Raw genomic sequence first — 144,179 nt, 5'->3', positions numbered from 1 at the left:
ATCATGTACATGAAGTCAGAGGACAGCTTGCGGGAGTCAACTCTCTCCTTCCACCATGTGGACTCCAAGGATTGAACATGGTCATCAGGCTTGGTGGCAAATGCCTCTTGAGAGAACCTGCTATCCCATTCTTTCTTTCTAAAAAGAGATTTCTGTTTCAAATATGACATTTTACTGTAGCTATTCTTTTATCAATTGCTTCCCTCCAGCCATGACAGTGTAGTGTCTTTAAGGAATGTGATTAGGAAAGAAAAGGATAGGAAAAGGATGAACCCTAGGGCACTCCTACAGATGACAGGCTTTGCCAGGGTGCTAGAGGACATTCTGAGCTGCCTGGAGCTCTGACATGCCCAAGCAAAAATCAGGTATTAGAGACAAAAGCAGAGGCAATAAGCTCATTTCATTTGTTACACAGAGTTCTGAAGCCTGAAGTATTGAGAGACTATTATTTGCACTGAAGTTTCTGTTTTTGTTTTTGGTTTTTTTTGTTTGTTTTTTTGTTTTTTGTTTTTTTTTTAGTGGGGGTAGTGTTCTGGGAGTCAAATCTAAGCCCCCTTATCCCCAGCCTAGCAAGCATTCCACCTCTAAACATTGTTTCAACCCCAGCAGTAGAACTTTCCCCTTTGACTGAGAACCCTGCATGAAATGTCTAGAGATTAGAGCATTTTAAGGATAATAGATTCTATGAATCAGGTTGTTTAATTATTGAATTAAAAGCTGTGCCAAATGAAATGCATAACACAACAAAAATTTCCCATAGAAAAATAAAGATAATCCAAATAATGACTAATTTTTTTTCTAGTTTCAATACTTATGAAAAATAATTTCAGTATGAAATATCTACTGGGCTTTTCTTGATAATCACTATAGGCTCACAGTTTATGGCCAGAGTCATAGTCGGATTATAACTCTTGTTATTATAATTGTATGTGATGTTACTTATTTGAATTATCACATAAAGATAAACACTTGAATCATTTGCCAGGATGTTGTAGTCACAGAAAGTGAATATGGAAAATGGTTAGTGATGGTAGTTCAAAGCCAAACTTATCTCCCAAACAAACTTCCGAGTGAGGCATTCACAGAACTCACAAGAATCCGCCTAGATCAGTGCTTCTCAACCTGTGGGTTGACATTCATTTGACAAACCTCTACCTCCAAAAATATTTAAATTACAATTCATAACAGCAGCAAAATTGCAGTTACGAAGTAGTAACAAGAATAATTTTATGGCTAGGGGTCACCACTACAGAAGGAACTGTATTAAAGGGTCACAGCATTAGGAAGGTTGAGAACCACTGACCTAGATAAAAACTAACAACAAAAAGATTAACTTAAGATTGTAAGAAAAATTCTTGACTATATAAACTTGCAAAAACAATTTTTCTATATTTTTATGATTTCATATGTCCATACCATAATAATTATTTTCTATAAAAGTATATTGTTGAGTGTTTCCAGAAGAATGTTATACATTATTTACAAATGAATAGGAAATGATTAGTATTTATTTCGTGTCTAAGTTCTCTCTACTTATTAAATTCTTCCAGAGCCCTGATGAATTAGAAGTGCGTAGAAAGCACATTAAATTACATCTTATTAATTTAGTGCTTCTGGGCTTATGTCAGCATTTTAAAGATCTTATATATCTAGAAAACTAAAACATGGCTAGATGACATTATTTCTTGGATTGCAAAACTATATTATAGTGAAAAATGTTATTTTAGTGTCCATAATTCCTCACAAATCTAAGACCTGATTTATTAAGTTTGCATGTGATATGAATTTATTTTTAAATGTAAAGTATAATATTTAATTATAAATGCACAAGATGAAAAATGAGAAATAACTATAGTAGTTATTAAATATATATTAAATTATTAAAAATACACAGGCAATTTTGTATATAAATACATTTGTAAGTACTTTTTCCTTTTTAAATTTGTATCAATTGACATATAGAAATAGAAACTTGAAATATTTGGGAGTCCCATGTGATATTTTGATACATGGTCAAAACTCTCAAAGCCTTTATTATTTAAAGTATGCAATGTCCCAAACCAAATTCAAATTCAAAATTAAAACAATTTTTGAGAGAAAATGAAGGAGAAAGAATGTGAAGTTGGGTGGATATGGGGATGGGAATAAGAGAGGAGTTGAGAGAGAGGCAAGAATATGGTCAAATATATTATATAAAAAATTAATAAATAAAAAATTCAAAAAGTATGTAATATATTATTTTTGTCACTCTTTCTTGTACTAACACACTGGAACCTTCTATTCTTATCTATCAACTTAGTACCGAATCATCAACCTTTCCCCATTTCTCCATTTGCCGGTTAAATATTTTAATACAGTCTTATACCCCAAATTTCATGCATTATATTAATAAAGTAAGTAACAGATTTTCTGGGGTAACTTGATTAGGTTCTCTTTTGCACATCAACTTTATTTATTTATTTATTCATTTGACACAGGAAGATTTCCTCTTTTGTAGCTTGAGTGTAACCTCCTGCTCTCTCTCCTCTTCCTGTCCTGTGTCACCTGTTAGCTGGCACACACTGATTCTAGAATCCAGTTCTGGTAAGTGGTGTGCTTTCTCAGGACCAACTATTTGAACAGCTTTATTTATTTATCCTTTTTCTGGTACTGAGGATTAAACCCAGAGCCTCCTGAGTGTTAGACAAGTGTTCTGCTCTGGGCTGACTCCTCAGCTCTCAGCATTGACCATTTTTAGAGATCTCGATTGCTGGGAAGATAGACTATGACTTACAGCTTTCTCTGCCTTCCCAATAAAAGAATTTTGCACTTAATTGTACAAAACTCAGAATAGAGAAATAAAATGTCCAGTTTTTCTCTTAGCATGAATGAACAAGAGCTCTTAGGTAAGGAAAATTAATGTAGGGGATTTGCGATCTAGGTCCTGGAGGAATACTGAGACAAATCACATAAAGAAATAGCAGGAATTAGCTACAGTCTCCATTGCTGAAAATAAATGGAAGAGATAAGGATAACCAGAGACTCAAACAGCAAACCACAAGGCAGGACACTGCCTGGCTGCCATTGATATCACTGAGTGGAAGCAGGAAGTAGAAAAGGCTGAATGACAAAGTCAACTACAGTGCTGAGTATTGATGGCAGAGGAGAGTTAACCAGAGGGCAGAAGTCCTTTCTACTTTCTAGACTCCCTCTAGATTCTTCACTTCCCTGAATCTAGTGGGAAGTTACTGGCCAGGAAGTCTTAGCTAAATACATTGAAACATTTCAGTTCCAGCTTCACAAGGCCCATTGTTGAGGGGCTAATTTGGAGCTCATTGAAAGATAAAACTCTAACATACTCACAATGTGTATTAACTCTATTATTTGAATTTCATGTCAAATTGAGATGAGAAATATAGGGATAGTGTTGCATGGAAAAAAGAACCTCATATCTTGCAACCAATTAGCTAGCTTTTAATTTAATTTTGATCATTGGTTTTGGACAAACCTCTTGAAAATTGCCTGAACTTCACATTACTCATTGTGTTTTTTTATTTGATGACTGCCAATGTAGTTTAAGCTTCATGGGTTTATTTGATTCCATGATTTTTAGATGAGCAATCGAACACATTTTGGTTTTAGAACTGTGTAATATGATTTAGAATTTACATGCAGAAACTATTAGGAAATAGTCAAGGGTATTAAGCAATGTTGGATCAATCTGTTTGCTTCTAGACATGTAAGCTAAGAGGAAAGGTTTTCTTTAGTAGTAGCACATTGTAGGAAGAGTGTTTTCAGTAGAGTTCTTATAGCACATTGTAAGATGAGTGTTTTCAGTAGAGTTCTTATAGCGCATTGTAAGATGAGTGTTTTCAGCAGAGTTCTTATAGCACATTGTAAGATGAGTGTTTTCAGTCAAGTTGTTCTCATAGCACATTGTAGGAAGAAGCAGAATTGTTCTTTGTCTTGTACAAAATTATTGCATTTTTACTGAAGTGGGAGAAAATATAATTACTTTTTCCCAGAACCAGAAGAACATTGTTAAGTATTGTTTTCATGATGCTTTTCTCCATGAGAGTTATGATATAGTTGGAAAAATAAACAGTAGTTATTATAAAACTCAGTATTGAAATTACTGAATAATTAGTCTAGCACATACACAAAGGATTAAGTGTTGGGTACATTAGCATCTGGAAATCTTGGCTTTATTCTTGGATGTTCAAATAACAATCAAAGTTGACATTAACAAAAATACTGGTTTCTGAAACAAAATAGAATGTAGTAAAGGAATAAAAACATTGGAAGTTGTGACTATGGACACAGAACAGAGAGATCTGGAGGCTGACACTAAACTCCAACCCTGTGATTCTGGAATTTATTAAACAGAACAATGCGTGGAGCATTTGGAAGCAATCTGTGTGCTATATTATGCATTCGAGAGCTAGTTATTTAGATATTGTGGCTACTTTTGGTCACTGCACTTTTTAAAAGATGTAGAAAAACTGAAATTGATCAGGGAAGAATGAGAACAATGAAGGAGAGGTTAGATAATTGAGGCCTGGAGGAAGTTTAAAGAATCCCGACTCTAACACAGAGAAAAGCCCCAAGGAACAGTCTGGTTGCTATGATTGGATACATGCAGTGATTTTCTAATATTAGAACCAATTAATACTTTCCCCATTGGCAATGGTACCTAGAATAAAAAGGAATTTAATAAAAGAGCAGTTTATTTGTTTTTGATTCTGCTTTTCTTTGCTCTATGATGGAAATGCTAGAAAGTATGTAATCCTTGGGAGAATAAATCTCTCTAGAAATTGGAAAGCAAGTCCCCAGATCTTTCCGAAGAGTATTTTTTCTCCTTAGCAGCAAATGGGCTACACAGATACCATCTATGTTTGGCTGGTATTAGAAACCAGACACTTAGTTAATCATCTCTTACCAGGGTAAGCAATGAACTGGAAAGAAATGGTACCCAGGATCCTCAGAGTCTCAAGAAATCCAAGAAGATCCAGTTAAATCTCTACATAGGTCTATAAACAGTGGTTCTAGGCTGCTAAGACACTGCTAGAAATATTTTGAAAAAATATTCACAGAGTCTGGGCCATGGCTGCCAACAGCTAAGGCACATAATGACAAGTAGCTAGATTGCATAATCCCTGCAATGAGGATTTCAAAATGCCATCCTTCTTGGGAGGCACAAGGCTCAGTCACTTCCATGGCTATGGCTGTCCAGTTGTCAACAGAGACACCATGTGGTAGCGAGAAGCAATGGCAACCAAGATAGTGAAAACAGCTGTTCCACCTACAGGACACCCAGGGGCCTCAGAAAATGGGGTTTTTCTTGTAATCGGGGTATTTTGTCCTGAACTAGAGATACGATTGCATTACAGCCCAAGTAGAAGAGTAGCCATGGAGAGGAGCCACTGTATTAAGAGTACATTTTTAAAGAGAGAAGGATTGGCTTAAATTCAAGTTGAAAACATAATAATCTACAAATTACTCATAAAAAAGCATTCCTAATATGCCTAGATTAGATCAAAGTGCCCAATTTTCAACTCCCGTGGCACTAGAAACCTCTACTTAGAATTAATCAGAACTAAATTTTTGAATTTATTGCTGGAAACTCTGTCTTCCCTCCAAAATGTGAATTTCACAAGAATACACATTTCTCACCTTGTTCCTTTATTGTAAACTCAGGCTAAAGTGGGAACATAGACATATTCAATAATTATCCATGGACCAAGGGCCAACCTCTAACCCATTTAACAGGAAAAATTAAACACAGTGTTCAAATACCTTCTCACAATGAAAATCCTATCCCAAAATATTATTACTAGCATATCTCTACAAACATTCAGAGAATTAATAAAAATAAGAACCAACACCAGTTAGACATAGTTCTGTCAGGAAACAGAAAAGGAGGTGTCTTAGTCAAGGTTCTCTACAGGAACAGAAATGACAGAATGGCTGTGGCCCAGCTTGTCTATCAATGGCATGGTCTATTCTTCCTCCCATCGAAGGTCCAAGAATCCAGTAACTGTTTAGTCCATGAGGCTGGATGTCTCAGGTGGTCTTCAGGAATGCTGAAATTCTGGACAAGTGGGCTTTTATGCCAGTGAAGAAATGAAACTTGCCAACATGAGTTTGGACAAAAAGCAGGCAAAGCAATCAAGCTTCCTCTTCCATGTCCTTTATATAGGATGCCAGCGGAAGGTGTGGTCCAGATTAAAGGTGTATCTTTCCACCTCAGAAGATCTGGATTAAAGGTGTACCTTCTCACTTCAAAAGATTCTGATTCAAAGTGGGTCTTACCACTTCAACTGGTTTAATTAAGGAAAAAAAATCACTCACTAGTGTACCCAGTATCTTGGATTTTAGTTAATTCCAGATGTAGTCAAGTTCACAACCAAGAACAGCCATCACAGCAGGCAAGGTTCCTGTTTTTATTAGGCTAATATTCAAATCTTGATTCCAAATCCTAGTAAGGAAATTACAAAGGAAGTTACAGACCACTCTTGGGCATAAATGCAATTCAGTATGTTTTTACAATTATATAAATTCCAATACCAGATGCAGTCTTTCCATATGCAAAGTCAGCTTAACATTTACAAAAATAATTTATCACTGCAATGTACTACCTGAAAGGAAAAAAGGGAGTGAGGAAAATTATTTGAACAAATTCAATACTTATCCATGATAAAAGTTCCAAAATATTAGGAATAAAGAAAAAGGTATCTGTTTAAACCAAAATAGATTCACATAAAATTAACCTGTAATATTTGTAGACATGTTATAAAACCATAAAAAAAATTTAAAGAGCTATGAAAAATTACTTTCCCTTAAAAGCAGGAAGTTACAATTAATTAACTAATCGAAATTTAAAAATTCACTTTCAATGTACCACTCAATATTTTGCTTGAAACCACTGAAGCTATAGTTATTAAAATAAGGCAAGAAAAATGACACATCAATCAGAAAAAATGGAAATAAACAAAACAATTATTCATAAATATAATAATCACAGGGCCAGAAAACATCAAGAACTTACTATTATAATCAAATGGTGAATTTTTTAAGTATTTTGGATAAATATTCAATATACAGAAATTATTTGCATTCCAGAAACAAAACAACAAAAGTAAAATGGAAAAATAATAAATGATAATATTACATCATCAATAAACATCAAATATCTATCTTAAAATCTATCAAAGCCTGTGCACTAAATAAGTACAGGCATGATATATATTTATTGGATGGTACAGTGTTTGAAAATAAGAGTCAATTTTCTCCTAAGTTTGCATAGATCCTATACAACCACAGCAAAATCCCAGTGATTCTATTTTCAATCTTAAATTGAAATTGGTGATAGGATGTAGTGATGTACACCTTTAATCTCAGCATTTGAGAGGCTGAGGCAGGAAAACGGGCAAATATCTGTGATTTTGAGATTTTGAGGTCAGGCTGGTCTACATAGTGAGTTCTGTGGCCACGTACAGAGATCCTGACTTAAAAAAGAAATTGATGAGCCAATTTAAAGCATATGCAGAAGACTTCAATAAACACAAAAGCAGTACTGGTGAAGACAAATAAAACTAGAAACCAGATCCTCCTAATTACCAAGTACCATTCTAAAGATAGTGTAAGTAAATCAATGTAATACCTATGCAAAGATAGCCTAGTTGGGACCTTGGAACACGACAGGTCTAAAATCACCCCCTCCTCCGCTTATTGGATTGCAGTAAATGTTCTGAGGTACAAGAGTCCATTTGCCCTCAAAAATGGACAGCTTATTCTCCCTTCTAACAATGTTGTTTGAAGCTGATCTGCTGTTCTCCTCCTCCTTTGTGCATCATTATAGTTGAACACAAGTGGTCACACCTACCTCTGAGTTAGCCTGCACCTGTCACAAGGATAGAAAGACACAGCTGCTCACTAGTTCTGGATATCTCTGGAAGGCTCCAAATCTATTCATGGAACCCATAGAAGCTTTTGTGGAGATGGGCATTCAGATTAACTTCTTTCTCTGTCCAGTGCCATTTCTTTTCAGTCTCATCTACACTGTGGAATCCTGAGTACTTTATAAACGTCTGGCAATTTCATCTTTGTCTCAGTGTCTGCTCCACATAAAAGCAAAATTGCAGCAGTTAGTGCCAGAAATCTGCAAAAAAAACAGATGTTAGAATGTGTTTCTAGAGCCAAGTCACATCTGTTATCTGACAGAGGACAGCAGGCTACTGCAATGTCGACCACATAGTAGTTCCTTTTGCACCTGCAGGGCCAGAGGAGATGACCTTCAGTAGAGCAAAGTAGCAGGTGAATGATATGTGGCCCTTGACTTCATCTGTGCGTTCTTTCCCATTCTTACCTACGGGAGGGTCACACACAGCTTGAAATTAACTAGAATCATCAGAACATTCACAAACATTTACAGTTTTGTTGGACTGTGTTAACTTTCTTGCACTGTTCCATGATACAATTCAAGAAGATCTGCACCCATAGATATCCCACAGAACAGAATTTATGCTTTTTCAAGTGCTTTGAAGTCATTATCTTAATTAGAATGTATGCCAGAAGAGACTAATGGTTGGGGGCCTTGGTACCATCCATATATTCCAATAAAACTCACAAACATTGACATTTTAAAGGGTCAAGAGGTCCTTCATGCTTAGAAGTGAGAGAAAGACTATTGTTTTCCTTATCTCTTATTATAAGCAAAGACAATCCTAGACAAATCTATTTGAACTAAGGAGACATTATGTGTTAAACCTGGAAACAATTATGACCATTTTTTTACCATTGTGTTACCACACAATAATCTTCTACCATGTGAGTAGAACGTAGAAGGTTCTTCAGAAAATCTAATGTTTTTTAGATGTAGTCTGTGATTTTTCACCCTTAAGTTAGTTAATGCATCAGCAGTTAAAAAAATACAGTGAGGAGTTTGTGAGATGCCTCAGAGTTCTATAACATAGCCATATCACTTCTACTGAATTAACTGAAGCCTTTTGAAGAGTAGTTCTTATCCTGGTGTATTAATGCTTGTTAGCATTCTAGACAGGCCCTGGAGCATTGTAAGTGATTATGTGATTATAAAAATACTGCAAATGATAAACCAGATTCTTCCAAATCGGCCATGAAATGAAGTCTGTTATGCTTACCAACAATCCTCTTGTGTCAGAACCAGTACATCTTGCAGACCAAGTATGGGCATATCTAAGAGCCCAAGCTTGTACTTAAGGGTTACACTAGCTAGCTTGAACTGTCAATTTGACACAGCCTAAAGTTGCTTGAGAAGGGAGTCTGAACTGAGTGATTGTCCTGGTCAGATTGGTCTGTGGGTATGGCTGTTAGAGACTGTCTTAATATTAATTTATTTAGGATAGACCAGACCACTATAGGTGGTAATATTCCCTAGGAAGGTGGTCCTAGACTACATAAAAAAGCTTTAAAAATATGGGTCTGAAAGTGAACCAGAAAGCAACATTCCTGCAAGGTTTCTGCTCTAAGTTTCTTCTTTGACTTCATTTGGTGATAGACTGTGACCTGAAGGTATAAGCCAAAAAAATACTTTCATCCTGTGAATTGCCTTTAGTGATGGTGTTTGTCACAAAACAGAATGAAGCTAGAACAATTATAAAGCTGAAAACCCTATGTATATCTATCACTTGTGTACACCTCTTTCTGCTCACACTCATTGATAAATTGGTGGTCCAGAAGAATAAAAGTTTCAAGGTTTATTCTGGGGTGGGCTGGCTTGGGATACGAAGGAAAATCATTCTAATGAGCAGAGCTTTGAGTACCTGCTCATGAACTTTATGTAAAAAGGGAATTATCTAAAAGTGAGAAATGTATTAGCTAATGGTCAGCAGCAAATTGCTTGTTCAGCTAGTCAGTAGTTTAGAAAGGAAAGGACTGGAAATTTGAGACAAGTCATTCTAGAGAAATATTTGAGATGATCCCACAGAGATGAGCACCGTGTGTGAAATATCTCTGTAGCACATGTGAGTCTCTGTTAGAGAACACCCATGAAGAAAGAGGAAGCAAGCAAGTGGACAGGATTTTTCATCCAGTCAATTTCAGCCAGTTTCTGTCACCATTGTATCCCAGGGCTGCACAGTACATTCATGAAAGAAACAATCATGGTGACTGAGATGGGATATATCTCTGCCCAGAGGTTTGGGTTCCATTTACCAGGATGAAATTACTCTTTCTATCAAATTGCTATTGAAAAAACAAATAAACAAACAAACAAACAAACAAAAAACCCAAAAAACAGAACCTGCCCACCCTCTTCCAAGCCAACCAGCCTCAGCAGCACCAGTGACCACCAGAGCCATATGCCCACCCTGCATGCCCACCTGCACCAATTGGGAACAGGTAAGGCTCCAATCTCCAGACTGGTCAGCCCAGTTCTCTAGCCCTAGGCCCCATGGACACATTTCGTGCCCCTCCCTGCCAACCAGTGCAGCCCCAGAGACCTGGTAATAGTCTTCTCCCACCCCAACCTCCTCACCAACCATCCTCTGCAGCACTAGTGACCAACGGAGCCATACGCCCCCTCCTGGACCTAAGTGGGAAGAAGAACAACCACAGGAGCCAGAGACCCCACCTGCACCAATTGGAAGAGTGACCTGGAGCTCCTGTTCAGATTAAAGGAAGAGATGGATAAACACCAGTGTAAAAACACATTTAACAACATAAAGAAAAATATGGTACCATCAGAACCTAGTGATCCTACAACAGCAAGACCTGAACATTCCAAAGCAGATGATCCAGAAGAAAATGACCTTAAAAACAACTTTCTGAAGATGATAGAGGCCCTAAAAGAGGAAATGAAACATTCCCTTAAAAAAAAATGGAGGAAAAGATCAACAAAAAAATTGGAGGAAATCAAGAAATATCTTAAAGAAATTCAAGAAATCCAAGAAAGAAAATCAAACAGGTGAAAGAAATAGTACAAGACTTCAACATTGAAATAGAGGCAATAAAGAAAACACAAACTGACAGACTTCAGGAAATGGAAAATCTGAGTAAATAAACAGAAACTACAGAGGCAAGCTAACCAATAGAATACAAAAAAAAATGCAAGAGAGAATCTCAGGCATTGAGGACATGGTAGAGGAAATAGATTCATCGGTCAAAGAAAATGTTAAATCCAGTAAAATTTTAAGATAAAACATCCAGGAAATCTGGGAAACCATGAAAAGACCAAACTTAAGAATAATAGGTATAGAAGAGGAAGAAATCCATCTCAAAGGCACAGAAAATATATTCAACAAAATTATAGAAGAAAACTTTCCCAACCTAAGGAAAGACATGCCTATGAAGGTACAGGAAGTGTACAGAACACCAAATAGACTGGGCCACAAAAAAGTCCCCTTGCCACATAATAGTCAAAACACTAAACATACAGAATAAAGAAAGAATATTAAGAGCAGCAAAAAAAGGTCAAGTAATATATAAAGGCAGACCTATCAGAATTACATCTGATTTCTCAAGGGAAACACTGAAAGTCAGAAAGTCCTGGATAGACATTCTTCAGATACTAAGAGACTACAGATGCTAGCCCAGATTACTATACCCAGCAAAGATTTCAATCACCATAGACGGAGAAAACAAGATATTCCATGACAAAACCAGAATTAATTATATGTTTACAAATCCAGACCCACAGAAAGTACTAGAAGGAAAACTCCAACCCAAGGAAGTTAGCTGCAACCATCAAAACACAGGCAATAGATAACCTCACACAAGCAAATCCCAGAGAAGGGAAGAACACACACACTACCACCAAAAAATGACGAGAATTAATAATCACTGGCCATTAATATCCCTTAATATTAATAGATTTAATTTGCCTATAAAAAGACACAATCTAACAGAATGGATACGAAAATAGGATCCATCCTTCTGCTGCATGCAAGAAACACACCTCAATCTCAAAGACAGACATTACCTTAGAGTAAACGGTTGGGAAAAAACTTTCCAATCAAATGGACCTAGGAAATAAGCTGGTGTAGCTATCCTAATATCTAACAAAATAGACTTCAAACTAGAATCAATCAAAAGAGATGAAGAAGGGCATTTCATCTTCATCACATTCAACACCCCTCTCTCACCACTGGACAGGTCTGCCAGACAGAAACTTAACAGAGAAATAAGGGAATTAACATATGTTATGACTCAAATGGACCTAACAGACATCTATACAACAGTTCACCCAAACACAAAAGAATATACATTCTTTTCAGCACCCCATGGAACCTTCTCCACAACTGACCACATACTAAATAACAAAACAAATCTCACCATAAACAAAAAAGAAAATGGAATAATCCTCTTTATCTTATTGGACCACCATGGCTTAAAATTAGATTTCAACAACAACACAAAATGCAGAAAGCCTACAAACTCATGGAAACTGAACAATGTCCAACTGAATCACCAATGGGTCGAGGAAGAAATAAAGAAAGAAATTAAAGACTTCCTAGAATTCAATGAAAAAGAATACACAACTTACCCAAACTTATCAGACACTATGAAAGCAGTGCTAAGAAGAAAGTTCATAGCACTAAGTGCCTACGTAAGGAAGTTGGAGAAATCTTACATTAGTGACTTTACAGCACACCTGAAAGCTCTAGAACAAAAGGGAGCAAACTCACCCAAGAGGAGTAGATGCCAGGAAATAATCAAACTGAGGGCTGAAATCAATAAAATAGAAACAAAGAGAACAATACAAAGTATCAATGAAACAAAGAGTTGGTTCTTTAAGAAAATCAACAAGATAGACAAACCCTTATTCAAACTAACCAAAAAGCAGAGAGAGAGAGAGAGAGAGAGAGAGAGAGAGAGAGAGAGAGAGAGAGAATCCAAATTAACAAAATCAGAAATGAAAAGGAGGACATAATAACAGACACTGAGGAAATCCAGAGAATCATTAGGTCATACTTTGAAAACTTATACTCCACAAAATTAGAAAATGTAAAAGAAATGAACAATTTTTTGGATAGGTACCACATACCAAAATTAAATCAAGATCAGATCAAACCATTTAAATAGATCTATAGCCCCTAAGGAAATAGAAGCAGTCATCAAAAGTTTCCCAACCAAAAAAAGCCAAGGGCCAGATGGTTTCAGTGCAGAATTCTACCAGAATTTCAAAGAAGAGCTAATACCAATTCTCCTGAAATTGTTCCGAACAATAGAAACAGAAGGAGCATTGCCAAACTCTTTTTACGAGACTACACTTTGATACAACTAACTCTCTCAAGACTTGAAAATTAACCCAAAAAATTTCTTTTCATGATTCCCTAAAGATGTTTTCCCCTCCCCAGAAAGCAGGAATTAATTTTAAGTACAGGACAACCACATTCTCAAGAGGTGGGTTGGGTGTTCTTTGTCGTTTAATGAGTTATGGATATTGTCATTGTTTACAATAGTTGGTTACAAGTTATTAAAGCTAAACAAAGATATTAGATTCAGGGTTCTTGTTTTAAAAAAAGAAAAAGAAAAAAGAGGATATAGATAAGAAGTAGATGATTGAATCTACTCTGAAAAGAAAAAGGGGAAGATATAGAAAAAGTAAGATAAAAGGTAGAATTTTAAAATGTGGTTGATATATTGTGCACCCCAATAAACTTATCTGCGGGTCAGAGAACAGAACAGCCACTATATGAAACATAGGTTTAGGCAGTGGTAGCACAAACCTTTTATCCTAGCATTCCAAAGGCAGAGATCTGTCTGGTTTCTGTGAGTTCAAAGCCACATTGGAAACAGTGAGGCATGGTGACACAGGCCTTTAATCTCAGGAAGTGATGGCAGGAAGCAGAAAGGTATATAAGGCATAAGGACCAGGAACTGGAGCCTTTTTAAGCTTTTAGCTTATAGCAGCAGTTAAGCTGAGATCCATTCAGATAAGGATTCATAGGCTTTCAGACTAAGGAAACAAGATCAACTGAGCAATTGGCAAGGTAAGGTTGGATGTGGCTTGTTCTGTTTCTCTGATCATTCAGCATTCACCCTAATACCTGGCTCCGGGTTTGTTTTTATTAATAAGACCTTTTTAAGATTTGTGTTACAACAGTCACCCTGATACCCAAGCCACATTAAGACACAACTAGGAAAGAGAATTACAGATCAACCTCCCTTATAACACTGATGGGAAAATTCTCAATAAAATACTAGCAAACTGAATCCAAGAACACATAAAAAAAAATCATCCACCATGATCGAGTAGGCTTCATCCCAGAGATGCAGGGATGGTTCAACATACGAAAATCTGTCAATGTAATCCAGCATATAAACAAACTGAAAGAAAAAAACTACTTGATCATTTCATTAGATGCTGAAAAAGCCTTTGACAAAATCCAACACCTCTTCATGATAAAGGTCTTGGAGAGATCAGGGATGCAAGGAACACACGTAAATATAATAAAGGCAATTTACAGCAAGTCAACAGCCAACATCAAATTAAATGGAGAGAAACTCAAAACGATTCCACTAAAATCAGGAATAAGACAAGGCTGTCCACTCTCTCCACACCTATTCAATATAGTATTCAAAGTTTTAGCTAGAGCAATAAGACAACAAAAGGAGATCAAGGGGATACAAATTGGACATGAAGAAGTCAAATTTTCACTATTTGCAGATGATATGATAGTATGCATAAGTGACCCCAAAAATTCTGCCAACGAACTCTTACAGCTGATAAACACCTTCAGTAATATGGCAGAATGCAAGATTAACTAAAAACAAAATCAGTGCGCTCCTATATACAAATGATAAATGGGCTGAGAAAGAAATCAGAGAAACATCACCCTTTACAATAGCCACAAATAACATAAAATATCTTGGGTAACTGTAACCAAATGAGTGAAAGTCCTGTATGACAAGTCTTTGAAGAAAGGAATTGAAGAAGATATCAGAAAATGGAAAGATCTCTCATGTTCTTGGATAGTAGGATCAACATAGTAAAAATGCCAATATTACCAAAAGCAATCTACAGATTCAATGCAATCCCTATCAAAATCCCAATGCAATTCTTCACAGACCTTGAAAGAACAATACTCAACTTCATATAGAAAAACAAAAAAACCTAGGATAGCCAAAACAATCCTATACAATAAAAAAACTTTTGGAGGCGTCACCTTCCCTGGCTCCAAGCTCTACTATAGAGCTATAATAATAAAAAACAGCTTGGTATTGGCATGAAAACAGAAACATTGATTAATAGAACCAATTCAAAGATGCTGACAGTAAGCCACACACCTATGAATACTTGATTTTTGACAAAAAAAAAAGCCAAAAGTATACAATAGAAAAAAGAAAGCATCTTCAACAAATGGTGCTGACACATCTGGATATCTACATGTAGAAGAATGTAAATAGTTCTATATCTATCACCATGCACAAAACTCAGGTCCAAATGAATCAAACACCTGAACATAAATCCAGTTACACTGAAACTCATAGAAGAGAAACAAGGAGGTAGCCTTGAACACATTGGCAAAGGAGACAACTTCCTAAATATAACACCAGTAGCACAGACACTGAAATAATAAAGTGGACCTCTTGAGAACCTTCTGTAAGGTGAAGGATACTGTCAATAGGACAAAAAGACAGCCTACAGAATGGGAAGAGATCTTTACCAACCTCACATCTGATAGGGGGTTGATCTCCAAAATATATAAAGAACTCAAGAAACTAGACAGCAAAATATCAAATAATCCAATTAAAAAATGAGCTACAGAGCTAAACAGAGAATTCTCAACAGAAGAATCTCAAATGGCTGAAAGACATTTAGGGAAATGTTCAAAACCCTTAGCCATCAGGGATGTACAAATCAAAACAACTCTGAGATACCATCTTATGCCTATCAAAATGGCTAAGATAAAAAACAAACAAACAAAAAAAAACCCCAAAAAACAAAATGGCTAAGATAAAAAACACAGATGACAGCTTATGTTGGGGAGGATGTGGACAAAGGGGAACACTCCTCCACTGCTGGTGGGAATGCAATCTTGTATAGCCACTCTGGAAATCAGTATGGCTGTTTCTCAGAAAATTGGGAATTTTCTCAAGACCCAGCAATACCACTCTCTGGCATATACCCAAAAGATGCTCAATCACACCACAAGGACATTTGCTCAACTATGTTCATAGCAGCATTATTCATAATAGCCAGAACCTGGAAACAACCTAGATGCCCCTCAACTGAAGAATGGATAAAGAAAATGTGGCACATTTACACAATGGAATATTACACAGCTGAAAAAAACAATGTCATCATGAAATTTGCAGGCAAATGGATGGAACTAGAAAATATCATCCTGAGTGAGGTAACCCAGACCCTGGAAGACAAACACAGTATGTACTCACTCATAAGTGGATATGAGATGCAAAGTAAAGGGTAACCAGGCTATACAATCCACAATCCCAGAGAAGTTAGGTAAAGAGGAGTACACTAAGAGAGACACATATGGATTATCCCAGGAAGGGGAAAGGGTTAAGATCTTCTGGGTAAACTGGGAGGAGGGAGTAGAGGGGAGGGGATGGGAGTTGGGAACATGAGGGCTCGAGATGACCAAGTTGGGGAGGAGATGGGGAGGGAGAGCAATGAAAGAGATATCTTGACAGATTGTACCATTAAGGGGATGGGGATAACTCTGCAGATAGAGAAAACCCCAGGAACTCATAAGATTGTCCCCAGCTAAGACTCATAGCAATGGTGGAGAGGGTGCTTGAACTAGCCTTCCTCTGCATTCAGGCTGGTGTCTACCCTAGTTGTCATCATAGAACCTTTATCCAGTGACTGATTGAAACAGATACAGAGACTCACAGTCACATACTTGGAAAAGACCCTGGAGTTCAGTTGAAGAGAGGAAGGAAGGATTATAAGAGCAAGGGGGATCAGAACGTGATGGGAAAAACCATAGAGATAGCTGACCAAGCTAGCAGGGCCTCATGGACTCTGGACTGACAGCTGGGGAGCCTACATGTGACCGGATTAGGCCCTCTGAATGCAGGTGAACGTTGCATGGTTTGATGTATTTGTGAGTCCCCTGGCAATGGGACCAGGACTTATCCCGGGTACATGAGCTGCTTTTTTAGAGACCATTCCCTATGGTGGGATGCCTTACTCAGCCTTGATGCAAGGGGGAGGGGTTAGGTCTGGACCCAACTTGGTATGCCAGCCTATGTTGATTACCCAAGGGAGGACTTACCATCTATGAGGAGGGAATAGGGGTGGGATGGGGGTAGGCCAGGGGTGGGAAGCGGGAGAAGGGGAGGGAGGCAGAACAGGGATTGGTGTGCAAAAAGAAAGAATTTTTTTAATAATAATAAAAAGCCAGAACCAGTACTCATCATCTTTAGAGACTCTTCCTTTGAGGAATTCTACCAGTCACTGCACTGACGTTGGAAACACAGGGAGCCTGTCAAGAGGAAAGGACATTGAAGAATTTGACAGGAAACTACATAGTATAATAGTTTAATTTTTATGTATGTAGGGCATCAGTGAACACCATTGATGTGCATTTACCAAATCCTTGGTCTAGCAGCATGGGATCCTTTGTAACACTCGCTACTGAAGATCATGTGACTCAGTCTATCACAGATATAGTATAAGCCCACACTATGATTAAGGAACCTTTCCTAAAGATTAAGCAGGTTGTAAAATTTATAGGGAAAGAAATTATGAATATCAGCCATCTTCAAAACCCAGGATAGTAGTGTGTCTCATTATGATGACTCTTCTAAATTTCCCTGGAAGGAGAGGCTCATTAGAATCCCAGAGGAAGTAGATCTGTGTCCTGTAAGAGTTACATTCAGGGTCATGGGTCCTAACTCAGGAACTAAGAATTGATCTTCCCTCATCTTCTATCAGTAATGCTAGCGACAGTCCTCCTTAAAAATGAAGCTAAATCTAGGCAGATTCTAGGTGCACAACTCTGCTTCTGTTCTTGGTCTGTATCTAATGACTGAACAACTTAAGAGCATGTTTGAGGCCTCAGTTTCAAATCTTTTTATTTTTGTCAGAGTATAATCATTTTTTATTAAGATTTTTTTTTATTCATTTTACATACCAATTGCTGATCCCCCTCATCTCTCCTCCCTCCCTTCCAGGCTTCCCCTACATCCCACTCCCCATTCCCTCTTATATGAAGGTAAGGCCTCCCATGGGGAGTCAGCAGAGACTGGTACATTCAGTAAAGGCAGGTCCAAGCCCCTCCCCCTGCCTCAAGGCTGTTCTGAGGTGTCCCACCATAGGTGATGGGCTCCAAAAAGCCAGCTCATGCACCAGGACAATCAACTATAAATCTTAGCTCCAGAGCATCCCGTATAATATACCGAATTTGTCGTCGGTGCTGTATTGCTACACCACTTCTCTCTCTCTCCCCAATATCAATTCATTGTTCAATCTATTCTTTCCTCCAATACTGATCCTGATCCTGGGAGCATTCCACAACAAACATTTGACCTGCTAAATTCCACCTCATGATTGGCTTTCCAGGAGCAAAGTCAATTAGGAGAGGTTTCTTATAGGCCAGAACTGGCTTAAAGATAGCTGCATCAAAAAAAGCTCACCGCAGTATGGGTGGACAGCTCACAAATGCTTGGAGTCCTGGAGCACACCGCACAGCCTGTGGGTAGCTCAACGGGCTGGAAAGCATCCTTTCCAAGTGACTCAGTTGGTCTGAACCTCTTCTAGGCAGCTAAGCTGGTTTCTGTTTCTTCTAGGCAGCTGGTCTGGCCTCAGAGTCTTTTTTGTCGCCTGGCTGATCTGAGAGAGGCTCTCAGCTATCTTTTGTTGCTTACTCTGAGCAAGAGGGGCCTAGCAAATGTGATCACCTTCAGGGACATCCTGAAGGTATTTTGAGTTCTTTTCCTATGTCTTAAAGAGCTTTCATAGGAGATGGGATATTTCAATCTCTGATGAAAATGCTGTAAAACAGTGTTCAAGCCTGCCCCTGCCCATGTCATTACCTAAGAGTTTGTGTTCACAGTCAGTGACTCCAGTGATTTTCACCAGTGGTGTTGAAGATATATTAGGGCAATTCATAACAACTTGCAAGCAAAGACAGATGAAGGTACAAGGTCCTACTCTCCCACTAAGGGGCACTTCTCCAGTGATGCAACTATCCCTAACTAGGCCCAACCTCCCAAAGCTTCCTCTCTCTGTCTATAGTGCCACAGACTGCTGATTAAGCCTTCAACATGGGGGCTTTGGAAGCTATTTATCAAAACCTTAGCAGTTTAATATTACTATTATATTCTCACTCTAGTCAAGCAGTTAATCTACAAAGACTATCTCAGATATTTCATGTATTCAAACACCTCACCTTTTCCCTCCCATATTCAGACCTTAGGAAGCAGCTATGCCTTATGCTTCAAGAATCTAAGTGAGTCTTTATCTCTCAATTCAACTTGCAGACACAGCCATGTCATTCAACTTCCTGTAATGCTGAGTGACTGATTAACTCAAACCTCCTCCTCATGTTGTTCATCTTCCTCCAATTCCTTCTCTCTCTTCATCTGAGAATTGGACAGGTGAAGCTAGGTTATATAGGTAGCTGTGTGCCCAGGGAGATGAAATTGATTTGATGGACATTTATCTGGGATCAGAAAAATCTTCCTGTCTCTTTACAAATATACCCTACTATTCTTGTGATTGGAAAACACTGGCCTTCATTTTGGAGTTTAATCAGAAAAAGGACCACAGGGACTGCTGTAAAAGATGGGATTTATTATGAGCAATAACATGTACAACAATTATTTTGACCTCTCATTTTGAATCTGAAGTTAGCAAAGTAAATGCCTTGGAAAGAAAAAAGGAGATCTGGTAGGAGCTGAAGATCATACCAGCTTAGGATACATTAGGCCAACAAAGCCAATTAACATACCAGTTATTGGTGTGAGCTGTCATAATGCAGGGCTGTCAGCATAGACCGTCAGAGCAGTGAGAGAAAAAGACGGTTGCTTCTATTGCCCTGTAGTCCTGACACAAAATGAGTCTTCTTGCCCAGACTAGCTTGATATTTTGCAAGATAGGAATTTTCACAATATTAAGATTTTTATAAACTGAAGTACAAGTTTATCATGTCTCCTTGCCCATGAAGATGACAAAATTTTATCAATTTCTGAATGCATGGATGTCTGGGTGGTTCACTGTGTCCTTGAAATCTAGCTGCAGCTTCTTGCACAAGTCCACAATATATAGCAGCATACTATCACATGGAACAACAGGAAAATTAGGGATATAGAACAAATACCCTTGAAAGCAATGCTAAATCCTAGTGGCTACATGTCAATGTTCTTTCCTGATTTGTGGAGACAGAACTCCTGGATGAAGCCTTGAATGTCCATTGGGCAGATGCTCATGTCCACCTCATTTCACAGTGCCTGCTGGATCTTCTCACAAGGCAGTTCTTACAATGTCTATTATTTTTTATGATTACTTCTAAAATGAGACTTGAGGCCTAGACCCCCTTAGGGGCATCATCATCTTCACAGGATAACGATGATGCAGGTTTGGGGGTTCAAGCTTTGGCTTTTAAGTGATTCAGTTCTAAGTTCTATGAATTTTTATTCGGAGCCAGTATTAAAAATAATGTAATTGAAAATATAAAATTTAGAATGTTAAGCTGAAGCTCATTTATTTATTAACCTATCCTTTTCAGAGTAATTTTTAAATGTTACCCTTTTCACACAGGCACAACAGTATGTCTGACCCCCCTGTATCCTGTGTCATTGATCACTTTATCCAGTTAGGATTCCTTCTGCTCTACCTCAGGAAAATTCACAGCATCTCGGAGGGTTTTTATATTTTTCTTTTAAGTAAATGAGATGCTCACTTTTGAACTAGCTAAAGTGAAGAAATATGTCCACATATATGTATTAAAAGAACTCTCAAGTTCCCATCCTCCCATCCACCCACTCCATTCCCAGTTTACCCAGGAGATAGATCTCTTCTATTTCCCTTTCCCAAGGAAATCCACGCATTCCTCTTTGGGCCCTCTTCGTTATCTAGCCTCTCTGGGGCTTAGGATTGTACATTGGCTGTCTTGTACTTTACTCCTAATATCCACTTATGAGTGAGTACATACCATGTTTGTCTTTCTGGGTCTGGGTTACCTCACTCAGGATGATTTCTTCTAGTTCTATCTCTTAGCCTGCATATTTCATGAGTTTGTTGTTTTTTACAGCTGAGTAAAACTTCATTGTGCAAATATACCATATTTTCCTTATCCATTCTTCAGTTGAGGGGCATCTAGGTTGTTTCCAGGTTCTGGGTATTATGAATAATGCTGCTATGAACGTAGTTGAATAATGTCCTTGTGATTATGGTTGATCATCCTTTGGGTATATGCCCAAGATTGGTATAGCTGGGTCTTGAGGTATATTGAGTTCCATTTTTTTCTGAGAAACCACTGTATTGATTTCTAAAGTGGCTATACAAGTTTGCACTCCCACCAGCAGTGGAGGAGTATTCCCCTTACTCCACAGGAACTTAACTGAGCAGGTTAGATGGGGTAGGCACAGTGGGAAGGTTGGGAAAGGGGTGGATGGGAAGAGTAATGAGAGAGACATCTTAATGGGAGGGGGGTATTTCAGGGTTAGGGAGAAACCTGGTGCCAGAAGAACTGCCAGGAATCCACAAGGATAACGCAGGTAACACTCCTAGCAATAGTGGAGAGGATGCCTGGATTGGCTGTCTACAGTAATCAGATTGGTGACTACCCTAATTGTTATCAGAGAGCCTTTATCCAGTAACTGAAGGAAGCAGATGCACAGATCCACAGCCAAGCACTGGTCTGAGTTCCAGGAGTTCTCCTGAAGAAAAGGAGGACTTGTTAGAGACAGGGGGGGTCAAAGTCATGACTGAGGAAGCCACAGAGACACCTGACCTGAACTCATGGGATAACATGGACTGTGTACCAACTGTTAGGGAGCCTTCATGGGACCAACTTAGGCCCTCTGCATATGTGTGACAGTTGTGTAGCTTGGTCTGTTTGTAAGACTCCTAGCAATGTGATCAAGATCTGTCCCTGGCACTTACCTGAATTTTGGAAACCTGTTCCCCATGTTGGATTCCCTTGCTCAGCCTCCATGCAGGGGGAGGAGCTAGGTCCTACTCAATTTGATGTGCCATGCTTTGTTCAAGCCCATGGGAGACCTGCCCCTTTGGAGGAGGAGTGGATGGGAGTAGGGGAGGGGAGGGATGAGGAGGAGAGGAGGGAGGGAAAACTGTGGTTGATTAGTAAAACAAATGAAAAATGAAAAAAAGAAAGAACTCTCAATTGTTATTTGTTATCTGGCTAAGCTAAAGTACATAAATCAATAATGTTCCATTTATTTAGAAAATAATCTTTCTGATAAATTGGGAAAGTGAAGACATCTACTTCCTGCCTGTATTTCTATTCATCACTATAAAGAGAGCTAAATATATTTCTCCCCAAACATGCAAATGGTAGTAAATCTCCTGTGTTTATTCAGATGCTAACAATCCCAGTTTGTTTTAACCATTTTTAGAATGTGGCCTTTTCTGAATTTCTTCTAGAACATTCCCTATTTGGAGTTGGAATTTGTTACAATGCTTTGGTGCACACGAATAAGCCAGTAAATGTGCACTGTTGTACACTATGAATTGTAAATCTTTTTTTCACTAGCCTAATGGGCCTGAGTTGCTTTCAGCTGTTTCCTAAGCCACACTGTACCTCACCTGACATCTGGGCTGAACATTCTGATTTGGTTTTCAAATAAATGCAATTAACTCAATCCTTTGCACATATTTTTGTTAGAAATTACACTCAAGCCGGGCGGTGGTGGTGCACGCCTTTAATCCCAGCACTCGGGAGGCAGAGCCAGGCAGATCTCTGTGAGTTCAAGGCCAGCCTGGACTACCAAGTGAGTTCCAGGAAAGGCGCAAAGCTACACAGAGAAACCTTGTCTCGGAAAAACCAAAAAAAAAAAAAAAAAAAAAAAGAAATTACACTCAATAAAAACAGAATGGAGACATATAGAGAATTTTTGTTTTTTCTTGGAAAGTCTTTTGTTTTATAACATGTCCAAACAAAACAAACTTTCTTTGAGGTATAAACTTAAGGTTCTTTTGATATGTTTATTTTCTAAATGCACCTCATATTACACATTAGAAAAGAAGTAATAAAGAAATATATTATCTTTATGATACTTAAGCATATAATTCAGACATTATATAAGGAGGACTTCTGACATCACTGTTATAGATTTCTTCTGGAATTAAATAGACAGAGACAGTGTTGATTGATTCATTAACCACCTTAGTGATTCCTTTTCACAGTGCTGCAGTTGGAATTTAAAATGTCCCCACAGGTCTCTGTGTTAAGGTTGCCAATTTGTGGGTTACTGAGACATGGGAGGAACATTATGGGATAGAGTATGTAGAGAAGTTAGGTCTTTGGTATAACATAAATCTTAAAAGGTCTTATAAAAAAAAAAAACAAACCCAGAGCCAGATACTGGGGTGAAAGCTGAAAGATCAGAGAAGCAGAACAGCCAGCCACTAGCTTACCTCCATGAAATCCTCAGCTTCAAGAGAGCGAGTTCCTATTTCCTCCGGCCTTAGATACCTTTCTCTGTCCTGCCATATTACTTCCTGGGATTAAAGGCGTGTGTCACCACTGCCTGATTCTGTTTCTCTCATGTAACTCAGCGTGGCCTTGAGTTCACAGAGATCCAGAGGGATCTCTGTCTCCAGAGTGATAGGATTAAAGGTGTGTGCCACCACTGCCTGACCTCTATGTTTAATTTAGTGGCTGGCTCTGTCCTCTATGTCTAATTTAGTGGCTGGCTCTGTCCACTGATCCCCAGACAAGCTTTATTGGGGTACACAATATACCACCACACTTTGGGGCTTGCTTTCTATGGGGATATTGGAATCCTGGCCCTCCTTTCTTTGCTTACGGGCAACCATACAGAGACTAGATCTCCTTCACCACATGCTCCCACGACAATGGACTGGGTTACTGCAGACCTAGTACAACAGGGCCAAGTGGGGTGCAGAGATGGCTCAGTGGGCAAGAGCACTTCCTTTAAAAGCAAGAGGACCTGAGTTCAAATTCCTAGCACCCATGTGAAAGCCGAGCATCATCATGTCTATCAATAGCCCCAGTGTGGGGGACGGAGGCATACAGATCTAAGGACCTACTGGCAAGATAGCCTAACTGAAACAAGCAAGCTTCAAGTTGACTGAGTGACACTGTCTCAGAAGCTAAGGTGGCACCCGGCATCCTGTACAGCCCCCATATGGGCACATATGGATGTTCCCATATGTACCCACAGAGAGGCAGGGAATTGTTCTAAGAGGAGGTAAAAAGAGAAATTCCTAAGGTAGAAGTTCACTGAGGTGAGGTTTGGAAGGAAGTTTGAAGATGGGTAGGAATAAAGAGGAGGACTGGGAAAAGAGGTCAATATCATCATCAAGAGAATTGAGATAACTAAAGGAGAAAACAGAACAAAGCAAATAAACAACAAGAACAAAAAACCCAACAAGAACAAATGGAGCTGAACGCTCTGTAACCAAGAGCCAATGTAAATCCCCACCTTTGTTTACCATTGATGTTTTGTTACAGTAACAGAGAGCCTGAAAATGTGTAGCCACACCAGCAGAAGCAGAAGTTCCTAGAACAATCCTGATTAGCATCAGCACAACTTTTCTGTTGTTGCCATTTTTTTTTCTTTTCTTTTTCTCTTTTATTTTGGGGAGAGGACAGAATTGTGAAAAGAACAACACTGTGATAGAGCCGTTATCATTTGAGGGGTTGGAGATAAACCACAGCTTAGGCTTTGCACAGAACTTGTTAATTGGAAGGTTTACAATTGCAACACATTATATAATTATTTAAATTCACTTTGAAGCAATTTTAATAAAAGTAACAAAGGAAGGAATATTAAAGAATGAGCACAATAAAAATGGCAGTGGTTTTAGAATCACAATTCTTACTGTGGGATTTACTCACAATGAAAATCCATTATACTGTTCACTTACTCTGTTACTGAAGTTCCTTTGTATTTGGAAATAAGTCAAAGTCCCCATATTGTTGTGTTAAGCTTAATAGTGATTGTTTTAGTTAGTATTATAGTGCTGTGAAGAGACACCATGACTAAGGCAACTTATAAAAGGAAGTATTTAATTTGAGTCTTCCTTACAGTTTTTGAGGGTAGGGAACCTGGCAGCAGGCAAGCCAGCATGGTGCTGGAACAGTATCTGAGACCTCATATCTCATCTAGAGGCAGCATGCAGAGATTGATGATAGGTAAATAGATAGATAGATAGATAGATAGATAGATAGATAGATAGATAGATAAATAGATCCATAGATAGAGATCGAGCTTGCCATGGGCCTTTGTTACCAGTGAACACCCTCTCCATTAAGGCCATATCTATTCCAACAAGGGCACACCTCCTAATCATTCCCAAACAATTCCAGTATCTAGGGACCAAATGTTCAAATACATGCGCCTATGGGGTTATTCTCATTCACACCACCACAGCAAGTCTGCTTAGTTTTATTATTTGTTTTAGTTACTTTCATGTTGCTGTGAGAAAATACCCTGATAGGAACAAAGGGTTTATTCTATCTCACAATTTATGAGCATGGGAGTACAGTACATCATGGGGGAGCAGCAAGATAGCAAGATCTGGAAGCAGCTGCTTACTTCATATCCAAATCAGGGAGCAGAACAAGAGATCGATCTGTATCAGAAATACATTTTGTCTTGGGATCAGATAAGTTGATCTTGGTTCTATCAAGTTGAATTAATGAAGTCCATGGATGCTCATGGGACTCTCTGATCTCCACTTGACTTATACATGACCCTGAAAGTGCCAGACCTCATTTTCTGTACATGCTGTCTTCTAGCTGTATCTCTGTACCTCTTTGTCTAGCTGCTCTATTAAACTATGTCATTTTTATCAATTCTATTTTCCTTTAGTGTTTTTGCTTCCATGTATTTCTTCTAAAAATCCTTTATAGATAATGTCCTATGAATAATCTACATCAGGAGGACATGAAAAAGGAAAGGTTTAATTTTTAGTGCTGGCCTAAGTATACAGAAAGCTTGAGACATGGTTTGCACCAGCAGTGTTAGAGGCACTCTGTGTAAACAAAGCTTCTGGGAGAAAGGGGCCCATCCGCACCTGCTATCAGGCCCTCACCATTCCCACCCTGATTTCTTGTTTTCACTCATCTCTCCCATTAGGTGACAGACAGCCTCCTCTGTTCTGACGATTGCCCTTTAGGGAACTCTCTCCATCACGTTCATGACAATGCAGTTTATTTATTATCTATATAAATTATTTTATGCCTTCTTATTTTAATATATTTTATCATTTAAAAAAATCTAAAATATATTTTGTTCATTTTTCCACTTCTAAAAACAAATTATTAGAAGGTCTTATTAATAAAAACAAACCTGGAGCCAGGTATTGAGGTGAACATTGAAATATCAGAGAAGCAGAGCAAGCCACAGCTAACCTCACCTCGCCAGTTCCTCAGCAGATCTCGTTTCCTCAATCTGAAAGCCTCTGTGTCCTCTTCTGAATGGATCTCAGCTGAACTGCTGTAAAAAGCCTAAAAGCTTCACCAGCTCTAGTTCCTGGTCCTCATGCCTTATATATTTTTCTGCTTCCTGCCATCACTTCCTGGGATTAAAGGTGTGTGTCACTATGCCTGGCAGTTTCCAATGTGGCTTTGAACTCACAGAGATCCAGATGTGTCTCTGCCTTTGGAATGCTAGGATTAAAGGTATATGTGCCACCATTTTCTGGCCTCTATATCTAGTGGCTGTTCTGTTCTCTGATCCCAGATATTATTAGGGTGCATAATATATTGGGGAACACAGTATCACCACATCCCCCAAGACCCTCCAGATTCTCTCCTCCTCCCTACCCACACAACTGTTTCTTTCTTAAAAAACAAACAAAACTCAATACAACAAAAACCCTCCAAAGCCTAGAAAATGAAATAACCCACGTCCCCAAACCGACCAAATTGCAATCATAAAACCACACAAAAAAAATCTGTGAAATCCATTCCATGTTGGTTAACAACTCCTGAACATGAGGCCTGCCACGAGTGGCTGATATACTCAGTGTTACTCTACTGGAGAAAACTGATTTTCCTTCTTTCAGCAGGTATAAATGATTGTTCAGTTGTTCACCTTTACAGTAGTGGCTAGGTTTTCATTCATTCATTCTTTAATCAATTCATTCACCTATATTTTTTCAACATTTGTCATTTATGCATAGTAGGGGCCTCTAGTAGGTAGCTACTCCAGCTTTGATCTGGCAGTTTCAACCCCCATTGAGGCTTCAGTAACTGTCACGCCTACAAGGCAGGGCAGAGAGAGGACCCCAAAGACCCGAGATCCGGATGCACTGGTTCTCTTGGTTCCTGGACCCTGGACGCCTGAGGTAGACTGAGCAGAGTTCTCCAGAGAACACCGCCGGACTGTGCCACACCTTTCCCAGACCCTGTTACCTATTCCTTCACTTGTAAGTTACCCCACAAAATAAACCTCCCTTTTAACTACATGGAGTGGCCTTAATAATTTCACCAATAGGGGTCATTGATTTTGTGAGTTGATTTTGTATCCGGCTACTTTGCTGAAGTGTTTATCAGCTGGAGGAGTTTTCTGGTTGAACTTTTGGGGTCACTTATGCATCATACTATCACATCATGGGCAAATGATAATACTTTGAATTCTTCGTATCCAAATTGTATCCCTTTGATTTCTGTCAGTTGTCTTATTCATCTAAGATTTCAAGTGCTATAATGAAATAAGAAGAGAGGGGAGAAATTTTCTTATTTCTGATTTTAATGGAATTGCTTTGAGTTTCTTGACATTAAGTTGATGCTGGCTCTGGGCTTACTGTAATCTGGCTTTATGGTATTGAGGTATGTCCCTTGTATCCTTACATTCTCAAGAAATTTTTAGTATGAAGGGATGTTACATTTTGTCAAATGCATTTTCTTCATCTAATAAAATGATCATATGGTTTTTGTCTTTCAGTTTGTTCTTATGGTGGGTTGCATTAGTTAGTTTACATATGTTGAACCACCTCTGCATTCTGAGACGAAGCCTCTTTGATCATGGTGGATGATCTTTTTGATGTGTTTATGGATTCAGCTTCCAAGCATTTTGTTGGTAATTTTTGTATCTATTTTCATAGGGGAAATTGTTTATAATTCTCTTTTTTGTTGGGTCTTTATGCAGTTTGGGTATCAGGGTAACTGCAGCCTTGTAAAATTAATTGGACAATATTCTTTCTGTTTCTATTTTGCGGAATAATTGAAAGTCTAGTAGAATTCTGTGCTAGAACAATCTAGCCCTGGGCCTTTTTTGGTTGGGAGCCTTTTAATGACTGCTTCTATTTTGTGAGGGGTTATAGGTCTATTTTAATTGCCCCTTCTGAACTTGACTTAAATTTGGTTTATGGTATGTATCAAGAAAATTATCCATTTCCTTTAGATTTTCCAATTTGACAGAGTACATTTTTTAAAAGTATGTCCTTATGATTATCTGGATTTCTTCAGAGTGTGTTGTTATAGTCTCCTTTTCAACTCTAATTTTATTAATTTTGATCTTGTCTCTTCACATTTTACTTAATTTGGATAAGGGTTTCTAAAATCTTATTGATTTTCTCAAAGAATCAACTATTTCTTTCATTGATTCTTTGTATTGTTTTCTCTTTTTTATTTATTCTAGTCCTGAGTTTGATTATTTCCTGAATTCTAATCCTTTTGAGAAAGTTTTTTTTTTTCTAGAGATTCCTTATATGGTATTAAGTTGCTAATATAAGATCTCTCATTTTTTATGTAGGCATTTAGTGCTATAAATTTACCTCTTAGAAATATCTTCATTGTGCCTATAAGTTTGAGTATAGTGTGTGTTCATTTTCATTCAATTTTAGAAAGTCTTTAATTTCCATTGACCCATTTTTTTTTTTATTCAATTGGTTTATGACTTCGGTTAGCTCCAGCATTTCTCTTTTTAGTTTTTGTTTGGATGACCTGTCTATTGGCAAGAGTGGGGTATTGAAGTTTCCCACTATCAGTGTATGATGGTCAATATATGACTTAAGTTGTTGTAGTGTTTCTTTTACAGACTTGGCTGCCTTTGTGTTTGGGGCATAGATATTAATAATTGAAATGTCCTCTTGCTGAATTTTTCTTTTGATGAGTATGCAGTGCTCTTCCCTATTTCTGCCGAGTAGTTTTGGTTTGAAGTCTAGTTTGTCAGGTATTAAAATGGCTACACCATATTCTTTCTTAGGTTCATTTGCTTGGACTGTCTTTTTTCAGCATTTTCCCTAAGGTAATGCATATCTTTGATATTGAGGTGTGTTTCTTGTGTGCAGCAGAAAGATAGATCTTGTCTTTGCACCCACTTTGTTATTCTGTGTCTTTTTTTTTTTTTTTTTTTTTTGGTTTTGGTTTTGGTTTTTTGAGACAGGGTTTCTCTGTGTAGCTTTGCGCTTTCCTGGGACTCACTTGGTAGCCCAGGCTGGCCTCGAACTCACAGAGATCAACCTGGCTCTGCCTCCCGAGTGCTGGGATTAAAGGTATGCGCCACCACCACCCGGCTATTCTGTGTCTTTTTGTTTGGGAATTGAGTCTGTGGACATTGAGAGATATCAATGACCAGTGACTGATGATTCTTGTTCTTCTGTTGTTGTTGATGGAGGTGGTGGTGGTAATGGTGATGTGTGTCTATGTGCTTCCTCTCCCTTCTTTTGGCCTTGCTGGCCTGGGATTATGTATTTCCTGTGTTTTCTTGGATGTAGTTAAACCCTTTATGTTTGAGTTTACTTCTAGCATCTTTTGCAGCCTGGATTTGCAGATAGATACTTCTTAAATATTTTTTTCATGGAATGTCTTATTTTCTCAATGCAGCTTTTAATGTTCTTTCTTTGTTCTGTATAAGTTTAGTGTTTTGATTATTATGTGCTAAGGGGACTTTCTTTCTGGTCCTGTCTATTTGATGTTCTGTATGCTTCTTGTATTTTGATAGGCATCTCCTTCTTTGGGTTAGGAAAATTTGCTTCTATGATTTTTGTTGAAAATATAATATTTTATTTTATTTTATTGTAGTTTTGACCTGTGTTTCTTCTCCTTCTTCTATTCCTATTATTCTTAGATTTTGGTCTTTACGTGGTGTCCCAGATTTCCTGAATGTTTTCTGCCAGAAGTTCTTTAGATTTAACATTTTCTTTGACCTATGTATCCATTTATTTTTATCATGTCTTCAATGCCTGAGATTCTCTTTTCCATCTCTTCTATTCAGTTGTTGAAGTTTGCCTCTGCAGTTCCTATTTCAGTTCCTAAATTTTTGATTTCCGGATTTCCCCACTTTTTATTTTTTTTAATTTATTCTATTTCTTTCAGATCTTCAATGGTTTATTCATTTCCTTCTACTGTTTATGTTTTATAGATTTCTTTAAAGGATTTATTCATTCCTCTCTAAGGACCTCTATTATATTCATAAAGGCTCTTTAAAAGTCTTTTTCTTGTGCTTCAGCTGTGTTGGAATCTTCAGAGTCTGCTGTGGTGGAGTTATTTGGCACTAATGGAGACATACTGTCCTAGCTGTTCTTATTGTGTTTTTATGTTAGCATCTAGGCATTAGGGATTGGGAAGATTGTAATTCAAGATGCTGATATCCGTACTTGCCTTTGGTGGGTGGGTGTTTGATCCTTCATTTCTATTCCTCCCTGTTTCTTAAGAGAGTGTGCATAGCAGGCCTTTTCTTTTGAGGCACCAACCAGCTCCAAAATCATGACACAGAGACTTAATATTAGTCAGGAACTCTTGGCCTTATCTTAAGCTCATTTCCTGCTAGCTCTTATAACTTAACACGTTTTTCTTTATCTATGTTTTTGCCTTGGGGCGTTTTATCTTTCTTTCCTTTGTGTCCTACTCTGTCTAGATGCCTGGCTAGTTGGAACTGGGTGTCTCCCTCTTTTTCTCCCTAGTTCTCTCCTGTCCTTTTTCTTTTCTATCCTCGTATTTATTCTCTCTGCCTGCCAGTCCCACTTATCCCTCTCATGCCCAGCTATTGGCCATTCAGCTTTTTATTAGACCAATCAGGTACCTTAGGCAGGCAAGGTGAAACAGCAAAGCATCTTTACATAATTAAACAAATGCAGCATAAACAAATGTAATGCATCTTTAAACAGCTAAAGTAATATTCTGCAACATAAACAAATGTAACACATCTTTGCCTAAAGTAATATTCCATAATAAGAATGGTAGCTGTGTGTTGCACGTTAAGAAAACCTTCTGTGGTCCTAATAGGTGTATCCACAGGGTGTCCAGGTAAAGTGTGTTTCTGGATTGACATAGTTAGGGTTTCTATTGCTTTGAAAAACACCATGACCAAAAAGAAAGTTGGGGAGAAAAGGGTTTATTTGGTTTACACTTTCTTATTGATCTTCATTATTGAAAAAAGCCAGGACAGAAATGCGAACAGGGCAGATTCCTGGAGGCAGGAGCTGATACAGAGGCCATGGAGGGGTGCTGCTTACTGGCTTTCTTCTCCTGACTTGCTCAACCTGTTTTCTTATAGAACCCAGGACCACCATCCCACGGACAGCACAATGGGCTGCACCCTCCCCAACTGGCCATTAATTAAGAAGATGCCTTACAGCAGGATCTCATGGAGGAACTTCCTGAAATGAAACTCCTTCCTCTGTGATGACTCTGATGACTCTTTGTGTCAAGTTGACCCCAAAAATAGCCAATACATGGATATTGAGATCTGAGACTTAGGAATGGGGATGGATTGGGGGCAGTAAAGCAGCTTCACAAAAGGATGGAAAGCAGGATATTTTGCCAGATTCTGCTTAATTGGTCCTTTTGAATGGGGCAGAAAGTGAGGAAAGGCCACAGAAAGAAGGTCTGCTATGGTGCTAGGGATGAGACTGAGATTTGACTTAGAGGAACGGAGGAAGAGGTAAAGATCTTCAGTTAGCCTACTTGCTTCCTTGTTCAGAGTGGCCTGCAGGATCTCAGGAAGTTCCTGTTGGAGTTGGGTGGTGGGGTAATGCAAGGAGTATGAAGAGGGCGGTTAGGAGGATAAGATCTCCGTAGTTCACTCTAGATCAGGAAGGGAGAAGGGAGGCTCCAGCGGGTAGTCTGCTGCAGAGTTTAGGATGAGACTATGGGGATTGAACTTTGAATAATGAAGGAAGAGGTGAGGATCTGCAGTTAGCATCCCTGCTTCCCTACCCAGAGTGGTCTGTGGCTTCCCAGGCTGCGATAAAGCAAGGAGTTGGGGAGGGGGAGTAGAGGGGGTGATCTGCAAACTAGGGGAGATCTCAGAGGAGTCCAGCCTCAAGTTCCCATCGTCTTTAATTTCATATGTCATAATTGTTTTAATGACTCAGACTGTAGGATTTTGTTACAGCACCAATAAGAAACTAATTTCTTATCAAAATATTCCAGCCCCTTGGTAGCTGGTATTGTTTGCCCTGTAAATGCCAGTTAGTCATGTGGAAATGGAGAAGACGGTATTAGCAGAGGGAGCTGAATCAGACATAGAGCTTCAAAGTCAAACGGCTTTTTATCCATTCTGTTCCTCTTTAAATTAATAGTAATTAGACTACTAATTTACTGCTAGTTTTCAAAAAAAACTATAAAACATCAGTTTTATAAAGTGAACTGAGTATAAAAAAGTACCCTTTTCTTGATTCTTTGAATTATCCCCATGGGTGGGAAAAATGAAATTAAAAACCAAATTTATTTTTTACTAATTGCAAAAAGGAATCTGTACATTGAAAAATGTCACCCCAGTAAACTAATTCTTTGCAGAATATATTTCTGTGGTATGCTCCCTACCTATTAACACTACACATTGTTCTTTTTGCTATTTTTATTATTCTTCCCTGGCCCAACTGCCCAGCCTTCTCTAATTCAATAGAGAAGAGAAATACTCAAAAAGTTGTTTTCTTTCTTTTCTCTTCTTCTTCTTTTTTTTTTTTTTTAATTTCACAAGCACAGAAAGTATTTTGATGAATAGGACAAATTATCTTCCAGGAAGCTTATGTTAAAAGAGATAAAAACATAAAAGAATAAACCAATAAGATAGCAGCTGCTGACCATGAAAGGATTGTGAAGGCACACGGTATACTGAAATGAGAAATGCCATGCAATCATGTGGACAGGGGAGCCTGCATCTCAGAGAAAACGTTCCAGGTGAAATTCCAGGATAGCATTTTTGCTCTCATAAAACTGACAAAGTATGTTCTACATAGAATTCATGATTTCAAGGGTATGCAGGGGAGGATAGTTTGGCTTGTTGGAAGGGAGTGAAGCCATTGGACCAAAGCATAACCTGTGAGGTAGCAAGTGGAGTATGAAAAATTTGGAAAGATGCTGGGAGAATCACATTCCTCACCTAGAATCCTTGCTGTATTTACAAGTAAAGATAGCAAGAACGCACTTGTTATACTAGTCTGGAACTGTAAGAGAATTCTAGACTGTAACAGACATTTGAATTCAGGGGTGACTGTGGGAAAGGTCACGTTCCCCACCCTCACCTCGATTTCTGATGTTGGAATTCTTCCCCACCCCATGTGATGATATCAGAAAGTGGGCCTTTGGAAGGTGGCTAGGTCATGGTGGTAAAACCCCTGTGGTACACCTGTACTCAGAAAAGCCAGCTGATGTTCTTTCAGTCCTTTGAAGAGGCAGTGAAAAGAGAGCCATTTGCAAACCAAGAAGAAGGCCTTTGTCAGACATTACATCAGCTGGAACTCTGACCTTGGGCTTCACAGCTTTGGAACTGTAAAAAAAAAAAAAAAAAAAAAAGAAATTGTTTTAGCTGCCCACTCTGTGGGATTCTGCTACAGCAGCCTGAACTAAGGCATCTACCTCTGGATGGCAACTGAAGTAACCAAAGTGGATGAAGAGAAGGGTCTGTACAGTGAGCTGAGCTGAAGGCCCAGGAACAGAAAGGACCCAAAGCTCTTAAGAACTGAGAACAGCAATCAGTGAGACAAAAAACAAACAAACAAAACAGCCAAAGAAGGCAGAGTAATTGGAAATGAAGAAGATTTTTAGAGTAAAGAACAATAATTTGCATTATTGAGAAATAAGAGAAGTAAAAGAAAGGATGTGTGAACCCCCGAGGTGGAGGTGCTGGCTAGAGCAGTCTGAATTGGAGGACACCCGATCATCTTCTATCCAAGAAATGTAGACAGATGAGTAAAAAAGTGAAGATCAGGAAAGGCAGAATAAGATTTCTACTTTTAAATGATGATGTCCAAATGATGATGTCATTAGAAAGAGTGGGTATGAAGATCAATTCAGGGAGGGAAGTAATGTCTCTCAGTGCCTGAGACATGATGATGATATTTGAAGTACAAGGGAAGAAACCAAAGAGTTTTTATTAGATGGTAGCAAACAAGCGCAGTTCATATGACAAATAATGTATTCAGTGTACATCAGAAGATTTATAATCTCATGCCTTCTATTTTATCACCTGCTTTGATTGAGTAAGAAGAGGGATGTGTAGGAGTTTGGTAAAACTGTAGACTATATAAAATAACCATGAAAAACAAAGAGAAAAACAATAAGATTGCTGGGCAAATATTGTGTTCCTCTGCAGCAACTCATTGGGACCTTAATGCTGTGCTACTAGCCTTTCTCCATAGTTTGAAAATGATGTAGCTTACCCCCTGCTATTGTAGCTGTGCTGTGAGAATGTAACAGAAAGACAAGGCAGCAGGGTTCCAACTATTGGAGAGCTATTCCTTTAATTGATGACAGTTTATACTCCCTTCTGTGCCAATGAAACCAAGCAAAACAAAACACACGCTCATGCCAGCCACCTTGTTATCTCTCTGAGTTTGGCTTGGCTCTTGTCTCCTTGCCCAACCACTTCTTCCTCACCACTTCCTTACCGTAACACTTCCTTTACACCACCCCTGGAGATTCTGATTCACTGAGGTCTCTGCTTTTCCTTGGCCTTCCTCTTTCCCAACACTCTGCCTATGCTCAAATATATGTTGTTCTATGAAGAATATTTCAACTCCATCAATGTTCTTCCTGTTCTAAGCTTTTCCTCCTCTATCAACCTAGATTCTCAGATGGCTGTTACTGTAGGTTGGCCAATGGAACAAATCTAACTGTGTCTTCTGAAGACCCTTCTCTAATATATCCCAGTCTTTAAAATAAACATCAGCTTGAATGACAATATAAAAGATGGTCTCTACCAATGCCTCCAACATAATTTCAGTCATTTTCATTTAAAACATTAAAACATAGTTGTTTCATTTCCTTCTTTCTTTTCCTCTCCGCAACCTCTCCCATGCTCCTCCACTCCTTCTAAAATTAATGGTCTCTCTCTCTCTCTCTCTCTCTCTCTCTCTCTCTCTCTCTCTCTCTTATATACATACATATATATATATATGACTGCTTAGTTTTGGACAATCTATTAGGCTGCTTAGTTTTGGACAATCTATTAGGGACTCAACCCTGGGGAAGACAGTCCTTAGATGCCTGTAGTTCTTTGCCTAGGTGCAGGGCTGCATGAGATCTCCTCTTTCCACTGTAGCATGTGCTGTCATTGTTCAGGTCTTGTTTAAGTATTTTTGAGGTATCATGTTGTAGCTTCACTGTCCTTTTCTTATATCACTAACTATTTATGTTCTGGCAAAATAAAACTCTTTAGACAAATATCAATGTACCACATACTCTACACCTGTCTTTACATTTGCTTTTACAACTATTAGAATTTACCATTTTCCTTTTGAGTCATTCTGACCACTGACACTGAAGGAACAATATAAGCATAACAAGGCTTTCTCTCCTCCTGAAGCTGATTAAGAACTTGTTCCCTGGGCTTGGGGAGCTGTGAACACTTTGTACATGAGCCTGTTGTGGTTATTATAGTTTATATAGTATACTATAATATCTAGTGGTATTCCATTAGAGAGCAGGTACTCAACAAAGTAGACAGTATTGTGTTTGACTCATTCCAGCCTTAACAGGTGATTATGGCATTTCTTTGTGTTCCTTGTACAGTCAATAGTATTTGTTTTTAAGGCAGGTCTTTTACAATTATTGTGGAAATTGTTCCCTCCATTATTTAGGCCTAATCCTCATTGTCTCTCCTTTTAAGAATGCCCTTCTCAAGCTAGGGATGCAGCTCATTATTATAGTGTTGCCTTATCTGTTCAAGACCCTGTGTTTAATTTCTAGCACCAAAAATGAAACAAAACTAAATTAAATTAAGGAATATCTCCTGATCATATTTATAGTAATATTTTAAGGTAGAAGATCCACCACCTGAATAAAGCTTCCCTTGGTGATTCCTTTCATGTTGATTATCCATTCATTTTTATCATTTATGTTCTCAAGAATCCTCTTATGTGGCCTGAAGGCATGTACGTGTGTGTGTGTGTGTGTGTGTGTGTGTGTGTGTGTGTGTGTGTGTGTGTTAGTGATGGGAATGGAACCCATTGCCTGCCAAGTACTCTTATCACTGAGCTGCACTCAACCCTGAAGCACTTTCTTATCTACAGCTGGGCACTTCTCCATCAGAACTTAAAGGTCATTTAGCAAGGGTGTCTTGTTTTACATTTTCTTGTGGAATCGATACAATTTAGTTCTCACTAGATAGCCCTCACTATTTCTCCAGAACACCTGCGGAATTCAATAGTTTCTATCTCCTTTTGTGGCCTCTATTTAACTTAGTCTTTTTCCTCACACTGTGTTAGTTGTAAGATGCCTAGACTCCATATCCCAGCTCCACCGAACCCATGGGTGCATGAGTATTGTTTACATGCCTTTTTTTTTATTCTGCTAGCACCTTGTTCTTACAGGTTGGCTTTTTTTCCAGAGAGACATTTTCTGAATGACATTAATCATTTTTCATGGAATCCTGAATATATGGAATTATCTATCAATCGTCTATCTATCTATCTATCTATCTATCTATCTATCTATCTATCTATCTATCTATCATCTGTCTACCTATCTAAAAAGCTATTTCTTGATCAAATCTTTTCAAATAATTGAGTCTTAGACTGCCCAGGCTGCTGTAACAAACAAACAAACAAACAAAATGCCACAGACTGAGTGACTTAAACAAATATTTCTTCTTAACATTTCTGGAGTTTGAAGTCCAATATGAAACTATTAGAAGAAACAATGTGAAAATGCTTCCTGTCAGTGTAGCAGTATTCTTGTTTCCTAATGCCATGGTAGAAGGAAGCAGGTGAGCTGTCTGGGATTCCTTCATTAGGGTACTGCCCAAGTCGTTAGTGTCCTCCTTCATGACCTAATTGTCATTCAAATTCTCTTTCTCCTAAGACCTTCTCATTTTTAATTAATAAGAATTTCAATATAGGTTGTTTTGAGAGGCATAACATTCGAAATAGTGACAAGTTTCTTTATGACATAAAATTGGTTTTGTATCATATAAGCCTTAGAAAGAAAGCACAGACATTTTCTATTATTTCCCCCACAGCAAACATACTAAGGGTTAATGTTGAATTTTAGAAAATGTTGAAGTACTACATTTTATCAGAATATTTGATTTTGCCCCATTTTTCTTGACTGAATTAGTTACTTTCTTGTTGTATTAACCAAGTACCTAGCAGGCAGTAAGTTGAAGGCTTGTTTTGACTCACAGTTTGAGTGGATACAGTCCATCCAGGCAGAGAAGGCATATGGAAATAGAGAGCTTTGGCTAAAGCATACACTTTTGATATAATTTATATTGGAGTGAGTAGCTTTCACAAACTGAATATCCAATATATTTATTTATTTCTAAGGTTCATTTTAAAAACAATAATAATATGGCCAATAGAATCAACTAAGAAGTGTTCATTTGGGCTTACAGAAACTGGAGCTGCAATCATTCACAGAGCCTGCATGGGTCTGTGCTAGGTCCTCTTCATACATGCTGTGGTTGTTTAGATTGGGGTTTTTGTGGGACTCCTAACAGTGGGAGTAGGGTTGTCTCTGACTCTTTTGCCTGTTCTTGAGAACCTTTTCCTCTTCCTAGATTGCCTTGTCCAGCCTGGATGTGAGGGTTTGTGCCAAGTCGTATGGCATCTTGTTATGCCATGTTCAGTTGATATCACTGGGAGACCTGATCTTTTCTGAAGGGAAACATAAGGACAGTATATCTTGGGGTGAGGGGAAGGGTGGGGGAACTCAGAAGAGTGGAGGGAAGGAAGGCTGCGGTAGGGATTCATTGTATAAGAGTAGAATAAAAGAAGGAAAGCAAAAAGATCAATGGAAAGAAAAATATCATGTCATTTACATAAGGGGTGATGTTTCTTTTATTATTTTTACTCAGGATTTATGTCATAAGTCTAAGTTATCTAGTTACTGCATCATATCATGAACATGCTATTGCACTGAGAACTCTAACAAAAATAATACAGTCCAGAAAATTATTTTAGGTTCATACAGAATCAACTACAGATTGCTACTTTCTGTGGGTGGACCATGAATACAGGCTGGTACATGGTAAGGTGGGCCATGTGAGGGTTCTAAGCAGTACCCTCAATGTAGTCAGTCAAAGTACACTACACATATTGAAAAGTAGGTCTCATTCATTTAAATCTCACTCATCTTGTTCATACAGCATCATAGTTAATATGGGGCTTACCTTGAATGTGATTACTCTTCTGGGTATTATGTGATGATGTCAAATATAAAATATTTTAAGGTCCCAGTTTCAACAGTCAGATATATGTAGGTAGGTACATCTTGCCCTAAATAATTTATTAGCAAAGTGACTTCAGAAATTGCATGATATCCTCTGACCTTCCTCTATAAAAATGATTATTGATCTCATAAAATTGTTGAAGATATAATAAATTGAAAGTACTGCATAATATCAAAGAGTAGCATGTTACATGCAACCCCAATCAATATAAAAGAAAATTTTATTTATATCATTTTCATTATTGTTCCTGTTTTGAACACAAAACATTTCAGCAAAAAAAAAAAAATTGCTGACATAGTAGCTAATGTTTAAGATCAACCTGAAGCTTGAGGTAACAGCCTGCTTGTGTACTTATTTCTGTTTGCTTCATAGAATGGTAGATTTATGAATTACAAAACCCAATTAGATATTAATTTCTGCTTTTTGATTCTTTTATTTACAACTAGCTGGGCATGTTTATGCATGAAAGTATTTTTCGAACCAGGGTAACTGAAGTGAGAAAATAGAACCTAGCTGTGGGTGGCACCATTCCATGGCTGAGCTAGCAACTAAATCGAATACAAAGAAATAAACAAGCTTGTGTCAGCATTCAATGTTTTCTGCTTCTTGACTTTAGATGCAATATTACCATTCACCTCCCATTCCTGCTACCAGGCCTTCCCCACCATGATGGATTGTATCCCTAGAACTGTAAGCCAATAAATTCTTTCTCTTAAGTTGATTCTTGTGGAGAATTTATTCACAGCAATGAGAAAAGTAATTAACACAACATACATATTACATATGAAAGGTTTGATGTTGAAAAAGCATTTGGATATGTAGTATCTGGAAGAAGTCTAGTCTGATGATGTAAATTTAGTAATCTATATGATATTTTAAAACAAGTAGATGGATGAATAGACTGGAAATGGAAAAAAGAAAAATCTAGAAAAGTAAGTCAACACAACAGATTACAGAAAATAAACTGCTTCATGACAATTTTTTAGAAGTTTCCTCTTTCGCGATATCACAGTCAACAACCATATGACCATAAGTTCATCATATTCATAGAAAAATACTCAAAATTGTGAATGTAATTTTTTCTCCTGCTTAACAGAGGCCCATTTAGATCATTAACTCTGTTCTCTAAGCTTTGGGCACAAAACTCCACCAATCCAGCAAAACTCCTGAATACATTTTAGTGAATAGCCCCATTCCCCTTTATAATAGATTTTTTTGGAGTGCAGAATAAGGGGACAAAAGGCAGGAAAGAGACCAAATCTGACCTCAACAGATCAAACTGCATTTATTAGCACAGCAGCAAGGGGCATCAACTTTCCCCACAAGAAGGGAAGTTGTGCTTGGGCAGGCAACTGCTATGGGCTCTTGTAGGAATGGGCAGGGTGCTTGGGCATAGAGAGGATTTGATAGGGCTGTGAAGGACAGACATGCAGGGTAAGATAGTCTTGAGAAACCTGTGATCCCCCCGCCTTTTTTTTTTTTTTTTTTGGTAGGGAGAGGGTCTGCTTGCTTAGGCAAAGTAGTGGATCTTGAGAACTACCTGTCTCAACAGTTCTCTCTGAGATATGAATGTGGCTGACCCAACAGTTGAGGATGGCAGTAAGACTAACTGAGCAACAGGACTGGTTTTCTGCAGCTGGGTCATACTATCTATCATATTTTACACACACACACACACACACACACACACACACACACACACACACGTATATATTAGAGTCAATGATAGGAAAACTGGACTAGCTGTGGAGATTTTGAACACGGACTTTCTAAATGTGCCCATATAGTCATACGTGAGAGCTAAGTCTATTTCATTACTTCAGACTCTCCACGACAGGGTTACCAGGTTTTACTCAATTTCCACACTCACGTGGTTACATGAACACTAACTTCTTATTCCTTCTATATGGCCTGTTCTCCAAATGTTACATGATAAAAATGTGTGCAGTAACATGGTGTCCTTTTTGTGAGCCTGTAAAATGCATGGTTGTATTTTGATACAATTTAAGGTGTGCTGTTTCATTTAGTGCCGCCTTTAAACAGGGCCATTCTGACTTAGCGCTGTAAATAATGATCACTGCTCTTGTGAAGCCAAGTGCTTTTGTGAAGCTGAAAGAAGATGGCTGTGTGAAGGGAGTGCTCCCGTCTCACAATGCGTCGCAGGCCAACACATGTAGCAGCGGACACATCTGTACTTCCACACACACAATGCTAGGCCCTGCCCACTTGGACTCAAATCAGTCAGGCCCTCCTGTAGAGTTACCAATAGGTGGGGTATAACTTTCCAGGAGTAGGCTGACACAACGAAGTCCATCTGGGGTTTGAAGCCAGCCTGGCCCACAGAAGGAGACTCCTATTTCAACACACACGCATGCACGCACGCATGCACGCACGCACGCATGCACGTGCGCGCACACACACGAGCCAAAACAAACCTCACTTTTTATCCAGGAGCCTACATCACGCACACAAAGCTGCTTCCTCACTATAGAAAGGAAAGCTAAAGTAGTTCAGTATCAAAAGGCAGCACTAACTGGTACAGTCATGCAAAATCACTGGGAGTTTCTGGGAAATCCCTTCTAAGATCTGTAACCCCCAAGTTAAATCCCTTAGCCACTCAAGCTTCAGTTTCGCCCTCTACACAACTGGGAAGGACATGCAACTGTCCAGGCACACTGAGGACCAACTGTGACAAGGTGAGCCCAGAGAACGAAGGGACCCTGGTTCTGCCCAATGTTAATTGTGCGAGCCATGTTAAGATCCGTGTTCCTTGAGCACTATACTGCTGTAATGAGTCTGCCCAGACGCAGCCTGCACAGGAAAGGTCAGGTTTCAGAAACTGGAATTATCCTTCTGACATTTAGAAGCCAGCAGAACAGGCAGATGATGAAACCACAGGAACCTTCCCGTTTGGTTCAGGAAGGCCAACTGCTGTCACAAGCAGACCCTTGAGCCCTGCCACCCTGTTTTACCTCATTTTCTCCCAACAGTCTGCCCCTGGGGCCCCTGCGGTTCCCTAAAAGGGGACAAGTCTGACCGGCTCCCTGCAATGGTGCCCCAGCAAGGGCCTCGACGTCCTCCCCGCCGCCCTCCCCTTGCTCTGGAGTCTAGTCCCTCTTGGCTGAGACCCGCTCCTCCGCCCGCGGTCCCCGCAGATGTCCGCGGCGCGCCACGGCGCACGCTCGGGGGCGGAGCAGACGCGTCAGGCTCGGCGGCAGCGGCGTGGGCGGCGGCGGGGACTCGCGGGACGCAGCTACCTCTGCGCCCGCCCGCGACCGGCGCCGCCGTCACCTCGGCGGAGGGCTGCGGGGCGCGGACGGTAAGGCCTGGCGGCGAGGTCCCCGTGCCACGGGCTCCGGGTCTGCGCACTGCGGCGAGGCGGAGCGGGGGCCCGGGGCGAGTTCCCAGGACGATGCAGAGTCCGATGCCCGCGGGGGACGGGCCGAGGGCCCGGGATAGGGACACGCGGCGGCATGGGCCCCTGGGTGCTGTTGGGAGGCATCACCTGGCCCAGCATCGGCTGATCTAGAAAACCACCGAGTGTTGGGGACAGGGGCGAGGGAGCCTGACTGTGGAGGCTGGCAGTGCTCCCGGAGGGCAGGGGCGAGCCAAAGGGGACAGCCCCACTGCGGTGCTGGGACTCTTCCCTGGGAATCTTGGTGGATGCTAGTGAAAAACCTAGTAGCATACCCTTTGGGCCTGCTATAGGGTGTAGAGGATAAATTTTGGGGTAAACCTGGTATGTGTGTGTGTGGGGGGGGTTAAAAACAGGACATTGGCAATGCAGATACAAGAGTGGGATGGGAATTGGGTGTTTGGGTCTCAGGTTGCAGAAAACAATTTTGTGGTCTGAAAACGAAGCACACAAAAGTGGTTTTAACTATTCTGCTGTCAGTAAATGCTTGATGGTTTTTGCATTTTATGTATTGTACTCTGGCAAGGATATTCTCTTATGGGCATGGGCAGAGATATTAAAATATAGGTAGGAAGATTATCTGAAGAGTGTGAGCACATTTCCAGTTTTGTTTCCTTACTATTACCTAAAGAAAATCTTTTTTGGTGAAGAGTGTTACAAGAGTTCTCACATGAATGGGAAAACTAACAAGCCAACTTATATTAAAGCATGGAATTTTCAGGGTAAAAAGCAGCATGCAGATTTAATGATATACATAAAACCAATGGATTTAGAGTGTGAAACTCTTTCATGCTAATCTTCCTTTATATCTGTCAGTTGTTTAATGCTTTGAATTAAATATTTGGCTGTTTTTGAAAAAAAAAAACCCATACATTCAAAGATTCACGCAAAGTAGATTAAAAAAAAAATACATCAAATGTACTAGCCAGAGAGAATTATTTAAACAGTGTGTTAAACATCCTTACAGGTATCTATCTGAACCTATATTTGAATACTCTCCAATTTAATACCAAATTTTAATTTCATATCACCCCAGAGTTAGAAAGTGTACAGTATCCAATTACGTGCTATGGGAAACTTGTTTTCTCCATATGTTTGTTTGAACTGAGTTTTACTGTAATATTCTTCTCCATATGTTTGTTTCACCATAATAGTCAGGAGAGTTTAGTGCTATGTGAAGAAAACTTACATGGACAATGACGTAGGATTTGAGATGCAAATACGTTTGCCTGTTGGGTAGCCATGGTGAAGCTCCTTAAAGAGAAGTCCCAGGCATGTCACAGGCTTCTTAAGTGTGAATGTCTTCCTGTTTTCTCTTGTAGATTGAGCTGCTGAAACTTCCACCTTCAAGATGAAGTTTTCATTGGCAGTCTCCTTTTTCATTTTCATGTCCTTGTGGGTTGAAGAAGCGTGTTCGAAAGAAAAATCTTCCAAGAAAGGGAAGGGGAAAAAGAAGCAGTACCTGTGCCCGTCGTACGTGCTGTTCTCATCTTATATCCTTCTGCAGAGCCGCGTTGCTGCTTCTGTTGACAGCCAGACTGGTTACTAAAACGCCCATTCACCACACTTTCCACATCCAGTCAGGCACCAGTTGTGTCCTGCCAGAGTAGACAGGTTTGGAATGTCATGGTCCCTTCCCAGTGGTAAAGGAGGCCTGGTTCATACATCTTCAGATATCATTTACGAAAGTGAAACAAGTTATTATAGCTTTCTTAGGCCAGATACGAATTTTTTTTTTTTTCCCCCGAGACAGGGTTTCTCTGTGTAGCTTTGCGCCTTTCCTGGATCTCCCTCTGTAGACCAGGCTGGCCTCGAACTCACAAAGATCCGCCTGTCTTTGCCTCCCAAGTGCTGGGATTAAAGGCGTGCGCCACCACTGCCCTGCCGAGATACGAAATTTTAATTGCATGATAAGAGTCCATATTTTGAGAGAAAATGGTTCCAAAGGTAGATTTAAAAATAATCTGAAATGAAAATTTATTAAGAACCAGACAAACTATGATCTTGAGGTCATTTACATTTGTATTGGTATATCACGATGGAAGTTAATTTGCAAAGTAGACAACATTTCTTTTTCAGTATTTGTTTATAAAGGATTTACAAAAGGACTTTAGTGTATCCCTCCAAAAGTGTGTAATAAAATATAGAATTACTTGTAAAGACAAAATCCAGCTATAATCTCTCTAAAGTCAAAGTTTATCAGCTTGGGTTCTTTTCTGGGAGGGTTTAATATTAGTGGTCAATAAAAACTGAAAATATCCAGCAGGTGAACACTATATAATGATTTCTACATATTATAATGTGTTTTGAGGTGATAATACAGCACATGTGATTACTTTGCTGTTATAGGCCATTTTTCAATTAAGATGGTTGAGATGTCATATTGACCACAGACAACATTTTATTCCAGCATCATGACTTACATGTGAACCACTGCAGTTTTATAGATGTCTCTAAGGAACACAAAGTGTCTTTAGGAAGAAAAATTTTGTAAATCAAGGACCTTAGACTTCATGTGTTGCAGCTGATACTTGTACAGATGTGAGAGACCAAAAGTCTGAAGTCAGCATCATGGAGAATAAAGTCTAGCATTAAATACATTTCATGTCATGTCAAGAGGCATCTCATAATTTTACCATTGACATCCTACCTATTTAACAGTATTATGTCAGGGTCAAATTATTATCTTATAGGATAACCTTGAATTATATGCATGTTTCTCCTTGGCCTCTGTTACCCTTGGGTATTTGCTGAGTGATGAAGAGGCAGGCTTAGACCTATCCACCACTTGCTGACATCAGGATTCCTCAGTGTTATGATTTTTGTACCTTAATCAAGAGATTAGACTTTGAGGGAGCTAGATGATGCCGGGCCTTCTTCTTCTCATGTGAAAGATGCATTTTCAAGTTCTAAATATTCTTTGTTGATACACGCTGATATATGCCTGTAGTCGTGGCGGCTGTGTGTGGTGGGGGTGGGGTGGTCAGGCTATTGTGGATCATTTGTATTTTCTTCTGAGTAAGTGATTTGGCTCAGGTACCTGCCTCCCCATCAAGACCCTGCCATACTTCCTGCATCAAAAGTCAAATTGTTTGAAGTTCACAACAGCAAGTCTTGTTGCCACCATTTACCTTGAAGTAGTATTTAGAGGACACGTGCTCTTTTTCCCCCTACAACTACACTATTAATCACCCAACAAATATAAATGCTCAGTATAAGTGGTGTCTATTGGTATTAAGACAGATCATTTTAGTAAGGTAAGACGATAAAGTTTCTCTTGAAGAATGTGAGAATTATCAGGATTGAGAAGGTGCTGTCCATGTCTATTGAACCCCTTGTCAAAATACTTCATATATAATGAGGTGGAAGTTGATCTTGGCTGGTTTCTACCATAGCCTTAAATTTATCATTTTATTTGTATAATTTTGAGACTAAGTATTTACTGGCGGTTTTAGTAATTCTGTCAAACATCTAGCTCATCAGTATGTAAGTAGGACAGAGCAGATGACTCAGCAGGTAAAGGTGTGTCCTGCTGAGCATAAGGACCCCAGTTAGCAGCTCTCTGGAACCCTTATGGTGGAAGGAGAGAACCAGTTTCCAGAGGTGTACCCTGACGTCCACATGCATGCTGTGATGCAAGCATACACACATGATCATAAAAATAAACACATAAATATATTAAAAGTAAGTGTGCCCTGGTGAATTACAATTGTATATTTTTCGGTTGAAAAAAAAATATATATATAAATATATATATTTATATATATATATTTATATATATTTATAAATAAGCGTCTGCTGGCATAGGAATACAATTCTATGATCCCAGCAGTTGACAGGAGGATTGAGAGTTCAAAGCCATCCTAGTTTCCACAGTGAGATCTAGCTTAAAAAACAAAACAAGTAAAATAAATAGAAAAAAGAGCTTAAGAAATTGAGAAGTCATTTCTCTGGCTGGAATTTGTTCCACTATATGAGAGTTCTCTGAAACCTCAGGCTAGAATCTCAGCCATAGTAATGTGCTTTAAAATAATCTTATTCAGTTGTGTATAGTTTAGCAATCTAAACTGTTTATTTTGTGTAAATTTATTAGGTGTCTTGCTTAGCAGAGTGAGAATTAGAAATCTTAGAAGCTGAGGATAGACAATGAATACTTCTTAATAATGTCAGGTTCTTGCCTGGTGACCTTTGGTTTATTTAAACTCTTTGAGAGTGGCATTGGTAAGCAATGGGAGCATATGTAGCTGGCTAGCATATTTGTATTGAACAAGCATTAAATATTTCTACTTTTCCATCAGAACACTAGTTTTTCCCACTGGGAATCCCATTATGAGAATATACATTTTAAAATACAGGAGAGGCACTGGAGAGATATCTCAATGTGATTTTCTGTTCTGCCTGTGAGATTTCACCTAAACTCATGTATATAGCTGAGGTCACTCACTACTACTACCCAGGTCTTTGTTTCTAGTTCAGAGCTGTGTGGAGGGTAACACCCACTACATCATGTTACAGAGCTCAGCTCAACATGCTAAAATTTGCACTCAGAACTCCTCCACACCTCTCCTAATATACAGCTCACATTTGCCAGGTAATGACCCCAGCAGCTCCTTTTTCATCCTAGGATGACTCTTAACTGGCTCTTCGTTTCTCAGATTCAGCAGTCACTAAGACTCAGCAGCTCAGCAGCTCTTCTTTGTCACATCGGGAGTGTCTTCACTTTCACTTCTTTACAGATGTTGTTTGAATTATCTTCCCTACAGTCTGTAATACGGCTTCTTGTAATCTTTCCACTTCTTGGTTTTTGTTTTTGGTTTGTTTCTTGGCCATTCCTTCTCCACACTGACTCTAGAGTTTTGTTTTGTTTTTTTTGTTTGTTTGTTTTTTTGTATTTTGTTTTTTGTTTTTCCAGATCTTAGATCTAATTAAGTCATTCCAATATTGAGACACCTTGCAGGAACTCCATGGTTTTCTTGATATGGCTGACATTTCTTGTCTCTATGCAGAAGACCCTTGATGGCTAGAGTCTGACATCTTCATCACTGTCCACTCCATCTCAGTCCCTGGACCAAAGAGTGCACACAAGTCACCTCTCATTCACACTTGCTCTTTCCCATGACTCCCAGTGTTCTTCTCAACAGTTAAAGCACCAGTGTTAGATAACTTCTACCTCTACCTTGATGCTGTTGCTCCAAACTCATGACAGTGACTATCACTTTTTCACTGTTGATTCTCAATCTATCTGCCTGAACAAATACTACTGCATGTATCCTTTCTCATTCAGCATTTTAAACTGACATTTCCATAATGACATCAAACTTAATCAAAATTTAAAACCATGATCTCTACTTTAAGAAGTGTGTGTGTGTGTGTGTGTGTGTGTGTGTGTGTGTGTGTGTGTGTGTTTGATGCTGTGAATCAAGCTAAGGGCCTCATGAATGCTAGGCTGGCACTATGGTTGTTGGGAGGCATCCCAGCCTCTTTCCTCATTTTGACAATTTCGGTAATCACCTTCTCCATCTCCACAGCCCTCTGCTTGTCTCCCATGTTCATAACTCTTCCTAGAGATTATCAGTTATAACTGTGTTCTTCTCCAGCTCTTTGGAAATTCATGAAAGAACAATGTATTACTCAACTCATTAAAAGGTAACAACAGAATGCCCGGTGCAAAATATAGGTAAAGTGAAAATTTCTTCAGTAAGCCCTGGGAAACTCAAATGTCTTTGCTTCTTACTGCCTCTTGTATGTCTGGATTTTACATCATTATAGGGTCTCAACATATGGACAACTAGATGTATTCACAACTAGGTTGATGGGTGGAACATTTTCACCCTAGGTTATGTTTGAATGTGGTAGAATTTTGACTTCATTATATTCAACATTTTACCAGTGGTTAAAAGAAAACTTTAAAGAAAAAGGCTCATACAAACTGAAGTTTGTAATGTTGGAAAATTTAAAGAGGCAGAATTGGTATCCAGTATAATCCTGAATTAAGGGACTAAGACTCAGAAAGAAAAGAATTGCATATTGATACTATATGCAGAATCATAGATAGATAGATAGATAGATAGATAGATAGATAGATAGATAGATAGATAGATAGATGGATAGATGAATGGTAGGGTAGGTAAAGAAGGCCTATCTTGCAGGAGGCTAGGAACCAGCAGGAGTAGGGGGGGCTGATAAGAATATGTACTGTGGTTAATATGAATGGAGCACAATGATACATATATAGCAAATTGTCATAATAAACCCGTTTACTTTTTATGATAACAACAACAAAATAAAAATAAAATGATGAACAGAGCCTGATGAGGTAGGTAAATGAGTTACCCTTGGTTCACCTATCATTTGTGCATGTATGGGTTAGATAGACTATTTGGAAAATGTTTGACGATACAATCATCATGATATAAATGAATCTATCTATATAGGTATATACATTATATAATATACACACACACATATATATATAATATATATATATATATATATATAGTGTTATACTTAACAGATATTTAAAGCAAAGTCCATAGGCATTTCTGCACTGTTCTACTCAATATTTCCAGGACAGAGAGAAACAATAGTAGAAGCAGTTAAGATCTTTTCATACTAGGAAGTGCTAAAGGAACTAAGATAATTGAATGTTGTTTTCAAATGTTTGAAAAACCTGTGAGGTAAATAAGAAACCAGAATTATGGCTTGGTATCGGCTAAAAGCCAGTCTAATGAATACAAGCTTTAGGGAGTGAGATTTTGGCTCCCATGTAAGAACTTTCAATTAGAGATCAGATGAGATATAATTGACTGGAGAAGAGGTGGGGAAGTTGTTGTCATTAGAGCCATTCTGGCATGGGAAACTTGTTTGGCAGGCCTATGTTAACGGATTTCAAATTGGATGTCTAGGTAGACCATATGTTGTTGTTTAAGGCCATTTCAACTTGTGAGATTTTTAAAATTCTGTAACCCTAACATTGTATTTAATTATCTAATAGCAATAGGAAATGGAGTCTTCATTCTGCAAATTTATATTTTATCTTGGGCCAGTTTGATAGATCTGCCTTTAATTTTGGTGGATTGACTTGGAAAGTTCTAGTATATAAAATACATATGACTCTGTCTTGAGGTGAATTTAAAGACCTTAGTTTTCCTTTAAGCCCGGCTTGGTGGTGCACACTTTTAATCCCAGTATTCAGGAGAGAGAGACATAGGAATATCTCTGCGAGTTCAAAGCCAGCCAGATCTACATAAGGAATTCTAGTTCAGCCAGAAAGACAGGGAAACACTGTCTCAAAAAAAAAAAAACAAAAAACCAAACCCAACAAACAAAACCAAAACACTATAATATCCCTCTGAAATTTCGTAATCAGTTTTTGTTGTTGTTTTAAAAATCTCCTTTAAACCCAGAAAAATCTCTTTTCTGACATAATCCAGTAGGAAAAGATAAGTCAATCCACCATACCTCTGAGGAAATGACTGCAGGTATGACAAACGGACATGATGACAAACGGACATGATCAACACTTCCATAGTCATATGACTATGGCTTCATAGTTGCATATTCTAGAAACAAGAACAAGCGGAAATATGCTTAATAATCCCAAGAAGAACAAGAAAACAATTTAAAAACACAGAAGGACATTGTTGTCCGTCTCAATTTTCGCTTGTAGGAGACAGGGTAACTCCTTTCCTCTGAGCTTGCTTGCCTGGGCCCTGTCCTGGTGTGCATCACTCTTTTTGCCATTGCTGAGCTAATGGTGCACATTCTTACACTGAGGCCTCTGAATTTCAAGGATCTGGCAGCTGATAATAGTAAGTGTAACTAATGTGTTTATGAAGTACGTTAGAGAACTGTCTTGAACATGAGGCAGACAATCTGGTGTGGTTCTCAGATGCGTCATTTATTATTCATACATAAAAAAAAATGGAGGACAACTCACAGCAAACAAACCTATCAGTCAGCCTAGCTCTAAGAGACATAAGCAATATCTGGAGGCAGCATTCACTCATAGACAATGGGGAGAGGCAGCAGGAAGTAAGCTGAAGTTGGATTAGGCAGTTCATAGCAAGCCACCATGCCCCTGTCCACTGGTGGGGGAAGGACAGTGAGTGGGTGTTGGCTCTGTAGCAGACACTTCCCGAGAACTGTGTTCCTTGAGAGCACTGGATGCTAACTAGTCATGGCCTCAGTTAGGGTCAGTCAAGGTCAGTCAGGGTGATGGATGCTTAGAGCTCACCAGAAGATCCTGGTGGGAGACATGATCACTGGAAGGTCCCCTTGTTGCTAGAGTACATGGCTCAGGTATATTGAGGTTTTTTGGAGCCCAGCATCTACTAAGATGCTTGGAGCCTGGGTTTTTGTGGAACTTCTGAGCTTTACCTTGGCTTCTCAAACATGCACATGATTGGCATAGGCTGCCCACCCCTACAGCATTCCTGGGTACACTCAGGTGCTCGCTTCTGCTATCAGCCAGTTCTGGAATCAGGACACTGAACAGGACTGCCACCATCTTGGGAAATACTCCATTTTTATTTTCAGATTTTTGATCTAAGTGTTCATTACACAATCTTGTTTTTCTTTCTTTCTCTTTTTCCGCTCATACTATATCTTCACTCTGAGGAGCTTCACAAGAAGCCTTTAGTGATTCAGGCGGCTCTTCTTGTGTGGGTGTCCAATCATGTCACCCTACATTTTCCCTATCCTCTAATAAGTTTTCTCAAACCCTTGGAACTCTAGTGTCAAAATCATGACATAAGCAACTCAGATTTTATTTTGGTTCTGTGCACACACTGGAAAAGAATGGGAGTTATTTCTATAAACTTGTTCATAAACTAAAATATTATGTATAAATATAAATGCACTTGATACCTTTTCTGAGAACTTCTGTCTCTTTCGACATGTAATGCTAGAACATATGCACTTCAGTTGTGTATGCTGATGAGAGGTAAGATTATAATGACAAACAAAAGCCATGTTTGGGCAATTTAGTATGGTGCTCATTAGTCTCTATAGATTCTTTTATCTAGTTTTCATTAGTGGACTGGATGGCTCTTTACTTAGACCCAGCTTCTTGCCTCCTTGTAGAAAAGTTCAAGATGAAAACGTTGGCCAAAGATGAGAGACTGATTGAAAAAGATAATTTACAAAGTGGATACACATGGAGATTGCCTGTGTTGTTATCATTGTATACCTGGACCAGGATTTTTTTTTCCAGTGTTCGATGATGTATTTTCATACTCCCTACTTTGCAATTTCTTTTTGATGGCACACTGTTATTTTGCAATCACTTGAATTAATGATCTTGTCTTTCCAAATAATTCTCCAGTTTTAAAAATTGGCATCCCCATTATTCCAGTTAGTCAGGCATGAAACTGAAATGGAACCCACCTCTTTCCTTTGGAATGACCTCCTCTATCATTGTGCTCAGATTTCTTTTCAATGCGTCTCCTCTTCACATCATAGTCAATGGAGCTGTTGTGGTATTTTCCAATTTAGTCACCTTATTGTTATACATCTAAGCATACTGTTCTCATTTTCTTCTTGCTAGTCTTACATTCAGTAACCCACAAGTTACTGTTCTTGCCCAATAATCCAGCGTATTTCTTTTAACCCTAGATTTCAAGGGGCTCTTGAATTTATATTCCAAACTTTGGCTACAGCCACTACCTTGTTATAGAAATCTTGATCTACCCCCCTTTCCTAACCTTTCCTTGCTATCATCATCATCATCATCATCATCATCATCATCATTTTATGTTTAGTTTAGAAACATAACTTTCCATTTGTCCAGATTTTGCCAGTTCTTCAGGATTTAGCTGAGTAAATATTGCCTTGTCCTACCAGGCAGAATTTTTAAATAGCAGTTTCAGTTGAGGGTGTGAGTTCTGTGAACTAACAGCATTCTATAGAAGTGTGATTAGGTAATGTCTTGGAAACTGAAATTCAACATTTAGAAGGAAAAAAGAGTTCACCTTCTGATTTTATCTCACATGTAATACTTTCCTAAGTGCCTGTTACCATCATTCTCAAGAGGTAAAATTATGTGGAAGTTTGTTCAGAGGGTTCCAACTGGTACTTGTGTGGTCATAAATGTTTCTTGTGTATTGTTGGATTAGTTTCACTGCAGCTTGCTTTCTTTGATGAGCAGAAGAATAAATAACTTCTAAGTAAGGCCTTTTCTTATAAAATAAATTAGACCTTTTGTATAAGTCAAATTATCAAGCCAATACTAAGGAGGGAAGTATAGAAGACATATCTAAATTAAAGGATACTGTAGATGGGTCCAAGGAGAAAATGGATTTTTTTAAGTGGGATTTTTTTTTTTGGTCACCACAGTGATTTTAAACTAGAAGAGGTACAACTAAAATCAAGCATCACTTCGACATTAATAATATTAAAATTTATTTTCATAAGCCTGTGATTAGGGCTGATGTTAAAGTCTTTTCCTCTCCCAGAATCCTTTTTCTTTCACACATATATTTTGGCAGTTGACTAAATTGAATCCTTCATATGACAATATCTTTTACTTTTTTAGTTCAATCATGTGTGTGTTAAGAATCTATGTTGCAAACAGTTGAGAGGAGGTGGCCATATATAGTTTTAGAACACGGCTATTTCAAAGCTTTGTGCCTAGCAGCTTATTTGTGCTTGATAGTACAGTAGAATCAAGTGAGTAAGTGCTTACATTGACAAATCAGAGTTAATCTTCTTACACAAATATGGTTTGATATAGGTAAGATAAATTCACTTCGCACCTCTCCTCACAAAATGCTAGACAAGATATTGGGTCATAGCAAAATGAACATGGCATGAACATACATATGGTCCTTTTGAGAAATAATGTAGGTATGAAATGAAATTTCATAGAGCCTTCATTTGAATAACACTGAGCGAAATAATGAACTGCTAATAGAGCATGTTAGATACCAAATCAGCAGATGTTTGTCAAAGCCTCCTTGTTGACATGTCCTGTGCTGATTCATCTCATCTGTTAATGTGTTTTGGGATGTGCTGTATGGTCCTGAGGTCCTCTGGTACCCTCCATCAGCCTTCTCACTCTGTTTCTGACTTTCTCCAGTACTCAGCTTTTCCTCCCACTTGGTTCACTTCCAGCATGACATTTTAATATTTGCTGTAGAGAAAAGGAATCAAGCTGTTTGGTAGAACCTCCCAATTATCGGTTCCTTCTTCAATCTGAGGCCTGTCTAGCAACATTCCTTTTTTGCCTCCTCAGCTCCTGACTTTGAAGAAAAAGTTCTCCTTGGTGAAGGCATTGTGGGATCCACCTTCTCCACTCTGGGAACAGTTCTTCCTTCATTTTATTTATCTCTCATTTCTTTTATGCTTAAGGATTTAAAAACATACTGAAGGGGCTCCTGCCTGAAAAAAAAATGGAGTGTACATATTTCATTAACATTTCCATCTACTCATTACTGTATTTCCTGTACTAAAATGACCTGTTTTCTGAGCTTTACTTGGCTGTTTCCTCCTTTGTTGGGCTCCCTTTAGTTCCTAAAACCATATGTTATCTTAAGAAGCAAAACACCCTCGGTCCTTCATTTGTTAATGTGCACTCCCAGCCCTACTCCATTTTTGGAAACAGATATTTTCTTCTTCTTAAAGAAATCTAGTCACTTCCTTGATATCATTATTACTTGGTAAGGACTACATGCTGTTCTCTACACCCCAGCAGACCCCTGTGTCCACCCACTTCATGGTTAGCTTCTAGAACTTGTACCTTCTGAGTCTTCCACCCCCCCTACCTTTTTTCCCAACCTTTCTGACTAGAAGTCATCAGCTGCTTTTACTGACTCCTTAACCATTGATATTGTCCTGGATAGTCATCCTTGGTTCTTACAGCTTCTTACTCATCAATAGTTTATCCATGGAAACTTCTGGTTGTGTATGCTTGCACAACCAGGAATTATTGTATGTACATCCTTTTCTTCAAGTGTATTTATTTTGTGATACCCAGGCATTAATTTTCCGTTACCTACTGTACTGTGTTGTACTGTAAATGCATTGGGCAGAGCTCAGTCATAGAGTATTTGTATGAGAGTCTGAATTTAATCCCTAGTACAACCAACAAAGAAACAAAAAATAAATTTTGTAAAAATGTGGGTATTAAATATTAACAAGAATAACTTACTTTATGAAAATTTTATGATAATAAGTATAGTTATGAAATTAGTGAGAAAAGTATTTTGGTTTGCATTGTTATGTTTTAGTTTAGTGGCTGACTTCGTGGAAGACTCCTCATTTGTACTCTGACATGCACATTTGCATGAGGTTCACAGTAATATATTAATTTGTCTGAGGTATGTGCAGAAGGGATGACCACATGCAGACATGAAATTGGAAAAGGGAAGAGTGCTTAGATAACTTTTCCAAATTCTGGATGTTTTCTAATGTCATGCCAAAGTTAACAAATGATAGTTCCTTGAGAGAGGGCTTTTATGTGAAATCTAAAATCAGATCGGTGAACATTTTGTTCTGTTTCATTACAGTTCACTGCTCTGACATGCACATTGAATGGACTCTTTTGTTCACAAGTGATTTTACAAAAACATAGAGAACAGCTAGAAGATACTCAGTTGCCTCCTTTGGAAGTCTTCCAGAGGTTGATTATGTCATTGCACAGCATCAAAAGGCACTTCCATTTAGTGTCACTCTTTGTTACTGGAGAGAGGATATAAATATTGGGAAGCACTCATAGGAGCCAATGTTGTTCTAATATTATGATTAATTTTTGAAAATATGTTTTCATCAACAACAAAACATAACCATTTTTGATCAAAGTTATATGATCTTATTATTTACCTTTCCTAAAAAAAGTCCCAAATATTCACATTTGGATTATCATAGCTTTTTTTTTTGTGTGTGTGTGTGTGTGGTATTAATGAATGATCTTCTATGAAAATGGGAATCTAATTTAGTCAGTAAGTCAAACTCTCCAAGAGCTTTTATTCCCGAAACAATTCAGTTTAGGTTATAGCAATAGCCCTGTGTGCCTCCCCATCTTGTCAGGTCCAATGTTAGGATAATGCTGATTTAAGTTTTAAAAGTCAGTGAAGTTATGTTCCTCTTAGTAATCTTTAAAAACGTTGCTTAGGAACACTAACTTAAAATTTTGCCTCAATTGCTGTTATGTTGGTGATGTCTGTTATGTTTTGAAGGTTTGTGATGGTGTTACATATAATTTATGTAGGCTTATATATTGGTGGTGTGTGATATGTTTTGATTTTGTGGGGGCTTAGGTTTTGGTGGTGTGTTGTATTATATTTTGGTGTGTGGTGTATATGTTGGTAGTGTGTGGTCTCTTTACATAAGGGGTGTGGTATATTTTGATATATGGTATTATGTATTAGTTGTGAGGGTTTATGTATTGGCGGTGTGTGGTGGTGTGTATTGGTGATGTGTGGTGTTATGTATTGATAATGTTTGCCATGCTGTGGTGGTATGTGGTGTTATAAATTGGTGGTGTGCAGTGTTGTTTGTTGGGAGCATGGGGGTTGATGTATTGATGTGTAGTGCTATGATTTGGTGATGCATATTGCTATGTTTTGGTGGTATGTGGTCCTATACATTGGTGGTGTGTGGTGCTGTGATTTGGTAGAATGTGGTCTTAGGTTTTTCTAGTGTGTGGTGGTGAAGAATGCATTGGCATTACATTTAACTGTTTTTGTTTGGTTTTGTTTTGTTTTTGACTTGTGCTAATGCACAAGCAGTTTTATCCACCATTACTTTTCCACCATGAGCACAATTGTCAATATGTAATAAGGTAAATATATGTTACTGGTTTTATGAAAACAGTTTTGACTGTTTTGTGGCCAATTTGCAAATAGACAAAGCAAGCTTTGAGAACTGTTATTCTAGTGTGCAGGCATCTGTGATGTTTGGAATAGGTACAGCTGCTCCTTTCTCTGCTGTGGCCAGCCTTTCCCTCCTCTGGCTTTGCTCTGCATTACCAGCATCTTGTGCTGGGATATACTACTCAGCTTCCCCTTCACTGTGGTATATTCTGTAAGTACTTCTGAAGTTTGCCCTGCTTCTTTCCCTTAACCTGACCCATCCCGTCTTATCTTACTACGTTCAACTGCATATTCTTCAGAGTCCCTATCTTGTAACCTGCACAAAATTCAGTACTAAAGATACAATACTAATAATTCCAGGTCCCAAGTAAAACTGTTTGAGTTAGTTTTGAAGAGAACAGATAACACTCAGTTCAAGTGAAACAGTCCATTACCATTTTCCCTTATGTGCATTGTCCAGATCTGTAAAACCAAGCTTAATGAATTCCTTAGGGTTTTTGGAGTAAAACATTTTCTGCAACTTTTATATGAAATAAATTAACATCTCCTTCAGAGATGGGAACAGGATTCTTCATTATTGTTGTATAGGTATTGTTTATTTTAATTACTGGTTTCCTTGAAGTCTTTAATGAACTTTGAAGTTCACTGAACTGTTTAAGAAGAATAACAGAATGTTAACTTGCTGAGAACACAATTTTATGAGCTTCCTCCTCCCAGACATGTGTTCTATTACATGAGAACCAGTTACTATAAGCTGAAGAGATGGCTCCATGGTTAAGAGTACTTACCGCTCTTTCAGAGGATCCAGGCTTTGTTCTCAGCATCCACATTGGGCACCCCATAACCACCTGTCACTTTGATTCCAGGGAATCCAGTGTTTTCTTCAGGTCTCTGTAGGCATCTGGACCATGTGCTACATACTCCTGCACACAGGCACATTCATATAGGCATTTTCTTTAGTGGGCTTTACATTGATAGGTATCCACATTGACTCATAGCTAGGATGAATAGATTTGGATACAGAAGGAGTTCTTTGGAGCTTCCTGTAGAAATTACCAGTTTGTGTTTAAAATATTGATCTGGACAAAAAACTTTAATTAACAAGTTATTACATTTTAATATATATTGGTTATTTAAATGTTGGTTCATTTGAACGTTCTCAAATTCTTGCATTAAATTTTCTGCCAACTGTGAATATTATTGTGACCGTCATGACCTCATGTTATGTCCTGCCAGGATCCAGCATGCAAGAATGTCTGCTGGTTATTTGATACTGTGGAACACTTTACTTGTGGCTGTTGCTTGGGTACACCTTCCCAGAAATTTAGGTTCTAGAGGCTTGGTCCCCAATGTGGTGGTTTGAGGTGATGGTATTTTAAGAGATGTTGCCCGATGGAAGGTGATTGGGTCCTGGTATCCTCAAGGAAGGAAGGAAGACAAGTTTTGTAAAGTAAGTTAGCTTTCAGGACAGCAAGCTGCTAGAAGCAAGACTGCCCATGCTTGGCTGCCCTTGTGATGACGCCTGCTCTGCTTCTTGGCATGTTTGGCATTCTGCTCTTGAACCACACAACCTAAGAGATAAATGAATTTCCTTTCTTTATAAAGTACTCATATTCAGCTATGTTTATAGTAAAAGAGTACATTAATACAATTACTTATATTTCATTTTAATTAAATATTAGCATTTATATGAACACAAATTATGTATTTAACATAAAGGAACATTTGTATTTTCTGCTAGAAATGCCATGGAAGGCAGTTAAAAGTTATAAAAAAATAATGAAAAGTGTATCAAAAAATAAAAATGGGACTATTAGTTATGACTGAAACACTAAGGACTAGGAACAAACCAATAGATCTCAGACACTGCATAGCAATGGTAGGAGTCATATCTCTTCTGTAAGCAGTGAGGATAAATAAAGGAAACCTGGCTTGGTGGCTTTCACTCAGAATCTCTTCTTTGAGCTTTGTTAGGGCTGAGGAGACCAGGGGAGACAGTGTTCATGGAAGCCCTGAGTGCCATTGCATCTCTACAAAGTGACCATGGAGCTATAAGGAAAGTACATTCCCTCCTGTATGACACTGAGAGGTACATGGAGGAAGAACTGTGCCTACCTCTGGTGTTCTGGGGCCTCATGGTAGACTGTTATCAATTCTTGCTGAGAACTCTGAAGCAGTTGTGGCTGAGGCCTGGGGGCCATGGGATAGAGACAGGGACTGTGTGAACTGGGGAGGATTTCTGCTGGGAAAGGGAATATTGACTACTCAGGTATGGATCATAGGAGGGAGAAGAGAGCTGAGAGAGATGGAAAGAACATGGATTGGTGAGTTTAGAGAAAGAAACAAAAGCAGTTTTTTGCCAAGAATTTAGGAGGGGGCTGGAGTCCAACAGCACCAATGTGAGTTGTGGACTGGGGTCAAGCAAGAGCTGAAACTGGAGAACAGTGGAAGCCCTTTCTTGGGAGCTGATGGAGAAGAATTGCTCTGAGCTTGAGGTAAGCCTGGGCTGTATAGTGCCACAAGAAAACAGCAAACAAAGAAACAGAATTTTCAAAGAGAGAATCTGAGAAATCCACAAAGTCTAGATTAGTAAGTCAGAGGCCAGCAAACCTGGCCATGGCAGAGCCAATGCTCTTCCCCCTCGCTGTCTCAGGGCCTGGCTGGGGAAGTGGGAAGTTGGGAGCTTTTCACCCAGCGTCCAGTTGTGTTACCAGGACTGGACATGTCACATATGTAGTGACAATTTTGAATGATAGGACAGTGCCAGAAGGCAGTTTTCATTTTCTGAAGGTGACTGAAAATGTTAGAAAAGTTGCTGGAGATTCCATCACATGTGCTGGGAAGTACTAATATACAAAAATATTAGGATATGCTGTGGAGGGGTAGAGTTTCTTTTTAAGGATTCCTGTGGGTTGCAATTTATTCAATCTAAAGTGACGTTTATATTTGTAAGCAATAATTCATAGAGACAGAAAGGGCTATCTTTCTTTTTCTGTGTTGAAAAGAGATAGGTAATCCAGTATTCAGAAGAACGTCTGTATTTGCTTCCCTGTTCTGTAATGGGGTTTGTACATCATTGTTCCCATAAGCCTGCAGGGGTTATAATGAAGATAGTAATTCAAAGGAAATAGCTTTCTTGTCTCTGTTAACAAACTATTTGCACATAGGATCTTACACAAGAGAAAGTGACAAAGTCATGGTAACAGAACCAGGTTAGGTGTTAGGGGTGGCCTTGGGCTTCTCTACTGGGTTCCTGACAGGAACAAAAGCCCCTTTATCTAAATGATTTGTGGTGTCCCTGAAGTGGCTTCTTCAAAGAGCTTTGAAGTTTAAATTATTTATTTCTCAATTTCCCTGCTTTAGTTCTTTTAAAAATTGGCTTGTAGTGGCAAAGAAAATATTTCCTTTCAAAACTCAGTCCCATCAACTTTTAGAGAATAGTGGAATTAAAGTGGGGATTTGGGGGAGAAAGAAGATATGTGAATATATATCATGTATTTATATAAGAAGGGAAATGCTCTGCATATTTGCTCAAGTAAATCACATATCCGTGACTTTCTTGTAGTTGAGAGTAAATTGTGAATGTCTGTCATTTTCCAAACAGCTGTTGTTTTCTTTTCCTTTCCACAGGACACAAAACAGGCACCTGGGATTGTTCATCTCACAGCATCATTACTGATCTAGGTTCTTTATTATGTTGTCACAGTTCATTCCAGAGACAGATCTTTTGTGAATTGGTTTTCTGCAGTTATCTTCTCTGTTTACAGAGAGACTCAGAGAGGCAGATACCAAGTATTTAGAGCTAAAGTGCACTTGTCAACTGTAAGTCGTCAGGCCCCCAGACAGACAGCCAGGCCTGCTTGACCCATTAGAGAGTGAAGCTATATATCAACTTTGTTTCTCCTCCTCTGCCCTTTCCTCTCCTCTCTATCCCTCCCTTCCTCCTGTCCCATCCTCCCGTTCCATCCTTCCCTTCCCTCCCCTAAACTGAGATGGACAAGGTGCAGAGTGAGAGTCTTTGGAGCATTCAGTCCTTTCTTTGTCTTCTTGTTTTTGAGACAAGTGCTGCTAAGCGCCTAGGCTGGGCTGAACTCACCATTATCTTACCTCCTGCTCTCAAGTATTGGGATAGCAAGCCTGTCACCATATTTGGCTTATTTACTTTGCTTTTTTTTCTGTCAGAAGAGAGCAAGCTTGCCTTTGATATACAGTTAGGAAATCTTAGAATGATATGTTGTATCACACCATGAAGCACAACAGATAATCATATGCAATTGGAAAAGAAACAATTAACACATATTACCTAGCATAAGAATTGAACAGTTACATTCTTGTATTTTTTTACTGGATAATAGACATTGCATGTATATTACAAATATTAGCTTGCAAATTATATTAGTGACTCTATTTTCATGTTTATATTTGTTTTATATGTTTAATCATTTTCTCGGTGTGTATGTACGTATAGCGTATAAATGCAGGACCCCAGAGAGGGCATCTGATCCCCTGAAACTGCAGTCATAAACCATTGTGAGCCACCGTGTGAATATTGGGAACCGAACCTGAGTCCTCTGGAAGAGCGGCCAGTGCCATCTCTCCAGTTTCAGATTTTGATGGATTGTACAGTTTGGTGCCAAAATTTACCTGATTGATCTTTTCACTGTTCTAGAGACCAGTTAAAATAGTCAGCAAAGCATGCAGATAGCTATGGTGCAGTTCTGTGACATTTAGATATGTACAAGTTCCATTTTCTGAGAATTCTCCTGTCTTCTTCTCACCGAATGAGCACTGATGTTTCAGATATGTGCTTTTGCACCTGGCTTTATGTGGGTTCTGGTGAGTTCGGGTCTTCATGCCTGAGCCACCCCTCTGGGACATTGTCATTTTATGGACAGAAAGACTCATTTTGTTAAATTCTTCTCTGGACCTAATCTCCTGTGATAGTATTTTATGGCTTTATATGGTTCAAGCAACTTGATGCATGTGTGCAAAGAGTAGAGAGTCAGAAATGAGTAAGCACTACATCGTGTTTCTGTTCTGGGAACGTCCCTTCTGGTTGTGCTGAAATAGAGTGTAAATTCCTATGAGCAGTAAGTGCCCCATTGTCCTGTAGAGAGTGAGAACTAGGCTTCTCTGAGTTTTGACACCCCTTAGCCTGCTTCTTTCCGTTGCCCCACCTTGAGCCCTTCTCGGGTTTAGTGCTCATTACTCCACTGCTTCCTTCCATAAGAGCTGCTATTCAGGTTTTATGAATGAGGGAGATAATGGGCTACTGGTCATTATATACCTGGCATATTTCATTTGACACAGTGATCTCCAGTTCAATCTGAACTGCTGTAGGGGATGGGAATTCATTCTTTACTTATAGGTGACTAATAGGCTATCATGTGTACATATTATAGATACCATGTATATGTACATATACATATGACCTATTATATATGTGCTTCCTTTTTTATTCTTCCATTGAAAGTTGCCTGGATGGATCCTGGACTTTGACTGCTGTACATAGTATAGCAATATAGATGGGGCTGCCAGTATCTCTTTGATAAAGTGATTTTATTTCCCTTGGGTATATATGTTGGGACTTCTGAATCATATGCTAAATATATTATTTTTTAAAGGAATTTCTAAACTCTTTTCTATAATGTCTGTAGTGAAATCTTTGTCAACACTGTATGAGTTCCCTACTAACCATGTTCTTGTAAGCATTTTAGTGTATTAACTTTTTGACACTAACCGCTGAAGAACTTTTTTTTTAAAAAACAAAGGCTGATTTATTACTATCTCTTTCACTGTTGATGCCTCTGCACTCTGCACAATATTTCCCTCTACTCTCAGGTCAGGAGGATCCGTCTGTTTTGGTTTAGTCTTGTAGAAGCTTTGTTGTTTCATGGCACAGTTTGCTCTGTGATCCTTCTTCTACCCTGCTTTGACTCAGGCAGCCTGCACTTTTAGCGTCTGTCTGTGAAATCATTGCCAAGAGCAATGTCATGAGGACTTTCTCCTGTGTTTTCTTTTGAAGTTTGAGATCGTGTGCTTAAGCTTTTAATGAATTTTGATTGGATTTTTGTGTGAGCCAGCAGGAAAACATCCAGTGTCTTTCGTTCCCTTGTAGATGTCTGGCTTTGCTAACACCATTTGTTAAATGCAGTGTTTTCTGCTCATTGTGCATTCTTCCTCGCTGACTTACTGAAGATCACTTGGCCATTTATGCTGCATTTATTTCTGGTTCTCTTCAGTTGCATTGGCCTATAATATTTTAACTACTGAAATTTTGGTATGTATTTTAGGAGAAACACATAGACACACAAAAGAACACTCTCTAGCCACAGCAATGAGAATATTAAGTAGAGAAGTTTCAGGTTGGTACATATCAAATTACTGAAGAGTTTCAAAAGGAGAAGCCTCTGGTAAAATGGATATGAAATATGAAATATTCTTTGAGGAGAATCAGACCTTAAAAACTCACCCATTAATCACTGGGCAAAGTTTCATACTCTAGCTCTTCTTATAGGCTATCTCCATGCAGTTGTCCATAATAAGTTCCATTAATACACCTTTTGCTTTGTAATGTATTTTTAAGTTAGGAAATGTTATACTTTCTTAAACATGATCTTTCAAATGTTCGATTGTTTTCTTTCTATGATGCTGTCTTCTTTGCTAACAACATTGGATTGAGAGTGACTTAGATTCATAAAACGTATCTCTGGGTGTGTCTGAGGGTGTTTTCAGAGAGGAGTTACTACGTGAGGATGCTATTCTCTGTATGTGGGCAGTACAATCCCATAGGTCAGGAGTCTTGAAGGAATAATTGGCAAGACAGAGGAAGGAAGGGGACTATTGCAGGATGTCCTCCATTTCTTGGCTTTCTAGGCAGCTCTGCACATCCACCCTCCATGCCATGGTCTTCTGAAACTTGTGAAGCCATGAGCTCAGAGAAATCTTTCTTAAACTGTATCATTTAGATGTTTGCCCCAGCATCAGAGTCTTTATTGATTCCTCAGGAATTTTTGAATTGTTTGTGATGTATTCCTATAACAATTTTCATCAGGTTTTTTAGTTTTTTGGTTGTTTTAGAGATAGGATCTCATGTATTCCTTGCTGTCCTCAAACTTGCTGTTTAGTCAAGAATGACCAAGATTTTAGATCCTCCTGTCTTCACCTCCCATATTTGAGAATAAGGGAAGTTATGACACTATGTCCTATTTATGCAGGGCTGGAAATTGAACCCAGAATGAGCTATCACCTAAGCCTCTGGCATGAAAATTTTGATAGGTGATTGCTTTTCATTTTATATCCTTATGGGAAGTGTGGACATTTTAATTGTATTGTCTTTTCACCCATAAACTGGGCTATCTTTCTATTTGTTGGTGTCTTTGATACTTGAATTTCTTTACAGTTGTTAATGTACAAATATTTTATTCCTTTATCATGGATAAAGTTATTTCTAAATATCTTACTCTTTCTGATGCTGTTGTAAATACAGTAATTATCCAAATTTCAATTTTGTAGTTTATTATTTACACACACATGTATATATGTATATATATACATATTTATATGTATATAATGTAAGTGATTTGTTCAGTTAATACTGTTTCCTGCAGAGTTACGTTCTCAATTCTAGTAGGATGTTTGTGCAAATATGTGACAATGTACAGATGCTAAGGAATTCTACACATAGGACTGTGTTAACTGCAAACAGAGACATGCAATTCTGAATTTGGATTCATTTTACTCATCTAATGACTCTCTAGGACTTCTGGTAAATGTTGAGCAGATTTACTAAGAGAACATCTTGCTTTGTTCTTGATCTTAGTGTAACAGCTTCCATTTTTTTTTTTAACCATAAAATGTGATGTTAGATGTGAACTTTTCCTTTATGGCCTTTATTATAGAGAGATGGTTTCCTTTCTACTTCTAGTTTCTTGATTGTTTTTAAAAATCAGAAGTAATTTAAAATTATTTAAGATTACTTTTATGCACCTATTGCTATGATTCTATGGATTTTACCTACATTTCTGTTGATAATGAATGATGTATAACAGTAATATTCAAATGTTGAGCTGTCCTCACACCTTACACATAAATTCCAGTGGGCCATGGCATATGACTATTGAAGGTTCTATTGAATTGTTTTCCTAGTCTTTGTTAAGAATGCTTGCTTGTGAGGGACATTGGCTTGTAGTTTCTTATGTGTGTTGTCGGCTTTAGTATCAGGGTCACGTTGTCCTCATAAATTCCTTGGAAGTGCTCCCCCCTTTCAGTGTTTGGGCAGATTGTGACAAGTACTGGCTTTAATTTGTTTTTAGCTGTTCAGTAGAATTCTCCAGTGAAGTCATCTCTTCCTGGGATTTTTTTAAACCATTCTCTTTATTAGTTAAAGATCATGTTAAACTTTTATTTCTGTATGAGAAAGTCTTGGAATGTTCTGAGTTAATCCATCTGTGGGGATCTAGTGATTCATCAACATTTTTTATCAGCCTCCTCCCTGTTTTGATATCAATTGTAGTGTCTCTCCTTTCAAGTCAGACTTCATTCTTTATTTGTTTGTTTATTTATTTATTTATTTATTTATTTATTTATTTTTCGAGAAAGGGTTTCTCTGCGTAGCTTTGTGCCTTTCCTGGATCTCACTCTGTAGACCAGGCTGGCCTCGAACTCACAGAGATCTGCCTGGCTCTGCCTCCCGAGTGCTGGGCTTAAAGGTGTGTGCTACCACTGCCCAGCTTATTTAGATTTTGTTCGTTTATTTCTTTGCTATTCTAGAGTTGTGTCAATTTTGATTATATTTTCAAAGCACTGTTTTCATATTTCTCTAATCCTTATTTCATTTTCTTCTCACTTTTGTTTTATTTTGTTCTTTATCAGATAATTGACATATGTATATTTTGATAGCACTTGTTCAAGTTTTATCATGTTCTTTTTAATGGGTCCCATGAATCTGTATTGGTATCTGTGTAGCAGAAACTACCTCTACCCTTCCTTGCTTTGTTTGCTGACGTCATGCAAGAGAGGTCCTTGTTTAGCCAAGTTTTTCACTGTTCTGCAGGTGCAAAACCTTCATGCTAGTGCGAAACCATGGTGTTTGTTCTCTGTGCTTGCCAAGTATGTTAGGCCAGAAGCTAGTCCTTCAGCTCTTAGAAAAAATTGAAAGCTGAATCTGTGTCCTTCCCTCTTTGGAAGAATTGAGCTTGTTGTTATATTTGCTTGCCCTATGTTGAGTTAGGGGAGGTCTGGTGTTTAGTCCTAACTCTTGTTCAAATGACCACTTTCTAGTCTGTCACTTTCAGTGACTTAGGTACGCTGGATCAGTGCTATGAGGCAGATGACTTAACATCTAGTCCCTTGGGAGCTCCAGAAATTATTATTTTGTTAGATGTGTAATTCAGATGTTCCCTACTGAGATCAAGCCAAGTCTGAGTTTTATTGCTTATGCTTTTCTGGGTTATGGAGAGTGTTTGCATGCTAGTTCCCAGGAATACTTTCCCCCTTGTATCTCAGAAGACACTACGCTATAAAGGGACCCATCAGTTTTCTAAGATAAAGTGCCAGGCTCTCAGGTACACGAACAGATCAGGACACTAGATACCTGACCTGGTCTAATTCCCTTGTTTCACAGGGAGATGATGATCCAAAAATTCCCTGCTGACCATGTCTGTGCTAGGATGAGAACTATGAAAGTATTTTTCTCATTTTCCTACTGGACACATTATGGATGGTTTCTCAGAGGCCTGAGATACAGGAGAACCTCAACTAGCTGCAAAGTTTTTCTAGTTGCCATGAACTTGTGTGTCAACATGGGGAAGAAGAACCAGGCTTTCTTTCTTTTCATTTTAGGTGGGCACAGTGGTGCATGCCTATCTTCCTAGTCTAAGAGTGGTTAGGTAGGTGGCTAAGATAGAAGGATTGTGAGTTTGAGACTAACCTAGGCAACAGAGTGAGATACTCACCTCAAAAAACCAAACAAACAATTGAATAAAACCCAAAATTATTTCATGCTTTAAAAAATAAAGAAACAAACAAAAAAGCAGAACTCTCTTTATTAGAAAGATACAGATAGTAGCTATAAATAAGAGAAATAAAGTATTTTTTGTAGGAGCACTTGTTATAAGTAGTTTCATGTTTTACGTGTGAATATGATGCCTGTAACCATTTTACTTATCTGAAAAAGTGTACACGGTATTACTACCTTATTATTGCATATTAGCATTTCATTATGGAGAGCTGAAGAAACTGCTAATCCAATAGCAGTGATAACGCTGTCACATTTTAGGGCCTTTTCCTGAACATGTTTATTTATAGTGTAGAAATCTGCAAGAATGGCCACCTGAGTTCAAATCTCTAAAACCCACATTAAAAAAAATTACACGTGGTAACATGAACCTGTAATACCAAAGCTTGGAGACGAAGACAGTAGTATTGTGAGGCTTCACTGTCAGGCACCCTAATCCATTGCTGATCTTTGGAATCAGTGAGAATCAATCTCTCTCCTTCTCTGTTTCCCTCTTCCCCTTCCTCCCCTCCCCTACTATGTATAGTTGGAAAGTGATACCAGAAGATATCCAGTGTCGACATGTGATCTCCACACATGTAGGTAGGCATGCATGGTCATGTACCTCTGCACACATATGCATACACTACACACACACACACACACACACACACACACACACACACACACACAAACACTTCACACACATCTAATCCAGTCCTTTTCACAAAGCCCAGGGTTCTTTTGAGGTCTCTTCAAGTACTTCATAAAAAAAATAGATAGAAATATTATTTTCTCACCAGCAGGGTCCCTTCATTTTTTTTATTGATGATCAAATAGTATGGATAATTGTTTGGGCTAGATGGATAGCAAAAGCTACTGACATTTAAGCCTGATGTTCATAGGGAGACATAGAGGGCAGCTGCCTGCCAGGGGCTAAATTATCTCCTGGGTTTAAAGATGTGTCTTACATTTGTTCTGGAAAAAAAAAAAAACAAGGCTAATGTCTGAGAACTGCCCTGTCAACTCTTCTTTTCTCGCCCTTGAAACATTTCTCACATGCTTTGAGACCATGTTTTTTATCCTGAATATTTGTGGAATCATTTCTTGGTCTCCACCCTGAGGCAGTAGATGGCATGGAGGTTAGCTTAGTATCCTTTGCTTTAGGAAACGCCAAGTTCCCAGTGAAAGCTCTTCAGTTGTTTTACATTTAAAAACTTATTTTTCATTATTGTGTGTGCTCGTGATGTGTCTGGGGACATGCATGCCGCCGCATCACATGTGTAAAAGTCAGAGAGCAATTTTGTTGATTGAGTTATCTCCTTCCACCTCTGTGTGGATTCCAGGATTTGAACTCAAGTCACCAGGCTTGAGAAGCAAGTGCCTCTGTTCTCTGAGCCATCTCACCGATCCATTCCTTGTTCTTACGTTTTCATTTCTTATACTTAGCAAACTATCTGCATTTTTTTCCTTTTCTTTTGCTTGGAGAAATCTTCCAGGCAGGTGTGTGCCATTTTACAGCTGTGTTTTCCAGAGTGTGAAGTTGATAAGGTTATTGTGGAACGATAGGCACTTCCTTAGCAGCTGTTAGTGCTTTGATGTAGCAGAAGCCCACGGAAGAACAAGGTCCAATGGCACTTTCACACTCACTATCCTTTGAAGACCTTTTATAAGTGTGTTAATCACTGGGGTCAAGACATCATAACTCCCTGTTTTTAATTTCTGAATTACCCGATAGACTAGGATACTGACAAGTGGACTGTGGCACTGCTTCTGAGATGAACGCTGACTGATCACAGCCTCATGTGGCCCCTCCTCCTTGGCACACTGTTTAAAGGCTACCAGGGAGGTCTCTGTCCTTCTTTTAAAAACCTTTGACTTTTAAGCCGGGCGGTGGTGGTGCACACCTTTAATCCCAGCACTCGGGAGGCAGAGGCAGGCAGATTTCTGTGAGTTGGAGGCCAGCCTGGGCTACCAGGTGAGCTCCAGGAAAGGCACAAAGCTACACAGAGAAACCCTGTCTCAAAAAACAAAAAAAAAATTTTTTTTCACTTTTAATGCATAATATTTTAATACTCTGGATGGGAGATATTGGGAGATTATGAATATCATTGGGTCTCAGTACTTCAAGACATTTAGCAGTTTTGTAGACAACACCAGTTTTTGTTTTTTTTTTGTTTTTTTTTAATGTGGCTCAGAGTATCAATGTGATGTTGACAGTTTGTGATGTTGATTGTTGGTCTGGTCTAAAGATGCCAGAAATTAATTTTGCCAATAGTTTATCAAAAGCTCCTCCATCGAAGTCAGTGAGCCCAACTGATTATTGATGGCTCCTTTTTCCTCTGACTAAATCAGATGAATATGATGTCAAGAGATTTATCGACTGATTTTCGTCCTGACCTGACACAGTTCCTATAGAGAGGTCATGACTGTGAAGTTACAAGACTTGGTTTCTAGGTACATAATCTTTTTTTTCTTTCTTTTCAGTAAGTCTTTAAACAGATGGATGAGAAATTTCCAACCATTCTGTAACTGGATGAGGCATGCTCTGTAAGGGTCAAGCTTTCTCCATTAACAAATACCAGCTGCTGGTGCTTTTCATTTCCATCTCTGGCACTTGTGAATTTCTTAACCCCTGCATTTCCTAGAAGCTTCACAGTTCTAAGTAAACACTAAATATTCTCTTAAACACCTATAGGTTTGCTCTTTAATTCTGAGCTTGAAGTCATTTCTACAGTTGCTTAAACACAATGTAGGTGGTCAGTGCTTTTCAGGAGAAATACCCCCACAGGCTCAGGCATTTGGACACTTGATCCCCAGTTGATACCACTGTTCGGAGAGGTGATGGGGAAAGGTATGTCACTGGGGTGGAGTTGAAGAGTTTAAAGCCCCTTCCAGCACAGTCTCTTCTTCCTGGTGCGATATCTCAGCTTCCAGTTCCTGTCACCATCCCTGCCACTAGCTCCTGTGCCTCCCTGCTGTCTCCCTGGAATCATACGCCAAAATAAACTCTTCTATAAGCTGCCTTGGTCATGGTGTTTTATCAGAGTAACAGAATAGAAATGAATACAAGATCCATGTGTATGATGACCCTGCATGAAGAAATTTGTATTGACACTATTCCATCATGTCTCTGTGTGGAGGCCACGTCTTAGCCTCTGCAGAGTGGGTGACTAGGCCATCATCCCCTGCAAACTTGAATGGCTATGAACTGCATATGGAAACCTTGCCCCATCTCACTTCTAGGGTCATGAAGAGGAAGGTACAGGTGCCCTGCTCAAGTGCATGCCTATTACTGCAGCTCCCCACCCTAGGAGGCTGAAGCTATCCATTCTCTGGGTGTGCTAATCACAGTGTAGTGCCAAGAAAAGGGAAGCTCTCTCAGTTGGTCTGGGAAGATCAAAGGAACACAGCAGGGCCTGGAGGATTGCTCTTCAGTGGCCCTCTCACCAAAACTCTCTCTCATTCACATCCAGGGAGACCACCTGGCTTCTCAGGCTCAGCTGCATCCTGTGAGTAGCAGTCCTGTGTCAGCCATAGCTCCAAAGATCCACGTCTTGAGTCCACTTTTCCCTTTATGGCCACATGACTCCTATTTCACCATCCTAGCATCACTAAGACTTCTCAGTAGTTAGATGAATTATTTTACTCCATCTTCTCACCAAATGCTGTTCTGTCTATCTCCATCTTGTCTCAGCCTCTCCACGGAAACACAGGTCTCACTAAATCCTGTGTGGACCCTTCGTTTCTCATCTTAACCTCTCTTAGTGTCATCTGGCCAATTTATCAAACTCTGCTAATAAAATCTTTCTGTGTGTACGTTGTTGGAGCCACACACTTCTGGGCTTTTCTCAATGTTGACTCACCGTCTCTCCTAAGGCATCTGTGGTGTGAGAAGCTGTTTGGATCCGTGGTACAGTCAACACAGAATTACTGGACATGTTTATCGAAAACTAGTTTTGAATAACATTTTCATGTCAGAATGATGAGCGTGTATGTTTGATTCTCAAAATGCATAGCCAGTATACAGTAATGCGCACAGCACATAGCAAATACTCAAAAATCGCTAAATGAAATAAATAATAATTAAACGAGGAGAAATTTAGCATTTTAGTCACTGTATATCTAAGATTTTATTGTTTTTCTTTAAGGAAGTATAATGTATTAGTATTTTTATTTTTTCCTTCTGCTATTACAACCTATTTGAGACTCCTTAATATCTTAGAAAAGAAGATTTTATTTAACTCATAGTTTGGAAGCTAAAAGCCAAGGATTGTGCAGTCATTTTTATTTTCCCTGCAGTGATCGTCTATTTGACTGTGGTCGAGTGAGACAAACACCAGAAATTTTGGAGCAGGGGTTGGGGTGGGGTGGGGGGCTCACTTGGTGAGGCAGGATGTAGCATGCTGACATATTTTGTTTTTCAGATCATTCCGGCCTGGCCATTAGGAGCCCTGTGTGATGGCTTTCCAGAGCCCATCCTTGAACAGTTTTTCATCATTGTGAATTTATTATTTGTTTGTAAACACTTCCTCATTTTCAGTCCCTGCAACACATCCACCCCCTTTGAAGAACTCTTCCATCAATCTGTAAGAGAAAGCGGCCTTCTTAAAATCCTGACCACTATCACTGCTGCCATTATTTGTAGTTGCCGTGTTGTCTTTGATATGGCTTCTTTCTTGTAAAGACAGGCAACTATCTGCCAGCTCTTTGTCCTGGTGCTTGGGAAGGCATAATCTAAGCATAGGAGTTGGAATCCCCTGCTGTCTGATTCTGTAAGAGACAGTTTCATAATCTATGTTCCGTAGGTTCAAGACCCTGAACTATGCTTGTGTTCCATTTTCAGAACTGTATAGCTTTCTTTCATCTGATTTTCGTGAGCATCTCACCCAACAAAGAGGAGAAACACCACAGCCTATGCCTTCCTGTGCTTCCTTCTTCCTTCATATGTGTGCTTTTGTGCTTGAATTAGGGCATGTGCAGGTTCCTCACTCTGACAGTGCTCTCAGCCTGAGAAACTCTGTACCATTGCTGCTGCATTTCTACACTGTAAAAAAATTAAGCAATCCTTTGGATATAGAATTGTGGTTTGAGGACAACTGAGGCAATATGCTCATGTGTGTCTGTTTTAGACTGATCAGTTAGAGTTGTCATGTAATGATAAGATTATTTTACATTAAATGGGAGGGGAAGCCTCTGTTTAGAAAGAGATTTCTGTATTTTTCTTTGTGTGCTAAAAAGCATTACATCATACAGCCATATAGCCTGATGCATTCTTTGCATAACTTTCCATGTTAGTAATGACATTGGTTCAAGTTTAGACAAGTGAACAATACAGGAATGGTTGTAAAAAGGCTTATATGTTATGTTATATAAGAAAGCATTCCCTATTCATTTGATCACTTTGCCTGAGTGAGTTATTTCCTTAATCTCATATTTCTAAAGAAATAAATCTTGTTTTGCAATATACTGGAATTGTTGATAGCCTGAAATACAATATTCACATGGATAAAACATTCAAAATCTTAACAATGTACTGCTGAAGCAGTTACTAATTGTGTTTCATTTAAAATTATTAATAACACACTTTGCAAATTATGTATATGTGTGTGTACGTGTATATGTGAATGTGTGTTTCTATATAAACAATCAAATATGCTGTATGCATATTTCATTTTGTCTTTTGGAGAAAGTAGCTGCAGCCATATGTTCCCCTGCCCCAAATCAATAGAGAATATTTTTATGTGATTTTAATATTGGTATGCTAAAACATATGATTACTATTTTATATGAAGGGGAAAATCTTCTTAAGTTATACCTGTGAATATAAACTACTTGTGATTTCTTTACATTTTAAAAGGTTTCTGAATTTCTAACATAGGAAAGATGAAGCTTTTATTAAATATTCAGGTCAAGTTGTATTGACACAAATAAGGGGAAAAACAGTGCTGAAAAAGATTCGATGTATCTCTTGGTGTGTGTGTGTGTGTATGTATGTATGTTTATACTTGATTTTTTTTCAAGTGATACTGATTGCATTTGTTAAAATACAACAATTAATTTAACTGTAAGGAAAAATGAAAGCATTTGGGAGCAGCTACAGTGTGACACTAATAAAGTTCAGAGGAGGCTAAGTCTTATTTTTAGTACTGACTTAGAAAAAATGGTTAGTAAGAACAATAGAACCCTGGGTGGAGCATAGGTAGCTTGAAGTATGGATGGTGCTCACAGAAACTATAGAAAGGTGTTTCTTTGCAACAGTAGAAACATCAGACATCTACAAACACACACTATAGAACCAAAGGTCTGAAGCATGTTTTACCTTTGAAAAAATGAGGACTGGAGACGTCATTGTGAAATTCCTAATTGACCAGTTTCAATCGGCATGATGGTGGGGCTCCTCCTGCCTCCTTACACAGCAAGGCTACCCAAAGTAACCCGATATTGAGAAGTTATCTTTCCTTGTTCTGTTTCTGTCTCTTACAAAGAAAGTAACAGTGGTTGGTGACCAGTTCTTATTGTTTCTTTTTGCTTGTTCTCTCTCTCTCTCTCTCTCTCTCTCTCTCTCTCTCTCTCTCTCTCTCTCTCTCTCTCTCTCTCTCTCTCAGTGTGAGCACTTACAATATTAAAGTCAAATGTTGCCATTTGGCTTGGATGATGGCAATGAGAAGGTAGATAATATTCCACCTACACCATGCCAGGCTTTCCATGGCATGGGAAGTCAGTTAGGAAATGTGACCAAGCTTTAAATTTTTAAGTATTTTACTACTGTTTTCATTATTATTTTTCTGGAACTGCTGATAAAAGTATCATCAAATTTGATTAACCTGTCAGATTGGGCCACTCATCACCAATCTGTTTTTTTCTCTCTCAACTGAAAAATAGCCTTCTCTTATATAAGTATCTTTTTCTCTTTAATCAAGCAATAATATGTTTGACAGTGAGAGACTGAAATGGACATATCAGTCAGTTCTCCACTACCCATGTCATATTGGAACATTGGTCTGAGCCAGTCAGGGCAGGTGGAAAGTGTTCAATCCTGCTTGCTTAATGTTAGTACAGGGAACTGCAGGTCAGAAGCCATGGGTCTCTTAGTAATCTTGGTTTCTGTATTGTACCTACTTGGTACTCTATAAATAGATATGGACGAAAGCTACAACATTGTCCTCTAATGCTGCATTTATTAGCTTGTATTACCTGGAATATCATTGCATGGTTGAGACAAATTTTTAGAAAAGGAATAAAGGTCCAGGCAATTTTAAAGACAATGTAGGTTTAGATTGGTACAATTAGAAAGAGGATTTACAATGTGGGATGATGGAACTGATTCTGTATGAGTGAATAGAGGAAGGGCACAGTTTGATAGTGAGAGGGCTGGAATTTGGATTCAATTGACCCAGTTTTTGAGGAAGGAAAAACAAAATGTCCTGAAAGTTCCAAACTATACAATTAGAGTTAATTGTCTTCATAACCTCTTTTCTTTGCTCGGAAGGAATGTAATTGTAAAGGATTTTATATCAAGAGACACAATAATAGCTGTCCTTAATTGATTCAATAAAGGTATATTTCATAATTAATTCCATTTTCCTTCCTTGAATGAGAAAATCGATGGATAGGATTGAACACTAATTTGCATCCTAATATCCAGTTTCTCCTCATACTCTCCTTCTCCTTAGAGTGTCTGATCTTTGGATAAGGGACGACAATTGGCTCTAAGGAAGTTACAGTTTTACTTGCAGTGAAATAGAAAATCTCATTACCAATGCTCAGATCCCTGGAGGTGCGATATTGGAGTTGATAAGGCCATGAGAAGCAATTTTAAAAAATCTATGCAAGCTCTTGCACTTTGGGAAATTTAACTAATTGCTTTTCATCTGTTGCTTAATATGTTGCACTCAGAATCATTTCTATCTGAAAGAATTGTCTATAACAACTCATAGTCATTTTAGCTCTTCCATACACTTGTGTTGTCTTACATTTCATCTCTAGTGGCCTCCTTGTGTCACAGCAGAAATGGCTAGTAGGTGTTTAAGTTGTGATAAAAAATCAAGCAAGTTGCATCAAAGTTTGCTTCACACAAATTAATGTCATGTATCACCACATCAGTACATATTAGACAATGCCAGATGTTGTCTCTTTTTAATCTATCTTGTGGTCATTATGGAGTTCTATGTTTGTTACTGGGTTAATGACTGTCTGAAAAAAACTTCATGGGTGGTACAACACAAAAAACAGAAAAAACATATTTCCCCTTGGTTACCAAGGAAGTTCCTTTTGTAAAATATGCTCTTAAACTGTCAATGTAGTCATGACTCATTATTCAGAAGTAATAGCAAAATGACATATAGTTAATAATTAGTTAACAGTAAAATACAAAAACATGGCAGTCTATTCTCTTCTAAATAAAGAGTGTATGACTAATATATACAGAAAATAAGCAGTAGTTTTGTGTTGGTGATTTGTTTGTTTCATTGATCTGACATTAGAAAGACTTCTTTTAACCCATTTCTACCCTGGATGACCATTAATTAATTTTGAAGGGAAAAATGTTATTGTTACTTGAGAATAACATTTTATAAATAGCATGATTGTCTTGTGGATACTTAACTAGTCTATAAATAGCATGATTGTCTCTCTGGCCACATTAGCTTTCAACATTTACATTCCTCTTTGCTTCTGTACAAGCTAATGGTGTGCATTGTTCAAAAAACCTGTTCTTTGCTATCTCACTGACTTGTGCACATTTGATTGTAGATTGTGTTGCTTAAAGACAAGTAAGAAATCTGCTTAGTTCTATTGACTATGAGGTAAACTGGATAGTGGTTTTATGTTACTGCTTCATGCAGTTAGTAAAATTAATGCTAAGATATTTGTTTTTTTCTTATTTTTATACAAATGACTTTGGCTTTGACAGCGTTTTGTAACTCTTTATTTACTTCTACTTGGAAAATCTCAGTGGAGTTGTGTGTTTGTCTTAAGGAAACCAAACTTGTTCTCCTGAGGAAAATGGCCTCTTTCTCTTGCTATTTATTAATACTTACCAGCTTTTTCTCTGTCTTCTTTCATGCAGTCAGCAGTCACCAGAGGACCTTGCACGTGTGCCCCCCAACTCCACCAGCAATATCTTGAACAGGCTGCTGGTCAGTTATGATCCCAGGATAAGACCAAACTTCAAAGGTTTGTTGTCTCTCTGCCCTCCCAATCCCCTTCAATCTTTATAGTTTAAAACTTAATTCTACCTATATAGTACTGTGTTTATAATGTACAAAAGAATAAGATTTCAACATTTAAAAGTCCTGTTGTGTGCTTAGGGTCAGAGATATTTAATGCTTAAGATACATTTTAGTTGTTAAGAAAAAAAATCATTCTAATAGTTTTATACAGTTACCAGTTGAAAAAGGGAAAAGGTGTATCCTGTGAATTAATAGGCTGACCTCTGAGATGGATTTTATAAGTACTATATGTCCCTAATCTTAGTGATTTAAAGTTCAGGCTCTGGACATTGATGTGGTATTCATTAATAGACATAACAGTTAATAATTTTAGAACAACCATTTACTCTGGAAAAAGGAGCAGTTCTGATTGTATATAAATTCTCTCTTTTATTAGTATTTCTTATTTATAAAAAAAAATACTTTCTTCTTTTGCTGAAAAAAAATGGCCAACTTGTTTTTTTAAACGCATTAACTTTATGAGTAAAGATTTCCAGAGCAAAAGCTATTATTTCAGCAAGATATTACCACTTGTCACAGTTTTTAAGGGAAAATACAGCCATTCTTAAAATAAAAACCTTTATGACATGGTTGCATTTTTCATTACCAAGTTTTCAAAAAAAAAATCTTCTTGATAAATTCAGAAACTCTGCGTGAAGCATGTCCTCTGGAAGACTGTAATCCTTATTGTTGGGAAAGGCCAGACATTAATGTACATCAGATTAGCATTATAAGGCTCGATATTTTTTTCCCCTTTGCAGAAAAAAAGGTCTGCAGCTGCTTCTAGTCAACTAGGGTTCTACAGCTATGTTGTAAAAACAGGGATTTTGTTCATTACCAGAGCCTATTCAGTCATTCTCCATAGCAGCCGCAGTCAGGGTTGTCACATGCCTACCATGCATTGATTCACACCTGTTTCTCATCAGCACTGCTTACAAGGCTAAAGGCGAAATTCACATGTTCCCTTTGATAGGCACAATGGGTTAGAAAAGAAAGAAAATTGCAACATTATACTTCGGTTCTCACTCCATGAACTTTCAAATTATTTTCCAACAGGTCAGACAGAAATCTTTATAATGGCTCCTTTTTAAGTCTGATTAGCTTTGTGCTTTCATGAAATAAAGTAGAAATATAGTAATTATCAGTAAAATTCATTGAATACTGTTCTAGCAATTAATTTAAAGATTCAAAATGACTAGAAAATGTAAAAAAATCAAACTATTTTAAAAGTGAATTTTACAGAATAACTTAGTAAGTGGATCAATTAAGTTATGCAGTTGTCAATTAAAACATATATTCCAGAGTTTGTGTAACTTGAAAGAGAAATATTTCTGAATAATGCATACCAATAAGTATAACTGAAGTTAGGTGTTATTTGTGTTACAGCTTATATTCAGAAAGTTAAATCAATAGCAATTGTGAACATGTTACATTAACAACAAAGATTTTTGCGTGTAAATGTACATTTCAAAATACAAAAATTAAATATGTATACCATATTATAACAATTCTCACCAAGGTTTTTGCAGCTGCTAAATTTATCCTTAATTTTTATCTATAGGCATTCCTGTTGATGTAGTAGTCAACATTTTTATTAATAGTTTTGGATCCATTCAAGAAACAACAATGGTAAGATAATAATTTCATACTTACAATTCTCAAACTTTCAGTCAGAGGACAGTGTAAACCATTAAAACTGAAAAGTAAGTAGTGACTGTGAAGAAAAATGCATGCAATCTAGCATGGAAAATTGCAAATTCCCAAGTTGTGTTAAGCAAGAGCTTTCAACACCTATGTGATTTTGCAATTCAAATTCAGCATTGAAACTTTCAGGCTTTGGAAATATATATTCACTCTGAAAAATTATACTGTCTGGGGAAAGGATTTATGTACCTAAAAACTCTCTCTCCCTCTGCCTGCCTCTCCCTTCCTCTCCCTCCTCTTCTCCTCTCCCTCCTCTTCTCCCCTCCCTCTTCCTCTCCCCTACCTCTCCCGTTTTCTCCCTTCCCTCTCCACCTCTCTCTGTGGGTATGCCTGTGCACATGCATATATCTGTGGGCTTCCTCAATTACTCTCCACCTTATTGTTGAGACAGGGTCTCCACTGAACCTGAAGCTCACTGGTTCAGCTAGATTAGCTGACCCGAAAGTCCCAGGCATCCATCCTTCTGTGTCCATCTCCCCAGCACTGGGATTACAGATGTGGACCACTATGTCTGGCTTTTTGTGTGGGTTTTTCAGGATCTGAACTCACCTTTGCTTTTATGGCAAATGCTTTATAGAGTGAGTGAGCCATGTCCCCAGCCCCCAAGAAGCCATTCCAAAAACACCCCCGTTGATCCATTCTTCAGTCTGTATGAAGTATCGAAAACTGTTAGGAAACATTCTTTCCTTTTAGTTTTTAGATATATCGGTTTTCAGATAATGTTTCAAGTTTCTGGGAGGACTCTTGCTTTCTCTTTTATTCTCATTTTGAGAGAATTGGAATGATCATAGGGGAGAATTTATTTTCATAACACATATCTAAAATCTCTGGCAGAGTAACAAGTGCAGAGAAGGATGAAGAGGGAACACTACCTGTGATCTTGAACAAAAATTTGTAGATTCTCTGAACTATGAGTATTATAGTTAAAGTCCCCTACACATGTCTTAAAAAGTCCTTCAACAAACAATGCCATCATGAAATTTGTAGGCAAATGGATGGAACTAGAAAAAAATCATCCTAAGTGAGGTGACCCAGACCCAGAAAGACAAACATGTGCTCACTCATAAGTGGATACTATATATAAAGCAAAGGATAAACAGATTACAACCCACAACCCCAGAGAAGCTAGGTAAAGAGGAGGACCTTGAGAGGGACAGTATGGATTGCCCCAGGAAAGAGATATGGTTAAGATCTCTTGGGTGAACTGTGAGGGGGCAGTAGAGGGGAGGGTATAGGGGGGTAGGAACATGAGGGCTTGAGAAGGCCAAGTTAGGGAGGGACAGAGAGGGAGAACAATGAAAGAGATAGCTTGACAGAATGAGACATTATGGGGTTAGGGAGAAATCTGGTGCTAGGGAAATCCCCAAGAACCCACAAGGATGTCCCCAGCTAAAACTCATAGCAGTGCTGGAGAGGAACTGACCTTCCCCTGTACTCAGATTGGTGACTACTCTAATTGTTATCATAGAACCTACATCCATCAACTGATGGAAGCAGATGCAGAGACCCACAGCCAAGCTCCTGGAGTTCAGATGAAGAGAAGGAGGAGGGACTATAAGAGCAAGGGCGTGGGGGGGACAAGATCATGATGGGAAAAATCATGGAGACAGCTGACCCAAACCAGTGGGAACCCACAGACTCTGGACTGACAGCTGGGGAGCCAGCATGGGACCACACTAGGTCCCTTGAATGAGGGTGACAGATGTGTGGCTTGATCTGTTTGTGAGTCCCCTGGCAATAGGACCAGGACTCATCCTGAGTACATAAACAGGCTGTTTTAGAGCCCATTCGCTATGGTGCCATGCCTTACTCAGCCTTGATACAGGGGGAAGGGGCTTGGACCTGCCCCAACTTGGTATGCCAGCCTGTGTTGACTACACAAGGGAGGCCTTACCCCCTATGAGGAGTGGGTTGGGGGTTGGGGGGAGTGAAATAAGGAGTGGGAGAGCGAGGGGGAACAGTGGGTGGTATGTAAAATAAAAAAAATAAACTTTGAATAAACAAGTAAACTTTAAAAAAAAATTCTCCAACCAAATCTACGGTATGTTCATGCTTTTAGACGAGCAGATGTTCTGGTAGCATCTTCCCCTTTTGACAAACAAAACACTGAAGTAATACGTAAGTGGGAGGAAAAAATAACACTTTCCTTTGTTTTGTGTTATTGTTTTATTTTTTGAGATACTTATTTTTTAAGTGATGCTAGTAGGTTTGATTGTAATGGTAGTAGAACTGCTACAATATCATATAATCTTCCAGAATATCTCAGGCTACATAAAGAATGATCTAAAGCAGTCACTCCTTTATTTTTAGCTGCAGAGATATTATATTTTTGTGTAATAGAACAACCGTGTGTTGTGTTTACTTTTTGACAGTTATAGTAACAATCATGATGGATTTGTTGTTGTTGAAGTACATATTTCATCATATTTTAAGCTCCTGAGCAGTTGATAGTCATATGCATATATATTAGACACACACACACACACACACACACACACACACACAGAGAGAGAGAGAGAGAGAGAGAGAGAGAGAGAGAGAGAGAGAGAGAGAGAGAGAGAGAGAGAGAGAGAGAACTATTTAAAAGATTTTGGAACTGAATCCAAGTCTCACACTTAAGTGCCATAGATACACATTCTAGGTCACTACAACCGTGTTTTATACTGCTCTAAAATATACTGTCATTTGTCACTTAGGAGAAAGGTTATAGTGCTCATTCATTTAAAAGATGTTTCATCTACACAAGCTCTTCATTTCACAAGAGTAAGAGAGTAAGAGATGGTTTTTGGAGGTGAAATTTTGAGGGTTCTGTTTGGTCTACTTGGTCTTTGCATTCCACTTTGTACTTTATTGTTCTGCCTTGACCCATGGAGCTAATTCTAAAACCCTGCTCTCAAGAGTTTACCTTCTCTTGGAAATATCCTGACTCTTCATGTTGCTTATCTCATCTCTAAAAACATGTCTATAAAGTCTGGAGGTAGATAATTAAATAGTCTTTTGTTCATCATTGATTTTTTTCATGTGCCATCACTCAGTAGGTGACATAACCCAAATGTTTGACTGTGAACCGCATCTATCAAGTGGAGTTGTTCTACATTGTCAAGGTTGTATTTTCCTCTTGGCAGTGTTGGCTTCTTAAGTACTTACAAAATTTTAGAGGTATGTCGTCTGAGGATGTCATATTTTATAGACTTACTCTGGCTATTTGCTAAGTAGTGTTGCTTAACAGGAAAATATACACAAACATACACATACACACACACACACATGAAATCTCTTCTAAGGAAAAAATGGAACTAGACAGAACAGGCCTTCATTTTTTTTATCATAAACAGTGTTCAAAAATGATAGAGCTGAATCTGGAGTCATAACAGAGGATGTTCATATATGGACAAGAGTGTCAGAGGTTGCTTATTAAAAGCAAGCTAATAGAAACAAAACTCTTTCCCAAACAAGAAGTTGGGAAGCAGAAAGATCAGCTCCATCAGCATGTTGGCTACATATTCATGATGGTGTGATGCTGAATATTTGAGTTCTCACCAATAGACTTGAACTTGAGCCTCTCAGGCCCCTGTTGTGTGATACCTTACAAACCGGAGAGAGGAAAACACAGTGACAGTGTTTTTACAAGCCTTCTAAAGTCCCAGTGGTGATCACCTTTTGCTTGTCCTACTTTTACAAATGGATAGAACATCTCCAAGTGCTAAAGAAGGTGCAATAACTTTGATGTGAACTCGCTGTTTTGTTAGTTAATGGACTAAAACCTTCCCTTCAAGAATCTGCCAAAACAAAAGAAACCTTAACATTTTGGAAGCCCAGTATTTCACTCACTTTAAGGCTTTTTTTCAGGATAGACAGGCAGTTGCTTACTTAAATCTCAATGCAAGACATGGAGCTAGGGGCTGGATAGGACACTGATAGCCACTAGTCAAGTGGCAGACAGATGTGAGGTAGCTTCTGAAAGGAGAGGGGCAACTCTTCCCTCCAGTGCATGAAACTGGCATGGCAGTGTTTGTCATTTCTCTTAGCAGTGTGTGTGGGTGGTGGCATTTTCTCAGGTTATTCATTCATTTATTTTTATTTTGGATGCTGCTGCCTAAACTGAAAGTTATCCCAACTTATTTGCAAATCATAGTTTCGCAGTAAAGGAAACACTGCCACCACATCAGTCTTCCCCATACTGTCTCTCATCTCTGTGGATCTGTGCCCTTCTTGCCTGTTCTGGGGTCTCACTCTGTGGCTCTGTTGTTCCCACTTCCAGTGTCTGACTAGCTTGCTTGCATTCTGCTACCTCCCGTTGGTATAAGCTATCATTACCGATGCCATAAGTGATAATTGCTGACATTAATACCAAGATCACCCAAATTAACAAATGAATATTACCACCGCAATATGAAATTGCCAGAAGGAATGATTATTCTCTCACCACTTTCTGTGGTGCTATTTGTGGCAAATGAAGTAAGAGCACTTAAGGCAATGAGAAGTTTGTCTACGGAACATCTGCTCTACAGTCACACTTAGTTGCTGATTTTTTCTGTTTGTTCCTACTGTTTACTTAAGACAATGGGTTTCCTTAAATGAAAAGTGAACCATTACCCACTGTGGAAAATTGGGTATCATAGTTGATTGTACTAGTCTATGCATGAGCACTCTGTCCAATCAGCAACACACAAGAGCTCCTTCATGGAAATAAAAGCCTGTTTATACAATCCATTTTCTTTCTTTAGGCCTCCTTTGTAATTATATTGAATTATTGCTTTGCTACAATTCATGATCCTGTCAGCCTTTCTATGCCTTTCTGCTGCATGACTTTCCCTTGTTTTAATAATAGACTTCAAATCATCCTGGGCAACACAGCTGTGCTTGTCAAGAAAAGGAAAATCATGTTTGGGATCGGCTTAAAGGGCTTATTTCTAATTCCTTCCAATTGCTCATCTTTGTTATTTGCTTTTATCTTTTCTTGTATGTATAGATTTAAAATCTATTTTTTAATCCATTCTTTAAAATTCATCTTCCTGTACTATTCTTTATATTTTGTTATTGGTTTTCCAGCAGAGTTTTATTTTTTAATAGTATTAGACACACTTGTATCAATTTTTCTTTATTTTCATCTTGATCAATTTTGCTTTTCATCGTAGTTATAAAATCAGAAATCATAAATGAGTTTTCCTGTTTCTTTTTTTTTTAAACATAAATCTGTGTGTGTGTGTGTGTGTGTGTGTGTGTGTGTGTGCGCGCGCGCGCTACAGCATGTCTTTGGAGGCCAGAAGAAATTATGAGGGAGTTGGCTTTTTCCTTTGACCATGTGGTTTCTAGGGATGGAATTGAGGTCAGAAGATGTGGCAGCAAATGCCTTTCCCTGCTGAACCATTGTAGATGAATTTCTAAGCGGTCTTATTAAATAAAAAAAAACACAGAGCCAAATATAGGGGTGAAAGCTTTAGAGATCAGGGAATTAGGAATAACATACAAATAAAATATCACCACATTTCATCCCAGATAAAATATCACCACAAACCATATCCCCACCCCCTCGTTTCTTTTCATGTTCATAATCCTCAAGGTTTTACCCTATGGTATACCAATGCTGCCCATGTCCTAATCACAGCAAAGAGGATATGATGATGTTCATGGAAAAGGAACTGTTGCAGATACTGTTCAATTCATGATCTTAAGAAAAGGAATGGGCAGGTTCATTGTAGTGGTCCATGTGTATCCACGAGAGACATACTAAAAGAGAGACAGGAAGATCAGAGGCATTCAGCAGACTTGAAATAGAAGAAACATGGATTGGAATACCGTGTGGAAGGGCCATGACTTAAGAAATATTGGCAGCTACTAGAAGCTGAAAGAATGGGACAGAAATTATGTCCTCAATTCCTGTGAAGGAAGCAGCCCTGTGGACAGAAAGCTAGAGTTTCACCTGGTTATTTTGGTCTTCTGTCTAAGATATTGAACTTACGATGTTTTACTTGACATTTTTGATTGTTTTGTTATGACAGAAAATAGGACACTAATACATATGTTTCTGAATGTTTGTAAATAATACTTTCATAGGCCTAAATCCTGCTGGAGGAAATGTGATTAAATAAAACTTACTCTTTGTCCTGCTAGAGGCTTATCCAATGATGTCTGACTTTATAGGTGCCAAGTATCTCACTTGATTAATACTGAGTAATTTCTAAAATATCTCTTTAATGTAAATCCTACTAAGAAGTTAAAAGGGTTTTTATTTAAATACAAATCTTTAAAATTATAGTATCTATTTGGCAAAGTTATTCTTTTAGTATAAAAAGGTTGAAAGAGTATATTTGGTTTTCATGGGTACTTTCTTCTCTACCTCTTCTCCATAACTATACCATTTATCATTGGTGATTAAACTCCACAGGTCAGAACACTGAACGCTTTAGGAGTATGACTAGTGTGAGCTTGGTTTTCTCTTTCTAGTAACTCATCATTGTCAATGCATAGGATGGAAAGTAAGTTTGACACTTGACACATGTTAAACTTTAGAATCTGTCAAACTATCAAAGGCATCATTTCTTCTCTCCTGTCATTAATAGAAGTATATTTAGCACTTCCTGAACACACAGTCCTAGCAAGTTTCTGCTTGCTCTCTTCCTGCTCTTCAGGCCCTTCCAAAACTCATACGTATAAACTAAACACCAGGCCTATAGCATTAAGATGTGGGGCCTTTGGGAGTTGAAAGGGACTTAAGGTGGAGCCCTCAATAACGGAATTCAAACCCAATGAAGGGAACCAGAGTGAGCTTGTTTTCCCATTCCAGCTTGTGGGTTGGACAGATCAAGAAATTGCTTTGAGGAACAGACCTTCATCTGACTTCCAAGTTCAGAACTGTGAACAATATATTTCTATTTGCTTAGAATTTGCATAAAGTATCATGCTCTTATAATAAGAATGGAAAAAGATGCTAACCTCATGGGATTTGTAGTCTGATGTCAGTATTATTAGTGAAAATTACAAATACAAACAGGTAATTGGTTTAGATCCAGAGAAATGTAAATACCAATAAAACAGTGTTCAATGGAACTTACTAAAAAACCTTAAAAAGTGGTATTTTTTTAGAAAATCACTGGAATATGAATTGAGAGCTTTAATTAGTATTTTCATAACTGAACAACTATCATGGGAAACTTTTAGTCTCACAAAAGTCTGTATTTGGCATCATTGTGGGCCATGTTTCTAAGCAATCATTGACAGAACCTTAATTATAATGCTGCCAGATGCTGCAAGAGTTGGTCTTTTTACTTCCTTGCATACTAATTTTATTTTTTGTCACAATGTAAAGAAAGCAAATGCATTAGTGATTACTTATATGGAAATCAGGTAAAAGTATAGCATGGAAGAGTTTTCATAATAATTTTAGGAAATAAAGATAAATAGTTCTTACTACTAAAATATCATTAATGGAACATAACTGGCTTTGTGTCTCATTGTGGAAAATTTTATTGCCTTAGAGAAACAGTTTAATTTGAGTGTTAATTGGTACTGAAAATTTGGAGAACATCCATTTTCCAAATAATGAATAACAGTGAGTTATTTAGAATGAACAGTGAGTAGTGTTTGTTACCAAGTACCTTACAATTAAGTCATTTCACACTGATAAAGTGGTCTGTTTCTGATGAAATTTGTTTATCACAAAATAAGTGATAGAACTATAATTATTGTAATTGAGGGATTAAAAATGAAAGATTTCAAAGATAGTTGTCTTAATATAGAACATTTGACGTGTCAATAACTAGTAATTATTTAGTTTTGCATTAAACATTAAACAAATGTTACCAACTAATGAATTATTATCTTTTAATGAGTGTCGAACCAAACTATTAATTTGAATCATAAAATTTAAAATGTTCTTAAAAGATATATGACCTTGATGCAGCTTGTATTGAAACCCAATAATATATAGTTATATAGTTAATAGAAAAGTATCTTTCAAGTTCTTTCAAAATAAAACAATAAAATGTAATAATAATAAATGATACATTGAGTGAGACAATGAAATAGAAAACTTCCAATTTGGGGAGTTACCCATTGGAATATTATTTTAATGGGTATCTGTTAAAGACAATAAAGTAGCTAGGATAGTTTAGTTGGTGAAATGCTTGCCAAGGAAGCATGAGTACCTGAGTTTGACCTGAAAAACCCAGGGTTAAAAAGGCTGGACATAATTGCATGCCTTTGTAATCCCAGCACTGGGAGGTGGAGACACATGAATCTCTGGGGCTTGCTAGTTGGCCACTCTCATCTGCTTGGTGAGCTCCAGTCCTATGGGAAACAGCCCTAAACAAAAACAAAAAGAAAAATACTGATGGAGTGATGGCTCTGAGGATCGATACTTGTGGCTGACCTTTGATTATTACATGCACACAGATACACATGTGCCCACACTCACAACTACACACTTATGCAAGACGAAAAAAAGATCATCAAAGAAATCTAAAGTTTATGTTCTATAGTGAACTTATCATAGTTGATCTTCAGGAAAGAAAGATACAGGAGGTGCTAAGAAAATGTGTTAGCAGTGTGTTGACACTTGTTTCTTAGAAGTAAGGTGTCATTAAGACCCGTGAACACACTCTAGCACAAACTAAATCAATTACACTGGGCATAGAAGTTTTTCTGAAGCAGAGGAGATTAAGCTTAGAAGGCTAAGGAACTAGCTCTTGGTCAAAGTATTTATGGTACAGAATGGAGATTTGAATCAGGACCTTTGCATTTACAAATCTATGATCCCATAGTCCTGGGCTTATCAATTAGAGTAACGTATTTTTTCCCATTGCACTAGGTTTCCACACCACCCTCAAATGCACCCCAATTCCAGTTGTCTTTCCCACACTCTCTTCCTCCACTTCATCTCCCCCATACCTGATCTCCCCTCCCATCTCTACTTGCCCCCACTCTGCCTATTTCTATTCTATTTCTCCTTTCCAAGGAGATCCATGCATTCTTCTTAGATCCCTCCTCTTCATTTAACCTCTCTAGGTCTATGGATTGTAGTTTGATTATCATTTACTTAACAACTAATATCCACTTATAAGTAAATACATACCTTATTTATCTTTCTGAGTCTGAGTTACCTCACTCAGGAAGTTTTTTTTCTTCTAATTTCATTCATTGGCCTGCAAATTTCATGAAATCAGTCTTTGTTTCTTTTTTAATAGCTGAGTGATTCTCCATTGTGTAAATGTACCACATTTTGTTTATCTGTTCTTCTGTTGAGGGACATTTAGGTTGTTTCCAGTTTCTGGCTATCATCAATAGAGTTGAATGAACATGGTTGAACAAATGTCTTTGTGGTAGGATGGAATGTTTTTTAGATATGTGCCAAAGAGTGTGATAGATGGATCTTGAGGTAGATAGAATCCTAGCTTTCTGAGGATCTGCCATATTGATTTCTTGAGTGGCTGTACAAGTTTGCACTCTCAGCAGCAATGGAGAAGTTTCCCTCTTGCTCCACATCCTTGCCAGCATGAGCCATCACTTATGTCCAAATTAGCCATTCTAACTGATATAAAATGTAATCTCAAAGATTTGCATTTCCCTGGTGGCTAAGGATGTTAAACATTTCTTTAAGTGTTTCTTCACCATTTGTGTTTCCCCTATTAAGAATTCTCTGTTTAGATCTGTATCCCATTTCTTAAATTAGATAATTTGTTTTGTTGATATCTAGTTTTTTGAGTTGTTCGTATATTTTGGGTATTAGTCCTCTATCAGATGTGGAATTGATAAAAATCATTTCCCATTCCATAGGCTGCCACTTTGTTTGATTGATAGTGTCCTTTGCCATACAAAAGCTTTTCAGTTTCATGAGGTCTCATTAGTCAGTTGTTGATCTTAGTTTCTGTTCAGGAAGTTGTCTCCTTTGCCAATGTGTTTCAAGGCTATTACCCACTTTTTCCTCTATCAGGTTCAGTATATCTAGTTTTATGTTGAGATATTTGATCCACTGGGACTCATGTTCTGATGTTAGAGTTGTTCTCCGTGGTCATTCCTCTTTGTACAGGTACTGCTGTCTATATGTGGGTCCTTGCTTGGGCACCGGTGTAGACTGTTTCTTATGAAGTAACTTGATTGGTTGGTGTAGAATCTTTGTGATTACCTGTCTGATCTCAGGTGCTGATTTTATGGTCCTTGCATAGTCATAGGTGTACAGTGTCTCTTTAAATTCCCTTGGCCGGCAAGTGCAGACTCTTCTCTGTTCGGTCACTCCCCAGGGCAGACATGCAGATCCTATTTCTATGCAATCTTTCTTTTAGTTTTCTGTGCATGAGGCTTGGTGTCTTCCAATAAGAGCAGCGCTTTTTGGTGCCACCCTTTCTGCATTGGTCTTTGTGTTGTTTGTGCTACACCTAGAAAGTTCAGGTCATGGAATTGGCAGTGGGTGGTAGAACTATGGTCATCTTTCAGTCTCTAGATACTAGAAAGGGTTATGTCCAACTTTCCATTTGTATGCCTTTGATGTTTTTATGTTTAAGCATTTGCTGTTGTTCAATTTTCTTATAGGAAGCTGGTGAGTCATACTCTAGTCTGTGGTTCAGATGAGATTTCCAGTATGTGGAATTCTGTACACAGTTCTGACTCAGTTTTATTTCTATTTAAGATTAATGTATCCTGCAGGTCACCCTCAGAGTAGTCCTGGATCCCCACAGTGGGCCAAGCAGAGAGTGGAGGGACCTTTTCTCCTACAGCCAACCTGCTGTGGACTCAGCAAGGGTCTTTATAAAACTCCCTCTTCCCTCTCTCCTGATCAAGATTGGGAAGAGAGATTTTCCTGCCGCTTTGATGGTGTGTAGACCTCATGGTCCCTGTCTGAGCGCAGGCCTGCTCAGTGAAGCTGCTGGCGATGCTTCTGAGTCTTTATTTCATTTCCTTTGGTCTCTTCCTCTCCCCGGTGCTGTGGCTGCCATGGGAATTTGTGGCTTGTACTAGCCTCCAACACTCTCCTCTGCGAATTATCTGTTTCTGAGAGGCAAGACTGAATTTTCAGAGGCTCTTCCCTGTTTTACGCTGTGCTTCAAACCGTCTCCATTTGAACTGTCTACCTCCTCTTTGCAGGCTAAGGTGCCTTAAGGACCTTGCTCTCCTCCTGTTCAAAGCTTCCTGTCTTTCTTTAATACTTAAAGGGTGTTTCTCTGCATCATTCACCTCATATGCTAGCTGCTCTCCAACTGTCCCCACTTTGTTCTAGAGAGATTTTTATTAGTCGGTGTCTGGGTGTCACTTGCTACCTTCTGTTTCCAGATTGGTGTCATGTTTGAGAAGTCATTTGTGGAGAGCAAGCATTACATGATACCTCATTTTCCCTACAGAAGGATTGTTTTTTTCAAAGTTTCTGATGCTTTGTGGGAATTTTCTCTGTATTCTGCCAGTGTCTGATGATAAAAATGCTTTTAACTTGGTGTACTAATAAGCATCATAAATGCATCTTGAATTGTTTAGAACTGTTGATTAGACTTTTGAAAAGAATTCAAGAAATAACAAGGAGAAACACTTTTAAAACTGTTCTAATTATTAACCTTAAAAGGTTAATTTTGCATGAGTTAGCCCTACAATTTTGGAAACTGGTAGAACTTTAAACTGTGCTTCCATAAGTACCAGTTGGTGTGTGGAAATTTCAGTATAATGCATAATAAATTTCTGAACTTCAACCCAAAATATTAGAGGCAGCTTATTCTATAATTATGCAAAGTATGCTAAAGTTAATTAAAGGTTAGCATTGCTTTAATCCCTCCCAGATATTATCTTGAATGTTATTATGAAATATTGATATAGTATCCATAAAATTAATTAGCAGTAAGCAAATTGGCAGACATATTCCACAAGGTAATTGTTTTAGTGTACAGAATGCTAATGAGTTTTTTAAATTGCTGTCTCTTTATGTGTATGTACTAGCCTACTAAGATAGGAAAATCTAATATTAAAGTAAAATACAGCTTCCTTAATCTAGAAACATTCTAGGGAAGTTCTTGAAGCTGTACACGAAAGATGATGGAGAGTCTCTATAAATACAAGGTACTCTCTAAATGCTATTTTCTCTATTTTTTCATTCATTCTTTCTTCTGGCAAAGATTTGAGGTATAAAATAGTAATAAAAATAGAGGAAAATAATTGAAGTTGTGGCCAGGTGGTGGTGGCACACGCCTTTAATCCCAGCACTCGGGAGGCATAGCCAGGCAGATCTCTGTGAGTTCGAGGCCAGCCTGGGCTACCAAGTGAGTTCCAGGAAAGGCGCAAAGCTACACAGAGCAATACAATTGAAGTTGTATTGAGTGTTCATATGTCATACCATGGTAGCTGTACCAAGATATGAGAAAGGAGATGTGAGTGCAGGTGACTACAAGGTTACCTCTCAGTTCCCTAGCCTCCAGACAAAAGGCAAAACAAAATGAGATACTTATACATTTCTTTCCAGTAAAAGGAAGCCTTGAAAATCTCTGATGATTAGATGTATTTGTTTTTGTAATGTGCCCTCACTAAACATGCTTTCTGCACAGGAAATAACTATAAAATGATGTGACAGTAGCATACCAATAAACAAATGAATCACTAAATAATGAAGAGAAGACACCATCTGGGGTAGTTTCATAGTAGTGTCATCAACTGAACATGGAACTATAGTATTTCTTATATCGATGCATTGTCTGTAATAGTACAGTGAATACATATTGAATTTATGAGTTTAAATATATAATGATGTGATAGTGTCCCTTTGCAAGGCACAGCAATTCAAGAATGTGATTAAAATCATCTTTGAATGTATAACTTTATAATGTGAAAGATTTGGGCAGATCATATCAGAGATGGTAAAAAATTTGAAATGGAATATCTTTGAATGCTCAATATGATCTCAAGTTGAATCCCACCATGTGCTTAGGTAAAGTACAATGATCAAAATTTTATGAGAAATTGACTTAGTGTGAGATATATCTCTCTTGAAGAGGAAGTCATGAATGACTGTGTGGAGTAGATACAAAGATTTGTTAGGAGCATCGTTGTCTCTGGAAGCTTGGATTTGTCACAGTTGTTGCAGTAAATAATCATTTAATCTCCATTAGACTTATATATGTGTGCAGATACATGCATGTGTATGTGAGCAAGTGAATGTGTGTGCTCACATGTGCCTGTGTGCTAATGTAATGTAGCACATTGTACTGCCAGTCTTTGTATTCTGAATGACAAGGCTCCTTTACTCCATCTGGGTCAAAGTTCATTTGGTTAAAAGAGTCTTCCCTTTTCAGTACTGCTACTGTAAGGTCAGGTGTTTAGACATGTGTAGACATGTTCATGTAATTCTTAGCTGGCTTGACATGGCACTTCTTAGCAATCGGCATATGATTTTTTAAGACTTAATTTATAGGTTGACTTTTGAAATCATTTTTTTCAGTGCCAATTCACATTGACATGGAACAGTGTGATATTTCAGTATGTTTTTAGAACACACAGTGGTCATTAATGTGAAGCTGGCATACCTATTATGTCAGTTTGTTACAACTTTTTACAAACATCCAGTGCCAGTTGCTGATAGAGATGAGTTGACAACATGGTACTTTCCAAGCTGTAGCGAACCTATGTAAGTGCACAGTTAGTCAGTGTCTTACCCTTCTCCAAATACTGAACAGAATCTGAGTACAGAAACAAACTGATTAGAAGAGTAAAGTTCCTGTTCTTTTTTTTTTCTTTCTTTCTTTCTTTCTTTCTTTCTTTCTTTCTTTCTTTCTTTCTTTCTTTCTTTCTTTCTTTTTTTTTTTTTTCTGGAATGTAGCTGAAGATTTCCTGTGTCCTGGCCTGCCGGCGGTTGGGACAAAGCTCTCCCACTTGCATCCACCAAGTAAACACACAAAGGCCTACATTAAATAAAATGGCTCAGCCATTAGCTCAAGCCTACCATTGACGAGCTCCTACACTTAAACTCAACCCATTTCTGTCAATCTATATGTTACCACATTTTCCGTGGCTTTATCTGTGTGCCATTACATCATGCTTCCTGGATGGTAGGCTGGTGTCACCCTGAATAAGCCTTCCTCTTCCCAGAATTCTCCTGTCTGCTTATCCCACCTGTACTTCCTGCCTGGCTACTGGTCAATCAGCGTTTTATTAAACCAGTGTACAAAAGAATTATTCCACAGCACTGGAGTCCATGCTTACAGCCTATGCTTTAAAATATTTGTATATGGGTAAAGCATATATATATCTATAACTTGTAGAGAGGCATTGGTTTTAGTTTTTAATAAAAGTGGTCTATCACTTCTTTCTATTTCCTTAGCTGGATTTAGAATTTAAGTTTACTATTCAATTCATTATCCAAAAGGCTTTGGAAGGATAAAATATGAATTTTGGATTATGACTATAAAGAAGGTCTTGAAACCCATTATAACTTATGCCTTGAATACTGTTGTATACATCCTGAGTATAGTGGATGAAGTGAAAGTCATCAATGGTGAATTTTAGTGTACACTGATGATCCACTTTGTGCCAGAACTTTATCTCCCCCACCCTTTTTCCTCTCTTTGTTTCCCTCTCTCATCTTTGAAATAGGGTCTCACTCTATAGCACTGGTTAGCCTGGAACTCATTATGTAACCTCCTCAACGTGCCTCTGCCTCCCAAGCTCTGGGATTACAAGTATACACCACCGTGTCTGCTCAGAGAGCCATACTCATTGGCAAATATAAAATACTTTAGGTGATCCCATATGGTTTCTTTGTTTATATATTTTTAGTATTAAATGCCAACAAAATTTGATTCTTACAATTTTGTGGAACTGAAGTTTCTGAACATGAACTAATAACTGACTAAAATATTTCACTATTTACATAAATGAAGGATAACATGACAGTATAAATTTTGTATCCATTTTGGTCTGTTTCAAATAGTCCAAATATCATTTTACTATGTGCCTCAGGCTCTATGATAGCTCACATGAGTGAATAGCTATGAATTGATTTCTCTAAACATCAGAAGAATATATATCAGTCCTCTGAATCTGAGTTCTGTATATGTGTTCATTCTTGTGCAAATGGGTTTTTGACAAAAAATGCATATTACACAGGACATGTTCAGACTTTTGTTTCTTTTCACTATTCCCTAAACTATACTTTATAACAACTCTTCATGTGGCATTTGCATAGTATTAAATGTTACAACTAATTGTTTAATTGTATATAAGATTGCATAGGCTATATGCAATTTCATATAGAGATTCTGACATCCACGTGAAATCTTGGAACCAGTTACTAGTATCAAGGCACAATGGTGTGTATAGAGTTATTGTGTGTATATATGCAGTCACATATGTTCGCCATTTTAGTTTTTGCTTTTCTAGTTAACAAAAGACAAATAGAAATGTTTTCCCTCTGCTTCTTATCTATTCTTAGTTTTACCCAACCTTGGGAGCAGGGAGAATAATTGAAATCTTTAGAATTTCTCATGTTTAGATAATGCTATCACCCAGCCAAGTGGAGTTATTTGTTTGCTACTAACAGTAAAATTACATTTGTTGTTAAAATATCTATAAACATACACATATCATGAATTTATTTATTTATTTTTAAGCAACTAAATATATCAGCATGCAACATGTTTTTTTCCTCCAGGACTATAGAGTTAACATTTTCTTGAGGCAGAAATGGAACGACCCCAGGCTCAAGCTTCCTAGTGACTTCAGAGGTTCAGATGCACTGACAGTAGATCCCACAATGTACAAGTGCTTGTGGAAGCCTGACTTATTCTTTGCAAATGAAAAAAGTGCCAATTTTCATGATGTAACCCAAGAAAACATCCTATTGTTTATTTTTCGTGATGGAGACGTCCTTGTGAGCATGAGGTACCCTTTTATATTTACTTCCTGTAGATTTGTATTTTATTTTCAAATCAGTGTGCCACAGAAAAGTATATTCAATGATTCCAATGTCTCTGCTTTTGACTTCAGGTTGTCTATTACTCTTTCATGCCCTTTGGACTTAACTCTGTTTCCCATGGATACACAACGCTGCAAGATGCAACTTGAGAGCTGTATGTAAATGAGGCCATAATTATTTTGGGAATAAAATATTTATATGTAGGCAATATATTCTATTATTGTGCTATATAACTGTGAAAGCCATAATGCTTTGGTCTTACTAATACCATACTAATTATGATAATCTTGTAAAAACTAATCCTTCTGTTGTAGTTGGCTTTTTAGCAAGTTGATATTCGTCACTTTACTTCTTATTCTGAAGGCTAGACTTATTTGGATAAGTAATGCAGAAAATATACACAAAATTATGGTCTTCTAACAAAAGAATTTCTCTGATGTTAATATTCTAATAGTTAGAATATTAATAGTTTTCTAATTTTAGAAAACATTTTTGAAATACATGTAAGCCCAACCAAGTGCATTTCCTGTGGAAGTACAGAAAAATTATTTTTTACAAATTGCATATTTTATGTTCCTATGATTGTATTTTTCAGTTTATAAAAGACATACTAAATGTTATTAATTGTAATTTTCTATAAAAATATTAATTAATTTTCTCTGATGATTGTCTTTAGAAAATAATAAGTCATAAACCTTGAGAAATGATTACTGATATCATAAGGAATCTTAACATGGATGCTTAAAAATTAAGCTATTTCTATGAATAATAACTGTGTATGTTTGTTAGATTATATGTTATTTAGTGGTTATTTGTTGTTTTTTTAATGCACTAAACAAATTCTAACTTTTAATATTTCTTTCTTTCTAACAATAACATTATGTGTTTGTAAGTCTATGCAATGTTTTAGTACCATATATACCAGAATTTAAATAAGTCCATATTTACTCAATGCACTCATTTGATACACTGTGTAGAAACTTTAGAAACTGAAGGTGTTTGAGATCCAGTGGTAGGTAATTCTAGGATATAGTCCTGAATTTTAGCCACCTATCCTAAATCCAGGCCATGAACTCCTGGTAACTTTAATGAAGCTATAATGATGTTCACTTGGAACATAACCACTGCTCTTTTGTCATGGTGCAATTACTTCAAGGGACATTGTAGTGATTTATTTAAAACCATACCTGTTTTAAAACTTTAGGTTTGTTTTGTTTTATTTGTTTTGTTTTGTTTCGAGTTTTTCTTCAAAATTTTGTTTTATTTTGGGGCGAGGAGAGGTTACAAGGGAAGAGGGTGGATGCAAGGGGACTGGGAGAAACGTGAGATTGGAATGCATGATGTGAAATCCACAATGAATCAATAAAAGTTAAAAACAAAGTTTAGAGTGAAAAAACAAAACCTTTAGGTACATAGTGCTTGATTGTCAATGGACATACGCAGAGAGCTTGCATATTATTTGTCAGCTTTTTATTGATAGCAGTTATGAATGCTGAAACAGAGAGGAGATCTATACATGATGACCTAGGACTGCATCTGATGTTGATGATTATTTAACCATATTCCTTCTGTATAATGATGGCGTGTTATTCTTGTGCTGAGATATTGTGCATAGCTATAGATAAAAATTGCTGTGAATTTTAAATTATAATTCCATAACTTTAGATCATGCTTTTTTTTTACCTTTTCTATGTTTAATATGGATTAGTAAAATAACAAGAAATCATTGATAAGCATATTTCAGTCTAACATGTTCATGTATTTACTATAGTTGGTTATACAACCGATGATCTGAGATTCATCTGGCAGTCAGGAGATCCTGTTCAGCTGGAAAAAATTGCTTTACCTCAGTTTGATATTAAAAAGGAAGATATCGAATATGGCAACTGTACAAAATACTACAAGGGCACTGGTAAGTATTGTTTTAAAAACTAAAACTAACCTGGGTCTCAAAGTTTTGTTTTAGACTTAATATAGACTAAGGAACAAATAGAGGAGAGATGACTGAAAATGAGCTAATTGTAAGAAGTGTATCCTCATAACCACGTGTCAAAATCTTTTCCACAACCACACTCACTTAAGAAGTTTGGCCTTATAATTATAGAATAGATCTGCTTTTCTCCATGTAATTCTGTTGGTAAGAAGTTGTCAATATGTCATTATAGTAATGAAATATTGTAATGAATATAGTCATGAAACAAACTAGTCCAGGTAATGGTTTTCTTAGACGTTGCCAAGTTTTGACAAGATTTCCTTTGGCACTAAGCATTTAATACAGCGCAGTATAATCTATCTGTGTTCATCCATTGTCTTCTGAGCAGTTTTATTTGCATGGCAATTTGTCTGTCTTGTTAATTTTAAAAATCACTGAACTTTGTGTACATGAGAAGCAATAAGAGTGTGAGATAATTGAACATCTGTGAATATTCCCTGTATAGTGTTATTTGTCTAGGTCATGCAATAACCAGTTTTGAAAAGCAAAACAAATTAACCTCAGTCATTAAATTACATTGAACTTTTGAAGGAAGTACAAAAGTCATTCCTTCACTCTCATAACATATAGTGTTCAGCCTTGGGATCTGCATTATCAGCTGTAGGTCACTGAGGAGGTTCGGTAGTATTAATACATTTCACTTAACAATATGGAATTAAACAATACAGAAACTTCATTGTGCCATTATTAGCAATGATCAGTTCAACTTGTAAGCTGTCTACAATTCTGTATTGGAAAGCAAGTCATGGCAGAAGTAGATAGGAGCTAAGTTATGGTTTTGTAAGCATTTATATTATGTAAAAGTTTACTATTATGATATCAACAAGGGAAAATACATTAAAATGAGAGTGAACCTAGCAAGTTGCATATACACAGTCCTATAATAAATATATGCAAGACTAGGAAATTTGGTGATAAACATAATTTATTTTTTTGTTGTTGACTAAATTTGTTGTTGAATATCAAATACATTCATAAGATTGTATACTTTTATGTGTAGAACTTAAAGTAAAATATAAGATATATCATAAAATAGTAAATAGTTACTGAATTTAAATGTAAAAAAAATGGAAAGTTCTTTATTTCTTAGAAGGAAATAAAGACATGTGCTGCAAAGAAACACCTTAGAGCAGTGGTCCTCAACCTTCCTCATGCTTTGATCCTTTAATACAGTTCTCATGTTGTAGTGACCCCCCAATCATAAAACTGGTTTTGTTGCTACTTCATAGCTGCAATGCTTCTACTGTTACGAATTATAATATAAATATCTATGTTTTCTAACGGTCTTAGATGACCTCTGTGAAAGGGTTGTTTGACCCCCAAAGGGTTCACAACCTACAGGTTGAGAAGTGCTGATTTAGAGGATTGCTCTAGAGATCCTGTGACGGTCTTTGAGAGGTATTTTTGTGTCTTTATTTTTTTATTTTATTTTATAATTTAATTTAATTTTACATATCAGCCACAGATTCTCCTGTCCTCCCTCCTCCCACCCATCCCCCACCCTCCCCCCACACCTTACAAAATCCTATTAGCTACAGTAGACAGCATGAGGTTGTATCTAACATACTTTGGGCATTTACCACGTTTCAGATTCTTTATCAATATTTATATAAATCAGAAGAAAAACATATTAATGTTTGGATAATATTTGTGAAACTTGGTAAAATTCAATAGCTCAAAATACATGTGATACTAAACATGCATACTTGTATAAAAGATATATATATATATATATGTTTAACATATATATATATATATATATATGTTTACAGTCATGGCAAAACTTTAATTTGTAAAGACATTCTGACTTGGCATTAACTTTATTGAAATTATGTTGTTCCATGACTAACAGATAGTGAAGGTGAGGAATATGGGAACACAAAATGAAAATAGTTAAACTGGGCTCCTAAGTGAATGATGAAAGAAAATGACACAGGAAATAGAGAGTAAATTGAAATTTCCAAATGCACATTTATATCAATTAACTGCCCACCTGCCTCTCATAAATATAACAGACTAGAGAAAGATCAAAAAAGATCAAGAAATGTTTCTCATAAAAGTTTATGAAGCAAAGCACTGTAATACCCAACATGCACTTTACTGCTAGATGTATTGACAGCTCATGAGGTTCCCTGGTGAGTGCCTTTATGAAAGTACATGGTGGAACTACGCTTTAAAACACATGACATATGGCATTTAGTCAGGCAATCTTTAAACAGAGTGAGGTGGAATGTAAATTTTTAAAGTTATACTATTTTAAGTCATACTGCTTCATAGTGACTATATACTATATTACTATATATACTATACATGTAATGACTGGAGAAGCTTCATATATATAATTTGCTTAGAGGTACATACATATGCATTTTCTTCTTTTCATATGCAATAGGTGAATGAAAAAGTTACCTGTGTAATTTATACTGTTGCAAAGCAAGGTATTTTGAGCACTATATTTTAGGAAGCACTGTGAGCCTTTTTAATTCAATTACTTTTAAGTATGAAATATTTCTTGTTCTTATGAAAGTTTGTGTTTTTGAAGTATTGAAAATGATCATTGGCTAGAAGCATATGTTTTTGTTATTGGGGAGGAAGTTGAAATGGGTGATGGGATAGAGAAGAGGACATTTTATTCATCTTTCCCCCTCATCGTATGGAATCTGCGAACAATATACTATATAGCTTTTGTTTAATGAGACTAAAATTAGAAAGTTGCATGTCTTGTTTCCGATGTATTAGTTAACATTTTCTTCTATTCCTACCCACTAATTGTTTTTGTCCCATATTGATGTTATCACCTTTCCAATCTCCCTGAGACAGCATTAGGTATAATTATAATATGAGCAGAATTATTTTCTCATGTAACTTAAGACGATTGTGAATATCCTTTTTAAGTCAAAATTTAAGGTTCTATTGTATGGAAATCTTGCCAAATAGATAGCAAGATTATTTTAGTGTGTGTAACATGCTTGTTTTTCCTAATTAAGGTGACTAGGTAAATATTTTTAAGTGATAATGCAGTGGGACATAAATTATCCTTCTATCCATAATTATTTTACTTATGGATTGTTCGTTTATTTCAACATTTGAAAATAATTATGCACAGTGTCAACTAAAAACAACTGGAGGGTTTTTAACCTATGGTATTTATACATAATCTTACTTTTATTCAATGGTAAATGCCATTTTAATCTAAGTAAATTGTTGTCATTGGGTGTGGAGGTGCATGCTTGTAATTCCAGAACACTCAGGCAGAAAGATCACAAGTTTGAAGTTAACTAGGCTATATAGAGTGACTAGCTCAAAACAATTAAGCCTTTTAAACAATAAACATTATATATAAACTGTTAACCAAAAGCACAAAAATATTTGAAAAACAATCCTCCACGTGGAAGTAGGTTTTCTTTTCAAATGGAGTATTGTCAGAAATCTCTCATCTTCCTCCCACAAGACAGCTAAAGCCATCATCAGGCCAGGCTGCCAGTACTCATGAGTACATTTTGGGACTAGTTAGTGTTTGGAAGTTCTAGAATGATATTCTGCATTTGTCCCAGCATAAGGAAATAAAAATCCTTTTCCCAGGTAGAAATTTGTGAGCTTTGGCATGCAGAAAGGAAGAGGGTAAAGAGATGCCATCTTCCCTGTGGTGATATTTTATTTGTATGTTAATAAATAAAGCTTGCCCAGAGATCAGGGGGGGAAAGGCCAGCCATTTTAAGTAAACAAGGAGTCAGGCAGCACACGCCCTTAATCCCTTAACCGGTAGGATCTCTGTGTGTTCAAGGTCACACTAGGTAGCAGAACCAAGCATGGTGACACACACCTTTAATCCCAGTACCAGCCATAGAGACCATAGAGATAGACGAAAAGTGACAGAGCTGTGTAAGAAGAGGAAATGAGGTAGCTGGGCTAAAATAGCCAATGGGAAGGCAGAACAGCAAGGCAATAAAGGCGTGGGTAGACAGGAAGTAACTTGCATTTGGAAGCTTCAGAGTTGGTGAGGTAAAGTTGGCTGGTGGCTTTCCCTATTTCCCTGATCTAAGGCTTTCACCCCTATATTTGACTCCATGTTTTTTATTTAATGAGACCATTTAGAAATTCGTCTACACTTCACACTTCACAGCCCTTGTGCAGTCACTAGAAGTTTTTTTTTTTTTTTTTTTTTAAATTTTTATTTTGCAATACAATTCAGTTGTACATATCAGCCACGGATTCCCTTGTTCTCCCCCCTCCCGCCCCCTCACCTTTCCCCCAGCCCAACCCCCCATTCCCACCTCCTCCAGGGCAAAGCCTTACCCGCGGACTGAGATCAACCTGGTAGACTCAGTCCAGGCAGGTCCAGTCCCCTCCTCCCAGGCCGAGCCAAGCGATCCTGCATAGGCCCCAGGTTTCAAACAGCCAACTCATGCAATGATCACAGGACCCGGTCCCACTGCCTGGATGCCTCCCAAACAGATCAAGCCAATCGACTGTCTCACCCATTCAGAGGGACAGTTAATTGGCTTCCTTGGTCTCCCTTGGTCTCTGCTTACTTGAATGCTTACTTAAAGTTCTCAGGGTTACCTATGCCTCTGAGCTCTTGCCGACTGGCACCTTTTTCCAGAATGTGGCTCACATGTCTGAGAGTTAGGCCGACAAGATTCAATCTAAGAGTGTTTCCTCTTAGAATAACCTGCTGCCTTGATTCAGGCCTGGTTTAACACAGGCTAACCTTCTGTGCTAATGCCACTGTGGAGGGAAAGTTGAAGGGTCACAGACTCTCACACAGATTTAAAGCCTAGACCTGCCACAGAGCAACATGTGAGCTCTGCTCCTCAGTATCATGGTGAGGTGATGGAGGTCAGGAAAGCATGTCCCACCCCCTTTATAAAACGTCACCAACTAAGGAAAAACCCTTTGCATTGTTTACTTTCTGAAATTTCCAGGGGTAGATGTGTTCTGTGCCTTGCAGGTCTTTATGGCATGATTCCGTGTGGGTATAACCCTCATACCTGTCGCTTCTCTGCCTTTGACAGGCTACTACACTTGCGTGGAGGTCATCTTCACACTGCGAAGACAGGTTGGATTCTACATGATGGGTGTTTATGCACCAACCCTGCTGATTGTCGTCCTTTCCTGGCTCTCCTTCTGGATCAACCCTGATGCCAGTGCTGCCAGGGTGCCCCTGGGTAAGCCTCCCTGCTTCTCTGCCACCTTGACAGTAGGGCCTGGCTGAGCATCCTACCCTGAAAATGTGAGGCTCCAAATGTTCCAAATGCAATAAGTAGAAAATTACACACCTTTTCACTTCTGGGAGAGCATAGTAAAAATACCATGTATTAAAAATGAGTAAACTATCCTCAGGCTTCCTGTTTAAGGTGTACATGTATATAAAATATATATGAGTATTTTTGGACTTGGGTCCTATCATTAAGACATCATATAAAATATATACAAATAATTCAAAGTGTAAAATCTCTGAAATTGGAAGCATTTGTGGTCAAAGCATTTCAAAGAAAAGGGATACTAAACTGTGCCCTTATATGCTGAGTGCATTACCAACTACTTTGAAACAGGGAGTTTAGAAGTGATGACTGCCTGTTATTTTGAGGGAGGCTTCCTTCAGTATTTGACACACGCTGAACTATATTTTCTCAGTGTTTATGCAATTACATGTTTATTGTCCTGTTCTGAGAATTTTTCAGGAGTTGATTTATTCTGTTTCCAGTAAGTACTTATTGACTGGATATATTCATGCACCACTAAAATATGAAATCGTCAGTAATGCCAAAGTTCAAAACAAATAATCATTTTGGTGGAAATTATTTTAAATAATGTGCATCTCAGGCTCAGAGGAGATGAAATCATGCATTACTTACTTCATATTTCATCAGTAATGTCTGCATGTGTGATGGTGTGTACCACATAACCTACATGTATAGCAGGCTTTCCCATATAGATCTGTGTAGATACACTATCATGGTCACACAATGAAAAGGCCACTTGATGATACACTTTGTCCAAGTATATTTTCATCTTTAAATGGCATCTCAGTGTCATAAGACAATCTATTATTAAGAAAATCACTAGGTAGTGCCATTCAAGTGTTGTTTCTCTGTAGCTGGAGAGTTTCTCTCCAGGTCCCACCAAGCCTCCACAGTCCCGCAGCCCACTTATAAAATAAACACACAGATGCTTATATTATTTAAACTGTTTGGCCTAATGGCTCAGGCTTCTAGCTAGCTGTTCTTATATCTTAAATTAACCCATTTCTATTAATCTATAAGTTGCCACGTGGCTCGTGGCTTACTGGTATCTTAACATCTTCTTATGGTAGCAGCTTGCAGAATCTCTCTGTCTTAGCCTTCCACTTTCCAGACCTCTCTTCGCTGCTTGTCCTGCCTATACCTCCTGTCTGACTACTGGCCAATCAGCGTTTTATTTATTAATCAATTATCCACAGTATTTCTCTTTCCTTTTAATTTTCATGTACTACAAGTTTTTATTTTAAGACGTGATAAAGAAAAACAACTATCTAGTTATTTGCAAATTGTGTTTGTTTAAAGATTCATAGGTATTTGCTCCAGCTAGAGGTGAAGGTCAGTGGTAAAGAACATGCCTTGTGCCAGGTGGCAGTGGCTCATGCCTTTAATCCCAGCACTCAGGAGGGAGGCAGAACCAGGCGGATCTCTGTGAGTTCAAGGCCAGCCTGGTCTACAGAGCAAGATCCAGGACAGGCACCAAAACTACACAGAAAACCATGTCTAAAAAAAAAAAAAAAAGAACATGCCTTGCATATGTGTAGTAGTCTTGGGTTATATCCTAAGTAACCTCTGTTTTCCCTTCACAAAACAGTGTTTTGTGAGAAAATAATCAAGAACTCTTTCTGTAAAGAAAGTAGGTAAATGTCAAAATATAAACATTAGTGCCATCAGAGTTTGTCTAGGGATGTTTGAGAATTTTCCATTTTGTGTGCTTTGTGAATCTCACCAGGACCTCACCATAGGAAAAGCTCTGGTATACATGGCCTTCCAAGTGATGGCCTGCTAAGTTTAGGTTTTGTTTTTCCTTCAAAAAGCTTTTGTGTGTATCTCATTATGAAATTATTGAAGGGAATTAATGAAATACCAAGTTTTACACACACACATATGTATATCCTAGAGGTTATGTATATGTAAATTTAATATATATATATATATAATAAATATGTACTACATTTAGTATTAATATTAGTATTATATTTTTATATGTAATAGTATATATCTATATTCATTACAGTTACTAACTATATATTCTTATATGGCTGACAAGGCACTTTTGGATATTTAAATTTATCCAACATGTATTTGTTTTGTGGTGACTATTTGTTGGATACCAAGAAGATGGTAATGTAGTCATAAAAATGAACAGCAATTGTTAGTAAGATAGATTAAAAACATCTTAGCTTTAATGCATTTATATTTCCTTGCAAGGAAGCAGACACCAAATAAGTATAGTGATTTAAGGGAGAGCAACATGCTTGTCAGATAAAAGCCTTTAGAAGAGGTAATTCTGACTAAAGAAAGAAAGTGAAGGAATGAAATGAATTCATATTGTTACTAAGAGAGAGGAAAACATGGACTTGAGTCTTAATCATTAGCAATAGTAAGGCCTGATCCCTGGACATCTTTTAGTGCTCTCTGTTGTTAAGGTTTTTACCCAAACCAAACAGGAAGCTCTTGAAGGCTTTTTATGATTAGACTCCAATTTTGATCAGTTATAACTTTAATCATTGCCTAATTTACTGTGGACTGACTGATGAGGGAAAGGTAGAAACAAGGAGAGCAGTTAAGAAGATGCTCGTGGGAACAATTGACAGTCATTTAGGGCAATAAATGATAGTATTCTAGATTTTCATGTTAATATTCTACTTAGAGGTCAAAAACCATTGGGACCTATGCTAACTCCTTAACATACAACTCACAAATGTTTTGCCTGAAATAGTTAGACACCAATCAAATAATTGTTCCAAAAGGTGGTGAGGTTCTAAGCAAAACAATAACAAAAAGAAACAAACAAAACCAACAAATACGTGGACTCACTGTGTCCACTGTAGCTGATAGTATCTCTCTGATGACATCACTGGAGGTTTCTTTAGTCATAGTGTGTTCTGTGTCTATGCCAGCAAGTTATATTTCACCACATCACTCCTGATGATAGAAAGAGAGGAAGGAAGAGGAGGAAGAGTGATATAGAGATGAGAAAGACACCTGTTATTGCACCAATTCATCTTTTGTGCTCCATGATTACCTAAATTGTCATACATTATATAAATTCAATTACCTTATGTTGATTACATGTGTGTTTATATATAATGCTGACTTTCCATCTGAAGTTAGTATTGGCTATAGCATTTCTTTAGTATTCCTTTTCTGAGATTTTCTTTCTGAAATGAACAGGAAGGCTCTAGTCTTGTTCATGGGTGAAAATTCCTCCTACAAATAAAATCTCTCTTTATATAAAAAAAAAAAGCTGCAAAATCAAACAACCAGTCTAATCACAATGCTTTGTTATTCCCTCAGAGACACTGTTGAATGATTCTTGATATCACTCAAATAAGGTTCACATTGTGCTTCCAAACCTTGGCTTAAATTCACTTATTTTTAAAATGGTATTATTTACAAACATTTTCCATCCACAATTACTACTTCACATAGTACCATATATTTTTTTTTCCAGTCTTAGATCTTTACAGACACCTAAGGGTTGCGTCCTGTCTATTGACAGTCATCAGAGAGCAGTTTTAGTGAATGACCAATGGTTGTAAAGCGTTTCGCAGGTATTAACACATCTGATTGGCCTTCTGTTGCTAGGCATCTTCTCAGTGCTCAGTTTGGCCTCAGAGTGCACCACACTTGCAGCGGAGCTTCCCAAAGTGTCCTACGTGAAGGCGCTGGATGTGTGGCTCATTGCCTGTCTGCTCTTCGGGTTTGCTTCCCTGGTGGAGTATGCTGTTGTCCAGGTGATGTTGAACAATCCCAAAAGGGTTGAAGCCGAAAAGGCCAGAATCGCCAAGGCTGAGCAAGCAGATGGGAAAGGTGGAAATGCAGCAAAGAAGAATACTGTGAATGGCACGGGGACTCCTGTTCATATCAGCACTTTGCAGGTAAGACCGGAATGAACCATGGAAGTGGGTCGCCCATCCTCTTCTGTGCCAGGAAAGAGACACTGTGAGAAAGAAATGGTGGGACTGGCATTTATTTTCTATAGATGAAAAGAGTTCAGCATACGTTTTTGGAAGTGTTTACAGAAAACACATAAGACATGTCAAAGACTACCTAGGAAAATCTGGTATCTTAAAAATTTGAAAACTTTCCACTGAGTTTAAAATCACAGCTGCACTTTGGTGCTCGTCACTGAACGGGGAGAAGTTCTCAGAATGTATGCTTCCCTATCGGTCCTCATTTGATAAGCTTTAATAAGAAGCCGCGGGACTTATGGGGCTGAACAGGCCTTCATCCAGCTGAGACTTGGAAGAGTCATGCTGTTGGCTGGCGAATCTCGTTTTCCCACTGAGTTAGGCAGCTTCCCATAGTTTGTCAGCTATAGCTAGATGACTGGCCCTCAGGGAATCTCTACACACTGTTAAGGGGCTCTGTCTAGCCCAGCCATCATGGCTAGAGAAGGACTGGATGGGCTTTCTCCCCTTAGCCCTGATTTGTCACATATCATGGGCTTAAGAGCAACTGGCTGCTTAACAAATTAACTGTGTGCACTCACCCACGGAGTCCTGCTTGATGTTCACTCTTTAGAACTAGAAAAGTCAGCCAGAAGGCCATTTATGTGGAGCAAAAGGCTATAGACTCTACAGGAGACCAGTAGCTCTAGCCATCCCACAGCTGTGAACACTGCCTATTCTGCTCATGTTCTGGCCCCATGGGGCACTATGCGTTGACTCCCACTGCCCTCCTGCCTGGAATTCTAGAAAACATGCTACACATGGAATTTTTGGAGAGAATAGCAAACTAATTCTTCCTATTTTGCATATCTGTGGCTGTTTTTGTTTTGCCCCTTTTTGTCTTTTTAAGTCGGTGCACTAATTTTCAAAGCTTAAAACTCCAAAGCTCTGCCTATCCATAGCTTCCACATTGAGAGAAGCTTCTTTATGCCATGTGACCTTTTTATGCTGTATCACTGCTCCTGGAGGAGAAATGCTTCATCAAGGCAGTGTCATGACTTAAGTCCATCCTTTGCCGTAACCCCCTATTCTCCATCAACCACATCTGTAACATATGTGAAACAAGTTTCATATAGATGGCAGAATTGTATAGACTTTACTCCACTAATCTCTTAAGTTTTAATTGGTTGTATTGAGCTGTTAAATTATTTTATAATGATTGGTACTTTGAGACCTCCATATTCGTTTGTTTTTGCTTCTTATTAATTTTTTTTTCTGTTTTCTGCTTCCTACATTCACATGGGATACTAAGAAAGTTACAGAATCCCATCTTGAACTTTCTATATTTTATGTGTATGTATGCCTTTATAATGGCTTTAGATATTATATTATGGCTTTAATGGCTGATTAAGATATTATATTATGAAGATACAACTTATTATGATCTAAAGATTGCATCATCTTACTAGTTTGTTGTTCAAATTGGATAATGTCTTCTTTAGAGTTTGTTGTTCACCAACCCTTTCCTCTGACTGCAGTTTCTCATTTGCTAGTGTGCATGCATGTGTGCATGTGTGTGTTTGTGTGTGCATGTGTGTATGTGTGTGTATGTATGTGTGCATGTGTGTGTGTTTACTGTAGTCTTTCTTATACCCTAGTGGTCCAAAGTTATGTTTCATTGTTTTTTATTTCTATAGAACTCCTTTATTCACTATTTTCGGTGGTGTGCTGGTAAACTCTGTTTTCTACCTTCTGAGAGTGCTTGTTTTATTCTTGGCTTCTTATGGTTGTTCTCTTTGGTTATAGGACTATAGGGTAGCAGTTAGCTTCATTTAGCACATAACAAGTATGATGACACTTTCTTCTGCCCTTATGCTTTTCCAGGGGAACTAAACATTCCAATTCTTTTTCAAATAGGTAATGAAACTCATCTAGATTTCAATACGATTGCCTTCTTTAGAATTAAAAGGCAGTGTCTTTAGACCTCACCCTTCTTCGATTGATTCTTCATCTGTTCTTCCTTGCATTCTCCCATTTATCTAGCCATGATTTGTATGACTTTTCACTAACTTTTCAGGTTCAAACTTCCACTTGTTAAGTATGTATGTATTTTCTTGTGGAAATTCCTATTTCTTACTAAGATAGTCTAGGCTTTTCACTGGCATATTGATAATAGCTCTCTGAAGTGGTTTTTATCATGGATGCTTTAGTATTATTCCTAATTTTTTAAGATTTGGCATTTATCGCTTTTTCTCATTCAGTTTGAGATACTCCATAGAATGGCTGCCAAATCCTAGACATTTCATATTATGACACTCTGAATCATGTTTAAAGCTCTGTTTTAGTGGTTTTGCCTGTCCTAGCAGGGGCAGGGAGTGTCTTGACACATTACTGTCTTGAGGGAGTAGAAGTCTGGGTTCCACATCGGTAAGGGAAGGCTCATTTCTCCTACTCCTACTGGGTAGAGACAGTGTGTGTGTGTGTGTGTGTGTGTGTGTGTGTGTGTGTGTGTGTGTGTGTGTGTGTGTTGGGGGGTGTCAGGTTTTTTGGTTTTTTTTTTTTCGGTCCATAGACACAGCATGTGGGAATCCTGTGACTGCTTGGCTTTCACTCACCACAGGCTTCTAAGGTATCACTCCTGTGTGGAGGAAGAGTATCTGTCAGGTTTAATATATGCTTGCTACTAGTCTGCACCTAAACAGGTAGTTCACTGTGTTACTGATGTTCAGAAAAGAGAGTCCTGGCCATCAATGGACTTGTCTCCCACCATGTCTGTGGGGATGTAGACCTTATTACAGAAAGATGGCAGCTCCCACATCTTTTGTTGGTGTGTCTAAAAAAGATTTTTCTGTGTCATTTGACTGGAATAGGTAATAGGTCATTGGCCCAATATTCTCTGCATCATTGGGTTGTTCCTTCTTGGGCATTTCTTTAGACAGAGCAGGCTCCTTTGGAGGCTTTTTGTCTGAATATATATGTGTGTGTGTGTGTGTATGTGTGTGTGTGTGTGTGTGTGTGTGTGTGTGTGAGAGAGAGAGAGAGAGAGAGAGAGAGAGAGAGAGAGAGAGAGAGAGAGAGACCACCACCTTCAGCTCCAAATCAGAATCATGTAAGGCAAAAGAAAATGAAAGAGTTTGTTACCATGTGTGACTCCCTGGGTTTAGAAGCTCAGGGTCTGCCTCTGTCCTGAACCTTTATAGTGGTCCTTATCATGATAGTCTTCTTCCTTCTCCTCCTTTCCTCTTCCTCCTGCCCTCCCTTCTTCCTTCCTTCTTCCCTTATTAGCATTTCCTTCTTTAAGTATGTCTTCTCCTTTCCAGACCACTATTCATTTCTATGCCTCCAGCTGCTGCTTCTCTTAAAGTCTTTTGAATATAAAACCCAGGGTTTCCATGGAACTGAGTGGGAGGAAAAGAAGATGGAGTCTGCTCTCTTCCCCTCCTGGAACCAGAGGTCCATTGTGTTCTCCAAACTGTCTGTCTTTACTTCTTCTGCACCTCACCTGACTCAGATGATTAAAGATGGCTGTCAGTACACTACTATGCTTTTCTTGCCTTTCCTCTCTTTATTCACTTTTTATCTGTCACCCCACTGGTCTATATTTTCCAGCGTGGCCCCGATGTTAGCCTGCTGAGAGCTGTGTTTAGAGGTCAAGGACACCATAAGTGCTTTGACGCTTTTCTTACTTTCATTATGCACCGAGAAAACCGTTTTTCAGAGAAATTGCAGTTCCCTTTCCCAGCATTTTACCTTAGTCTTGTTGCCATCCAAGCTTCAGAAGCTCCTGGCACTGAGCAGAATTAGGAGACTGTAGGATATGCTTCTGCACATTGAGGTTTCCTTCAGGAAGACTAAAAAGCTCCTTTGCTCCTGATGCATGCATTTATTTCTCAATTTCAGAAATGCAAACAGGGGCACTGGGACTCCCACACTGTGGGGAGATATGCACATTGCATCTTGAAACCGCAGTGGACTGCTATTCAGTTGTCAGTTCTCTGCCAATGTCAAACGTCCTGCCATTCATCCCCCTGTCTGTGTTGAGCATCCTGCCATTGTCATCCCCCTGTTTGTGTTGAGCATCCTGACATTGTCATCCCCCTGTCTATGTTGAGCATCCTGACATTGTCATCCCCCGTCTGTATTGAGCATCCTGACATTGTCATCCCCCTGTCTGTGTTGAGCATCCTGACATTGTCATCCCCCTGTTTGTGTTGAGCATCCTGCCATTGTCATCCCCCGTCTGTGTTGAGCATCCTGACATTGTCATCCCCATGTCTGTGTTGAGCATCCTGACATTGTCATCCCCCTGTTTGTGTTGAGCATCCTGCCATTGTCATCCCCCTGTCTGTGTTGAGCATCCTGCCATTGTCATCTCCCTGTTTGTGTTGAGCATCCTGCCATTGTCATCCCCCTGTTTGTGTTGAGCATCCTGCCATTGTCATCCCCCTGTCTGTGTTGAGCATCCTGCCATTGTCATCCCCCTGTCTGTGTTGAGCATCCTGCCATTGTCATCCCCCTGTCTGTGTTGAGCATCCTGCCATTGTCATCCCCCTGTTTGTGTTGAGCATCCTGCCATTGTCATCCCCCTGTTTGTGTTGAGCATCCTGACATTGTCATCCCCCTGTCTGTATTGAGCATCCTGCCATTGTCATCCCCCTGTTTGTGTTGAGCATCCTGCCATTGTCATCCCCCTGTTTGTGTTGAGCATCCTGCCATTGTCATCCCCCTGTTTGTGTTGAGCATCCTGACATTGTCATCCCCCTGTTTGTGTTGAGCATCCTGCCATTGTCATCCCCCATCTGTGTTAAGCACCCTGCCATTCCATTGTCATCCCCCTGTCTGTTTTGAGCATCCTGACATTCCATTGTCATCCCTCTGTCTGCATTGAGCATCCTGACATTCATTCCATTGTCATCCCTCTGTTTGTGTTGAGCATCCTGACATTCCATTGTCATCCCTCTGTCAATAACATGTGATTCCAAATAGGTTATTATTAATATTCCCACCAAGTTTACAATAATTTATAATTGGTAAGTTCACAAATTTAGTACATATTAACATATGAAATAAAATATAAATAGAAAAAATATTAACTCTTACCTTTTGAACTCAGGACTTTTATGAAAAAATACATACGGAATTACGGCTTTAGATTCATAATCCACTTGTTTCAACATATTTTACTTTTCAAAACACAACAAATTTCCAACTAATTTCAGTCAGATGATATGTCACTAATTTTTACTCTAAATAACAAGAGAATCATAATAAAATTAGAATTATAGAAAACTTAAAGGTTACTTTAAAAAATAATAGTGTGCTTCCTAAGGAATAGTATGACTAACATCACAAAAACTCTAGTCCAGTTTTCAGTAGGAGAGTTTTTAGGAAACATAATTGTGACCTTTATGCAAAATCATGTTTTTATCTACAGACCTGGCTCCGGGCTCCTCTCCATAAAAACAAAAAAGTTGGTGCTGTCTTAGCCAGTTTTCAATATTTTGGTAATTAATGTATCTTATATGTTTTTCTTTTCATTCAATAAAAACTGTAGCACACCCTCTGTTGTTACTACAATTCTTTTCCTAACACTTAGCACTTGCCATGTGGAATGGTTTTATGAATAAAAGATAAAACAGGCCCCATGCCCACAATTTCCAATAATTTCATAAACAAAAGCTGATGAATGATCATGGGAGCAGTTTCTTTATGGTAAAGATGTGCTTTAAAAATTAGCATTGATTTTGATTCAGTAAAATCTGTCCAAATTCTTTCCTCTGAACATCTTTTTATCATCTATAGAAGATATCTTATCTTCAGTTCTAGAAGTTTATACAAAATTATTTGCTTTTACATAAAGCACAAACAAAACCTTTGAGTTTAAATTTGCAAATATTACATTTTTATCAGCAGGTTTTTGTTGTTCTTCCTGGCAACTTTATCTTTATGCGGCCTCATTTCTGTTATCAGCACTTTGCAGAAGTGACAGTGTATGCCATGAGAGTAAATGAGATTGTGGAAAGAAACAATGGAAAAGTGATGAATTCAAGGTTCGAACAGCCAAATTAGGAATGTGTTGGTTAGGATGACTATCTTACTTATGTGGTTCATTTCCTGACTTACGAAATTGTAGCTGTTGCAGGTGTCATTTTATTATAAAATCTTCTGTCTTGTTATATATGCATTTTATTTAATAATGAGTTCAAAACAACAAAGAAAGTGTGTGTAAAACCTCTAATTAATGGAACAAAAAGAGACCCTCCAACTAGTGGGTGAGCCATGATTTGTTGAAGGAACCTTGAGAATTCTTCATAGGAGGGAACCTGATCATACTCCTTCAGCTGTGTCATAGTGAATCCCTTTTCTAGAGCACGTGTGGTACACATGCACTTGTCCTGAACATGAGAGACATGTAAAATGTCATAGAGTTTCCAATGAATTATGTGTGGGAGAGTGGCAGCTTCTGGGAATCCTTTTTCATGTGATTGTTATAATACTGAAGTTATGCTTTCCTGGCTGATGTGCTTAGATATAAAGCAATCTGGACTTTTTTTTGGCTATGATTCAGAGGCTGACAGTCTCACTGCAGGACAAAAGGCTCCACCATTTATTAATCAGCAATTCTCTTCAGAAAAAGGACAGCAAAGATGAAGGTACCAAATTAACACTTAGAGTAATATTTTCTGCACACACACCCCATATTGGACCAAGGAAAGATTTTTATTTTTTAGTATTTAAATTGAGAAAAATCTTACAACCCCAATAGTAACCTAAATCAATGTTGATTCATGCTTTATTTCTAAGTATAAAATAAAAAAAAAGTTCATTCAATGCTATGAGCCTTGTTATTTGGGCAAAATATCAGCCTTCTGAAATGTTTAATAATTTCTGAAATGTTTAATGATTTCTGAAATGTTTAATCTGTCTGGTGGAATCATCAGTTGACTTTTATCCCTGCTAATGTGTAATATCAATTTTAAAATATCTTTTTGAAGAGATGTGGTATTTATAACTCTAAAAATTCTATTACACCATGTTTCATTTCTGTGCTTAGGTTGGTGAGACCAGATGCAAAAAAGTTTGTACTTCCAAGTCTGATCTGAGATCCAATGACTTCAGCATTGTTGGAAGCTTACCAAGAGATTTTGAGTTATCCAATTATGACTGCTATGGGAAACCCATTGAAGTCAACAATGGACTTGGGAAATCCCAGGCTAAGAACAACAAGAAGCCTCCGCCTCCCAAGCCTGTCATCCCCACAGCAGCCAAGCGAATTGACCTTTATGCGAGAGCCCTGTTTCCTTTCTGTTTCTTGTTCTTCAATGTCATATATTGGTCTATATATTTATGATAAACCATTTCCATTTGTATGAAATACAATACCATTTCATTGTGACCAATGCAATTCATAATTGCTGATCTATGAAAACTTTACATTTTCATAGCAATATATCGCATTTTGGATGCCAGTCAATTATAATAAAATACAGCACCTTACTTTTGAATGGCAGCATGATCTTGTAACGTCTCTGCTCCAATCATGAAATAGATAGGTATATAGATGTATGTATATTGAGCATAGTGCTTTAGGAATCAATGAAAAATAAGCATACTACATAATCTACATAATGTGCTCTTCAGCTACTGTAACTCTGTAACTGCAAATACTTCAGATAACCCTGATGAAAACATGATGTGCACGCTGACTCCTGTTCTGGTGACCATTCTAATGTATGTAGTATCTTACTTTCCCTTCCTTGTAACTTTCAAAGAAAGCCATCTTCTTCTTAAATAATTTTCAATAGTATTATTACAGATTAAGCAAGATTGTATGACATATTGTTTAAAGTTTTTAAGAGAGGTAGATCAGTAACAGTTACACAGGCTCACTGAGAAATTAAATAAAAAATATACATTTATAAAATCAGCTTATTTTTAAGTGTGCTTGTGTTGTCAAAATGCCAGATAATAGATCAGTAAGTGCTTTTGAAGCAAAGAGAAATATGGGATAGTATAAATGCAGACTGAATTCTGGCATCTGACAAAATACATACAAATAAATGATAGACGTACTAATTAAATATTTTGGATAAAATAAATTATTTAATCCACCTTAAAATCTAAATCTATTTTCATGCCTTTCATTTGTTGATATGGAGAGCATTAAGCCTAAGCCTTAAGAAAAGTTGCACACATTTCTGATGTGAACGGAGTGGTGACATGTGGTTTCACATCGCTGTCAGACTCTAAGAGGAGCTGTTAACATTAACTTGAACTGGAAAAATTGTAATCAATGAAGGACTTAGCTTATTTGTTTTATTAAGATGCTTCTGTATTTCAAGTAATAGCCAACTGTTTGGGGGATTTGTTTTTTTTTAATTTATATGAATGTACTTGGATATGTTAAAAAACAATGATTTAGTAAATAGCGACTTTTATTTAAATTTTAGACTTCAATTTTTCTTCTTGCTAAAAATCTAGACATTGGGGGCTGACTGACTTTATCTTGTTCCTATCTGAAAACAACCCCTAAGCCTTGTCTTCTAAGACCCTGTTCTCTAACAGTGTCACAGTGTCACAGTGTAACTGTTTATTTCTGTCTCAGCTAAAATTGGAGCTACTAGCAACTAATGTAATATAAACATAAGACCACAAAAGTATTTTACATTATTTGGAGCGCTTTTGTTCTTGTTGATGGTTTGTATGGCCAATTCATAATATAATACATTAAAAATATTATTTGTGCAATTACCATATGCAAATTCACTGTGATTTGATTCATTGAAGATTTTTAACTTAAAATATCCTCAATCGTTGTGAACTTTTTAAATGGTATATAGACTAATCCTCTATAGCCTTTCAGTACAATTTAGTTATGAAAGCATGACCATCTGAATAATTTTAAAATGTCATGAGTAAAACTGCTGATGAAATATTACTTTAATGGGATGACAATGGGGAAAAATACCTTGAACATATATCATTTTAAAAAATCTGCTTGTAATGATATTTTATTACATTTGTTTTTATAAGTTTGTTTCATATTAGGACCTTTGATCTAGGGTTTTAGAAGACGTCTTACAGTGAAGGCAGTGTCATTATATAGAAATATATTGGTGAAAGTAGTGAAAATTATTTACTTCATGTATTTCAACATAATAGTCTCCTAATGTCAGACCATATCTTCAGTCTACAGTCTCTCTCCACTATTTATTTTGGAACTAAATATGTTGATGTTTTATAAATCACATACATCTGTTTAGGATAGGCACATGGCATTGCTTTCCTTGCCTTTTTCTATTCTTCCCCTTCCCGGGGTCAATGTGGTGGGATCCCAACCAAAACCTAATTTTAGGTGTTTCCACCCTCTGTTTGACTTGAATATAAAAATATTTTAACATAATAGTATGCAAAATAAATGATATTTAACCTCACATTATTGGATTTTTTACATTATATGTACAGGATTCTTTCCAGGTGAAGACACACTTATAGTCATGTATCTAAATTCTGCCTCCTCTTATTAGGGTGACTTTTTTAAAATGTGAAAATTAAGTTGCTCTTTTTCTAATACAAAACAGTATTACAGTAGTTATTTGTGTATGGATATGGCTGTTTATGAGAGATGGAGTAAACACAAAGTGAACTTGCTGACTTGGAAAACAGATGTGTAAACTTTGCTTTGCTTCCTCACAGGTTTCTGCTAAAAGATACTAATGCATATTTTCACCATAACCGGCTCATGCTCGCATAGAGCCAGTTACTACCCAATTTCATGTCGTTGACCTGTTTCTTTTAAACTTTTTTTTTCACTTGACATCGTTTCAGAATATTCCAAAGAACTTGAGAAATTACAGAGAATTCCTGTGTCCCCTTGATCTAAAGTCTGCAAGTACTCTTTTCTCAAACACCCGTCACTATGTGTGCATAAGAAGCTGCTTTTTTAAAACTTGAAGGGCAGATAGGAAGTCCCTTTACCTATGCAACTTGTGTTTCCCAAATTTGCAGTGACTTTTCCGTTCACGACCACAGTGACAGAGTGAGTCCACATCAGGAAGTGAACACAGTCTTAAAGCTGCCTCTCCATTTCCTGTTATTCTCTTTCATGAGCCAATCCAGGATCATGTGTTGCATTTAATTGCCATGACATCAGCTTCTTTAACATGATTGGGGGCTGGTTTAACATGAGAGATGGTTAGTGTTTAAGAATGTTCTCTGGTCTTGCAAGAGGGCCCTAGCTCAATTCTTAGCATTCATGTGCAGGAGCTCACAACTGCTTGTAACCTCCCGCTCCACAGACTGACACGCTCTTCTGGACTCTGCAGTCCACCCATTGTGGAATTCACATTCACATACACATAAATAAAAATATTTTTGAAAAATTATTATGCCACTGTCCATTCAGATATACTTAATGCCGTTTGTTAGGCCTCAGTGAACTAAACAAAACATTCTCATATAAAATTATCATAAAGTTATTTATACCCTAAGATCCAACCAAATAGATTTTGAGCATTTTCTCTCATGTTTGGATTTAATTGAAGTGCTAAATTCAGGAATCCACTTTTAGGTAAATGGTTAATTTACTGTTTTATTGTTTCTTTTAAGAAGACCAGCCTTGGATGTCATGTCTGCAAACGTTCCTTTTAAGTCATATGTATTTCATTCAGATATAAGTGTTTTTCATTCATACAATTTCCTCTCTGGTGAATAATGAAGTTAAAATATTTTTCTCTGGAAGTGCAGTGCTCAAATTAAGTGGCTCTAAAACCCACCCAATTTATCATTATTTATATTACTGAAGATTTCTGTTCATGTGCACAGTGGATATGAAATTTAAGTACCCAGGCCAAACATGGCAAATAGTTTGCCATCTTTTCTATAACCTTTACTAAATATGTTCATGCTGAATGTTACTTTGCTTTAGAAAGTAAGGGTTATTCAAATCACTTTATCAAATTGATTGCATATCCACAGTACAAAACTGTGGAGTTGAATAAAGCAGCAGAGCTTGCACTAAAAATGAATGCCATACAGCAATCAACAGTGTGAGAATTTCATATGCTAAATATCTAAATCACTGTTTGCATTTAAAAACATAAAGCATATTAACAAAGAAGCATAGGAAAGATCCAAACCATTTGTGTAAGGAAAGGGGAGCACTTAGGAATAATGGAGAAAGTGAGTGAAATGACTCAGCTGATAAAATGTTTGCATCCAAGCCAGGAGCTCTGAGGAGGCTCTCTGAGACCCACACAGCAGAAGGAGAGAACAGACTCCCACCAGTTGTTCTCTGATCTCCACACACATATTATGGCGCGTGCACACACACACACACACACACACACACACACACACACACACACATCAATAGTATAAAAGGAACGAATTAATGTGGCTAACCAAAGGTAGTTTAATAATTTATTATAGAATTTTTACGCTAGAAGCTAAGCCAAAGAATAATTACGAATTGCAATGTGCAGTAACAGTCCAGTCAAAAACCCATCAAGAACTGTTGGGAGGGCAGCAGGGGAGGTTTCTTGGCTGATGGTGCAAGTCTCTCTATCTAAAGCATATTTCTTGACTAAAACCAGCATACGCTCTTGATCCTCTAACTTGAAACGATTTTTAGGAATTCTCAATTTTCAGTGGGGGGCAGTTGCAGTTCAATCAATCCTCCTCAGTGAGGGAAGAGCAAGACAGTAGAACATTCCCCAGCCCAGTGGCTTACTTAAGACTCTAGATGTATCTACAGGTCCTCTGCCAATTACCTCCGAACGGAAATTTTATTGGTCAGTTACTATGCCTGACCCTAGGCCACCGAGGACAGGCATAGAAATACCTTGTGTGAAATCCCTGGCAAGATGAAGAGGCCAAATGCCTTAGCTGCCTTAGCTTTGATACTCTCCACTATGGTCCCAAGAGGCCGTCTGCTAAGTTAGAGTTGTAAGCATTGCTTTGCAGGAGAAAACTGGCATCCCACAACAAATTTATTTGCTCTTTGAAGACTGCAAATGTGTGCCATACAGTTTATGGAAATTTCCTTCTATCCTCATATCTGCTAGCTTGACTCAGGCACTCCAGTGTTTAACATCAGTCCCAGTCAGAATCAGCCAGTTTGACAGCTGTGAAGATATCTTTAGTTTATTAACTGAGAGCATATTATATGGGACTCATTAAGAGGGAATAACCTAATAAATTCTGCTTTGGACTAATATAAAGCCTCTTTCTCAACACAGCTGCACTTTTCCTGTTCATTCATTCCTAGGCTCAAAAGCTCTTTCATTCGAAAATCACGAGTTTCCACTCAGTGTGCTAGCATCTTGGAAGTTTTGAAATTTTTAGGTGAATTAATTTCAATGTCCAGTATCACATAGCAGAGTAGAGGAGAAAGTGATAGAACGAAGTTTTGACCTGAAATGCTGGCAGCTTGGGTTGCTGTCAATCTTGCAATTTTGTCAAAGAACCTCTCCTTCAATTACCCTATTTTTAAAGAGGGATAACAACTATCTATGAATCTCTAATAATAAGTACATTTGTATTTTTATGGTGGTTAAAAGCAAATATTTGGAAATAGCTGAGGCTACAACTTAGTTTAAAAAACTCCTTATAAAATTCATTGTTTGGCTAAAGTTTTGACAAAAGTTTCAGGTAAATTCTGCTCCTAAGAGACATTGTTACCCACAGTCATCCAAATCAGAGGAGACTATTACCATTTAAGGATAGGCGTGGCAGAAGGAACTATAAATTACACAATTAGATCTTCTTGGATGTTGGAATTTTAATCTGGAGACCACAATTTTGAGTTGGGTTGTGTGTATGAAAAAATGATATCCTAATGTCAGAACTTCAGAGTGCACACACATTCCACCCCATTAAATGGAAGGTATGAGGAAATGAGAGGGCTTCTGAACATTATAAAGACTGAGGACACATTTCCCAGATCTATTAAACAAGCTGTACAAATTGAGCTCAATTTCTTGTATGTAATATATATATGATAAGTAGTTCTTATAATGATCATCCTGGAAAACTATGATTCTGAACTTATTTCTGAAACATAAAAAGAATTTATAAATTATGTTCCATAGAATGGTAATGTTAATGTATTTTATTATATTCCAATGGTTTTAAATTACATAATCCTATTACTAAGTAGAAAAGTAATTCTCAATCAATCAATATATGAAATTAACATGATTCTGAGGAAATGATAATGTTTTATGTTCTGAACTCATCTTTAAGTGTCTGAGGCAAACTTCCAACTTATGAAATTACATTGAACTCCTCTTAACACAATATGCTATATTACGACTACCATATCTATCCATTCACTGAAGAACTTCTTAAACTCTTGACAGATGGAAGTATATGACTGGTACAAGCTGAGGTCAGTTAATGTGCTAGCCCAGTGCAAGCTCTGTATACACTTTTAAGGAACAGTAGAAGAGGGTGCCATCACTCCAAGGGACCTGAGTAGTTTGAAAATCCAGCCACACAATACATACTGGATCTTAAAAAAAAAAAAAAAGACTTCAATATTTTTAACAAAATTAAACTTAGGTGAAAATAATTTGAGATTAAATGACTAAAACAATTAAGAAAAATAGGAAGAAGCTCTAAATATGGAAAATTCTTAGTGAAAGATGGTATGAAGTGTATACTTGCTAAGTGGAAGTTAATCACTTCAAATGAGGAATTTTAAAAACAGCAAAGACAGATTTTTTTTTCTTCACCAAAAACTATTGTGTTTTTAGCTTTTAAGAACATTTAAGTGTAAATTATGTTGTATACTTTTGGGTGATAGCTCACTGTATTCCTCTGAATTATCCATGACACCATCTAGGATGTTGTTAACCAACACACAGATGCACACACATTTTTATAGAAGTATATATTTGTATATAATATATTTCAGATACTTACAGATTTACTAGATTGCTGCATACCTTTGTACGGGTATATATGTACACATACACAAATGACTACATTAGTGTTCTATTCACAAGCATGTGCTATAATTTTTCCTTTTTAAAGTTCTGCATGGTATACATTTTATGTATGTTCCATAACAGTTTCACATTATAGTTGCATTAGGAGCCTTTTGCCAGCTTGCCTATTAAAAGATCAAATAAAATAAGTGTGTGCTAATTGATAGGAACCAGATGGCCCACAAAGAGAGTTAGTCTCAACAGATTGTTCCATTTACTTATTTGTATGTTTCTTCATTTTAAAAAGCTGCCATTCTTGAATGTACCCCAGGCTCATTCTTCTGCACCTCATAAAATGAAGTGTACCCTCACCTCCTTCTATACACCCAAACAACTCCCATTTCCTATATGCTGCACGATTCTGGGAGGACTCCAACTCATTTTCATCTCCAGACTCCTAGTCTACTTTGAGACGTGCACAGAATTCCAGTAAATTTAACCCCTCCCACATAGCCCATGTCGCCCCTGTCCTCCAGGGTCTTGGGGACTCGGTGGAGTTTTCTAGGTTGTTTTCTTACAGTGTTTATTCCCAACTCTTTTCCCATTTTTGGAACTAAATCTTTTAGTTCCCTCTTCCTATTTGTTTTCCTTGGTACCCTCTTAAGTACTGTGTTTGTACAGTGTCCTACACTCCCAGCGTTGGTGTGTTCCACTGCCCTGTCTGCCTCCTTTGTGTATAGTCACACTTTCCATGGTTGTCTATGTTATACTTTAAACTATGGGATAGTTATCAAATGTGTGGAATTCAAGCTGGTTCTGCCTTCGTCTCTCACTGTGGACTCACTTGTGAGACTTGGAGCTTTGATCTTATTTCCTAATAATGTTCCCGGATTCCTGCTCCACCAATGAAAACCCATTTTCTTTTGAAGATGGTACTATGCTATGGCTCCAGACATTGAGTGTGTGTATGAGAGAAAAAGAGAAGTAATGAAAGAGGAATGGTGAAGAAGAGGAATGATATTACTCTATTTTGAGCATTTAGTAACATACCTATCACAGCTACAAATGATTTTTTTTATGAAAAAAATTACAGACACACCACAAAAATCTCTGAGGAGCAAATACAATCTTCAGAATAAGAAAAAGACTACAACAGCCACCACACTTCTTTATTTTCAAAACACGCTAAAAAGATGCAATAATCAAAACAATATCTACTGAAATTAACACAGACACATAGGCCAATGGACAGAAGAGGAAGCTTAAAATTGAACCCTTGAATGTATTGTTGCTTGGCTTCTGGCAATGATATTAAGAAGAAAAAAAGGAAACGAAAGAGCAATCTCTTCAATAGCTAGTATTGTGAAAATTGAATTTGTGTGTGAAAGAGAATGAAATTAGATATTTATTTCATAACCTATATAAAAATCTACTCCAAAAAGATTTATGTTTTAAAATAAGAATGGGACCTGTGAACGTTCTGGAAGCAAACATAAATAAAATGCTTTATGACACCTTTTCTGTACTATGAAGACTATTAATCCCAAAGAGTTGAGGAGAAAGACCACTGACTCAAATCATCATGGTCAAATTAATTAAAACAAGCAATTAATTGTAACAAGAATTTTTTCAAGTACATGGCCTGCCTCCCCCCAAGATGTGATTTGGAGGTCAGCATTGATATGAGGAAGACAAGGTTTTTATAGCTCAGGGGTAGGGAGTTTCCAAATGAGAGAACTGTAGGGGCAAAATAGGTGGGATTATAATAGCGGAACGTAAGCATGAGAAATTAATCATAATGACCTCCTGAAACAAAGAAATGATTGCAAGGAGATTTTAACAACAGGTAGTCATAACAAGATAGCCATATCAACCTTTTTGAAACAAAGGTAAGGTTCCTAGATGGTTATTAACTTCTTGAAACAAAGACATGATTACCATTCCTGAAACAGGTAGTACAGAACCATTTATATTTAATGTTACAGGTGAGGCATAGCACAATTCTTGAGAAAACAGATTTAATCATAAACAGGAGTGAACCTAGTTTGTCTTTATTATAAGATGGCTTTTAAGCCTAAAACAGAAGGCAGGCTGTTTCTTCAGGGCTAACACAGAGACCCACAACTGGAGAAGGTACAGAGAATGAGGGATTGCAGAGTACTCAGTCATAAATTGGACATCTATAGCATCTCCCTTCCCTTAAAGTTCAGGAATCATTCCAGAAGATGGGGGTGGAACAATCACAAGAGCAACAGGCAGTATATGGCTACAAGAACACAATGTTTTTACGGACACAGCAAGTAGTCAGAAATTTGAATGCCAGCAGTTGTGACACCATGCATAAGACCTGCATAGGCTCAGCCCAGACAACAATCCCAGCATGGAAGGGGAGGTGGGCATAAATGCTCACCTTTAGCTAAGGAAGGTAAGAGTAATTCCCAAGTGTGTGGCCCCTGGTAGTGCAATTATGCTCTTGTAGAAGGCCACATATCCAAGAGTAGATGAGCAGTACAAACTGTACTTAGGGGCTTTAGTTTATATTAAAAAGGACACAGTGTTGGGTGAGTAGGGATAGATCTGGGAGGAATTAGGGGAGAACAGTAAATGTGATTAAAAACAACCCAAAAAATATTGTACTAAATCCTCAAATAATAAATAAAAAGAAGAAAAATGGTGCCTACACCAAGTGAGAATATTTGTGTCATTTATTTTTGGATAGTTCATGGTTAATTAAAACAGTTAGCTTTTATACACTGATTTAATTTTTCCCAAAAAGTTTTATTGATTTTTTTTATATTCCAGTAATCTTTTGGGATAATCTTTTGGGGACTTATTTTCTCTATATTAGAACAATTCATGTTCAAATAAGGTAAATTTAACTTCTTTCAAATTTGAGTTCTTTACATTACTTCTCTTGCCTAATTGCTCTGGCATAGAGAGTTATTTTTTTTTCTTTTTAACTTGTTTTTCCCTGTGTTTTCTAAAGAAGTACTCTGTTCTGTGGCACAGTATTTCTGGCAAAATATCAGATATCAATGTAATTCTTTTTTTTATAGGCCAATTTTTTTGTCTCACAATAAGATGTTATTTTTCTTTGATATTCTAAATTTTGACTGGATACATTTTTATTTAGTCAACCATTTCTAACTGGATTTTCAAACTTGTTTTCATGATAATAACATGCTGTTTTTATTACGGTAGCTCTGTAATAGAACTTGATTTCAGGGGTGGTGATACCTCCAGCAGTTCTTTATTATGCAATATTGTTTTAGCTATGTGTGTGTGTGTGTGTGTGTGTGTGTGTGTGTGTGTGTGTGTGTGTGTTCCCATATGAAGCAGATTTTTTTTTTTAATTTCTGTGAAAACTTGTCCTGGAGCACTGAATCTGTAAATTGCCTTTTCATAAGTACAGGAAATCTTTCATCTTCTGGTGTCTTCTTTAGTTTCTTTCTTCAATGTCTTAAAGTTTTTATTATACATGTCTTTCACTTGCTTGGCTGGAGTTATCCCAAGATATTTTATTATTCTTCTTGACCTATTGTGAAAGTATTTTTTTTCTGATTTGTTTGACATTTGTATACAGGAGGGCTATCAATTTTTGTGTGTTAATAATATATCCAGCTCCTTTGCTGAAGGTATTTGTCCACTGTAGGAGTTTTCTGCAGGGGGATTTTAGTGCCTTTCATTTGTAAAGTCATATCACCTGCATATGAAAATACTTTCTTCTTTCTTTCCTATTGTATCACCTTGATTTCCTTTAGTTGTCTTATTGTTTTAGCTAAGATTTCAAGTAATATATCAAATACATATGGAGAGAGTAGACTACCTTTGTCTTGTTCCTGAATTTTGTGGAGTGCTTTGAGTTTTTCTCCATTTTTTTTTTTGATGTTACCTGTTGGCTTCTTGTAAATTGCCTTTATTATAGTGAGGTATGTCCCTTGTATCCCTAATCTATCAAAACTTTTATCATGATAAATTAAGATGAACATGTGGCTTTTGTTGTTCAGTCTGTTTATGTGTGGGATTATATTTATTGATTTGTATCAATTTAATCATCCCCGAATCTCTGTAATAAAGCCTACTTGATTTTGGTGGATATTTTTTTATGTGTTCTTGGATTCAGTTTGCAAGTATTTCTTCAAGGATTTTTGCATCTATGTACATGAAGAATATTGGTCTTTAATTTAATTTTTTGCAAGTAATTAGAAATCACAGAGGAGCAGGTATGACAATAGCAACCCTTTCTTGAAGCAGCTTTTACAGACATGTTCTTCCAATGAAATATTTGATCTGATGACTTATACATGCTGAAGGTAGTTTATTCAATATTCATATTAGTTATTTTTCTCATTGCTATGACAAAATATCATAAAAAAGCAACCGAAGGAAGGAATGGCTTGTTTTGATTCATACTTTGAGGGTGTATTTCTTCATGATGGCTATGTTGACAGTCGGAGTGCAGAGAGGTGATTGCTAATTCTCCACTCATTTTCTCTGTTTTATTAGTCTGGGATTCCAGTCCATGCAATGGTGCTGCCTGAATTCAGGGTGAGCCTTCCGACACTGGTTAACTCTCGCAGTAAACACATTCATAGATATACCCAGAGGTGTGTCCCATGTGTGATCCTAAATCTCATCTAGTTGACAGCTAGGGTTGACCATCATAGCCATGAAACATTTCCCTTTCATACCACAAACCTTCAAGTTTTCCAGGTATACTAGTTCTGCCTTGTGCAAGACATTCCAAAAGTAAGAACTCTTGATACTAAAGTGTTTGCTAGGTTGCTTGTTGATTAGCATATATACAAATAGATGTCACTCCTAGACTAGTCTGCATGTTCCCCACAAAGAGAGAGAATCTACCTATATCTACTGCTAATCTACAATTTCATAGTTCACCCCTTCGCTTCAACTGAGGTCACCTTGATACATATTTATTTCAAACTGTTAGTAAGTTTTCATGTTTCATTTTATGGACTATTTTATAGTAAAAGTATAGCTTCCAAGCCATTTGACCTCTGAGACATGAACTCTTACATGTGTAGAAAGAATTCTTTCTACAGAGCATGTTGACTGAGGCCATATTCCTTTTTTTTTTCCTTTGATTATTTTTTTTTTTACTAGCTCTATTAACTCCACCATCTGTAGTTATTTGAACTTCTTAAAAACAACATGTGTTGACAGAGGCATTTTTAGTAGTTCCAGGAGAAATGTATTTTTTTAAAAACTGGAAAATTCCTTATGGAAGTGGTTTGGAATCATTTGTGTTTTTAAGTTTACCTCTCAAAATATTTCCCCCAAATGAAGACTATTGGCCATAATAAGTGTGATTTTTATTTTATTTTACTTATTGGTCTATGAGACTTTTTCTACCTATCATAGAAAAGCAACTTAAGGAAGGAAGGACTTGTTTTGATTCATATTTTGAGGATACATTCCTTCATGATGGCTATGTCAGCAGTCCGAGTGCAGAGAGGTAGAGCTGTAGCAGATGAAAGAATTTTTGGAATGTCACATTTTCATACACCAGAAAATGACAGTACAATTTTCCATCTTTTCTTAGCAGAAGCCATGTTCTATAATACACATAGAAATCAGAACAATTATGGTAGTGACTAAGTGTTATTGTACAGTAAATTATGGGTTATATCTCACTATGACATAACTGTATCCTATTAATTATAATTGAATTTCCTACAAGGCTTTGTGTCAAGGTAACAGACTGTAAATTTGCTGATCTCTCCATGCTGTGAGTAATATTGTAATGTTCTTTATAACTCATAGTATTAGAAAAATAATAGTTACTATTAGAAATGATAGTATCTTTTTTTTTAATTCATAGTGCTAAACCATTACAAAACAATACCAAAGGCAAACAGACCTGTAACATCTCACAATATTTAACTTAGACTTACCATTATGTCTCCATAAATGTTCCTGTTACCTTTGCCATCTGGCATTTCAGAAGCTAATGTTTAAATACATCACATTATGTAAATATTATAAATTTACACATTATGTAAATATTATAAATCTCTATATTTGAGAATACAGTCTCCCACTACCACTTTTGATGGGTAGGGAGTTCCATAAGAGCAATTACTGAGTATTTCAAACTGAAGACCTTTTGGATTTGACTACAAATATAAATTGTCATGGTATTCCACAGTAGCTCTTTATGCCATCTTTTGTCAGCATCCTGCTGGAATCTAGGAGAACTTGTGTATCAACAGCAGTCCAACTCCAGACTTCCAAAGAGAGCAAATTCAGGGTTTCTCTCCCAACATAAGGCACTTAATACTAGATGTGAAAGAACTTGGGAAGAATGCTCTTCTCTGCTTCTTAAGCACTGTTAGGGAAATCCCTCTTGGAGAGAGCAAAGTTGCACTATTCCCTCATGAAGGCCATCAGTTAGGAATCATTTGCACTCATTCACTTCTGTTGTTTCATTTAGTTCAATCATAATATCCTTGTCTAGCTTAATTTTTCTATCCAGCCACAGGGCTAGCAATAACAGCAAGTCTGCTGACTTTTTCTTCACATGACTCCTAAGTAGATGTAGTAGGATATGACAGATTTAAAAAATCCAAGAATTGTCTGTCCCATTTGGTAATTTGGTAATTTGTGACACATTCCCATACCCACATTTCGTTTTCCTGATAAACTGAAATTGTGACTTGTATGGATGAACGTTTACAAATGCACACTTTCAGGTTTATTAATATTAATATTGTCTATTTTTATCATAGTCACATCCATTGGCATAGTTAGTTCTGGTGATTTGAATGAGAATGGCCTCCAAATGATAATATATTTAAATGCTTGTTCCCAGGTGGTGGGCTATTTTAGGAGGGATTAGCAGGTGCAGCCTTGTTGGAGAAAGTGTGTCACTGGTGGCAGAATTTGAGGTTTCAAAAGCCCATGTCAGGCCCAGTCTCACTCTCTGTCCATCTGGCTCCATCTGGCAGGTAAGATGTGTGCTCTCAGCTACTGTTCCAGTGCCATGCCTGTCTGTCTGCTGCCATATCCCCCGCCATGATGATCATGGACTCACCCTCTGAAATGTGAGCCCCGTTAAATGCTTTCTTTTATAAGCTGTCTTGCTCATGTTGTCTCTTCATGGCAATGGAAAAGCATGAAGACATACATTTAAGTCCAGATATGAGAACATTTTAAACAGCAAACATTTAAATAATTATTAGTTGTGAATGATATAAAGCTCTGTGTTTTCTCATGCCACACTTTCTTACCTCTTCATGTGAAGAAATCGCTCCAGTTAAAGCCATTAGTCCTCACAGAGTTGATGCAAGATACAAATCAAATAAAATGTAAGCCAACCATTCTTATGACCCTGTCACTCATTTGGGTAATCAACATTAAAATAGGCACTAGAATTAAAATTTTACATTCTGAATGTCCAGGTGTTAATGCCAGCAAAGTATACCTTATTATTTATTAAAAGAAATATATACAGGTGAAACAGTAGAAAATTTGGTATTCTGAATTTTAATAATTTTCTCTAAAGTTTTTTTTTTAAATGGCTGCCAAGTGCTACTGGTTGGGCCCATTGTAATCCACTCTGCAGGTATTCATTCTCTGTCTGTTGACTTTGGCCATAACTGCTTATCTCATCAGGCATATTATCAAGTGTCAGTAACACTTCATTCAGGACATGAGCACATGTCCTGACCATTTGTGCAGAAACTCATCAGCTAGCTAGACATTTATTCTAATTTCCCAATCCACTGCACAGTTGTCAACAACATTAAATTGGTGGGTACCTGCATGAACTAGATTATTTTCCCCTCTAAATTCTCATAAAGAATGCCATATCTGAATACTAAATATACAGAATCAATTGCTGTGGGCTTGTCCAGAGCCCATTTGTCTGGCCATATAACAAGCCTTTGGTACAGCCCAAGTCTATTCCAAAACTCTTTAGAGGGTCTAAAATCTAATTCATGTTTTGTTTTTAATTAAACACTTCTCAGCTTTGTCTCCTTAATGCACTCGTCCATTTTTATTATCCTTTGCCATCTGCAGGGTATTTTGTGACAGATCCCCAAATGCATTGTGGGCTTGGTATTGAGAATTCCCACCAGTGACTGAGTACTTAATTTTCTTCAGCTGAAGGAGAATTTGTTTCTCACAGCAAAGGAAGTAAGAACTCATTTGAAATGTGAAATTTGACTTATTGCAGGATTGTATACTGAAGGTAGACAATGTTGCTGTTGTAGGATGTGCTGAAAAATTTGGGGGGTTGTACTCCAACTGGGAAATAGGTTGAACTTGTCCTCGGAGGCTAGACTTTGACATGGGATTCTATATCTCTCTTTCTCAGTCACTTTGTCTCTGTCTCTGTATCTCTGTCTTTCTGTCTCTTATCTGTGTGTGTATCTGTCTGTCTGTCTGTTTCTTTCTCTCTCTTTGTAGCCTTTGTTAGCACCTTTTCTCAAACCAGGAATTTCACCCTTCTCTCAGGACCAGAGTAATAACCCAGCAAACAATGGATGGATACCTCTGAAACTCTGAGCCAAAATGAACACTTCTGTTCTTTAATTGGTTCTTCTTTATATCAAGCGTGGCTGTAGAAAGTTACGTAATACACACAATTGGAAATAGGTACCAGAGTATAGTGGGGCTGTTGATGATAATAAACATGGTCATGTGGGTCTTTAATTTTTGGATCTCACTTGTAGGAGATATTTGGAAGAGTTTGGGAATGTGAACTATAGAAAACTCTAGAGTACTGTAAATTCCTCTTAATGACAATTCTGGTGTGATCTCAGACAGAATACTTATGAGGTTTGAGATGGAAATAAGGACTGTACTGGGAAGTGGAGTACAAGTCATTTTTTTGTTACATTGGGGCAAAGAACATGTTTGCATTTTTCTGCAGCCTGAGACTTGTAACAGTATTAGATTAAAAGTGACAAACTAATTGACCTAGTGGGAAAAAAATTTAAAACAGGTCATCATTCAGGCCATGACATGTTTATTCTGGACATCTTGAAGCAAATACGTAGCAAAAAGATTTGAAATGCTAGTCCTTTGATCAGATAAGACTTTAAAGTAGGGACTAAAGAAGTCATGATTTTTGAATAGATTTTTTTTTTTTTGCCATTTAAAGAAAGTCAAGTACTTTCATTGATAATGGGGAAAATACCTTGAAGGTGTCTCAGGAATTTTCCAGACTCCACACAACACAAGCTCATGGCTACCCAACAGTAAACCATATAGAATACTGTCCTTCGAGTTGAGAGTACTTCCAAGGTGTGCTGCTCACACAGAGCCATCTAGGAAGTTGTTTATCCAGTATTTGGTTCACCATGCTCAACCACCCAGACACTCAAAGACCATTGTGGTCATAGTATAAGAGGACCCTGTTACCTCTTGAGCTCATGGCAGACCTGATTTAAGGCTTGCTTATCTTCCTTGGACATCCTCTGCTGTCCCTCACAGATGCAGCCTTGCCTCTCATTGGGCATATCTGATGTAGGCACGATGACTGGCAGACGGAAACCACCTAGAAAGAAGTGGCTCCTTATATTTGGTCCTGCTTGATTTTTGTCGTTTTCAGAGTTTACTCCTGGGGCATGTCCAGGCAGTTCTGAAGTCCCCACACATCATAGCATTTTAAATCGCATGGAAGGCAAACAGTGTCTATCCCTTCTGAAACTCTATTTTCAGCTCATTCATGTATAGTATCTATTCCAATTCAGCATTTTATTAAAGATAATCAAGTTATGAACTAACCTACAGAGCTGTCATAATGTCTAGTATGACATCATTGATTCTCTGGTTTCTCTGATCAGCACCGCCGTATCCTGTTTCATGATTGGGAGGTTCAAATTAGCTACTTATTCCCAAAAGGCTTGAGTCTTGCCAGCAAAGCTTTAGCATGCATCTTTCAATCTTTTAATTTGTACTCTTGGAATAAACTTTTTTTTTTAATCTTTTCAACTACTGTTTATATATTGTTTAGCTAGCTACTAAATATAGCAATGCAAACAGGACTTGACCAAACAGTATCTGTGACCTCTTTATTAAAGTTCCTACTTCTGCCCTTCTTTGTTATTGTGATCTTGCATTGCTGTGGAGGATATTCCTCCTAGGCCTAGTTTCATTTCTGTAGTTTTCCACAGTCATGTGGCCTCCTTGAGATCAGGGTTTGTGCTTGAGAAAGTAACAGTGTGGAAGCTTTCACGCATCATCACATTCTTCCCCGCATTACAGTCTGAGAATTCTCCTGGTCATATATGTTGTTGGCATGATTTGATAAGAGGTATTGCACATGCTCTATGTACAGTTCCTGGATTACCTCAGATCTTTCTAACAGCATTTTGATCCTATATTTCAGGTGTCCTAAAATTTCCAAGACACTTTCAGAGCTTGACCCTTGAACACTCGTGTGCTCTGAAGAAGAAGTGTATAGACTCCATGTATCTGACCCTAGGTAGCCTGAACCCAGGTGCTGATTTTGTGGAATGACACAAGTTCAGTCAGTCTTGAGTCACATAGTTTAGATAGCTGCAGGTATTTTGTTGAATCTGGGATTTCTCCTGAAGTTACATCCTTTTGTGGCTTACTCATCTTTCCAATTTGACTTCTCCCATGGTGTTCCTGTTTTCAGGAGGTTCTCTGGAATTGGAACTCTTGGTCAGATTCGATTTCTAAGGTGATTTAAAACAGTGAATTATATGCAATTTCTCTCTTGATCTTCAGAAATTTCCATGCTTTAGAGCAGAAATATAAAACGGGTAGCCTTGCCTACTGGCCATCATTCCTATTTCCAGAGCTGACACATCACCCCATTATACACTAATTGACACCTTTTCTGCTAGACTCAGACATGGCCACAGAATTCTTTCCTACTACATGTGCCAGAAGGCTGTTGATAATCCTGAGCTATTTTAATCTCAATATAAAAATAAAGAACAACAGATACCGAGTGCTTTCAGCACTCAACCTCTCAGCCTAACAAATCCAGAGAATCATAAATGATACCAAAGCCCCCAATGCTTACTGGGCTATGTAGTCTCCTCATAAGTGATCACTGAGGTTTTCTTCCCAGTTTCAATTAAGGATGAGTAAAGAGATCTCTTAGGTCAAAGTGAATGAACAGATCATTTTGTCATACAGATGCCTTGCTGTATTCAGCACCTTCTGTGGTGTGAATTTCTCCCTGTTGAATTTTATGATCATTTAAGTTGAATTGGAGGTAAGAGTATTGATGATGTGACCCTTGTACTCTTTTAGAAAATTTCAAATTGACTTCTCAATGACTATTTTTTAAAATACCTGATAAAGTGCTAGAGGGATGTCTCAGTAGTTAAGAGCACTTGTTTCTCTTGCAGAGAACCTGGGTCCAGTTCCCAGCACCCACATGATGGCTTATAACATTGTTAATTAGTTCCACAGGAAACAGTTCTCTCTTCTGACCTCTATGGGCACCAGGCCATGTGTGGTACACAAACATAGATGAAGTAGAAACATTCATACACATAAAATGGTAAAACAAATAAATCTAAAAAACATGATGATTGGGTCATGAAATATGTGAACTTAATTCAGATGTGAAGAAAAAATGACATTATGAAATTTGTAAAAAGTTAGATAGAAATGAAAAGAACATAAAAATAATAACCTAGGCTCAGAAAGACAATTACTGCGTTTTCTCCCTCACAGGCTATGTGGACCCTCACTTCTAACTTTTAAACATGCATGTGCATATCCAGATGGGAGTAAATATGGATAAAGGCCCGGAAACATGGAACCGACTTATGTGTCTGCATAAAATAAAAAGCTTTTAAGGGAGTAAGGAAGGGGTTGGGAAAAACAATAGTAAAAAAAAGAAGAGGGAATACTGTTGGAGAAGAATGAATAGCAAGGAAAGGGGTGAAGGCAGACAGATGGAGGGGAGAACCAACCAAAACAGAATATGAGAACCCAATGTGGGACCCCAGTCCTTTGTAAGCTAATTTAAAAAATAATAGTTAAATATTCCAAAAAGTAATTCTCCTCTTTCCTTATGGCAATACCTTTGTTTATTTCTTCTGGTTCCTTATTATAAGATACACATACTTTTTAGGTTTTGTACTAATGTCTTATTGGTGATCCTCTAATTTTTTTTTATTTAAAACAATTTTTTTTCACTTTACATACCAACCACAGATCCCCCCTTTCATTCCTTCTCCTGCTTCCTCCACCCCTGTCTAACCCCCACCCACCCACCCCTCAACCACTCTTTCCAAAGGGTAAGTTCTTCCACGGGGGAACAGCAAAGCCTGGTACATTCAGTTGAGGCAGAACCCAGCCCCTCCCCACCACTGCCTCAAGAATGAGCAAGGTGTCTGACCATAGGTAGTAGGATCCAGAAAGCGAGCTCATGTACCAGGGATAGATCCTGATCACATTGCCAGGGACTCCTCAAACAGAGGGCTATTAAGTAGGTTTGCAGCATCAATAGATTTCCCCCGCCACAATGTGAACAGCTTCAAATCCAATCAGAAGGTAGTTAGATATCTTTATAACAGCCATACTACTATAACTCAAGTGGGCATATTTTTCATGGAAGTTTGGTATTATAGTTTGTAGGATTCATAGCAAGGTAGGACTAGTGATGCCAATGATTCCTACCTCCACCACCACCACCACCACCACCACCACCACCACCACCACCACCACCCGCAACATACTAACCAGTAGTTCATAGCACTTTCCAGAACTATGAAGGCTGTATAGCAGGGGGGAGGCTTCCAGCTCAGTTTCACCTTGAATTCTGTATATCAAGCCACAGAAGTTTGTTAGCCACCTGATTGATGGCAAATTGCCAAAAACATACACCAGTGAAAAGACAGCCTTTTCAACAAATGGCACTTTGAAAACTGGCTAGTCCAAGAAGAATGAAGCTAGATATCTCTGTCTCTTATTCTGTATAAAGACTGATTCAAAATCAAAGACCTTAATTTAAAACCTGAAACTCTGAAAATGTTCAGGGCACATATTGAAAACACTCTAAGATGAAAGTGTATGAAGAGAGTTTCTAAAAAGGAATCCAATAGCACAGGACATAATACTGAGAATGGAAAATGGGATTGAATAAAATAAAAAATATTCCACACAGCAAAGGAAACAATTGAATAAAGATACAGCCTACAGAATGGAAGAAAATCTTCGCTGGCATCTGAAAGAATATTAGTGTCTGAAATATATAAATAACTAAAGCAAACAAAAAACCCTAAAAACTGAAAAACAAAAACAAGAAAAACAAGACAAAACAGAGCTCAGGAACATAGCTCAGCCAGTAAAACGCTTGCCGCCTAAGTATAGCTAAAATAAACACACAAAACCAGACACAAAAAAAGCCTAACTGACCATGACACTAAATAAGTGTATCTTATAGAGTATAAATCTTGATGCGGCTGTGTTTCTCTGCAATCCTGGAGTCTGGGTGGTAGAGACAAGAGACTTCTTGGGCCAGCCAGTACAGCTGAATCTGCCAGTTTTGGGTGAGGTGAGAGAACCTGGTTCAAAAATATGGTACAGAATGACTAAGAAAGATACCTTTTGTGGAATGCTGACCTGAACATATGCATGCACATTCATTCATGTACACACACATACACACACATGTACACACAAATAAAATCAAATGAAATGACCCAATAAATAACAGACTAATGAAATGAACATGTCACTTTCAACAAATGAAGATGAGTATGTGAAAAGATATTTAACATCTGTAACTATCAGTGATATACAGATTAAAGCACATCCAAAATTGCTACCATCAATAAAACACAATAAATAAATTGCTGGAGAGGATGTTAGGATAAGAGGACACTGTACAGAACTCATAGAAATTCATATCGGTCCAGCCACTGTGGAAATCTGTATGGAGGTGTCTCAAAACACTAAAAATAAAGCTTTTGCATTACCTAGCTACAGCTCTAGGATAACACACCGCAGAGACACCTGTACACTCATGTTTACTGCCCCACTATCCACAATAGTAAGGATGTATGTAGATGAATTGCCATATGGTCTTAATAAAAATCCAGAGCCAGATATTGGGGTAAAAATCTGAGAGATCAGAAAAGCAGAAAGAAGCCAGCTGTGTTCTTACCACTTGGACATCCTCCACCAAAGACAGCTATTTCCTGTATACCTACGCCTATGTGTCTTTCTGTTCTGCCGTCTCATTCCTCTCTCTTCCCAGCTACATCACTTCCTCTTCCTTCCCAGCTCTGTCACTTCCTGTCTGTCTGTACAGACCTCCAGATCTTTATGGTTAGTGCTGGGATTAAAGGTATGTACCATCATGCCTGGCTCTGTTCCCAGTGTGGCCTTGAACTCACAGAGATCCAGATGGATCTCTGCCTCCCAATAGTATTAAAGGCGTGTGTGCTACCATTGCCTGACCTCTATGTTTACTATAGTGGCTGGCTTTTTCCTCTGATCCTCAGATAAACTTTATTAGGCTGCACAATATACTGGGTGGGGCATAATACATCACCACAGATGTGGAACTAGCTTATGTATGTCTCAAAATATGGGTAGGCAAAGATGTGGTACACATACACAACAGAATTTCATTTCTATTTATATCTAATGGACTCTGTTGTTTGTTGGAAAATGGATGCAAGTTGAGATCCTAATATTAAGGAAAGTATGGGGATGACAGCAACATGACTCAGAAGGTAAAGGTACTTGTTACACACACAGGCATGGAGACTTGAGGTCACATGTGAAGGGAGAAGATAGAACCAGTTCCACAAAGTTGTCTTCTGGAGTTCACATGTGCTCTGTGGCATATGTGTCCCCTGCCATAATGCACATACACATGCATAATAATAATAACATTTTAAAAAGAAGAAGTAAGTAAGCCAAACACTGAAAAATAGATATCACATTTTTCTTGTCTGTGCATTCTCAAATACCTGATAATGTACAAAACCATATGTGTGTGTGAACACGCATGCATGTGTGACATGAAAACAGAAGACAGAATGGGTAAAGGAAGGAGACCAGCAGGAGAGAGAGGGGGTGGGTAGAAGAGGAGAGTGTGAATAAGGTCCAAGTATATGGTGTCCTTGAAAGAAATTTTATGAAACCCAGCATTACGTACAGTGTACATGATCAAATTTTAAAAAAATGAAAAAGCACTGAATCTTAAAAGTGACTTTGACTTTTTAATGACTAAATATAGCAAATAAAAATGAAAACTGACATGGAAAGAATGGCATAGTTCATGTACCTTCTGATAGGAGCAGACCCCCATGCCACAGGAGTGGTCTATGGAGAAATATATTTAAACTCTCCTCTACAGAGAAATCTACACTGCAAAAAAATTCTAGTTTAGCTCATTTTAGCCTTTCCAGTACCTTGTCCTTTTCATTATTGGAAGTGAAGTGGTGTTAAAAATTTTCTGTCTGCACCACTAGAAATACTATTTGAAAAGTTGGGTCTTTCCAGTGCCAACGGCTTCTTTCACCCCACCCATCTGCCCTCATTAATTGGGAAAGTTTCTGAGAGAACAAGGGTTCTAAAGTTGTCCCTATAGCGTCTGCAATTATTTCCTGGGAGTCGGTGTGTTTCTGACTCATTTTTCCTTCTATTGGGTTTCCTTGTCCTGCCTTGATAGGAGGGCTTCTGTCTTGTCTTGTTGTGTCTTGTTTGGCCTTCTTTGAATGTTGTCTCTTGCAGGCCTGCTCCTTTCTGAAGGGAAATGGAGGGTGATGAATCTGTTAGAGAGGGGAGGTGGCAAAGGGGAGCCGGAAGGAGTGGATGGAGGGGAAACTGTGGTCAGGACTTACTGTATGAGTGAAGAATTTATTTTCAATAAAAAAAGTCTTCATTTGTATCTGTATAACTCTTATTTTAAGAGTTTTACACCTAATTGAAAATAATTTTTAATGACTTAGAATGCTATTTAATGACTATATTAAGATTTCCTAGAGTAACAGAACCAATATAATCCATATATAGTTGTAACAGGGGATTTATTAGATGGCTTCACATGATCAGAGGCTAGACAGTTAAAAAAAGTTGACATTTCATCTCATTTAATTTTCTATTAAAGGGGGTTTTAATGTATTTAGAGAAGCATTTTGGCTAAGCATTTTTTACTGTTCTCTCTAATATTTCAAATTTAAAGGAGATTATTTAACATTCAGAAGAGTGCCTACCAAAACAGAGTTTTATTTACTTGTGGTAGTAGTGCTGCAATACTGATCAAAGGTATAGTCATCAATAGAGGGTGTGATTCCCACCCTTAATTATAAGGGAGGTCACAGCACCCTCATGTTAGTAAATGACTGACTGCTCTCCCTTTCCCAAGGGGGTGAGAAATTCGATTTGGTTGGATTTTGAGGGACCTGTTTCTCTCTTATGGTCACATAATAAACCTCAGAACTTAGTAATTCTCACAAAATGGGAGAAATATTCTGTAGCACTACCAATTTTTTTTATATTGGATTTTGTTAAATTTATTTATCTTTTTAATTTTTTTTTTTAATTTTTATTTTGCAATACAATTCAGTTCTACATATCAGCCACGGATTCCCTTGTTCTCCCCACTCCCGCCCCCCTCACCTTCCCCCCAGCCCGCCCCCCATTCCCATCTCCTCCAGGGCAAAGCCTTCCCCGCAGACTGAAATCAACCTGGTAGACTCAGTCTAGGTAGGTCCAGTCCACTCCTCCCAGGCCTAGCCAAGCGACCCTGCATAGGCCCCAGGTTTCAAACAGCCAACTCATGCAATGAACACAGGACCCGGTCCCACTGCCTGGATGCCTCCCAAACAGATCAAGCCAATCAACTGTCTCACCCATACAGAGGGCCTGATCCAGTTGGGGGCCCCTCAGCCATTGGTTCATAGTTCATGTGTTTCCATTCGTTTGGCTACTTGTCCCTGTGCTTTATCCAACCTTGGTCTCAACAATTCTCACTCACATAAACCCTCCTCTTTCTCACTAATTGGATTCCCAGAGCTCCACCCGGGGCCTAGCCGTGGATCTCTGCATCCAGATCTGTCAGTCATTGGATGGGGTTTCTAGCACGACAATTAGGGTGTTTGTCCATCCCATCACCAGAGTAGGTCAGTTCGGGCTGTCTCTTGAGACCATTGCCAGCAGTCTATTGTGGGGGTATCTTTGTGGATTTCTGTGGGCCTCTCTAGCACTTTGCTTCTTCCTATTCTCATGTGGTCTTCATTTACCATGGTCTCCTATTCCTTGTTCTCCCTCTCTGTTGTTGATCCAGCTGGGATCTCCCGCTCCCCCAAGCTCTCTTTCCATTGACCCTTGCCCTTCATTATCCCCACTCATGTCCAGGCTGTTCATGTAGATCTCATTCCATTTCTCTGTCATTGGGCGATCCCCGTGTCTTTCTTGGGGTCCTGTTTTCCAGGTAGCCTCCCTGGTGATGTGAGTAGCAGTCCAGTCATCCTTGTTCCACATCTAGTATCCTGCTATGAGTGAGTACATACCATGTTTGTCTTTCTGAGTCTGGGTTACCTCACTCAGGATGATTTTTTCTAGATCCATCCATTTGTCTGCAAACCTCATGATGTCATTGTTTTTCTCTGCTGAGTAGTATTCCATTGTGTATATGTACCACATTTTGTTTTTTTAGAGAGCTTCATTTTCTGATTCATGTGCCCCTATGCAAGTAAAAGTCCATCTACTTAAGTCCAGGCCCCCTGTCATTCAGTCTCAAAGGCTGTTCCACCATTTGGTCTCTTGGCTTTCAAAAGTCTCTGGGCATCTTCATGCCTTGTGAAGGATTTCATCCTTAAAACTCTCACAAATCAAACAAGCCAACAAACGAAGCCGACAAAACAGACTACTGACTTTCTCCCCAAAATCAGTTTCTAAAAAATTAAATGTGTTCAACCTTAATATTCTACTAACTTGAGAAAAACACTCTCTAGAAGAAATTTAGTTTAATACGATAATAATCTAGCAGCTTCACCCGAAGTCAACTTTTAAATGAAGTGTCACTGAAGGCTTGGACAAAGGAGAACTGAAATCCTACCTCCAGCATCCAACTGTGCATATCAGTTCACATTAGAGAAGGAGCATGTGGCTGCTCTAAGGATTACTGACCACCTTCTCTGTGGGATGCAGCTAGATGTTTCTCTGTTTCTTCACTTCTCTATCAAATGCCCCACTTATCCTGGAGATTGTCTACACATTCAAATACCCTCCCTACCTTTCCCTCCTTATTTCTATTTTATCTCTGGTTTTGCTTTGGACCCCAACCCTAACAACTTTTTTAATTTTAATTTTCCTGAGATGGGGGTCTACCTGGCCGGTATTGACTCCTGGGCTCAAGTGTTTTTTCTTTCTTTAGCCTCTTATATTTGATTGGAGGACAATGGAATCCATCTGCCTTCAGAACACAAAGTACAGTCAAATATTTCAAAGAGGGTTCATACTAGAAAGAAAACAGTTCTCATACCTTCTTTATTAGAGAAAAATCACAACCTAAATTGCATCTGTAAATTATCTTGCCACTAATGGTACCAGGACTTCCTTCCCCTCCTTGAACTGTGCTTTGTAATGCAGTCCAGTGAAAGAGAATGTTAACGGCATTTCCAAATTAGGCTTCTCTGCGTTGTCTGACGTAAGTATTCTTTTCTAAAATTAATGATGAATTGCAGTATTGTGTGCATTTACAATTAACTTTTCATAACATTGGATTTGGGGTGAGATTTGTTTTGTTGTTTTTTTCTTCCTTCTTTAAGTAAGCTACTTTGATGCAATACAATGTACTTAAAATAGAATTGTGACCCTGATGTCACCACTTAGAACATTCTGTTAGTAGTAATTTTAAAGCATTCCTCACACATAACGTAAGGTAATAAGAGTCTCTCAGTAGTATACCAGCCATGGTATTGCTATTTTGTCACTGAGAAACCAACACCAAAAAGGAACAAAGAAAAACAATGAAACAAAGAAAAACAACAAAACAATGAAAACAACCCCCGACGTCTTTTTTATGATAGGGTAAAATGCTGTTTATGTTCTTAAATAGTCTTCCCAACATGATGTACTTTAAAAATGATATCAAACCATTATGTGTATTGTCACACAAAAGTCCCTATTGTTGAGGGGAATGCTGGAAAAGGATGCCAGGGGGTTAAAAATTCTTCAATGGAATTCATTAGCATTACAGATGCAAATATATGTATAAATCATAAAACTGCTAGAGTGAGGTGGGTGTTCAGTACAATTTGGGGTTTATTTGGACCTCAAACTACTTTGTGATTTGAGAGTCTCTTAGGATGTGTACATAGCAGCAGATGATGTAGTTTCAAGTGATTCACTGTGTCCAGACTGTTGAGGGCACAGCCTGGAAACAATAGACTATCACATTCACAGCAGACTTAAAGTCTTCTAAGATCTAAGAAGTGTTTTTCCTGTATAATGTTATATAATTCCTCCTTTAGTACCCTTAGTATTGTTTAACTACCTGTTTGAGTATAAATACTATCTTTTTTTCCCTCAGCATTCTTTTCTCAATCTCTCAGTTTTTAAATAACACTCAGGGGTTTCACTATTTCCTAGCTCCAGTGATGTTTCCCGAATAAGAACAATGAGTTTCTTTCCCATGCATGTGGGTACTGTGTTAAAGTAGGCTGTGTGACCTAGATAGGCAAGTTAGGATAAACACTGGGACATCTGAAACACTGCAGAGGACATTTTCTCCAGCAGAAGAGAATACACCAGTTTCTACAAACATATGAGGAATTAATCACAGGCTTAGATTAATCCCGAGTGTAAGAAAATGAGAGTGGTTAGTTCAAGCCAATTCTGCCACAGCTTTGACATGGACAGCTTTGACATGGAGTTCTGTCTGTCAATGTGATTTTGTAGTGTCAGTTAGGAGGTATTTTTCTGTGTTGTCAAGTTCAAATAAACTTTTTTTGGGTTTATACTTTATAGTGATTTTTTAGTTTTCTTTTTTTTTTTTTTTTTTTTTTTTTTTTTTGGTTTTTCGAGACAGGGTTTCTCTGTGTAGCTTTGCGCCTTTCCTGGGACTCACTTGGTAGTCCAGGCTGGCCTCGAACTCACAGAGATCCGCCTGGCTCTGCCTCCCGAGTGCTGGGATTAAAGGCGTGCGCCACCACCGCCCGGCTTGATTTTTTAGTTTTCATAATCTTATATACTTACATGACATACCCTCCTTGAAAATGGGTTTATTAAAATATGCCTGGGCCTATGGAGTTATGTGATAGCATCTTAATATTCCAATTCCTTGCAGAGGCATCTGTTTGCTGATGCCGAAGTAGAAAATAAATAACTTTTACAACGAAGTTATGCTGAAGGTTCTGGCAAAGGGCAGAGCATATCCTGTGACTCAACCTTGGGTGTTAGATCCCTACCTTTCGGATGAGTAGCCAATGTCTGCTTACCCAGAGTTTCTGACTACCTCCTCTGTGGAAGCCAGACTTTCTGCTGTTCCACGTTCCTGTTGTCTGTATCAATTAACCTTGGCAGCCCTTCTAACTTCAAGTCTCCTTCTTGGTTTTGTTCTCCTCCACCTTCTCCTTGCCCCTTTTAGAGATGAGGCTCACTATGCTACCATTTGTTCTGGCTTCCAGGCTGGTGAGAGAGACTCCTGAACTCAAATGTTTTCCTACTTTAGTCCACTAAGTTCATAGACACAGATGAATCACTCCTCCACCTTAGATGTTCTCTTCATGTATTTAAGCTCTTATTTTTTTTCTTATGTCTAGAAGTGCATCTTGGGACTTCCAAGGACTCCTCGGTGAGTTTTATTAAGTTAATATCGAATTCTTCTTTATTTTGTTCTTCTGTAATTTTGTGGAAAAGGGGAGTTGATTCTTTCTGCTATTTGAATCAAGTCACTTCTCTTTGGAGCAGAAGTAATTTTGTAGAAGACATTAGTCCTTTTTTGAAACTTTCTCTTTCTTACTAGAATGTGAACTGTGTAAAAGCAAACATCTTTTCTCCATTACTTTGTATGTAAATATTCAATAAATGTTTGTTTAATAAAGTGGATATAAAAATAAAAATTTAAATTGAGTAGATAAGGAACATAACTTGATTTAATGTCATAGGCAGTAGAATGATTTTATCCAAAAAATATATTAACTTATTTTTTTTTACTATATTCAGGATTATTGTTAGAGGGGATGAAGAAGTGGTAAGTCAGTTAAGTGCTTACCATAAAAATGAGGACCTGAGTTCAGGTCCCCAGCACTCACATAAAAAACAATGCATGGTAGCCTGCCCCTGTAAAGCCTGGAGGTCAGTCTCTGCAGCTCCCTGGGAAGCTAGTGTTGCTGAACTAATGAGCTCCAGGTTCAGGGAGAGACCCTGTCTCAGAAAATAAGGTAGAGAAGAGCATAGAAGGACGTCTGGTTTTAATTTCTGTTTTCTACACACACCTGCACACATACACAAATATATGTACATACAATTAACACACACACACACACACACACACACACACACACACACACATGATTGCTATTAGAAAAAAAAAACATTTATACCTAAGTGTAGAATCTTCATTCTTTACTCTTACTGTATTTGGCTTGAGTCTTTTATAAATCCTTAAGAAATATTTCCATTAAAAATGTATTCCTGGCAAAGCATGGTGGTGAAAACTTCTAATCCCAGCACTCAGAAGGCACAGGCAGGTGACAGTCTCTGAGTTCCAGGCCAGCCTGCTCTACAGAGTGAATTTCAGGAAAGCCAGGGTTACACAGGAAAACCCCCTGTCTCAAACAAACAAACAAACAAACAAACAAAAAGTTTCTGTGCAAATTATCCATTATATATTAAAGCAGAAAATTCAACATACAGATATATTATACATAATATTTTTCTGTCCTGAAAATAATAGGAATTGCTGGCAAATGGAAATTGGTCTTATTTTTCCACATAACCAACCATGGGTGAGTTCTATCTGATTAGCTAGGACTGCTTGCCTATGAACAAAGCAATATAGAAAGTCAGACAGACTTGTACTTTAGGTCACGGATGAAGGGTAACTGACCCAGAAAACTCTCTCTAAGCAACAGTCCAAGTGAATTGCTTAGGTCTTCCCAGTCTCTGGAGTCAAAATGAGAAATTTTATTTTCTTTTATTATTTTTTTCATTTCAGGGGACTGAATCCAAGACCCCATGCTTATGAGGCAAAGTTGCTTTATTGCAAAATTACAAAATATATTGCAATGTGTGTGTGTGTGTGTGTGTGTGTGTGTGGTGTGTGTGTGTTTGTGTATGTGTGTGTGTGTGTAAAATGTTTGGTTATATTGCTTAGACATAAACTATAAGACTGACATTTGGACCCAAAGCAAGAAAATGTAGTGTTCATTTCCAATGGAATTCAGGGTAGCACTGTTTTTCACATCCCTTAGACCCTATGATTTTGGAAATGTATGGAGATCACAGGTGTTGGTATAGGGCCTATGGGAAGAAAATAAGAGAATGGATAAGCTGTCCAGGATTTGATATAGGACATTGCCACCCCTCAACTGACAACATGGATCCATTTCAAAAGTAGATTCTGATTTGCCTCTGGGCTTTGCTGTCTACTGAGCTTTTCTCCAGTGATACCAAAGCGTTCTTCAAAATGATCTTTTATGCATAGAAAACAGGTATTACTCTATTCAGTGGACCGTAAAATTAAACATTCACAGAAGTATTCCTGCAAAACAGAAATCATATATGCGGAACTGAAAATTAGCATGTGTGTGACAAAAAGACATCACATGAGAAGACAGCCTAAGTGCATTTTCCTGTAGGCTTATTCTTTCTCATACACCCTACTCCACAGAATAGTTCCTGATCTTCTGATAGTTCAGGCTGGGATTTTGCACAGATGATCACATATACACTATATTAGCACTAACAATGGTTCAAATTTGGTGACATTTACAAAAATCTTGACTTGGCAATGAGTGTGAAAGATATTTGCTTGTATCTTAATGGCGCATCATGCTTCTTAACATGAAATGAAAGAGAAAGGGAGCCTGAAACTGGAAACATTGCCGCTGTTGTATAGGATGAAAGGTGTTTCAGCTATCAAGAAATGCAAAGAAGAGAACAGTAGTGATGGAGGAGGGAGGGAGAGACGAAGGGAAGAAAAGAAGGGGAGGAAGATTGCGAAGGATGAAGGATAGAAAGGAAGAAAGCTAGAGGGGAGTGAAGGGGAGGGAATGGTAAGGGAGGAAGGAGAGAGAGAGAGAGAGAGGGAGAGGGAGAGGGAGGGAGAGAGAGAGAGAGAGAGAGAGAGAGAGAGAATCTGTGGCCACCAGAAGTGCACACATTGGAAAGAAACTCACTAACCAGGTGACCAAGAGCATTCAAGGATGGCTGCTAAGTTGCTTCAGTCCTGATGTTATTTTCTTCCTAAATCCACATACAAAATGGCTTTGATATCACATGTTGGCTGCATCAAAACCAAACTGGCAATCTCTCAGCATTCACTTTGGCAATAGCAAAGACCAGGACTTTTCTGTGAAAGGCCGTGGGTGCTCTAGTCCCATCTCATATCGTCTAAATGGGTGGGATGAGCTTTCTTCCCACTGGGTAGACTAATCTTGCACCATGACTTGCCTTTACAACACTCAACACTCCTTGCAGTCTTCACCCTGGTAGCTGCAGAAGGTTTTTTTCTTGTTCACGAGATCCTGTGCTACTTTAATTTCCATCAGCAGACACATTCATGATGAAGCCACTCATGCTGCTGCCATGGCTTGCTCTGTCACATGAAACAATCAATTTTACAGAACTACCGACCTGACAATGCTTCTTTGCTGTAGGATAAAGCTCTTCTACATTGGTTTAATGAAATGCTGATTGGCCAGTAGCCAGACAGTAAGGATCAGTGGGGAAAGCAGATGAGAAGAAGGCTGGGAAGAGGAAGGCTGAGTCAAGAGTCGCCGACCAGACACAGAGGAAGCAAGATGACAAAGGAAAACTGAGAAGAGGTACCAAGCCACATGGCTAAACATAGATAAGAATTATGGGCTAAATTAAGTGTAAGGGCTAGTCAGTAATAAGCCTGAGCTAATGGCCAAGCAGTTATAAATAAGATTAAGCCTCTGAGTGATTATTTTATAAAAGGCTATAGGACTGTGGGTGAGAGATTTGTCCCGACTGCGGGCCAGGTGAGACACAGGAAAGTTCCAACTACACTTCTTTGTTTACACCATGCCAAACAACACCCTAAAACAATGAGCACTGACCTAAGGAAAGCAGGCTGACTATTTGATTAATACCCATGTGACCTTTCTCTTACAAACTGAACATAACAGTTCTGGAATAAGGGAAGTGAGTGGCATATTCAATGTTATGTATGACTATCTACTTACTTGAAAAAAATCCTGCTACTTGTCCCTAAAATTTGCAATGAGTGCATTGACTAAGAAAAGAATGCTTCCACCATTGGCTTTATTCTAGATGCTATGTAAGCTGACTACCCTTATCCATTCTGCGCATTTTAAGCTTCTCTTGAACCAAGTTAATAGTGCCTTTGGCAGCTGGGTGACTGATTCTGATTGAGGGTGAGGTGGTGGTGACTATAAAACTTAAGAAGCCAGAAATTGGAAGCCAGAAAATTCAAAACCAACATGCCAGCACAAAACCAAATAAAAGAAAACAGAAAGAAAACCACAGAAACACAACAAAGAAAAACAAGAGCTTAAATGCTACAGAAATAAAGGGACTTGGGTTATACACACCAAAGAAGCCTGTTTAGCTTAGGTGCCAAGAAAATCATTGTGTATGTGTGGAGGAAGCAGTTTTCATAATAATTCTAAAATATACACTGTGATAAGAGCAAAGGAGATATACAACCCAGTGTCATTGACTCAAGGCATAATGTTGCACAGCCAATCTCAAGAAAGGACTTACTTTGCAAAATTGAAACCATACAATTATTAAACAGAATATCCATTTTCCACACACTGAGCTTCTGTGGTATACCATTCTATTCTGTGATTATACATGATAGACTATTGGAGAATGCCTCAAATTGGTGGAAGAATGCAGTATTTGTACTTTTGGTATAGATAATTTCATTTGACATGTGTCCTCAATAGCTACTCATTCTTTTTGCATTTGGCATTCTTTTTTTTTTCTTGTGAAAGGCATCATACCATACTGTTTCATTGTGTGTACATGCCATTTTTATATAATCATCTGTCACTTGTTTTGTTTTTCATAACTTCATAACTTGGCTATTATCAGGATAGCTACATTAAGTATATAGTGTTACTCTTTGAGATACTGACTCCATTTTTTGTTTTTTGGATATAGATTCAAAGCAGGGGGTTGCTCTATTTTAGTTTGCTGTGAAAGTTCCATACTACTTCTCATATGAGAATCACCGTTTATTTTCCTGCTAAAAGTATTCAGGGGTTCAATTTCTTCACATTACCACCCCTGTTCATTTCCTCCTCCTCCTCTTCTTCTCTATTTTCATGGACTTTGTTCTTGCTTTCATCTTCAGCCTTTGCGTGTTAAGTCTAAAATAAATGTTTGGAGCATATGTAGTGTATACTTTAACACATTCAGCCACTCTGTACCTTTTCATTGATAAGCACAATATATTTAAATTTAATGTTTTTTCCTAGGAAAGTTTGTGGTTTGTATTTTGTAATATTTTTACATTTTTACAGATTTTTTTTAAATCTTTATTTTCCTCTGTGTTTACTTGGTTGATATTCTTTGACTAGTACCTCATTTTCTTCTGTGGAATATCTGCATTTTCTTTGTAGTTGCCATGAGAATTGTAAACAATTACCTAATGCATTATGTACATACTAAGATGATAACGATTAGAGTTACCCATAAAAGCTGTACTTGTATCTCTCCCCATTTCATATTGCTTGTATAAAAATTTTCATTGATCCTCTGAATCTATTTGCACATTTGTTATCTTTAGTATTTTACCTTTATACTTATGTTAAAAGTTACATCACTATCACAAGAATATTATGCATTTGTTTACATATTTACCTTTACCAATCAGCTTTATTCTCATTGTTATTTAGGGTCTATTTATAGTTTATTATTCATCTTGTCTTTTTATTTACTTTTCTCTCATACAATACATCCCAATCACAGCCTCATCTCCTTCCACTCACTCCTCCCAGTCCCCTCCCACCTTCCCTCTCCCCTAGATCCACTGCCTGTCCTTTTCCCTTCAGAAAAGAACAGGTCTCCCAGTGATATCAACCAAACACAGCATAAGATACAATAAGACAGAGGAACAAACCTTGAAGGCTGGATGAGCCAACCCAGTAGGAGGAAAAAGGTCCCAAGAGCAGGTAAAAAGAGTCAAAGACACGCTCACTCCACTGTCAGGAGTCTCACAAACACCCCAAGCTAAACAACCAGATCATA

The 144,179-nt window shown here is 37.9% G+C and overlaps 1 protein-coding gene across 1 annotated transcript; it reads left to right on the top strand.

Moving 5' to 3' along the window:
• Nucleotides 1–43,453: 43,453 nt before the first annotated feature.
• Glrb (glycine receptor beta) lies at nucleotides 43,454–111,643 on the top strand. Its single transcript, XM_059264750.1, has 9 exons — nucleotides 43,454–43,597; nucleotides 75,003–75,109; nucleotides 76,706–76,773; nucleotides 92,465–92,694; nucleotides 92,800–92,882; nucleotides 94,500–94,640; nucleotides 99,737–99,889; nucleotides 103,553–103,845; nucleotides 110,912–111,643. The coding sequence occupies exons 1-9, from the start codon at nucleotides 43,476–43,478 to the stop codon at nucleotides 111,206–111,208; spliced, it is 1,494 nt and encodes a 497-aa protein (XP_059120733.1). The 5' UTR covers nucleotides 43,454–43,475; the 3' UTR covers nucleotides 111,209–111,643.
• Nucleotides 111,644–144,179: the final 32,536 nt, after the last annotated feature.

Source organism: Peromyscus eremicus, chromosome 6 (assembly GCF_949786415.1).
Source record: "Peromyscus eremicus chromosome 6, PerEre_H2_v1, whole genome shotgun sequence".
NCBI classification, from domain to species: Eukaryota; Metazoa; Chordata; class Mammalia; order Rodentia; family Cricetidae; genus Peromyscus; species Peromyscus eremicus.
The sequence above is the reverse complement of the archived record's forward strand: the minus strand, read 5'-3'. Positions and strand labels throughout refer to the sequence as shown.

Excerpts from the sequence above, each read along its gene's own strand:
- Glrb (XM_059264750.1), top strand. The coding sequence starts at position 43,476 with ATGAAGTTTTCATTGGCAGTCTCCTTTTTCATTTTCATGTCCTTGTGG. Across the intron at positions 43,598-75,002 it reads AAGCAGTACCTGTGCCCGTC|TCAGCAGTCACCAGAGGACC; the intron begins GTACGTGCTGTT and ends TCTTTCATGCAG. Across the intron at positions 94,641-99,736 it reads AAAATACTACAAGGGCACTG|GCTACTACACTTGCGTGGAG; the intron begins GTAAGTATTGTT and ends TGCCTTTGACAG.